Consider the following 130,919-nt stretch of genomic DNA (forward strand, 5'->3'; position numbering starts at 1 on the left):
AAGCAACGGGTGCGACGTAACCGTGTGGTTTAGATAGACTTAGCCCTATATGATTCGTATACGGACGCGGGACGGTGAAAAATACTGGCGGGTTGCAAATATAAATTATATTGGTGGCGCTGTGGGTGGTTTAATGTCCTAAACCTTGCTACCCGTGTGCTGCACCCTAGCGGCGAAGGGACAAGATTGTATGATGTATGGTTTGGTGACAATGTACGTGTGTTTGAGCGTATGTGTGCGTGTATGGTGGTAGGCTAGGTTAGGTTTTGTCGGTGCCATTAGGAGTGGTTGCGCGGGTTTAAATTAGATTGGATTTAGAATAATTGAATTTGTTTTAATTAGAAGCTATACTGGGACGTTTAACGTCCTTTATCGTTGTTATTGTTATTTTTCTGTTTAGTGTTTACTGGCATGCAGACGAATTTGAAATATTGTTGCCTATGAAGCGAGTATAATTTATTATTGGTCGTGATGTATTGCATTGGAATTATGAGGATGGCTCTCATGTACCATGTATTTATGTTGATTGAATTATCGTTTTCATTTGCATTTATTTTCGTTAATTTATTTTCAACTGCTATTTTCTCTGCTATAGGGATATCAATAACTTTTGCGTGGTCCGGGTATATACTATCAAGGGGGGTTTTGCAATTAAAACCCATACATTTATGATTAAAGAAAACAACTTTTGTTTTAAAACATCGAACGGACAATGTCTGTTACTTTCATAGAGGCATCAACCTTTTTGCCGCACCCCTTTTAAATTACAACTTACTTTTAGACATGGACAGAGTACCGAAAGTGGAACTGATGTTGGAGGTTCCTTTGCTCCCTGGTGCCTAGCTCTCGCTCCAGTTGGTGCTAGATCTGCACTAGAGCAGTGTTGTTGACATTGATTTGTTTTGAAAAAGTTGGGATGAACTTGATTTATTGTTATGCGCCCGGCAAAAGTTTACCCTCCATCATATAACTTATATCTGTGGTTGATTTTGACATATCGTCTAGGTTTTAGAAATTATTTTCATCGGAGTACTCTACATTGTGCAATGGAATAAAACTGATTCGATGGTTGAGATGTACTTGGATGTAGCATGAACGTAGGATTGAAGCAGACAGAATTTGTATAGATTTCGGAAATATTTCGATTCATCTCAACAAGCAAACTACAACCGCTTGCTCCATGCTACCAAAGCACTCAAAGGATTGTAAAATCAAATTCATTTATTTTTTTAGTTGATATATAACTATGAATTCTAGTGGGGCACCAATAGATCCGCCTGACAATTTTTAAATACTTATAATCCTTTAAGCATTAGTCCACACGTTTGTTTAGTTGAAAACTTTTAGTAAAAAGACTATATAAAATCGGATGCGTAACCAACAAAATCCAAAAGTTGAAGGATATTAGTTTAAAAGGTACATTTCGTATTCCAATTGGTACATTCTAGGAAAAGAAGTTTGTTCCCAGCAACGATTTTTCGAATAATCGCTCAAAATAAGCTGTGGACCTTATTGGGATAAATTATTGGGATAAATCAAGCCTTATTTTAAACTAAGAGTTGTTATTTTTTAATACCTGGTTCATTTTTTAACAAAATTAAGTTTATTTCAATCTAATAATTGTAATTGAATAAAAACCCATACACATAAATTTTAATGCCTTAACATATGGATATGCAAAAATAAATTTTAATCAAATTAATTCATCAAGAGGTCATAGTAGTATCGCCGTAAAAAGCGGAAGAGAGGAGACACGAAGAGAATCTCTCATTTGCAGATACGTCTAAATGAAAAAGTACCCGAGAAATGATGCATTTTTATTCGGTTTGAGCCCACTTCACACCTTCTAGATGTCTTATTGTAATGCTTATTATTATAATGCTTATTATAATGCTTATTTGCCCTTAGCTTATTTGTCTTGTATTCATTTCCCATAATCCGTAAAATTACATGATCAATCGCTGCTGCCCTTCTCGAAGCCACGTTAGAAACAACATTCCTTCTCGGACGGTGCGTTGTCGTAAAAGTTCCTGAATTAAAGTCATTAGATCATATGAATAAAACAGTTTGCTTTGCTTTTCCCGCGTAAGCCCTATGGAATAAGTAAGGCAAACTGTTTTGTTCGAACTTTCGAACACTTCTAGATTTGTGTTTACACACTTGTATTAGGCAGTCGACGGTTGAAAAATCTACAACCATACTCTTCGCTGAGCTGTCATCGCTTAACAATTAGCGACGTCATGGCAAATGTAAATGTACGTGAGTTGTTCCGGAGAATACATTTTGATACTTCAATTGTTTTTAGAAACATCCTAAAGAGACCCGAGAAGTCTGTTTCGCCGTTGTTTTCTAGACGCGTCAGGTCATGTCTGTCGCACGCGGTGATCTAGTGTGCGATGCGTGCGCGTGGTGTTTGAGACGTGCAGTATTCAGATCCTAATTCAACATCCAAAACGATGCGTTTAAAATTAAATTGCAACGAAACTAAAATAAATTGGCGTTTTACGTCAAAGAACGATACCAGAGCTTTAAATTGGTAGATAAAAGCAATTACCTAGGGGACATCAACGACTAAAACCATTGAAAAATTCATTTATCTCAGAATTTGATTCTACAGTCCTTTCCTCTCATTTTGATACTAATTTTGTAATGATCCGACCACAGGAAGTGGCCGAAAAACGACCATACACATAAGCGTTCCAGTGCGGTGCGGAACAACCTCGACGGAATAAAACGCCGCTCCTAAAAAATTTCCAACTTTATGTACCTTTCTCAGAAACTACACAACGTATTGGAAAAAACGTTTTTTTTTTGTTTTGTTGGTAGTAGCTTGACAAGGACTTTTATAACTTTTGAGCTTTGTAAACGTAACTAGCGTTCAATATCTTTCATATTTTATTGACGAAGCTAGCTATAATTTATCTAGAAGCTAAATTATGGAATGACACCCGGCGGTAAGACGTAGTCCTACGTCAAAAGACAAATCGAGATTTAAATTAGTGCACCGATTTTGTTTATGTTTTGTGTACTTTTCCCCTGTTAGAACATTTTGTATTCGCATTTTTTCATATGGTGCTTACGGTGCCCCTTTCTGAGTAAGGGTGATCCGAATAATCACTATTTTTACCAAATTTTCCTTCTTTAAAATTTCATAAGTTTTGAAACACTGAATTGACATAAATTATTCTGGTACCAACGAGATTTCCAGGAAAAATATTTGGCAGAAACTTAGTTTTCAGTGCTTGCAAAAACGTTAAAATATTTGTTAATTTTCGTGTTTTCACACTATGTACAGTCAATCCACAATCATGAGTCTCACACAATTATGGGTCATGTTAGTTAATGCGTAAATATTATACCAATTGATTGATAAAACTGTTACACATAAGTAACCCTAATACATTGATCAATCACTAGTTGATATTCAAATGGATATTATAGCAGCTAAAGCTAAAATGACCTACAATTGTGAGTGACCCATGATTGTGAACTGACTGTTATTCAAAAATATATATATATACTAGCTGACCCGACAAACTTCGTATTGCCACAAATCAAACTGTGTTGTACATAAATCCTGAACCTCGGATGACCTTTATCATAATCTCGAGTTTTGCAAGTTTCTGAGGAGTTCATGGGTTTTTTTAATATACAAATTTTCCTCACAGTAAAATAGAAAACAACTCCCCTCATTGCTTAGCCTGATAAAATAAAGTGGATAGCATTTAAATATTCATTACAGCATTTAAATACTAGCATTACAAACCATTTCGCCGAATACCATTTTGCGGAACACCAACTCTCGGTTGACCATAGCGCGGAATATAGAGTTTCGTAGAATACCATTTCACGACAAACCTTACGCGGGATGTACCATTTCACAGAAAATCTTTTCGTAGAAAGTACTATTTCGCAGGGGTGACCCAACTGAAGGAAAGTAATAAAGGTCAGTAGATCTAGGAAAATAAATAAACCTAGATAGAGGTATTCTCTATGGGGGGCTGCCCCCGCAGTGGCCGGCGCTTCCAACGGCAGTCCGCAGGCAACATTCGCGGCTTGTGTCCGTCTTACCCTGAATTATCTAATGTTACTATTCATAGTTTCTGGTGGTCTTGTTATTGACTAATGTTTTATGAAAGAGTCCAAAATTTCTCGAGTTCGATTAGTTTTTGAGTTACGCAAAAATTTCTGTTTTATTTGTATGAGAGTCCTTATCCCCCTAGCACAGGGGTGAGGGGTCTCAAACCATCATAAAAAAACCTACCACCAAAACCCCTCACATGTTAAATTTGGTTCCATTTGCTTGATTAGTTCTGGAGTTATGAGGAAATTTGTATTTCATTTGTATGAGAGCCCTCCTCCAAAAAAGGTAAGGGGTCCTAATTTATCATAGAAAAAAATTTTGCCGCCAAAAACACCCACATGCCAATTTTGATTCCATTTGCTTGATTAGTTCTCGAGTTATGAGGAAATTTGTATTTCATTTGTATGGAAGCCCCCTCCTCTTAATGGGGAGAAGAGTCATAATTCCTCTTCTAAAGAGGGGAGGGGTCTCAATTCACCATAGAAAAAAATCTTGTCTTCAAAAACACCGACATGCCAAATTTTGTTCCATTTGCTTGATTAGTTCTCGGGTTGTGTAGCAATTTGTGTTGCATTTGTATGGGAGCCCCTCCTCGTAGTGGGGGGAGTGGTCTCTAACCATCATAAGAACCTTCCCTGACCCCAAAAACCTCTACATGCAAATTTTAACGTCGATTGGTTCAGTAGTTTTCGATTCTATAAGGAACATCCTGACAGACAGACACATATCCATTTTTATTGGTATAGATTTTTATAATTTTTCTTAATAGCTGAGTATTTATTACATAATATATTACAAATTAGAAATGGTGTACTTTTAAGATATTAAGGTCGAGCTTGCGACCAATAATTTATGTTGATGTGCGAGAAAGGCGATGATGATCGTGAATTCTCAAATATATTATAAATTACCTTACAAAACAGCGTAAAAATATCACTACTGTATGCAGCAATTCAATGCACGTCGATAGCATTGCCATTTATTTCGGAAAAAGTAAATCAATTAGGTATTTTTCTGGAAATTTGTATTTTGCTTCTTCTTATCAGCATCTTCTTCTTAATTAATCACAAAATAATGCTTCGTAGTTTTGAAAGTTAGTTACGGCTCAAAACACAAAAATAGCACATCACCACAGTTCCTAACATGTTTTTACCTTTGTTATACAAAGGTTTAGAAATTGGTCGAAAAACATGAAATTGATCCAAGGTCCGGAGGGCCGAATCACATATACCAATCGATAGAGCTCGACGAACTGAGCAATGTCTGTGTGTGTATGTGTGTGCAGCTAATTTTCTATCGCCTGTTTCTCGGGGATAGCTGAACCGATTCGTCTGCTATTACTCTTGTTTAAAAGGTATTATTGCCTAGTGTATCACTATTGAATTGTTTTGTGGTCCGACGTTTCGTTTAAAAGTTACAAGCAAAAATGTGAAAACTATGTGACACGATTTTCTCCGGAACTACACAACCGATTTTAATGATCTCAGTACCAAATGAAAGCGCTTGCTGTTGCTAAACTTTTCATCAAGTTTTATTGAAAACTAATGATTAGTTTAAAAGTTATGCTTAAAAAACCTCTTTTGACAAGGTAATAATTATCGCCTGTTTCTTAGAGATGGCCGAGCCGATTTATGCGCTGTTAGGTTCATTTGAAAGGTAATATAGCCGCATAGATCATTATTGAGTTATTTTTCAATTGAACGTTTAGTTTGAAAGTTGTGAGCAACCTTGTACAGAACATCAAAACTAGCAATAATTTATAATGATTTTAACCAAGATAATTTATCTAATTCCAACTATTTCAATATTAAACGAAAGGTTTTGACACTGCGAATATATCTACAAATTTTCATAAGAACCGGCTAAGTCAAAAGATATTGAAAAATAATTGATGAAATTTATTCAAGAAAATTCTATGTTATATGAATCAGTGGGACTCGATAATTTACTATAGCGTAAAAATGTGTAATTTCTCAACGGGTGTTTCTTTGGAGCAGTTTATTAATAAAATATATCACACATTCTTACACTATTAGGGTGACAGTGAATCCGCCTAATAGGTTGATACAAATTTTTATATTTTAAAAGGCGCCCAAAAAAATTTAGTGTCTCCACAAAAATTGTGTAACACACTAAAATAAGCAATTTTGCTGCATATAGCAAATATCTATCTCTTACTGGTTGCAAAATTTAATGATTTGTTTAAAGAAACCGCTTTAAAATCAGTTCTGCTGAAAAACTTTGCACACGACTTTTTTATTGCTTTGAAATGTTCCACAAAGTTATTCGGTATGTTAAAATACACTCTGAAGATTATTTATCACTAGGATACTTATAAATGATAATTAGCACATTAACAAACAATTAAATTACATTCCGAAGCCGTGTCGATTTTTATATGAGCATTTCTAGCTTAAGACACTAGAAAAAGCCATGTTTTACTCAACTAATTTTGATTGGAATTAGAATGTGAAAATAGCTTCTTTCTTAACCTAATATTTTCATTTTTATCTATAAGCAAAAAAAATATGAAAGGTTTTATGAAACGGGTCTGTCCTTGCACAATCGTGGTACTACCATTAATCGTGCCGAAGACCAATCGGCACCAAACTTAGGATTTTTGCTTTTTAACATAAAACGAATTTTATCAGAAATTTGGTTCAAATCCGTGAAGGTCGATTACACGGTTAACGGATACTTTGCTTGAATTGACCCTAATACATATTTTTTAGATTTCATATTAGCAATAACTTGAGAACGACCAAGCCTAAGAAACAGGTTATATAAGAATTTAGTCCAAAGTTTTACAAACCATACAAATATCAAAGGTTTTTCAAACACTATCAGAAAGAGTGTCTGTAAGTAGCTCTTTATCAGATTTTAGGGCATAATTTAAGCTACCTTTAAAGAAATAAGTCAAATAGGAGGGAATATTTTAGGAAAATTGACATTTTATGATTTTTTTTTATAATTTTGCGAAGTTTTTTCTTTTAGTGAAATTTTTTTTGAAACTACATTTAACTTCATACAACTTTTCATTGTGCGTTAGATTTGTTACAATTTTATTAATTTTTTGTTATCAACAATAATTAACAAAAAATTAACAAAATTTGTAACAAATCTAACACTCAATGTATCTTAGAAATCCTTGATAAAGACTACACAATATAGTCGAAACGTCGGAAAAAGTACAAAATCTGTTCTGATTTAAAGAGACTGACAGCCGACAAAAATAAAACGGAAAAGCTTGAATAATTATTCAAAACGAAACAGTATGCCTTAGAAACAATTGAAGTAAATCTTCAAGAAAATTCCATTTGCCCTGCATTACGCGTACACGCTGACAGTGATCTTCAAAACATAGCTCGTCGTTATGGCGCTAACCTACTTTCTTTTTCCCTAGCTACAACCGCGACCGCCAAAGCATCGTGACAAAAGAATACTGATGTGTTATTCTTGCTAGCTCTCGAGTATGTCATTTCAGGTATGAAAATTTTTCCAAAGTACCTAATTTGTGCATGAAGGTGTCAGCTGTGTTTGAGAAGTTGAGAAATTGTAAAGAAAATAGGGTAGATGATCCATTAGTTGCGCCACTAAGCACAATATACCTTCATTTTGCTTGTTTATTGAGGTATATGCTTCAATTAATGCTTGTGGGATATAAATTTATCAAATACAAGGTATTTGTCACAAGGCAAGACAATTGCTTTCGTCGTACGAGAAGCTTTATAAAGAAAAAATGAATTTTCCGATTCAATTATATTGTACCAACAGTTGCGCTAATGTTTCCTTAATTAAGTTTGATGTTCCTTTAATTGTGTTATTCCATATACATTGCTAGGTTGCTAAGTGAAAAAACATCGTAGCAAAACTATAGATGAGCGCCTATAGTTGTGCGCTCCAACTGCGCGTTAGATTTTGGAAAATTGGCATTTTAGCAAGTAATGCTTTAATTTTAAATGGTGTAGTCTAACTACCAATACGTCTAAAAACCTGTTTTATATAATGAATGTAACTGTTTTATCTAAAATGCTACGGTGACGAAAATATGCATTAATAATGAATAGTAGCGCAACTATTGGTACTACCACAACTACTGGATCAACTACCCTATACACTGAATTTTGTTTATCCGTCAAGAACCATATAATGCGCTCAAAATCCCACCACTTTTGCGGTTTTAGATTTAGATTTTATACTTCTGCCTTCCTGCAAGACGTGGTCATACGTCAAAAATAGAACATTTTTAGCCGAATAGCCGAAATTCTTTCACTGCTAAGAAATAATCATTTATTTTAGTGATTTGTTTTATGATGACGTCAGTTGCCAGTTCTGCAAGATTGTACCTTCTTATAAATGGATTTAGAAATTTTGTAATTGCTTTGGTTCGAGTGTTGGCAAAAGTTTGTCCTAAGAAGAATATGGCCCTCCCCCAGCCAAAATTACTTAGCTTTTGAAATTTGGAAAGGTAGAAGGTTTGTAACAAAGGTAATGAAGGCGATTTTTAAATTTACTGTTATATGGAGTACAGAATTTAGTAAATAAATTTTTGTGTTCAATGAAAAATTTATAAAAATACTTTTAAAAAACGTTATTAATTACGGGTCTGTGATACTGATTTTTTCATCATATTTTTAATTTTTTCTTGTAAAAGCATATTTTTTCAAAAAAATCTGTATGTGATGGAGAGAAATGGAAATCAGTTCTGAACTGAGTACCTAGAAAAGCATAAAATTTTACTAAAATATTTCATGTAGCTGAAAAGCAACAGTCAAATTCTTTTTAAATCAATACTGATCATTTAGTTGAAAAGCAGACCGTTCAGGTGGCCGTGTGGTGCCTTTTTAAAAAGATAAATTTAAACATGTCAAAGTTTGTTTACTCAAAATTACATTTGACCTGACATTTCTTCAGGATTTCTTTTAAATTGTTTTGTGTAAACCGCTTGAAACTCAATTAAAAAGTGAATGTAGAACTCTAGCTAACATCTATGGAAGTATGTTTCGTGGGATGCCTGCCAGATTGCTGCAATCAGGATTTTAAGAGCCAAAAATGTTTGCAGCGTGGGCTTATGAACAGCTAATGTGAGAAGAAATGTACGACTATAATTCAGTCCATCCATAATTTATTACCTTACTTACCTTCGAATCGATGCCAAAAGTAAGGTAGGAAAGTTTCTTTTATTTTCACGTTATCCACTGTTGTTTATTCAATCCATTGAAAGCTGTTGAAGTAGAAAACTAACCATGTATTTCTAATGCAATTAATTCATTTGATTGGGTTCACTGATCACTAAACGTTTTGATTACCCCACGGACACGGACATTTTTAGCACTAAATCAAAACAATCACATCATCTCATCATCTATCGTTTAAAATTATACTCTGTCAATAATGTGAAATTGATTATTTTTTATTAAATCACTCTTCTAGTACGATGTCACTTGGTCGTGCTACGATTATTCTTAAATCGAATGCATTTGCCCGGTCCCACTTTCAAAATCACCTGAGATTACCTCTTCCCTCTCCCCCGGGAGACTATCGTCACACACTCTATTGCACGCTACACTATAACACCGCACCTCGGCGGTAGCGATGGTGGCTTTGACTTCTCAGAAGGTAGATTAACCGTCGCAAACGTCACGTCTGTTGCAACCAAGTCCAACCAAGGAATCAACAACCCACTGCTGCTACTGTTGCTGCACTGAACTGCGTTGGCTGTGGTCGGTGGTGGAAATTTCCCTTCACCGGAAACGCGGTCCGACACAGGCCGGCCTGTCGAATCGTTCGAATTGTTCCGAAGCCCTACCGAGAGCACACGTGCTAACGCTGGAACTGCTCGCAAGGAACTGTTGAGCCCGCTGTCAGCTGCCAGCTGCTGTTGCCGATGCAGCCAGCCAGCCGGACGATGGATGATGGCAGATTTCTTCCTTCGATCGCGCGGAGGATGACAACGTCTCTCGCGTGCGTGTGCTAGCTGCCAATTGCTGGAGAGGCGCCAATTTTGCTGCTCTCCGAAAGAGAGGGCCGTTTGTTTATGTTTATGTTCGAATTTCGAACATTGCATAAAAACGTGTGCACGCGAAGCCAGTCGTCCGCCCTGTTGCGCCTGTTCGCTCTCGACGACGGTGTGGAGGGTTCACTTGAAGTGAATGGATGCTAACGTGTGCATATGACTTGTAGAGCGATTTGGTGTGGAATCGTGCAGGTCTAGGCCATTCAAGGGTAGCAACTAGTAAAGTCAGTTGAATGCTAGAACCGATTTCTGAAGTTGACATGGATTAACTCTCTCTATTTTACTGACTTAATCAATCATATTTGTAGTGAAAGTGAAAGGCGTTTTGGTTTTTAAAGACAGTATCTAATGAAATTTGTGACTGTGATTCTCTATCGCTTGTTGACACAGTTTATAAAAATAACCATGCGCCCACTTTGTTCTTCGCGCTCGGTGGAGACGCCTTGTTCGCTTCGGTTGGAATCGATAAAACTCCATTTCCCTAGAAGTTTACAATGATAAATCGAACGATAATATACCACTGCGTGGTTCTACCGTACTACTGCTTACTTCTAGCACTCTTAATCTAAACTATAAATGTTTACGTACTCAAACTGTCATCTAAGGCAAAAGTTCTGTTTGACTTGCTGCCGTTAGTAGTTCACGGCAAATCGACAGAGCATGCTTCACGTCGAGAACGGCACGGTCCTGAGAGGATTGTATCGGCTAAATTGCATCGTATGAATCATGCAGTTGCTTTTCCTATCGTTTTGCTTTGCATCAGTCAGTCTGTATATCGGATAAATAAATGTGCAAATACTATTCTGTCGGGTTGCTATGAAAACTAGAAGAAATGTGAATTCATACAACTGTGCTTAGGGGGAAAAAACGGTTATCACGAGGAATGAATACTTCAACCGATGTTGTTTCGATTAATCTATCAGATTGGTGTTCACATTTCTACATAAATGTTTCGCTCCATCTGACGCTTATGTGTTTCACTCTATCTGAAACTTTTATACTGAAATAATGCTACTCACCCGATATATTCATCCTGAGTCATTTCCACGCATTGTCTATTTTCTAGCAATCGAAAAATAGACATGACCTACTATCCACTTCCCAATTTTAGAAACAGCTTCAGGCATCAAATCATCAAATCAAATTGTATCAAATTGTAAAAGCAGGTTCAACACTCACAATACAATTTAAACAAGTTAGTAAAGTAGTAGCAGAGGATCGGAATAATCCCCTTTGCAACGATATGATTTTTCCTATCTTTTCTATCTAAAAAACAAAAGTCATTCCTTTCTCTTTTTTCTTTCGATTATCTGTTCAACAGATTTTGCAACCAAACTGTTAGAGTATGCAGAGTGATTGACTTTTACAGTCTCTTTTTTGGAAAGGGAGGAAGTGTCTGATGCAAAGATTGATTATTTGGAATGGAACTGGAATATTTCGATATAGACCATATAGACCGGTCGGTACCCGAATGGTTTACTCACTAAACTACTACCGTGTATAGAATAAATAAAAAGATCTAACAGTCTGTCCCAGTCGAGATTCAAACAGACGACGACTGGCTTGTTAGATCAATATCGTACCTCGAAGCCAACTAGGAGGCACCGACTTGTCTATCCAGAAAGGTTTTTTCACAGATAATATTTAGGTGGAAATACAACGGAAAATTCTATCAGGTAGATGTGCTAATTAATATTATTTTTCTTTATTTTATATTTATCTTGACTTTCTGGTAACAAAAAATTTTGTGTGTTTCATTTTCGCTTTATAAACTGATTTCAGACAAAAATTTATCATTTTTACGATTGCTGTATTTACTATATCGTAAACACACCTAATTCTGCGCATGGTTCCTAATTCTGCGCACCGCATATTTTCCTTAACCTTTCGTTACTCGTGCCAACTTAGATTTATAGGCGTGCTAAAACCTAACAGAATTCACTCGAATGCTAAAGCCACTTGGTGAAAAACTTATGAAACTTTTTCCACCGTGTGAAAGATCTTGGTCTCCGTATCAGCTTTACTGAAAACAGTAATTTTCTTTGTTGTTGGAATCCCGAGATACACCGAGATAAAGTTCACGGTTCACAGACGTTGTACAAAATACAACAGCGCGAGTAACGGAGGGTTAAAAATGCCATCCTTAAATGAATAGCTCTATGTACACAAATTTTCCTTGATGTGTTAATTAAGATAAAAGTTTGACGGAATTTGGAAGTTTTGATTGAAATCGGGGGTACGCAGAATTAGCAGTGCCAGCAATCCTCTAGAATATACCCCGGCAAACAGCGAAGTTGACTGAAAAATTAAGAAATAATAATATATACTAGTAATAATAATAATACTAGTCGGAACATGAATAATTTTAGAGGAGATTGGGTAACCAGCCTTGGTGGAAACAATGATAGTATACCGACGACGGAGACGGCGACTCTCATGTGTGCGGTTGAACGCTAGGTTAGGAGCGGCTCACGATAGCGTCTGATCCGAAGCGAGTGGTTGAATTAAGAAATGTGTTATCTCGGCACAACAGTAAAAATGGCTGCTCCATTACGAGACTTGGTAGCGTGGCCCTAGTAAAACAACCTACCTACCTAAATCTCAAAATACTGCGAGTTAAGGAAATTTGGAACATTTGGCTTGGACAAAGGCAACGAAATAAAGACATGAAATGGATGCTTGGTACCTGGAACTGCAGATCGCTGAATTTCGTGAGTGCCAAGAGGGTGCTACTGGAACAGCTGGGCACACGTTTTGGCTGATCCTTTGCAATGTATATTCAACAAATTGTTCGAGTGGCGTAAACTTGCTGCAATTTGGAAAGAATCTTTCATGTTCCCAGTATTAAAAAGTGAAATTTGTCGGAATGTGAGGAACTAGCGTGGCGTAATCAGTCTCTCTGCCGCCTCCAAACTAATCAAAATTGTAGTAAGAACCATTGTCCTTGCTCGAAAGAAAAAATATTTTTATTGATCAACACCGATTTATGGCTGGGCGCTCTGCTAGCACGAATGTTTTTGATTTTCCGTCTGCATGCAAAATACATGTAGAAATGAAAGCTTATGTTGTTAGGAACAGTAAAATAACTTTATTAATATTATTTAGGAGAACAAGTAAATTTGAGATGTACTCTTCGCGACGGCTCGTTAACAACTAAAGGTTTTTCGATTTTTTGACGAGGGGTCACACAACCATCCTACACGGCCTTTCCTGACCTCACTTCCCCTGAAGTGTCCATGGTTTAATACAGTCTCCAGCAGTCGTGGTTACTCTTGGTCCTTCCGCATCAGCGTCGAATTTTTCCACCTCGTAACGATCGTTCGGTAGAGTCTTGATGATTTTATAAGGTCCAAAGAATTTTGGTTTCAGCTTCTGGCCAACTCCAAACTGCGTCTTGGGTATAGCAACAAAATCGCCAATCGAGTATTGCTTCGCCGGTTTCCTGCGTAGGTTGTATGATCGTCGATTTTCATCCTGTATCTTGCAAATATTGTCACGCGCTGCTTTTCGAAGCTCATCACGTTCTCGCACAAAATCCTCCCGAATCTCTTGCTCCAATATCTCATGAAGAATTTCGTCCGCTTTCGTTCGCATCTTAACGCCAATCAATAGTTGGAATGGAGTAGTTTCTATCGCGCGTTGCCAACTATTATTCAGGAACTTTTGCACGTCTCCTACATGTCGGAACCATTCGTCGGGCTTATCAATCGATAATTTAGTAAGCATAGGTATAATTATGCGATGAACACGTTCAACCTGACCGTTCCCGCGTGGGACACCCGTTACAATCATATGCAGATCAATGTCTTCGTCCTTGCAAAACTTGGTAAAGGATCCTGACGTAAACGCTGCTCCTTTGTCCGTTATTATTCTTCTCGGGTTCCCAAAACATTCGGTTATCAACTTAAGTTTCCGCAACGCCTCTTCTGCAGTAGTCGTTTTTGTTGGGAATACCCAAACAAATTTCGTGAAAGCATCGATTATGGTTAAAATATAGTTGTAAGATTTTTTCGTAGACGGCATCGGTCCCAAATGGTCTATATGAAATGTATCTAACGGAGCATCTCCTTTAGGGATCGGATGAAGATCACCTTCGGATTTACCTCTTTTTCTCTCACCGATAATGCATGGCACACATGAAGAAATACACTTTTTAATTTTCTCTTCCAAATCTGGGATAAAATATTCAACATCAATCTTCTCTTTAATCTTCTTTACGCCAACATGACCTTTTTCATGAGCAGATCGGATCATAGTCATTACCATTGATTCTGGTACATACACTCGTCTGGAATCACCTTTACCTTCAAACAGTACTCCATTGCTTACGCTGTAATTCTCGAATGTACCGTTTCTCCCAACTGCAGCAATTATGGCCTTCGCTCTCTCGTCACTTTCTTGCGCGACACGCATTTGTGCACTGACCGGTGTAGATAACACTAACACGTTCGCACGAGACAGCGCATCAACGTGACGCATCTGATCTCCTGGGCGATGTTCGACTTCGTACTCAAATTCAGCAAGAGTTACGATCCAGCGAGCTACACGTGCATTCATTTTTCGTTTCATCATCGTATCCTTAAACGCACGGCAGTCTGTTACGATTCTAAACTTGCAACCCAGCAGATAACATCGGAATTTCTTTAGAGATTCAACTACCGCTAGCGTCTCCAATTCATACGAATGATAATTCGCTTCAGCACTGTTCGTAAGTCGACTGTAGTAATAGCACGGGTGAAATTTACCATCATCTAAGGCGCGCTGCATCAAAATACCAGCTAGAGCGACTTTGCTAGCATCTGTATGCACTTCAGTATCGCCATCGGGTCGAAAAATACGCAGAACTGGATAGCTTGACAATATGTCCTTTACACGGTTGAACGCGGTACAAACTTCTTCGTTAAATTCGAAAGGCATCCCCTTTTTCAACATACCTGACAATGGTCGAGCGATATCGGCAAATGATGGTATAAACTTCCTGAAATAATTAGCTAACCCATAGAAGCGCTGCAACTGCTTGGCTGTTGTCGGTTCCGGAAACTGCTTAAGCTTATCCACTTTAGCCGGCGCTGGTTCAATTTGGCCTTCGTAAATCGTATAACCCAGATATTCAACACGACGTTGTAAAAATACACACTTCTTCCAATTGAATTGCAGTCCAGCTGATTCGGCTACCTTTAACACGGTTTCCAACGCTTGTATGCCTTCTTCTTCGTCTTTCGATGGAATAATGATATCATCAACGAACACGATTACTTTGCCGTCTTTCACTAAATCTTTCAAAACCGTAGCAATAAATCTGCCAAACGCGGAAGCACTGGTGCACAGTCCAAATGGTGCTCGCAGAAATTCATATTGTCCGTCACTGGTCACGAACGAAGTGTATTGCCGACTCTTTTCCTCAATCGGTACATGGAAATACGAATTGCGCAGATCCAGCGTCGTAAATACACGAGCCTCAGACAGCTGATCGACTTGTTCTTCTACATTCGGCATCGGAAACTTATCGCGAACTACCCTTTTGTTTAATTCCCGATAGTCAACGCACACGCGACGTGAGCCATCCTTCTTCGGCACTACAACAACGGCACTAGAATACGGACTGTGAGATGGCTGAATTATTCCGTCTTGAAGCCACTGATCGATTTGCTTCTTCACAACTTCTTTTTCTAAGGGCGCAAGACGTCGTGGATTTTCACACACTATTTCACCATCCGTCAATTCAATTTTCAACTCGTTTACTGCCTTTACGGATTCGACCGGCTTGTATTTTTCAATCAGATTCAACACCCGCGCACGATATTTATACGGTACCGTTACTTCGTCCTCACCAATATACTCTTCAATACGATCGATCCATTTCGCATCACTCTCATCTTGATCGAAACCGTCACACATTTTCTTGCTAATACGTACACCGTCTGACGTTATCGAGTAATCAACATTGGTAAGGAAATCCATTCCTATTAACGCTTGCATATCGATAGCTTCGTTTGGCACTACGTAAACGCGAATATTGTATTCTTCGTTATCCAGCAGAATCTTCAAAACAGTCTCACCGCACACATTATTTACAACTCCGCCGTAACCGCGCACTTTCATACAAGATTTTTGCAACTGTAATCCGGTTTTGGCTAAATCAGACCACAAATCCATTCTGATTAATGAAACCTCACTCCCGGTGTCAACAATCGCGTCGATTTCTGTTCCGTTCACGGCTACTTGCAAAAACGGTTTTGCACTGCTTACGGTTTTAACAATGTTCACTTTTGCTACCGATTTCTTTTCGCTTTTTCGTTCGCCTTTCTTTGTACACTCTTTCGACAAGTGACCGAAACGATTGCAACTAAAGCACTTCGGGCCGTCGTTTCTCTGCGGGCATTCGTTAGCAACGTGCGACGCCTCGCCGCAGTTAAAACAATGCCGCGTCGTGCGGGTTTCCTTATGTTCCATTTTTCGTTGTTCCTTCGGCTTCGCGTGAGGTGGGTCGGATCGTGGTTTCCTATTGGATTTTCCTTGCACCTTCTCATAGTTCAGCAGCTTCTCTTTCAGTTGTTTAATAGTTTGCGCTTCGTACAAGAGAGATCTGAGAAAATCGTCGTCTGTTATTCCGTCAACCACGTACTCACAAATACTAGGCTCATCCAAATTAATTGCCAGAGCGATTCTCTGCATCTCGTAAATATAATCTCTCATGGATTCCGTCGGCGCCTTCTTTCGCGATGTCAGTTTACGGTGAACGTCAGTTGCTTTAACGAAAGGCGCAAATTCTTCTATTAATGCGTCTTTCAACTTCTTAAACGAATCAAGGTCACGTTGAGCAAACACGAACTTTCTAGCGGTGCCAGTTAACTTTTTTCGACACATGATGAGTTTTTGCTCATCATTCCAATATGCTGCTTTTGACATATCATCGAATTGTCTCATCCAGACTTTCACGTTTTGGCCGTCTTCAGCTCCAAATGATTCAATACTATCTTCCACGTCCCGAAAAGCGTATGGTCTATGCTCTGCTAGAAATCTTCTTGGAGTAGAAGCCATGTTGCCATTCATTGCAGTTCGGAAATTCGACATATTATCTTCGTTGCTCCTTACATCGTAGTCGTCGCCGTAAGCGTCGTCGTCGTCGACGTTTTCTCTTTCATCGTCGTCGTTTTTCCCTTCGTAGTTTTCATCGTAGCTTCGTGATGTCGTAGCTTCAGCATCATCGTTTCTCTCTTTACGGTCGTCTTGTTGGCTGCCATCCGGTACCTCGTCGTTGGTATTCGGATTTACTTCTTTAACAGCCATTTGGTCGTAAGACAGAATTTTCTCCGCCATCGCTTTTTTGTCTCCAGTTGGAGAGATCCCGCGTTTCTCACATTCACGAACTATACCAATCTTGGTAAGATTTTCGCACATCTCGGCGATAAAATCCGCCATCTTGTCGACTTTTTCACTCGCGAATTTTAGCGTTTTCTCGAATTTTCCACGTACTTCATGGATTATTCCATAACAACTCACTTTCCGGAAAGAGCCCCCATGTAGAAATGAAAGCTTATGTTGTTAGGAACAGTAAAATAACTTTATTAATATTATTTAGGAGAACAAGTAAATTTGAGATGTACTCTTCGCGACGGCTCGTTAACAACTAAAGGTTTTTCGATTTTTTGACGAGGGGTCACACAACCATCCTACATACATATGGGCCCAAGGAGTTGAGTTGATGCAATTTACACTGATTTGAAATCAGAATTCGATCGAATTGACCAGGGCATAGTACAAAGGAAAATTTCACAATTTGGCACTTCACAGTGGTTTATGGTTTATTAAGATCCAGCGATGCCTGTCGCAGATTACAAGAGCTTAGTTAAAGGGTGTCCCACATTAAATTGCATCACGAAGAAACGCTGTAGAAAATTATCTAATTGACCGATCCTTTTCAAATTTTCAGGCAATAAGATATATCCCATTAGTAAGTGTTCGTCCGTTGTGGAAGGCCCTACGTTGTGTTTTCTAATTTTCCTTCCTGGCCTCTGCCAATTGTAGTAAACTGTACCGGGCAATTAAGGCCTGGTGAGTTTGGATCACTGCATCAGGGAATCACGGGTTTCTTTATGTTCAGTTACTGAATAGTACACTGGTTTACTATACGAATTATATTCACTTATATCACAAACGGGGTAACAATTATGGAATACTGGCGGCTGCTGGTAAGCAGGCCGGCAGTGGCACTAAGTCAACTACATTTCGCACTAATCTAGCCACGTAACAGTGGTGGCAACAGAGACAAGTAGCAACTGGGCTACTGCATGTACTGAACAATACTAAGAATGATAATGAGAATGATAAGAAATGATAGCGATAATAACGATACTTAACTACTGATAATAATGATACAATTAACTGCTGACCAGCATCTGAGCTGGTTTATATGGATTTTAGTAACAATAGCGTGAGGCGCAACAAAGACTTATTCTTATACTAGAAGCGGGAATACATAACGTGGCTTTCATGTAGGTCACTCACGAGTGACGACAGTGATACCGACCGCAGTACGGGCGGCGTGTCCAAACATACTCCCCCCCTTGAAACCACCTGGTTTCAACATTCATCCGGGGGTGGCGGGGAAGAAGTTGGCTATGTTGTGTACTTGCTGCACAGGCTGATGGCAGCGTCGACGAAAGCAAGATATCTGCGGCACCAACCAAAAAACGTTGAACCAGTTGATGCAGATGATAACGCTGAGGACTGGCTGGATGCATTGGTGCAGCTGTACTGCAATGGATGTGGTGCAAGCTGCGCAAACAGATGAGCAGCATCGATGCTGTCTGCAGTGACGAAGGGCAGGCACCGATGAACTAGGCTGCCTTGGTGATGACCAAGCAGCGATGAACTAAGCTGCGTACGTGACTGCAGGCAACGTTGATATCAGCATGGGATGCAAGCCAAATGCATCCGAACAGACGAGTGATGATGCACTGGAAATCGCCTGCTACCCGGCCTGGTAGCGGTAGGCAACGATGGACTTAGCTGCTTCAGTGTTGTAAGCTGCGATGAAATCTGCGCTGAATCGGTGCAGAAGCAGGAAACGAAAGGTGGCCAGAAGATAAGTCGATGAACATTCTGACCGATGCTGAACTGAAACAAGATTGGCGTAAATGGGTTGCATTTAGCCTTCGAAGGTAAACTACTTAGCTTTGAATGGTTTTGGGGGACAGTTTCGGTCGCCTCGGTTGACCAGAAACGCATCACCCCTTAAGGCCTTGTTGCTGGAACCAGGATGCCACTTCAAACGTGCGGCGGATGATTTATACGATGGTACCTGGTTGATCTACGATGAGCGATCCACGACGATGATTGGCGACCGGAAAACTGTGCTGGCAGGTGAATGCGCTCCATCGACTCTACTCGAAGACAAAGTGGCGGATGCCGAGGGATCCTGAATCCCTGAAGAAACTCGAGCCGATGGATGACGCTGCAGAAACGGCTCACGACAACGAAGAAAAAACTGCTCAGCATATTGCCGCGGCTTGTGAGGCCACAGCGACAAAGGTCCAAATGAAATCGTCGCGACTGATGCTCGACGAATGTAGTCCGGTGTTCCAAATCCGGAAAACAAGGTTGTGGATAGCGTGGACAGTACGCTATATACTGCTACAGGAAGCGAGGCTCCAATGGCTGGAGGCAACAACTAACAATAATTTGCGAAGAAATCCAAACTTGTAGGCACAGCTACGAAGTGCGGCCGAGATATGATACCGCACCGATGACACGAAGGTCCGAAACAGCAGGCACGGCTGCTACGAACGTTGAATGAATACCGCTGGATGATCCTGTCCGAACGGTGGCGGGTTGCATTGGAATCTAGAATTCGTCTTGGCGTAAATCCACTGAACTGGGATCGAAATAGAAAAATACTTAACTCATAACGTTGGTGGGGCAGCAGTTTCGGTCGCCTCGGTTGACCAGAAACGCGCTACCCCTGAATGCCTTTGTGCTGGAACACGCCTTGCCACGTTTGACATGTGGCTAACTTGATGAATGCACTACACTGCTGTGTAATCCACGATGACGAAAGCAACGACTGGAAAACTGTGCTGGCGATGAATTTGTAGAATGCGTTCCGTCGACTCTACTCAGCTTGCCGGCGGACGCTACGCTCCGACCGGCGGTTTGGAGGGCTACGCTCCTGAAATGTGGAAACTGGGTTCCACGACTCTTGACACGAAAACTGGCGGTTCACGCCAAAGGACTGGCTGTCCTTGAAAGACAATCAAGTCGACGGTAAACGCTGCAGATAATGAATCCCCGGATGGCCGCTCCGGCGAATTCCACTAACCGGTGGACGTTGCACTCCGACCGGTGGTTTGGAGGACTAAGCTCCCGAAATGTAGAGACCGAGCTCTACGACATACAGCATGCCGATAAATTAGCAGAAATAGCACAGCACAGTCACTGCGGTCTTGTTACCACAGCGAGACAATAAACTACGGAAATCATCGTGGCTGGAGGCACTCCAGCACCGGCTGAACCAGAAAACTCCCCTGAAACTTCGAGACTTATCACGTAGAGGTGAAACAGAAAGTTGCTGCGGCTTGGCATACCACAGCAAGACGATACTACAACTCATAGTCGAATTCACTTTTTAGTAGGAATGATGGCATTTTGTAGCAGGAACGATGGTACTATATAATACGAACAACTGCTTGCCAAACTCCAGAATGTCCATAGCACAATTTTACATGAACAAATCCGATACCGCATGCAGCGGTTTGAAAGCAGGAACTACGTTAGACAATAGCCCTATTGTGGCTTCAATCGATGACAATGATACAATGGTTGCGTAGTCGAATGTGCCTTTCAGCACGACAATAGCCTTACAACAAAGGCTCGGATTCCTTGCGCTCAACCGGTAGGCTACCGGCCAGCCGGTGTTTTTCAGCAAATTCACGGAGTTTCTCCATGACGAGATAAATTTTAACAGGAACCGTAACGGTATTAACACAACGCACTATCACTGATAAGTACAATGGCGGCAGGTGACGCCGAAACTGATGCTGATACACCAGCAAGAGAGAAAAAATGGCGACTTCGGCCGGAGTATAGATTTGCACTTAGAAATACTGCGAAGGCAACGTAACGGCTCGTACTTCGTATACACGTAAAAAACTTGAACATTGTTGTATGTTCCTGCCTCGCAATTATGGGAGTTGACGTCCCGCGAGTAAACAGTGCACTTAAATGCGGCAGTGTATCGCACTGGAAGGGACCGAACGTGCGATGCTAGTTTCGTATGAACTCGGGAAGCTGGTAATTCACTACTGGTTGATTTTTCTCTTCACATACAGTTAATGTTCACACTTTAGTGTACATTCTCGGATGTATCATTTCAATTGATCACATGTTCAATAAAGTAAGTTCACTTGGTTGTTCTTGATCACGGGCGGGTACAGTTCACCGCGATAGCAGAGACGAAATAGAAAGAACGATAGCCGGCGTCAAACGAGGTTCGCCGACAGCGTGACGATAGCCGGCGGCAAATAACAAAAACCGGTAGCATTCCAACAACCGGTGGCAAATAACGAAAACCGGCAGCAGGTGACCAATCCTGGTCACGGCACCAAAACTATGTTCGTCCGTTGTGGAAGGCCCTACGTTGTGTTTTCTAATTTTCCTTCCTGGCCTCTGCCAATTGTAGTAAACTGTACCGGGCAATTAAGGCCTGGTGAGTTTGGATCACTGCATCAGGGAATCACGGGTTTCTTTATGTTCAGTTACTGAATAGTACACTGGTTTACTATACGAATTATATTCACTTATATCACAAACGGGGTAACAATTATGGAATACTGGCGGCTGCTGGTAAGCAGGCCGGCAGTGGCACTAAGTCAACTACATTTCGCACTAATCTAGCCACGTAACAGTGGTGGCAACAGAGACAAGTAGCAACTGGGCTACTGCATGTACTGAACAATACTAAGAATGATAATGAGAATGATAAGAAATGATAGCGATAATAACGATACTTAACTACTGATAATAATGATACAATTAACTGCTGACCAGCATCTGAGCTGGTTTATATGGATTTTAGTAACAATAGCGTGAGGCGCAACAAAGACTTATTCTTATACTAGAAGCGGGAATACATAACGTGGCTTTCATGTAGGTCACTCACGAGTGACGACAGTGATACCGACCGCAGTACGGGCGGCGTGTCCAAACAGTAAGCTTTAGGCATATTTATTTCTATTAACTTCAATACCATAATCGTATATTCGCATCTTTCGCTTAATTCCACTCAAAAAGTTTTGTGCAACATCTCGCTGCAGCTTCTTCTGTACGGAAACCCACTTTTTCTTCATGTCTTCCTCAGATTTGACCTCATTAGGCTGTGTCCGTAGTGCCTGCTTTATAACAGGCTAGTATTTCTTACTGGGCCTTAGTTCCAGTGCGTTGGGGGGGTTTATGTCCTTGGCTACGAAAGTAATCCCTTTGGCTTCGTACCACTCCAGGACAGCCTTTGAATAGTGGCACGAAGCTAGATCCGGTCAGAAGATCGTAGGACCCTCGTGTTGCCTCAAACGAGAAAGCAGACGCTTCTGTGGATCTACCCGTTTACAGACCCGGTAGTCACGAACGGCGCATTCTGTTTACCACATGAGCAGATCGCTTGTCAAATCATGTATTTCTTGACAAACTTTGAAAGTTTCAACATTCTCCGGAACATCAAACTTGACGTTAATGAGTTAGATGAGAGAGTTAAGAATTTTCCAGGTGCTTGCGAAAAATAAATTCGCGACGTTACTTTTCGGGTGATGCCATTTTTTCCAATTTTCGAAAAACTGATTGCGATAAAAATACAGTGTAAACAATACACTCTAAACTACTTCTGCCCAAATTTTCAAGAGAAAATACCCAATGGGTACCGATCTTGGTATTCTGTTGGATGCCAAACCATTTTTCAATCTACATCGTACGAACCTGATCACTTAAGTAACACGTCAACTCCACTCCATCTCAAAAATTGCTCGACATTTTAATGACCTGCACTGCTTGAAGGCACTGTATTGCCCTTTGGTACGACCACAACTTGAATGTGCTAGCGTGGTTTGGTGCCCTCAACAGCTTGTGTGGAACTTGCTAAGCGAACGAGATCTGTCTTGGCGAGATCCGGTGAAGCTACGCCTGTACCTCGATCGGGACCCGAGGTGGTGGAAGCAGTTCTTCGGTGGGCATCTCAATGGCGATATAACAGAAGAAGACGGAACGGGACGGAAGTTAACCTGGGAGTGCCAAAAACGATAACAGCTTGTCGGCTTCCAATCTCCAAGAGATTTGGCGACAAATCGGTCAGCTGAATAATAATAAAGCCGCCAGAAAGGACCGATTCCCAACAAAATTCTACAAAAATTATAAAGAACTGCAAGCAACAGAACTTCACTGGATAATTCCAAGGATTTGAGAGGAGGAGAAACTACCAGAAGAGTGAACGAATGGCATGGTTTGTCCCATCTACAAAAACGACGATCGACTAGATGGCTGTAATTGTCGCGGTATTATGCTGGTCAACTCCACCTACAGGGTGCTCTAACAGATTTGGTTACGTCGTTTATCCCCAATAGTAAGAGTATTCGTAGGGCAGTATCAGGCGGGCTTTATGGGGGCCCGTGCTACTACGGATCAAATTTTTACTCTCCAACAAATCCTTCAGAATTGTTGGGATCGTGAGTATAGCGTGTCCGCTTTTGAAAACTTTGATTTTCGTGGATTTCAGAGCAGCATATGATACAGTTGAACGCGAACAGCTATGGCAGATAATGCACGAATATGGTTTTCAGGACCAACTGACGCGGCTGATCAAAGCTACCCTGGAGTGAGTGATGTGCTACGTGCGCCTTTCGGGGACACTCTCGAGTCCTATCGAATCACGCAGAAGGTTGCGGCAAGGCGATGTATGTTCTGTATGTTATTCAATATCACTATTGACGGTGAAATCCTACAAGCGAGCGTCAAAAGGAGAGGAATGATCTTCAGCAAAAGTAGCCAACTCCTAGCCTTCGCAGACGACCTCGACACCATTACTAGAAACCTTGGGACGGTGGAGCCAATCTACGCCAGACTAAAAACGAAGCTTAGGTGGATTGAGTTACAAATCAATGCGCCCAAAACCAAATAAATGGTAGCAAGAAGCTCCAGAGTAAATAACGTACGCCTCCCACAGACAGTGACTTTTGACGGCGTTGAACTCGAAGTGGTATTTGGGATCTTCGGTCCCCGTCGACATTCGTACGACTACGGAGATTCAACGACGCACTCAAGCTGGAAGTCGAGCCTGCTTTCCTTTCCGCAAAAAGCTTTGATTAGGGAGCATAGCCGCTGCACACAGCTGACGATAGTTATACAAAACGCTATTCGGATAGGTAGTCTTCTGCGGACTTGGGATTGTAACTTTGCCTACGGAAGACATGCGTGCAGTTACCGTATCTGAGCCGAAGGCATGGCGGACTGTTTTTGGCGTAGTAAAAATGGAAAACGGAGAGTGGTGCTAGCGTATGAACCACGAACTGCCGGTACCATCGGACACCTGTTGAAAGTTGGGAGACTACGGCGGCCTGGTCACATCGCAACGATGCCGCACGACTGTGTAGTGAGATCCGTTCCGTTCAAGAAGATCATTGGCATCAGGAATAGAAGCGCCTAACGTAGAAGAGGGCCCGAACAGGTTGAAGGCGACTTACGTGTGTCGAGACGCTGAACGAGGAATTCTTGATATGATAAGAGCCACCCCGGCTCTTTACTGCTAGAAATACTAGAAGTAACTGGAAGTAAGTCTCCGTATTAGCGTAATCTTACAGAATTTCGAAATTTTACAGAAATGCTGTTCAAAATGAAGTAATGTGGCGTGATTAGCTTTGTTACTTCAACGGCAGTGATTTAGATGTCCAGTAAATGATTCAAAAGTAAGGAACTAGGGTAAGTGATTTTACAACATGACAACAGTTGGCCTTACGTTGCTAAGCCCGTTAAAACCTATTTGAGGCCTTAATTCGATTTTTACTATGTCATTGTAGCCCACGAATTAACCGATATGGTTATTAACAGTGTCATATTCTACACAGGTAACCAATATGCATTAACAATGCTACTTACATGCAAGCCAATAAGCATTCTAGTCACCTTAATTGCGCCTTAAATGCTACTTTGGCAAATACATGGTTACTTTACTACTAACGCTATTATAATGCTGGCAATGCTTGCAACCAGCTGATTACCGATAAAAAGATTCAAACCCAAGTAACAATGCGAGTTTTATTGTACTCTTATTACGGCTTTCAAGACAAATTTGCTCTTAAATTCCATCATAAGAATGTAATAAAACCCAAATTGTTACTTGGGATGCCAATTTACATGCCAATTTACAATAGCTACACAGTCAAAAAGCTAATATACAGCAACGCGCTGTATAAAATTGCCAGATAGTTATGCTAATAAGCGATTGATTTACTGCTTATGGCAATGCTTATTTGTTACCCGGGCATGAACGATTTTCTCTATGACTGACGTCAAACAAGTTCGACTACATAAGTAATGAAATGAAATATCTCTCCTCAGTTCTTTCAGATGCATATTGGACTATTCTTGCACAGTATGGAATGGATGGAATTTGATTCTTCTGATGTTTTGACAACATTTCTAAGCTACTCGAGTTCCCTTTACGGGCGGCAAAGAAGTCTCTATATTATTTAATTAGCTTTCATCATGATTTTTGGGGATAATAGGGCAAAATGGACAACTTCCCAAAGTGTGCGCAGGATGAAACCATCATCAATCGATTTCCTGCATTTTTTACATAGGAATATGTATCTTGTAAGTTTCCAAACCAGCGGCTTCTAATTCTTGGGATTACGTGCTCGTTTTTGCCCATTGTGCATCGGAATGGCACCGTAAATCAGTGGAAAGCAACCAAAGGAGAAAAGAAGAAGAAGAAGTAGAAGAAAACACGTTATCTCGGTAGGCTTGTTAGAAACTACACAATACAAGTCATGCAGTTCTTCATTTTTTGGTTCTTCACTGCAAAAGGAAAATTACGCCGAAGGTGTGAATTGCACCTCTTCACCTAGTGATAAGTTGCCTCCCAGTTGGCTTCGAGGTATGGCGCTGGCCTAATAAGCCAGTCGTCGTATGTTCGAATCTCGACTGGGAAAGGCTGTTAGAGTCAATAGGATCGTAGCAACTGGCCCCGCAATTGTCCTGCACTCTAACAGCTGGCTGCGAAGCCTGTCGTATAAAAACAGAAGGTCAAGTTTCGATAACGGAATGTGGCACCTACTGTGTTACCTGACTCACTGCGAATATGCGTTGTGTTCGCGGGATCGTGTTGGTTCGAAAGGTTTCGAAAAATATCGCCTTTGTATCGAAAATATCGTTAATTTTGATCACTAAAAATAACGTACTTAAACGTTATATTTCAAGTGCGAGTAGTACGCAATAATTGTATTGTGAAACTGAATTGTTATTTATGCAACTTTTTACAAATTAAATGCTATAACAAAAGCACAATTTATAAAAAATCGTTTATTATCGATATTAACTGAACATGCGTTATAAACGAATAAAACGTATGGTTACGTTTTATTTCAATAATACGCATATTCGCAGTGAGTCAGGTAAAACAGTAGGCTTTGCTTTACCTAGTGATAAAGCATTTGGAACTGGCAGGTTATGCCGCTCATGACAACAAGAAAACTAAGGACTGTACTCGAAAAAAATGTAATACTTGCTTTTGTCAATAACTCTTTATTGCATAGCTAAAAATTGATGAAATTTGGGCAAAACTAGTTTAGAGTATAATGTTTACATGTGTAACATTTCATCACAATCTGTCAAGTGGTTATCCAGATCAGGGTAAGAAGTGCTTTGGCAAAAAATTATGAACGCGGTCATGGAAAATCCAGGCCAGTCCCACAGATGGAGCGGGAAACAGTTGGAAATCGATTATTTGACCGTGTACCTTGTGGTAAAATCATTCAAGAAGATCCAGACGACCCAGTAGCGTGGTCATTTTTCAAGAAAGTAAATTTTCCGTCTGGTTCGTCCTGGGCGATTATCTTTTTCTAGGCGATTATCTAGGACAAGCTACGGAAAACAGGGAAGGAAACACGACCAGGATTTAAAAAAAAGTAGATGAAAGTGTGTAAGAAAGATGGCGTAAGTGTTGCACAAAATTTGATGAGTAGCGTTACGTTCAAGGCGCGGACATTTGGAGCCTAGGAGAGGGGGTTGAATAAACTAATTTTGCAAAAAGTTTGAGTTTCAAAAGTATCCGAATTTCTGGTGATCATTTTTGTCTATTGCATTTTGCATTTTGGGTACAGTCTTTAGAATCGTCCTATGTCATTTGCAGCTGGCCATCCGCAACGACAAACAATTGAGCAAACTTCTGAAAATGGATTTCCATTTCCGAAGGTCATGCATTGCCGAACATTCAAGCCATTTTGCTGCTAAAGAAAACCGAGAAGAGAGCCTAAATTCTTTTCTTTTGTTAGATTATAGTTACATTAACAGCTTGTGACATTCGTGGCTTCTGCGTGGTTGAGATTTGAACCCGAGTCTTCGGCGTGAGAGGTGTGAATGCTAACCACTACACTGGACCCCTAGACCCTAAATTCGTAAAAATATTTTATTAGTAAAATTACCAAAAACCGTTCTTTTCAGAGCGAACATCTTAGTAACGGGTGACAACTAAAATTTTGGAATTTTTTTCTCAAGCTGTCAAAAAAAGACAAATATACATGAAGAAGATCTGATCTACCGAAATTAAAGATAGATTACCCATTGTTGAAAAAAAATTAGTGTACATTTGAAAACGGTTTGTAATCGGCTATTCGGCTAAGCTTTCGTTTGACGTCGAAACAGGAGCGTTGTACGGCCGTCATGCCAACTTTGCGAGTGCATGTCTTGATTCTACCAATCAAGTTTTTGCAATTCGTGGCTCTCCAGTTTGTAACAACTCCCAAGTGAGCTGCTACCCCGACAAACTTCAGCAGCACGAGACCCGGACTTCGTCGCAAGGTCGGCGCGCTACTGGGCAAACTGGAGGGATTTCGCGATATAAAACTTACACCGAAACGACCAACTTCTTTATTATGAAAGCGTGTTTATTGTGCGGTGTAGTGTGTTGACGGGGTGGTTCACGGTACTTCACTACTCACTGCTTTCCTCTGCGTGTTGACGGGGGTGGTTGAGTATGACCGGCGAGCGCTCGCTGATCTCCGCTGCGGTTACGGGCGTCTCCAATGCCGGCTGGCAAAATGGCGTCGACGACGGAATGACGGCGACGAATGGGCGACCTGGAAAGGCGTTCCAGGTAAGTTCTCCTTTCAGGCGCTTCCTTCGTTGACTGGGATCGGTTGGCGACGGACGAGACCGCCTTCTGCCAGACCGAGAAGGGAATCCTCCTTAGTGATTAGGGCTGAAGCCCGAGGGTCGATGTCCTCCTTGACGATTATGATACGGAAGATCAGAGGACCAATCGCTGGTCTTTTACGGTTAGACGTAGGTAACCGGCAGGTTACCTAGCCCGAAGTGAGTGCAGAGTGCCTTCGGTTGCTCGCAAGCTCCTGGGAATACGATCGCCAATCGCAATAAACGGTATCAAGGAAAAGTATACCAAGGTATACTTAAAAGGTCCTGAATGACTGTCTCGGTTTGAAATCTTTATATAAACCGTTAAATTTGGTACTTTGGCACTAATTCAAATTTTTACTTTTCGCACTACTGAAGCACTCGCTCGCCTGATTCGAAATGGCCGTTGGCACATTCTTGAGAACGGCCCAAAGGATTTTTTCACTTGATTTGGCGGTTTGTCGACCGCATTGTATTTTGTACCGTTACCCATTAGCCCATCGATGTTGTGGAGTGTGTTTGAACTGTGTTGAGCGTTTAGTACAGGATTCAAAATAGGTGGGCGTTTATCATAATCATGCATAACAAATTTATTAATTCATACTGTAACGATCGGTTACAAGTTAATTTTGTACACCAAGGAACTCAACGGGGGGCTCCGTAGCCGCAAGGTTACCGAGTCTGCTTTGACAAGCGAGTGGTCGTGGGTTCGAATCTTAGTAGAATCAAGCCATTCGATGTCAAGTGACTTTAAGCATGGGTTTATTCTCAGGCCCCTCCATTTACCCTTCCTTCGTGCTGAATTCAATATTTACCCTCTGAAGCTTCTTGACAGTGCAAATGTCCCTCCTGTAGTTAAGTGTACTGGTCAGAGGTACGAATGAGTCCTCGCCAGGGACGGCTATAATATGGGATAGTGCTGACAGCGAGGAATAAGTTGGTAAAGTAGATCAAGCTTTGAAGGAAGGGTAAACCCCAATACACACAAGCACGCATAAATTTAATAAGCATATCGCTCACTCAATAGCGATTATAGCAAAAAGAAATGCAGTGCAGGTCATACAGCAGACACCCGGGCGATATTATAATAGATCAACTATACTGGTCGCAGTAATGAGTCCACACATGGAGTAAAAAAGGAACTCAAAATTCCGAAGAAATCTTCAATTGTGCGCACTGAGACAGATTTTTCGGGTCGTGGTTTTTGGGTAAAAATGGGATCGAATGGGTATTTAGGAACGATTGTGTTTTTTGACGTAATGAGATGATGCTCTATCCGGCCAAAACACGTATTGTTCATCTGCATGATGTTTTTGTAGAAACGGGATCAAAATTTTCTTCAAATATTCGTCTGATGCATCTTAATTGATAGCCAAACCAGAGGGCCTGTTGTTGAAGAAACTAGAAAGAGAACGATGTCCTTTTGCGTCCATAATTTTGGCTGGTCTTCCACTACCTTGCTTGCGAATAGTTGTTGGGCATCTTAGGATATGGTAAACAGTCGAAGCCGCAACGTATTCGCAACGTATTTTAAATGTTGTACCGTCTACTTTTTGCGGAGATTTCTTTGGCAGTTCGTAGAAGTGTACAACGAGCTCTCGAAATGCTTCTTATTTTGACGTAATTTTAAGCTAAACAAGGCAAGCATAAACAAAACTAAAAATATTGACAAAAAGAGCAGAGAGAGAGAGCTATCACATACATACTCTCATTTCTCTATTGTAGAGTACAGGGGCCTCAAAAAAATTCCAAAATTTTAGTTGTCACCCGTTATATGGAGATATGAAAGATTTTATTTGCTCTACTGATCATAATGAAACATTTTAATTATGTTTTGACCCTGGAGTACGATGCAGAAATGGAAGTAAAAAGAGTTAAAATCTTTCACGGAGTGTGTAAGCTTGAATCGATTTATAGAACACCTGACCATCAACAAGAAACCCGGAAAAGTAAACGCAGCTGTTTCTAAACCTTGTATGAAATGTGTGACTCCTTTTAGATGGGACCAGCAGCCGTTATCGAGAGTTGCGGTGAAAATGGCAGGCGTTTCGCGATTTTGTGCCCAGAAAGCAAAGAAGAGGACAGTACTGGTTTGATAAGTTTCTAGGCAGAAATTGAAACGGAACGTAACGCGAGGTCAAATATGGAGGCAACGAGGGATGCTCAAGGGAGCTCTACACGAGAATTTGTAGCCGAAATATGATTGCGTCATTACGAATGATGAAATGTGGTACTGCAATGTAGTTATCGAACAAATTTCTGGATAAGAATTTTTTACCTCGTTCGATCGGCACAATACCCCGGCGGAAGACTGCAAAATAGAAAAGGAGTTCGAAGGTCACGAAAAAGTTCCTCGCTTGACAAGCAGTTGGCAATTGTGAACTGAAAAATGCTGCTTTTGCAACTTCTGAAGCCATTCTATATAGTTATAGAAGCTATTTTATTTTTGATTAAGTTTAGAATGAAATCGTTCCTCTGTGCACTTATTATTGCCAGGAGATCGAAAAATCGAACGAAGTGACATGGCTCTAAACAAGGCAGCAGCTTGAAATCGATGGTCACGTATCACGTGTCTTCTGAGAAAAGACGTTAGAAAGTTGTTTCGAAAAATATTAAACAGTGGCACGACTTTTGCTTAAAGTATTGTATATGTCGTCACGACTCGTGTACCTGCTATTTCAACCATGCAACCACGTCCCAGCATCTGTCGTGCTTTTCACTTTCCAGACAAACGACGATGAATTACCCAGGGATATTGGGTTTGCAAGCTGCATTTTTAGTGGAAGGTCCTACAGATTCTTACGCGAGCGATGCTGCTAGCGTGTTGACATTGCTTATTCGTTTAATTTGGTTATTTTTAAATTTCTTTTCAAACGATTCAAACGTGAGAAACAAATATTTTTGGCTTATCATCTATAATTTGATGAGTGGAATACTTAATTCGTTTCATCCTTTTTCTGTTCGGAATTATTTATTGTCCAAAAGCCTGTTGGAAATTGTCAAAAATATGAAGGTAGTGAGGTGATTAAAACGAATTCATTTATTTCTTCATACACTTGGTTCAGTCTCATTGTCACACCCATTCTGTTGAATTCCTTTCATAATTCTATTTGCTGCAAACACGTCGTTGTTGGTAGTCGGTGTTGATCTGATTTAATATTTTCACATCGTCCTCAACAAGCAGATGCAGATTCATTGCTTATATGATACATAGAACAAGTTCGGGCACAAAATATTGAAGCATTTTTTCTTTCAAGAAAATAATAACAAACTTTGACATTTCACGAAAACGGTACAAAAAGATTTATTAAAGTTTATTTCATTGGCAAAATGCGGTTATATTCGTTACAAAATGCAACTTGTTTTGGCATAAACATTTTATTTTATTTCACTATATTCTAACTAAACTGTACACTGTACAAATTAGGAACGCAATTCCTCATTCGTTAGAAATTCGAATGATGCTTAAACCTTATTTCAGGTGGTACCTAAAATTTATCTATTTGACTAGCACGCAATTTAATTTATTTACTTAAATCAAGTTTTTTGTAAGCTTCATGAGAGAAACATCAATATTATGAATGAAAGCGAAAATTTACACATCTAGCTCTGTCTTTTTCGATACCGTCCGGTTCTTTTACTATTCTACTAATTTAACATTCACTTAGCCTGTATTTTCCGCTTAATTAACTAATCCTGTTTGGTGATAGTTTCGGCAATCATTACAATACCTAATAAAATATTAAATTTGACAGTTCCTCGACCGGTAGCAAAACCGAAATAAATTTGCATTTTCTTTCAAAAAAGTTGCACTAAAATAAACTATAGGCAACGCTATTCTTGTAGGTTCGAAAAGCTACAAATGCAATCCGTTTAGTTATATGGCACGAAGGAGATTCCTTTTTCTTTTGGGAGGTGATTCATAAATTACGTCTCGATATCTAAGGTGAATCTCAAAGCGTGACAAATCTTTTTATCCACTCACATCAATAGTAAATTACGGGATTTCCGTTAGGTTGCGAAAATTGGACAGTTTTTCCCGAGGGTTATTTGTCAAGCTTTCGTGGAACGTAGCTGCCGTGGGTCCCGTGTTCCATTCTGGTTGTTTTCCTTTTTGTTGCCCTATTATTTGTGTAAGTTTTCTTCTGGTTGTTGCGGTGGTTTGGCACGACCCGGCCACAAGACAGGACCTCTAAGAAAAGTACTGTGCAGTACTGTAGAACCTTTTCCTGAGGGTCGTTTCCCGCTGACAAGAACGACTAGTTGTCATGTCTTTTAATTTCATGAAGCCGTACTCCTCAGCATGACGACACTGTACTCCACGGTGCTATAGGATGGTTTTATGCGTTGTTGAGTGGGGAAAGTAGAAAAGATAAGAAATGTTTTATTAGTGAGGTAAAACAGAGATAATTTTGAATAATTTACAACGTATTTTATTAACAATTTTGGTGCAGAAACGGGTTTAACTAAAAGGATTCTGGTAATTTTAATTAGTGAAAAATTTCAACAACAAAAATTATTAATTCCATGAGAAAATAATTAAACAAAATTTTAAAGTACTCCAATTTTTTTTTTTGAAATCTTTTGTAGTTGTTTCTTTTCGGAAAGCTTTAGAGTCGCAGTTTTTCATTTAGTGCTTGAAGAACTCTTTCGAGGGTAAATTGTAATTTTTACCTAGAAACCTTTCTTTAAAAATTTGCTAACTTTGAACCACTGGACAATTTTTTGAATTTTTTTTGAAAGTGAGGAAGTGTCTGTTGCGAAAAATATTTAATTGGATGAACAGGAAAATTTCGATAGTATAGCTCCGCTATACGCTCTTTCGGTTGGTACCCGAATGTTTTATTCACTAAACTACTACATTAGACTACTTAATATAACGGGCGATCGTATTTTAGTGAGCAAAACATTCAGCTAGCAATCGAAAGAGCGCATCGGACACTTCCTCTCTTTCCAAAATAGTTTACGTCATGGTGTTTTGATTTTAATTGCAATATCCGTTGTATTTCTGTCGGAGCAAACCCATTTTCTTGTTGTTAAAGATAAAGCACCGTATGTCTCCATTGCATCATCAAAAATTGAAACGTGAAAATCCTCACGTTCCCCCTCCTCTGGCTACAACGCAAAAAATTACAATAATACTTAGAACTAAAAGTTCCTTCCACAAGCTTGTTGCAACATCAACAAGCCGCCATTTCGTCGGAAAGCTCCCACCACAAAAACTTACTCAATTCTAGCGAACTCGTGCTAGGTACTACACATCATCGGTGAACGAACGGTGGTTTTGCGGAATATTTGCGCTCGGCGAGGCCCGGGAAAGATGCGCGGTGCGGTTTTTGTTTTTGGCGGAGACGGCCGTTAATCACTCTCATGATTGTTATTCAACTAAAACCAACGGGGCCGTCGTTGTGGTTAAACTAAAAAGCAGCAGGAATCGAACGTAAACAAACGAAAAATAAATAAATTAAATCGTGAGCCTGCAAGAGCTGCGGATAAATCTGCGGTTAAACATGGGCTGCGAGCGATTGAAAACCACTGCGCATTGGTGTGGGCAAAGGGGGTTTCGAACGTTACACAATTGAATCGAAGATTATGTTAAACGCACGGACAAGTGATGCCTACAGGTAACTATGAATATGGGGTGGATGATAATGGGGTGCAGTATCACAGGGATGAGCTGTCAATACGATAATGATGGTGATGGGATGCTTTGTAGAAGCCTGACTAGCCATTGCTAATGAGGATTTGATTGCAAACGCTGCGAAAGTTTATTCGTGATATGCAATTAGCAATGATGAATAACAATTATGTCAAATTTTATTTGCCGAAAACATTAAATCATAGATCAGTTTAAATTTATATATTAAATATTCTGTTATTTTTTGTGCAAAAATTGAACACTTTTTTGCACTGAAGCTGCACGTAGTGCGAATGGAAACGATTAAAAGCGCCTGCAGACGTTTATTTTTGCAATAACCGTACCGCGGAAAACATTTTAAAATACATTTTTTCTGCCTGCATTCAGCACCATCGGACGAGAGTAATGTTTCAATAAATGAATACGATTGGCCCACCCCTAATGGCTGAAACCGCCTTGATTGGTTCCATAATTGTAGCTATCATTGTCGACGTGAGCGCGTAAACTGATAATCGATCATCGCTTTCCAGCAGGCGTGCAAAAAACCGTACGGTGTTATTCGATCGGAGCCGCCTTGCTATCGACGATGTGACAAATGGTTTTGTAATTTATGTAGCCGGATCGACCAAACAATATTTAATGTTAAATTTATGTTTTGTTGGAACTGTATATAAAAAAATTCCTTTCCTAGTATTGTAAATCAGATGCGCGACGTTAGTCATACGGAGGATGAGCATAATGAATAATAGGCGTAATGGACGTTAGGCATAATTTACAAAACTTTGCTCTCCTGGTAATACGCACTTGAGCAAATCATCGTTCCGTCAAAGAAAACAATGACGGGATCGATCATTTACCATGAAATCATTTGACATTACTTGGTTTGCCATAAAACATTGGCATAAGCGTAAGGGACTTTTGGAAGAAAAACGACCTTTTGGCTTAATTTGGCGTAAAAAATATTGTATAACTTTTCACAGATTGGGAAGTCTCCCAGCAGAAATCACATCTATTTATTCCCTTTCCAAGGTCTAACGGCTCTTGTTAGTTTTCACAAGCCCTGGTGTCGATTGTCCGAGCTGATACAACAGGGCTTTCACAATAGGGCAAAGTATTATTACATTGCATAGAGACTCATGAAAATGTAATTTTACTCTTGGTTTTACATGCGAAATCGGGGGTTGCTTGCTTCAAAACGCTATATCTCTGCATTGGTAAAGAATACCTCATGACGATAAGTGATTCTTATGGGGAATACGACAGAGTTGGAATTTTTGAGATTAAATTGTATTCATTGAGGAAAAAATAGTAATTTAGTTTTCACATCGAATTAAACAACATTTGGCAACACTGCTGCTAAGAATACTATTTCTTTTTAATTGCTTGGGTGATTTTCTTTGAAAATGTTAAAATAGTATCTTTCTAAACTTACTATTTCCGGAGTTATAAGCAAAAGAAAATAAACCGATTTGACGAAAACAAGACGGGGGGCTCCCATAAAGGTAGGGGGAGTCCAATCGGCATCAAACTTAGGATTTTTGCTTTTCGCCCCAAAACGTACCACTTGACCGAATTTGGTTAAAATCCGTGAAGGTCGATTACAAATTTGCACTTTTTCTCAGTCACTTGACGTGACGTGAAATAACCCTTATAAATATATTTATGTCCGTATGCCTAATGGGATACGCTCTGGAGAATACTAAACTAAAAAGTTGGCAACACTAGATAAGAAAACATCATAATATGCTTCCATAATAGAGTTAAGTGTTTTACATTACATGGAGACTTAGAATTAGAAGATGAAATTCTGTTTTTCATTTTATTTTTCTTATGATGATTAGAGACCTCTCCCCCCACTAAGAGGGGGGGGGGGGCTCCCATACAAATCTATACCTTTAAAAATGGATTTCTGTCTGTCTGCCCGTATGTTCCTTATAGAATCAAAAACTACTGAACCGATCGGTGTAAAAATTTTCATGTAGGGGCTTTGGGGCCGGGGAAGGTTCTTATGATGGATAGAGACTTCTCCCCGCACTAAGAGGGGGGGGGGGTGCTGCCATACAAATGAACAAAAATTTCTGTCTGTCTGTCCGTATGTTCCTTATAGAATCGAAAACTACCGAACCGTGTGAAAATTTGCATGTAGGGGTTTTTTGCGGCCGGAGAAGGCTCTTATGTTGGCCCTCCACTAGGAGGGGGGGGGGGTCCCATACAAATGAAATGGGAATTTCTTCATAACTCGAGAACTAATCACGCAAATGGAACAAAATTTGGTATGTGGGTGTTTTAGGAGATAAGATTCTTTTCTATAGTGCATTGAGAACCCTCCCCTCTTTGGGAGGGGAATCATGATCCCTCCCGCTTTAGGATGGTGGGCTCATTTGTATTTGTATTAATACAAATTACCTAATAATTCGAGAATCGATCAAGCAAATGATACCAAATTCGGCATGTGAAGGTTTTTGGAGAATTGCTTCTATGCTGAATTAGGGCACCTTACAACTTTAGGAGGGGGGGCTCCTATACAAATGAAATACAAATTTTCTCATAACTCGAGAACTAATCAATCAAATGGAACTAAATTTGGCAGATGAAGGTTTTTGGAGGCAAGAATTTTTTCTATGATGAGTTGGGCCCCTCCCCTTTTTAGGAGGGGGGGCTCCCATACAAATGAAATGCAAATTTCCACATAACTCTAGAACTAATCAAGCAAATGGCACCAAATTCGGCATGTGGGGGGTTCTGCAGGCAGGAATTTTTTTTATGATGGTTTTAGGGGTTTGGGGGGATAAGGACTCTCATAGAATTAAAACAGAAATTTTTGCGTAACTTCAAAACTTTTCCATAAAACCAGCCCCTCCGCAGAGAATCACCTCTATCTAGGTTTATTTATTTTCCTAGGTCTACTTACCTCTATTACTTTCTTTCAGTTGGGTCCGAACGAGCGACAGCGAGTAAGGAGAGGATAACCCCTGCGAAATGGTACTTTCCACGAAAACGTTTTCAGTGAAATGGTACATCCCGCGTAAGGTAGGGGGGCTCTGTAGCCGCAAGGTTACCGAGTCTGCTTTGACAAGCGAATGGTCATGGGTTCGAATCTTAGTAGAATCAGGCCATTCGATGTTAAAGTGACTTTAGCATGGGTTTATTCTCTGGCCCCTCATCACCCTTCCTTCATGCTGAGTTCTACATTATCCCGAAGACGCTTCTTATGGTTAGTATACTGGTATGAGCACCTAATGAGGAAATGGTTTTGAACCTCAGGAGGAGGAGGACCAGTGCTAGCTATAACGAGGCGAAACAGGTTTGGTATAGTAGGACATGCATCGAAGCATGGGTAAAACCCTCAACACATAAGCACGCATAAAAAATATATATATATATAAGCTTATCGTTTACTCAATAACGATAAAGAACAGAAATGCAGTGCAGAATACAGCATACACCCGGGCAACATTACAATAGATCAATAATGTTGTGGTCAAAGTGATAAGCCCATAAAAAAAAAGGTATTTCGCGAAATGGTGTTCCGCGAAACTCTATATTCCGCGTTATGGTTAACCGAGAAGTGATGTTCCACAAAATGGTATTCGGCGAAATGTTATATAATCATGGCGAATATTTTAATGCTATCAGCTTTATTTTATCAGACTAAGCAATGGGGGGAGTTGTTTTCTACTTTACTGTGAGGAAAATTTATATATTAAACCACCCATGGACTCCTCAGAAATTTGCAAAACTCGAGAATGTAACAAGGGTCATCCGAGATTTACGAATTATGTAGAACATAATGTTTATGTTTTATGTTTTATCTATAAAAGAAAATATTTCCATCAGGAGATCTCCAAAGGAATCTCAGAAAAATCAATAGAAAAATGTGTTATTTTTTGATAATTTGTTTTACAATTCATTAAATCTCGGGTACTTTTTCATTTCGACGTATCTGCAAATGAGAGATTCTCTTCGTGTCTCCTCTCTTCCGCTTTTACGGCGATACTAATGCATTGAAAAAAAAAATTGTCAAAACATTTGGCTAGCTAGTGACTCCGGCAACCGATTCATGCAAAGCTGATGTGTTACAATGCATTAGTATCGCCGTAAACAGCGAGAAGGAGCCACGAAGAGAATCTCTCATTTGCAGATACGTCGAAATAAAAACGTACCCCAGAAATATGCATCTGCATGAAAAACACTCTTCAGAGAAAATGTGTATTTTAAGATACTGAATAACTTTGTAGAACATTTGAAAACAATAAAAAAATTGTGTGCAAAGTTATTGAGCATAATTGATTTTTAAGTGCTCATTTTTGGCACATCATTATATTTCGCAACCGGTAAGAGATAGATAGTTACTATATTCAGCAAAATTGCTTATTTTAGTATGCTCTGTAACTTTTTGAAGAAAAAAATTTTTTTTTTGAAATTATTTAAAAAAACAAAGGTTCGTATCACCCTAATAGGTGAATTCACGGTCACCCTGATAGTGCAGAACGATGCGTTATATTTTATTATTAAACTTCTCAAAAGACACTATGCCTCAAAAATAACTCATTTTTGCGTTATAGCAAACTATTGTGTTTTGGTGGTTTCATTAGGGTGATACAAATTTTCGTTTTTTTAAATGCGTTCAAAATGGTACGGTATGGTGTCTTCAGCAAAGTTGCAGAAAAAAATTTGTTTTATTGTATTATGCTCTGCAACTTTTTGAAGAAAAAAATAATTTTTTTTTTTAATTATTTCAAGAAAACAAAAGTCCGTATCACCCTAATAAGGGAATTCACTTGGGGCGAACCAACCAACGCACTATGGGCAAAAACGAGAGAAAAAACGGACGCAATTAAGATACGGCCTGCAGGCTTATGAAATATAGGTGATCTTATGTAAAATTTTCCGGAGAATCGCGTGGTGCCCACCCCTTTCCTGTTTGTCATCGGGAAGTGCCCCATTTTGCACATTTTCCCTTATTTTTAACATTTTTCACCCTGATTGGATTATTCCAAGCAAGGTTTTTCGAAAACAAACCGAAAAAGCCGAAAAAATCTACTAATTTTATGTAAAAAAGTCCGCAGAATCGAATAGGGTTTACCTCATTTATTTTAGAGCACATTAATTTTTTTGTTTGAATTCCCGTTTGGTATGATCGGTTTGACAACAGGAGTTCAACCAAAAAAAAAAAATGTGCTCCAAACTAAATGAGATAAGCCAAACTAATTCGATTCTGCGGACTTTTTTACTCCAAATTAAGAGGTTTTTAACTTTTGTTTTCTCATAGCCTTGCTTGGAACAGTCTAATAAGGGTGAAAAATATTATAAATAGGGAAAAATAAGCAAAATGGGGCATTTTCCGATGATAAACAGGAAAGGGGTCGGCACCACGCGATTCTCCGGAAAATTTTACTTAGGAACACGTATATTTTATTAACCTGCAGGTCGGATCTTGATTGCATCCGTTTTTTCTCTCATTTTTGCCCATAATGCATCAAATAGTAAATAAATAAATAGGTTAATTCACGGTCACCCTAATAGTGCAGAAAGTTGCGCTATATTTTATTATTAAACTTCTCCGAAGATACCACCCTTGTAAAATTACGCATATTTTACCCAATTGATAATGTCCGCATTTTTTCAAAATTTGACCACTGTGCATTCCAACGGTAGCTTCTCCTATGGACGCTTACGGTCCACACCAGCACACAGTGATCCAAAAGGGTCAAAAGTAGAAGTTTTTTCCTATTGTCTTTTGCTTTTATTTTAGCAATTTAGTGACCTCGGAACTTTTTTTTATAGGAATACCCCCCATAATCTGAAACTGTCAAAAGTTTATCATGGCTCATTATGATAAAAATAAAAAGGTAACTTTTTTGTGTTGGAAAACACAGACATAGTACCTTCGGCAGAGTTGTAGCAAATATAAAGACAAACAAATTTACTGAAGAAGTGATATGTCTATCTAGAAAAAGGATGTCCCACATCAAATTGCACCACGGAAGAAACGCTGTAGAAAATTACCTAATTGACTGATCTTTTCAAACTTTCAGACAACAAAATATAACCCATTAGTAAGCTTTTGGTATATTTGTTTCATTCAGCTTCAATTCCATAACCGCATGCTCGCACCTTACGCTTAACTCCGCTCAAAAAGTTTTGTACAACCTAGCTGCAGCTTCATTTGTTTATTTGTTTATTCTATAAAAAAATCACCTGACAGCATATGGTCTTAATGATCTAAAGTAACGTAATATATCACATGCTTTTGTTAATTCGCTGACGGAAGGTCTTTGTATACACGTTAAAATCGAATAAATGATAAGCCTCTTGGAATCGTCCGCTCACACTCAACATTGGGTCATTATTGCCATATACAGTATTTCTAGGAGGTTGGCCTTAGAATGCGCTGTGGTGCGTAGATATGAAGTTGACCAAGCAGGGCGGGACTATCAATTTCACCTTGTAAACTTTTTGCACCAAAAACAGCTTGGTTGGCATTTCGTCGATCTTCCAATGTTTCGATGCCAATCGATGCCAATTCATCTGAAATATATTTTTTCTTCATGTCTTCCTTAGACTTGACCTCCTTGGGATGCATCCGTAATGCCTGCTTCATAATAGCCTAGTATTTTTCGATGGGCCTTAGTTTCGGTGTGTTGGAGGTGTCCATGTCCTTGGGTACGAAAGTGACTCCGTTGGCTTCGTACCCTCCAATACATCATTTGAATATTGGCACGATGGTAGATCCGGCCAGAACATCGTAGGGCCCTCGTGTTGCCTCGACAGAGGAAGCAAATACTTCTGTGGACACTCCTTGTGGTAGATCTGCCCGTTTACAGTTCCGGTAGTCACAAACGACGCGCTACGTTCCCCAATGAGTAATCTTCTACAGCGTTTCTTCCGTGGTGCAATTTTATGTGGGACACCCTTTATAACTAAGTTTTAAAGAACTTTCTGAAAAAATGCTCTATATCTCTGCACGCGATAAAGGTAGAAATGTCATTTTTCCAGCAAAGTTGTTTGCCTTAACATTTTCTTTAACTTTGCCGAAGAAACCATATCTCAATCTACTATTAAAAAAAGTAGAAACACTTTATACTAACGTGCGAACCAAAACGAAATCACAACAGATTTTGAGATGTCAAATTTTCCCTTCAGTTTGCTCTTAAACTTTTCTCGGGAAGTCAACTCGAAGAATACGTATTTAAATTTTTATTATGTTTCATGGTGTCATGCTGTCCTTATTCCATGTATGAGACACTATACTGTTGGACGGCAGGCAGCTGCTCTACCAATGTTATCGATTTTAATTACAAAAATTAAAATATAGTCTGGTGCACAACTGTGCTTCTTCGAGTGTATCTTTATTAAATGAAGAGTGTAATTTAATAAAATGAAATGAATGGTCTTAGACGAAACGTTTGTCTTAATTAACAAATAGCAAGTAGTAGATGCAGAAAACATCAAGAAACATAACTTTACACGAAATGTACATAAAAGTCTTTGGGTCCATGGAAACAATCGATGCGTATTCCGGCTGTTAAATATATTAAATACAATATGGTCAATCCAGATAAGCACTCGAAAAACGTTGTCAAAAGTAGTCATCGAAATCCGCGCAACTGTTGCCGGAGTTTTATTTAAACAACACTCAAACAAGAGCTTCCCGCACCGAAATGTGACATTGCAGTAAAAATGAACATAAACAAACACGCACAGAGCACATCATGCAATGCAGGAGATTATCCGGGCTAACGAAATGATGAAAACGATGAAATACCAACCGTATGCTTTCCGTTCGGGAGCGGGGCGAATAATCTTTGCTGATGGTTCCCGGTTACAGTGTGTGTGATTGTGTGTTTATTATTTGGTGGCATGGATTACAGGTTTTTTTCCCACGTGAAACGATGTTGCGGAGTGGCAAACGAGAGGTCACAAGGCGAGGACAGTCGATGATGATGTGATTATCGTCGTTCCGATTGTTGGATGATTTATAGAGAAAGATAAATAATTGAAAATTAGAATCGTCACACCATAGATGGGTCGAGTTCAGCACGAGTTATCGTATTCAAAACATTTTAGACTCTCAATATCCTGTCGTTAATCATGCTCCCAATATGTACGAGTCCACTTTGTGCTGAAAGGTGCAATAAATTTCGAGAACGAATCATGCTTTCCATCCCATGTTCCCGTTCCAATTCAATACCGAGCCACATCGGGATTCGTCGGTGGACTATCACTTCCGAGGATGCACACACGTACATACACAAAGAGGGCATGCGACCAAACGACCAAAATATTCTTCAACCTTACCTGCGGTTGTGGTTCGATCCCTTACCGGGTCGTAGGATGTTCCGCTCGTCTCTCCAGCGATAGAAATGATGACGCAAAGTTTGCCGCACTTCGGAATTCAAGAAGCAGTACAGCAGGGAAACAACGAAACCCTGAAATTTAGGTTCAGAAAAAAAGTATTAAAAATCAAACTGTAGGATTAAGAAAATACTCTTAGAAATCATTCTTAGATTAAAAACTTCTGACACAAGGAAGGCTTCAAAATGTACCAAACAAAACCCGGCGGATATTACATTCACCTCAAATGATTGACAGCGATTTGAATACATGTCCCCGAAACGAGTGAAACTGACCAACCCAACCGGAAATTGATTTCGCTGGCATTCACATGTTGAATATTTTCATTCATACATATCCCACCCACTCTCGATGGGAAAGTCAAACTGTTCCATCAGACGGTTTGATCAGAGCTAGCTAGAACGCGCTAAGTGAAAACCATAACCACTAATCCGTTTGCAGCTCAACTCGTGTGTCCCGTTTTTGGTACCATGACGACCCCATCCACCGACCGACCGTACCGCTACGTATCGTATATGTATATTGTATATTCAATTTCTCACCTGTGTGCTCAGCAGGGCAGCTCTCGAGACCGCAAAGATGTGGCTGCCGACGCCTTCGTTCGGACCGTAAATCACGATCAGATAGGTGATGCCAAGCAACGGGATAAGCACCAGCAGAGCCTTCGATGCCTTTCGGTATTGCCGGGTTTCTACCGTATTGGCCGACCGAAGCTTAGTGATGAGCACCTGTAATGGTATTTTTTTTTTTGACCGTGTCAGTTGATTTAGCGGAAAATGAGACTAGCAAGTAAATGCGAACAGAAATCCGATGCAGAATGGTTGTTGTATAACTTTGTTAGCCGGAAAATGTTTTCCAAACAACCGGCTACGTTTGGTTTTGTGGCTGGTGTGTGCATAAAAATAAATTCGTTTATTTAGTTAGATGATGTTAAAGCCGAACATAGGTTCTGCGATTTGATGATAAAATTATTCGGACGGAAGAATATTGATTTCTGATAATTACGAAGACCATTCTTTACATTCTTGCTGTTATGTTTCTGGGTTTTGATGATGGATGAATGTAGTTGACAACGTCTTCGACAATTAGTTTGAGTGCTGGCAGTGTTTTCAAATTTAAGCAAACAACAGTTTTGTAACTTTTTTTTAATATTTGATTTTTAATAAAATTCAATATATCTAGTGGTTATTTGCTTCATTGCTTTCACTATTCGTGCGTGTCAAGAACATTAAAATTACGACCACTGTATCGCCCTTCACCGGAAGCTGCTTGTCCTGGGTGATTGCCTGCTGTTCAGAAATGGCCAGCCTCGATTGACGTTTCCGCATAAAAATGTCCATTTTGGCAAGGTACTTCTTCACCGTTTGGCCGGTTGCAAGGTGCTGTATTTTATGGTCGTGCTTCCGTTCAACATACTCGCCTTTCTCCAGAAAGTAGAGGTTGTAAATGCCGGATCGGATATATCGCATCAAGCGAAGTTGCTTGACAGTTTTCGCCATGGCTTCTGCAAAGCAACTGATAACGTTGACAATTTTTTTCCGTACACAGCAGGATTGATACGATTGGGGATGCAGATAGAAGGGTAATCGCATGAAAAATTGCTAAAATTACTCTATTTTTTATTACATGCGTTACTAGAAGGCGAAGAGATTATGATAAATCCTGGTTTTAGTGTTCAGAAGATCGCATTCAGGATGAAACTGTCATAGGCCGTGAGTGGTGCCGACGACCACCCATCGTAAGCACCAACACCAGCGGATAAGGCAAAAATCACATCTGTGTAGGCTAATTCAATGTCCTAGTTCCTCATCTTTTTTTTTGTATGGGCTTATCACTTTGACCATAACATTATTGATCTATTGTAATGTTGCCCGGGTGTATGCTGTATTCTGCACTGCATTTCTGTGCTTTATCGTTATTGAGTAAACGATAAGCTTATATTTTTTTATGCGTGCTTATGTGTATGAGGGTTTTACCCTTGCTTCGATGCATATCCTACTATACCAAACCTGTTTCACCTCGTTATGGTTAGAACTGGTGAGTCCTCATGAGGTTCAAAACCATTACCTCAATAGGCCCTCATGCCAGTATACTAACCGTAAGAAGCGTCTTCGGGATAATGTAGAATTCAGCATGAAGGAAGGGTGATGAGGGGCCTGAGAATAAACCCATGCTAAAGTCACTTTGACATCGAATGGCCTGATTCTACTAAGATTTGAAACCACGACCATTCGCTTGTCAAAGCAGACTCGGTAACCTTGCGGCTACAGAGCCCCCAACCTTTTCTCAACTCATTACTTATTTCGCACTACTTAATTCTTACTGCTCTTTACCCGATGAGGCCATAACAAGGTAATATCAGTTTTATAACACATTATGATATTTATAACGTAATCTGTTACAAATTGGTAACAAATTGATCAAGAAGCAATAACAAAAAAATTAAATTTGTAACAGATTCTGATAGCTGCAACTCATTTAGATATAAATGAGTAACATGGGTTTCTCCACTAAACCTGCTAAATATCATCCTTATAACAAAATACCGGTTGAGCTCGAAACTTACGATCCGGAAAATATAAATGTCTGTTCAGAATTCAGAAAACTGCGGATACATTCCATTGGCCAGTGTTTGCGAAGATGTTTGATCTTTGTGTTAGTTCTAATATTGCTATATTATGCTGTATATAAAACAGTCATAGCTGGAAACTGAAGCAAATTGTTTTTATGCTTATTTAACTGAATAAAAATATTATCTTTACTGTGCTGATTCTAGGCGAAATAGCGCTTTTGTGTTCTTTGGCTGCCGCGAACCGATTCACATGGTCGGTGTTAACTCAGATAGAACCGCGTGATAAAATTCTGACTTCGAAATCATCTTCTAACTCTGGCTGGTTGCAACATTTATGTAGGCTGATTAGAGTAAAATGTTGCTTAGAAAATTCTTGATCGTTTGCTGTCATTAACTCATTTTGTAAAATTTTGCTACTTGGTCCGGTCTGATTTAACACCGACCATATGATTTCGCAACAAGCAATCGAGTTGAGTAGGCGAGTCGAGCAGTCGAATCAAGCTATCGAGTCAAGCAGTTGGGTGGAGCAGTCTAGTCGAGCAGTTGAGTAGAGCAGCTGAATCAAGCAGTCGAGTCGAGCAGTTTTATCGAGCAGTCAAGTCGAGCAGTTGAATCGAACAGTCCAGTCGAGCGGTTGAGTTGAACAGTCCAGTCGAGCAGTTTTTTTTTAGAATGGGGTTTGACTACTTTGTCCATTAATTTGAACTTTTGTAGTATATCCCTGTTTACCGTACGTGCCATGCAAGCCAATTGCCGTTATAGACAACTAGTCAGTTGATCCTGCACGCTCCCAGTCAGGTATAATATGGTTTATGAAACCGATAACCTTCCCGGGATTGGCAGACCAAATTTCACTAGGAGATAAGCATCTCTTGTCAAGAAATTTAGCTCTGCTCGTGTAAAGCGCACTACAACTGCAGAGCAGGTGCTCCGAAGTTTCGCTAGCAGTCGAGCAGTTAAGTCGAGTAGTCAAGTCGAGCATTTGAGTTGAGCACTCGAATCGAACAGTTTAATCACAGACAAACAGACATAACACTCGTTTTCCATTCTTCGTACCAATTAAACCGTCATTTTAAATTTGGCCTTAGTTGGGAATGTCTCCGTTTTGGTCAAAGTGGCGCTTTTTGACGAAAGAAAAGAAAATCCCCATAAAAATACTTGTTACTTCGAGGGATACTCCTGTTGCTATTTGATATTTGGGAATGTCTATCATAGATGGTGCTGGTGTTCAGGCCAAATGTAAGGTACGATAATTTTTGTTGATTTTTCTTCCAAGAGTTATGTCTGTTTGTCTGTGGTTTAATCATGCGGTCTAGTCGAGTAGTTGGGTCAAGCGGTTCAGTCGAGCAGTTAAGTCGAACAGTTGAGTCGAGCAGTTACGTCGAGCAGTCGTATCAACCAGTCGTGTCGAGCAGTTGAATCGAGCAGTCCAGTCGAACAGTTTAATCGAGAAGTTGTGTCCTCTCGAGCAGCTGAGTCGAGTAGTCTAGTCGAACACTTTAATCAAGCAGTTGAGTTGAGTAGTCCAGTCGAGCAGTTGAGTCGAGTAGGCCAGTCGAGCAGTTGAGTAAAGCAGTTGAGTCGCGTCTAGTCTAATAGAGCAGTCGGTTCAGTTGAGCAGTTCAGTCCAGCAGTAGAGTCGAGCGGTTGAATCGAGCAGTCTTGTCGAACAGTTTAATCGACCAGTCGAGTCGAGCAGTTGAATCGAGCTGTTGAATCAAACAGTTAAGTAAAGCAATTGAGTCGAGCAGTCTAGTCGAGCAAATGAATCAAGGTGTCCAGTCAAGCAGTTCAGTCGAGCAGTCGAATCGAACATCCCAGTCGAGCAGTTCAATAGTGCGGTTAAGTCGAGCAGTCCAGTCGAACAGTTTAATCGAGCAGTTGAGTCGCGTAGTCGAGTCAAGTCGAGCAGTTGAGTCGAGTAGAACAGTTGAGTAGTTGAGTAAAGCAGTTGAGTATAGTCTTGTCTAGTCGAGCAGTCGGTTCAAGCGGTTCAGTTGAGCAGTTCAGTCCAGCAGTCGAGTCGAGCGGTTGAATTGAGCAGTCTAGTCGAATAGTTTAATCGAGCAGTCGAGTCGAGTCGAGTAGTTGAGTCGAGTAGTCCAGTCGAGCAGTTGAATCGAGCTGTTGAATCAAACAGTTAAATCAAGCAGTCCAGTCGATCAGTCGAATCGAACAGTCCAGTCGTGCAGTTCAATCATGCAGTTAAGTCGAGCAGTCGGGTCCAGTAGTAAGTCGAGCAGTCGGGTCGAGTAGTAAATCGTGCAAATGTGTCAAACAGCTGAATCGAGTAGTTAAGTCGAGTAATCCACTCGAGTAGTAAAATCGAGCTGTTCAGTCGAGCTGTCAAGTCGATCTATCCAATCAAGCAGTTGAGTCGAGCAGTCTAATCGACCAGCCCAGTTGAGCAGTCTAGTCAACCATTTGAGCAATCGAGCAGTCCAGCAGTCGACTGGTGAGGTGACTGAGAATACAACCCATTGCTACGAAAGCATGACGTCCAGCCAAGAATCTGTTTTTAGTTACCGATAAGCCTCTTATGATGTTCTGTCAAAGACCTGGTTTTCGGTACAGACAAGCCTCTTATATAAATAGAAGATGTTATTTGCAAAAAAAAATTGTCTAATTAATATGATTATTTCAGTAGTAAATGAATTTCGTCGCATAACATTTATTGTATTTGTTAAAATATTTTTTTTACAGTCATATTTTTGAAATATCTGGAAATTTTGAAAAATAATCCTTAACAAAATGTGTTACAATTTAGATAAAACCAAATCAAGGTCTGTTCAGAATCAGATATTGACTAGAATAAATTTAGTTAGAATTTTTGTTATTTTAACCACTAAGCTCATTTATAATAACGGTTGTAATTATTTATCTTATTTAAAACAGCCATTGTTGGAAAAGTAAAATAGTTGTTTGAATTCACGACATGCCTTATGAACGAAAACAATTGAGAAATTCCGCACGGCATCTTCCGAAGAAAGTTGAAATCAGAAGTGAAGCTCGCTGATTTGGATTAAACTTAATTTAACTATTTGATTTGGATGGTAAATGGGTAGATAATGCGCACCTGAATCCTTAAGGTCTGAAGCAAATATGGCAGTTCTCAATTCTAACAAACAAATCATCACGTGGGTTAAAGTTAGTATAGCGAAACTGATTATTACATGGAAGGATCCTAATGCTGGAAGGCGACTCTTATAACCCCGGAATGCGCACAAGTGCCTCTGCTTGTGGGTCCGTCCCTTTTGGTCCTTCTGTAACAGCATTAGTGTGAAATTAATTTGATAATCAAATTTTGATCCACTGTAATTCTAACTATTTACACTGGCAAAGTGGTAAGTCCTTGAAGTGATGGTGGCTTTCCCCTTCTACTACTGCTACTGCTACTGTTACTACTACTGCTACTAAAGTCAGAACCTCGTGGTCTATTTTATACATATAGCTATAAAATAGATCTCACCCTGCCGTCATATGCAAAAGTGACGTTAATCCTGTTTACACATATTTTAGTAGAAGCAAATTAATTCAAAAATTTCAGCATTTTTTAACCAAAAGCCAATTTTAGGATTTTCATCTGTACAATTTGTTCATTTTGATGTATTTTAGCTATCCATTGTTGTTTATTTAGTTTTTTTTTGTTGATTACATGAAATGCAAGTGACGTCACTTTTGTGTATTTTCAAATATTATTTTCTAATTATGAGAAAAGCAAGATTACACTTTTAGCTGAACTGACAAGGAAACATCACTATCGATCACAGGCTTAGAGCTTAACCATATACAAATTAAGCTCTAAGGGTTCTACAAATACTCGGCCGCAAACGGAATCTGTGGAGTACCAGGGCGCCCTCCATAATAATCTGCCCTTGCCGAATCAGGAGACGGACTATTCTTTCCCCTCAACTCATCAATGCTGCTTTACAAAGCCGCAACCAATGGAATCGGAAGACTCCATTGCGCGCGAACCTACGGAATCGTGCTCAGTTAATCAAGCAAATGAAGAGGAGCTGGAGGAAATATTCAACCTCTACAGCGACTCGCTGTACGGAGGACCTTCAGTCTCTTCGCTGATGCTGAGTTCATCGAAAAGGAGTGTGGAAAGTCGAGCGGATAATCTTTCCGATCCGGAGACGCGACCAGACGATGATGGGGCACCAACGTCGTCTCGTATTGGTCTCAAGCGGCTCTCCAGTGCACAGAACAGGCGGCAGAACCTGTATCTCAGCAAAACTGGTCATTCGCTCAGTCTACCAGCAACCGCGACCTCTCGAGCAGAGCAAGCGGCAACGCACAGTGGGACCATTCTGGAAATCAAAAGTCTTTTCTCGCTTTTCGTGACGTTACTGAGCTTAGGTGTCTTCGGAGAAGTTCCTTAAAAAAGTATTCTGCATCTGTTGACATTATACATCATACCATTAGATATTTTTTTCCAGTGTGAACTCATCACTGCGACCAGTATAGTGATATTGCTCGAGTGTTTGCTGTATAACTTGCACTGCATTTCTTTTTTTGCTATAATCGCTATTGAATGAACGATATGCTTATTAATTTTTATGCGTGCTTGTGGGTATTAGGGTTTACCATTCCTTCAAAGCTTGATCTACCTTACCCACCTATTCCTCACTGCCAGTACTATCCCATATTATAGCCGTCCCTGGCGAGGACTCATTCGTTCCTCTGACCAGTACACTTAACTATAGGAGGGACTTTTGCACTGTCAAGAGGCTTCAGTGGGAAAATATAGAATTCAGTATGAAGGAAGGGTAAACGAGGGTGGCCTGAGAATAAACCCATGCTAAAGTCACTTGACATCGAATGGCTTGATTCTACTAAGATTCGAACCCATGATCACTCGCTTGTCAAAGCGGACTTGGTAACCTTGCGGCTACGGAGCCCCCCATTCCATTAGATATTAACCCTTTATAAGGTCGTGGCAATTATTTTGCCACCAACGAAAAATATTTGTATTGCGTCTATAATGACATCAATATAATTATAGAAGCAAAATAAAAAAAATTTGTTGGTGGCAATATAGTTGCCACTGCCTTATAAAGGGTTAAGGGGATAACACATTTGAAAAAATTAACTTTTTATAGGAACTAGATAGCATGTTCATGTGTTCGGCAAAGTTGTAGATCTTTGAATTTACTTAAGCTTTGCCGAAGGTACTAAGTTTCTGCATCACATGGTTTGCGAGATATAATCGACTTTCTGTCATGACCCCCTTAAAATCAATTTAATTAACTTTTTGTACACAAAATCTTACCTCACAGGTTTGACAAGTTCTACAAACTTTTTGATACTATCAAAATACGTTACTTTCTAGAAGGTGTAAGTATCGTATGTTGCTTTATTTGCCTTAAAAATTGATTTGATGCATATATTTTACCCTTTTTGCAAGTAATTTTTTCCGTAAATAGGCACCTACTGGCAGCAAAGGTTAACATCGCTTGAACCGCCATAGAATATAGTATTAGTGTGCCAAAAATCACGGTCGGGGCTGCCCGGGCCACCACAATTACTGTCCTGCGAAATCCAGGCTCACGGCGTGCGCTTTAAAACTGTGTTGTATGAATTATTTAATCCTAGATCATTTCGTTATAAATTCAAGGTTATGCACAAAGCAGCAATACTCCTAATTTACAGTGACTGGGGTTTAATTTATTGCCACTATTATATTAAATTACTAGCTAAATAACAAAAATGACAAATCATGCTCAGAAACAAAACTCTAAACTTTAAGCCATTAAATGATCAAGACATTAAATTAAATTAAATGACTGTAATATCAAGAGCCGCATAAAATCAAATTTTTGACCCAAAACAAAATTTCAACAAAAATAATGTTTAACCCCTAAAATCTGCTGGATGCATCGTTGGGTTTTCCGTACTTTTATTAACATCTCTCAACTTCAGTGGCATTTATGAGGGCTAGTAAAGTTCTCTGTGGAACGCCGTTTTACGTACCAGTCAGTTAGTTTATTGAAAAAACTTAATTATTTACTGAAGTTTTTGAAGTTCTAAAACAGACACTGATGAAGCCTGCAAGTCGTAGGCGAAATAAGTATCTGTCGCGAGTACAAATAGTTGTTTTTAATTTGGAAAAGGGTTTCTTTTTGTTTCTGAAATTACATATTCTACTAAGACGCTCCAAAAACTTCAATTATACCAAATGATTTAGTTGGTTTTCATTTCGTTAAACTATCTTTTGTCTTCAGAGCTTAAAATACTGTACTTACCCACATTATTCGCAGCAGAAACAGCAGATTGATTATCAGCACCGCACATGTGGGTCCTTGAATGATCCAATCTATGTGAGATTCTCGCATCCAGGAGCATTCAATCTCAAGCTATTGTGTTGGTAGGAAAATTTCAATTAGGAAAAGTGCAGCTCCAAAATGCAGTCTTGACATCTTGCATTCGGTCACATTCGGTACTCACTTTGTTTGGATGTTCCGGAGGCGAATCGGGCGAATGAAAGCATTTGGTGATAGCCCATGCCACTACGAACACTAGAGGACCACCTGTCGAAAAATATTGGAACATTGGTTTAAAATCATTTCCAATTTTCAGCTAGCTTAATGTAAACAAATTTATCGAGTAGGAAAGGCAAACAGAAGTAGCTAGTTCATGAAATCCGCTGTAAACTTACCCCAGCCAATAACGGCATACTTCCGAAAACGCAAATTATCGCCGGAAAATGTTTGCACTACTAGCATGTACAGATAGAGACCTGTTGAGAGAGGTGGAGAAGAAGAGCGGAGACTTATTAGAAGACAGCTGCGATGAAGCTCAGCACAGTGATTCCGTTCCGACCGAGCAAGCCATCAAGGATGTGGAAATGATAAATGAGTGTCTTCAGGGTGGGGCAGAGCAGAGCAGACGAAGACGATGCAAGCGTTGCGAATGCGATGCGATGGTGGTGGAGGCACGCTGTGGCCAATAGTCGGCAAAGTTGCCTGGGTTGCCGCGGTGAACGGGAGTTAAGCTGCTGCTGCTGCCGTAATGTCAACCATCTATGTATGTACTTTGCTTCTTAGCTACTTTGCCAATGTTGACACTACACATTCTCGGAACCGGCTTCAAATGTGTGGTGTATATTAATTGGACATTGTAAATTAATTTGACTAAACGCTATGCTCCTGGGCAGGAAGATACTACGTACGGATGGGTGCGTAAATTTTCCGTGTTTATCTAAGATAGCTGAAAATGAGCGTTCCAAATGTAGGTAGATGTCGAGAAGATGCTCACCTTCGCTTCGAAGCTTGGTTAAAGTTGTTAAGGGATGTACAGTGATGTGATCTTTGAAATATGTTTTTATTAAATGTTCCAGATTTGATTTAAATTGTCTGACTTTAAACTGTCAGCTATAAAGTGTTGTGACTTGATTACAAAAATTTACATATTGACTAGATAATTTGCAATTCATGATATTGTATCTGTGCACGTTTCAATTTGCGCTTCAGCTGACAGACTAAGCATCCCTCTTCCCTCTGAGATTCCGAGATTCCCGTCTGCAGATGCCTTGTAATAGTGCTTCATTGTTGCAATAATGGGTTAATTGGCAAATCTGTTGCTAATGAAATAGCTAATGAGTTCTCGTATGTCATGCAGAATTTAATTGCAGTTGCATAACATACGACCGGAAGTGGAAATCGATTACCGTAATTTGAATATATATTAACGGTTTGATTGCACAGCTGTTAAACTAATCAAACCTTCTGTTGAGGTTGAGATTGTTGAGTATTTCCAATCAAGAACGTCTGTTTTTCCACTTAATTTTAGAAACCATCAAAACCATTGCCATCAGTTGCTTTGTGCGTCGTCACCTCTTGTCACCATCAGCAGTCGAAATTAATTGCTACATAATTACTCTGTCATAAATCTGACCCGTCTCCCTCCCTCTAGGGGACATTTGCGCGGGTCGTTGCTTTTATTTCGAATGAATTGCAGAACACCCTTTCCCCCTTCTTTCCACCCGTATAACTGAAAGTATTTCATCATTGTCTAAAAATCCAGCATCCATAATTTACTACTTCGCCACTCTGAGAAGTTCGCTGCAGGTGCTTATTTACTCGACTGAAGAAAATCAGTTCCTAGCCCGGCTAGGCTAGCCGAGGGTTGTAACTCTCTTATAATAAGCCATCGTTTGATGTCACCCGGCGGATCTTAGTGGGTATTTATTTCTTTCGGAAAAAATAAACAATCCTAGTCAATTAAACGCGGACAGCAAAAATTACTTACAGCTGACAAGTTTGTTCCCGTTCACGCGCTCGCGGTCGTCATTTTGTTCACTTTAAATGCGATTGTTTCCACAGGATAAGGACTAATAATTTTCACTTCGTCAATTTTAGTGTTCGATTAGCAGAGCATACGTAAATGAAAATAATTTAATTTATCAACTAGTAGCTTAAAGACGATAGCTCTATTCTCAAGATGATTTGAAATTGGCACATCCTTTCCATTAAGGGACATTAGCGCATATGCCACGGATGTGAACCACACAATCTAATTACCACAAATTGAAACCATTTCTGCAAAGGTTGGGCAACCAGATCTAAGGTGAAAAGCACTCAGAAACTATTTGATGAAAGTGTGGCTGGAAACTGATTAATGCTGACTCGTGCGGGAAGGGATTTTGATGGCGTATTCAGAAATAGGAAAGTACTATCACGAGGGTACAATTTAATCAACTTACCCTCTACCAGCATCCAAAAGAAGTTCGTCGTACTGAAGTAATGGAATATTGTAACTAAAAATATGCATCCTACTTGTTCCTGTTTCGTTGTCATCTGTACTGATGCGATTTCAGTTAAAAAAAAAAGATTATAAAAATATGGAATCATTTCCTATCATTAGACCCCACCTGTAGAGAGAGTATGAGAATCCAGAGGCTGGACGACATTATGTAGGTCAAGAAGAGATTGACATGAATGGTATTCCGAAGACATCGTAGATCCCTGTGGAGAGAAAAAACAACGATGGACCAGTGTGAAACCACATTGACCAGCTGCAGCTGTAACATTATTATCACTTACTTAAAATAAATTAGCACCGTTACGGCTAACACTAGTGCACATAAACTAATAGTATATCCTACGAAGTAGATAAACGTAGGCAGCTCGATCGGATCGAAGTCCGTCACGGTCGAGGGTGCCGGCAGATGATGACAGGCATCATAGTTGGTGTAATTGTCCCACGTTCCGTCCATGTTGCAGTACCGGGTGGCGTTTTCTGGAACGCAAGAGAAGCGAAAATAATCGTCTGTTAGCAACATAATGCCCTAGTCTACTAAAACTTTTGAATCTTAAACTTGTGAAGCCCAGTTGATTGATTGATTGATTTTAAAAAAATACCGCACGTTTTGTCGTCAAATACAGATTTTTAACCTCTAAGAGCTTCCCAACTGCCAAAATGTTCATATTATTGGGGTTGTAAGGCAGTGTTCAAATATGTTCTGCGGTCTTGTTTTTTAAAATGGGGTCAGACATCGTTTTCAGACTTAAAATAGCACGTTCGTTCCAAAAAACTCTTTATCGTAAGCGTTTTCACAAAATACGTTAAACTATCGATTTGATTTCTAACAGCGGCTTCGTTTTAAAATATCAAATTTGGTAATTTTTTTTATAGTGGATCCTCATCAAGAACTGTTTTTGTCAAAAGCCTGTGTGTATGTGGGGATAGGGGGTTTTAGTAAATTGAAACCATTCGTTTTATTACGCACCATAATAAGAGAATGTGCTGGGGAAGGAATTCAGCGGCTTTTTTAATCTACTGAGTGCGTCCCATTTTGGAGGGCAATGGGAAGCAGCAGTAAAGTCAGCGTAACAGGAACCATTAACTGTAGGTCATTACTTAGCAAATGGAGCATGCCTGCAGCCGCTTTCAGATCCAAATTATTCGGAAAATCTATTCATTTGGCTCAAGCACGACCAGGCGATTCAAAAATAAAGCTGAAGAAGTTTTGAAAAAGGTGACAGTTCAAATACCTAATAGTAATTGTATTGACCGAAACCTTGACGACTCAATAGTTATCTCAAGTAACAATTTGGATTTTATTACACTTTTATGATGGCATTCAAGACCAAAATTGGTCTTGAAGACCACCATAAGAGTACAATAAAACTCACATTGTTGCTTGGAATGTTAGCTTCGTGCAGCTTTTGGGAAGTTATTTTTCGATCCACCATTGCAAACAAAATCATTATAGCTAGACACGTGGTGGCGAATGGCGGTGGCTAGACATATGACTAACTATATCGAGTCTACACTGGTTTGAGACGCATCTGATAGCATTGGCTCGATTTTTGCATGTTTAAAAGGTAATTATTTCGCTTTGATACTCGAAAACTCATCCTAGTTGAATAAAAACGTATGGATAATAGTGTTCCTTCCATTGACATTCTACAGTTCCACAAATACTTACCTCTGTAGCCTTCCCTACACGCAATCGAACTGCTTTATTAATAGAAATGTTCGACTACTTGGAATGGCACTTGTTACTGACGTAACTACAGAGCAGAAGTGGAAATTCGAACAGAAACGAAAAGTGGTAACAGAATCTTTCGATTTTGTCATGCTTTTGAAAATTTGGAAAGGAATATAAAAGCAATATCAGCAGAGCAGAACGCTTGCTCCCTTGCGCGGCTATATCCTTTAGTGTACTTTCGCATATGTTCATGTCCCAAGTAGCAATGAAGGTTTTATTTCACTCTTATGATGGTTTTTATGACCAAAATTGGTAATAAATACCATTATAAGAGTATAATAAAACTGAAATTGTTACCTGGGGTGTTTCTGTCGAAGACAATCTCTACCGCCAGGTTTACCAGTATCTGTAGAAAAGTAGCATGTACGTGTTTAAACTTTAACTTCTGCTTCTAGTCTGTGACGCAGCTTTATGGAATGTTTTGGAAGCAAGAGAGGCTCTGCTACTTTTCAATTCAGACCACCGATGCTTTTTTATCGAACGAAAATAGCCGGTTCAATTTGTGAATTCCTCAGTGTCAGTTAGTGATGCCTTGCAGGGATGATTCCTCTCAGAATAAAAAAAGAGAAGACAAAAATTCACACTTTACTCAGTCGCGATTTATTCTGCTTTGTTTTGTTTTAACTTTTCTCTTTTTTACTGACCTCGGATGCTCAGCAACCTGCACATTGTTCTACTCTTTGAGGAACAAACACAAACTGAGCAACAAAATGTTAATACACTTTTTGGCTGCCCATGATATGGACACAATAAACCTGTTTTGACTTCTCACAGCGGCACCAGTGCAAAGAATGTTGCATCTGATGATAGTGGATGATAGATATGGCAACACTGGAATTCCCGTGCAGTAACTTCTGACGCGGATTTTTTTTCCGTTTTTACACGTAAGTACTGCAGTACGAGCGATTTCGAAAGTTTCTCATTTTTCACACCATGAGACACTCAAGTTTGTTTATATTACTTTGTTGTGGTTTGTTTCTCGTTGTGTGAATGTACTTCTCATTTGTGGTAACGCTTCTACTCATTGTGTTGAATGAAAAAGGTGCACTTTTGTAAAATGAGTGAGGAAATGGCAAGCCTGATGCCTTGAAATACTTAAACTCAACTATCAAGTTAATAGTTTTCAGTGAAAATCAATTTAAAATAATCGTTATACCATTTGCAAATATTGCTATTCTTCGGATCAACTTCTTTGCGGTATCAAGCGCTCAACAACCACTAACTTAGTGCAATCGTGAAGGAGTCTCACCTGCATGTGTGTTATGGGCATGAAATGGTGAATTCCTACCTGTAGAATCAAACACTTTGTACGGAAATAACATTGCAGATTACTGCACAACTCATGGGAGTGCCACAAGGTAGAAATTCAGGACCGTTGATTTTTGCGTTGTTCACTGATGCTCACTTGTCTGCCTATAATGGGGTACCAGGGGCACGTGCCTTAATTACCTAATTTTTAATGTTGGACACAATGATTTGCGGATGATGTCTATACTGCAGATAGAGACAGTAGGATTGTTGCACTAGCCTCGTAACAATCCTGACTCTAATAGTCGACTGTGAAGTTTGTCGATAAAGAAGGGTCAAGTCTTAGAAAACCGTTGAAGCCCAAGGCTTTGCTCTGCTATATTACAACCGCGGGGTTAGGTTTAGAGATTTCGAATTCACGAAATAGCACGTTCGTCTTTTGTAGAGCTTGTAAAAACTATCTAAACTTTGCCACGTAGAATTTGGCTAAGTATCGATGAACGCGGAATGAGTTGACCATAATCCTGAGGAAGGAAAAGCGCCAGAAGGAGGACAGAGATCGTGAATAGCTAGAACAAGGATAGGGTGATTAATTTATTTTATACAGATAGTTATGCTTTTCTATTTTGAACATTTGCGGCAAAATCAAATGGAAGTGTTCAAATATATATGCATAATAAGGCTTCAAAAGGCGACAAAATCTGGACCCCTCAATTTTGCAATAAAACAAATTTGCTAGAAGTTTAATCCATCTATTTTATATCATTTATGTGTGTATCGTTAATATTTATCAAACAAATTAACATTACTTATTTGGTCTGCATGAAAAATTGGCGAATTTTGGAGTTTACCCTTGCCATGAGGGCCAGTGCAGACTTGTTGGCAACCAATTTAGCTGCGTTTGTTCAAGATTTTCGAAATTTATCTATAGTTGTTCCTTGTTGTTTGTGCTAGGACAGCTCTCTCTTCACCAAAGCCCAAAACCGCGCGATGGGGCGTAACTCTGGATAGTTAGGTGGATTCGCCTCCTTCGGTACAATATGGACTCCATTAGCATCATACCATTCCAAAACATCTTTGGCGTAGTGGCAGGATACTAAATCAGGCCAAAACATTGAAGGTACATCATGGTTGTGTAGGAACGGTAAAAATCGTTTCTGCAGGCATTCTTCACGGTATATTTCCTTGTTCCCGTAGTGATGTAACTTTTGCTTGCTCGACCACAGCAGCATATGGCCTGCCATACTAAATATTTTTTGGGAACTTGGCTTTCTTTGTTCTAAACTGCTCTGCAACGCCATTCCGTTTCATGGCAGTGTAAAAAGACATACCAGGGAGCTGTTTAAAGTCTTCTAGGACATACGTATCATCGTCCATAATAACGCATGGAAACTTCGTTGAATGTTCGCGATAAAGCTTACGAGCGCGTATTTTGGCCGTCTTATTTTGCTCATCATTACGGTTTGGCACAGTCCTCACCTTGAAAGACTTTATGCCTTGTCGTTGCTTAGAAGTGTGTACGAATGTTGGCGACATTTTTATTTTACAAGCAATGGTACGTACAGAAAAATCTGGTCTCCTCCGAAATATTTGTTTTACCTTCGCATCCTTGTGGTGGTTCCTCAGATCCGTTTTTGTTCCAATTCCCTTCTTCCTAGCTGTTGTCAAGCGAGTATCGAACGATTTTAAAACACTGTGAACAGTGCTTGGAGGAAATCCAAGCTTTTTGGCAAGTTTTCTTAAGCTTTTACACTGAGCGCATGTAATCAGGGCTTAAAAAGGGATCGCAAGTTGAATGTGACTGCCGTGAATGCGAACTTTCCGCATTCAAACTCCGATTTTTGAACGATCATTTGACCGTTTTTTTAATCCAGTCAAACTGCCGCTTGCGCTGCTGCCGTCGCACAATTCATGCGGCATCTCAGCAAAAGCAAACAGTCGATCTCCCGTTTTGCTTTGCGCTTTGAGAATATAAACTGCAAACTGACTGGAAGCATACGGTGACGTATTTTTTCGTTTCTCTTTTTGTCTCCAAATCGGCTGCTCACAGTAAAAGTTTGTCACCCAGACGTCGGTCCGACGCAAGCAAAATATTCGTTTGTATTGAACGGAGTCCGACCGACTTCTTCCATGCACATGTAGTGGTTGTTTTTTTGTAGTATTGAATCATACGATTGTGCGGTTGCTTTTCGTAGCGTGGTGATTGCCAGTCATTTGACTGTTTTGCAGTCATTCGCTGCTCCAAACGGTAAAGGCAACTTGATCGAAACGAAAATGTCAAAAAGTTTTAGAAGCCGTTCGTTCTGCAGCGTGCAGTCGGCGTTTGACTGAGCAAAATGTCAGTTGTGTTATGCATAGCATTCGTATTCCACCTCTGGTGTGGTTGGTGTGACTGCGGTAGAAAAAAACGATCGGTCGAAGCCCTGCATGTAATATAAACAAGTGTTATATTTTCAGAAAGAACAGACATATGTCTACCACTCTGCAAAATATTTCACTCATTGTTAATGTATTTCCGAAGCTGTGTGTGTTTAGGGGTGTCCAAATTTTGTCGCGAACAAGCCTTACTCTATTGTCGTCGTCGTCAGCAGCATAGAGCCGGGTGACTCGTGCTGTTTCAAGTAGTTGTCCTCGTTCTTGGGCCACTCGTCCCAATTTCCCAGTTGTCTCAGTAATCGCAAATCGCTTTCGACCTGGTAAAGTCATCTTGCAAGTCTGTTCCTTTCCTGGTGCCGGAGGAGTTGTTGATGAGAACTGATCTTTTCGCGGCGTCGTTCGGCATCTTTACGACGTGTCCGGTCCACCGTAGTCTTATGTTTAGCCTCCGCTTTCAGTCTAGCGTAGATTGCCTCCACCATCGCAAACTTGCTGGTTATGATAGCAACTACGCCGTCATGACGTAAACTACTTTGGAAAGTGAGGAAGTGCCCTAATACAGCACTCGTTCGCTAATTGCACGAATGAAGCGATGCGACTAGCGAATTTCGTTTTTTAATTGCACGATGACTGCCAATATTTATTGTAAAGCGTGATGTGTTATCACCGTAAATAACTCTTCACGTGCGCTCACACCTGCGCTTGGTTCTGGGAAGAACATTCAAATCTTAACAAACGAACCAAAAGCTTAATGAATATGTGTTCAATTCATCAAAATTTAGCAGAATTTGATTTAATTTGTTTGTGATATATCTACGTTATACAGAGAGAGAGAGTTTTTATTCGGCAACGCTGCATTTTTGTTTATAGCAACCACCTAGGAACCCACGTGGTTTTTGACAGATAACTGCTTTTTAGTTGCACTATCGTGCAATTAAAAGACGGTGCGATTAGAGGACGTGCAATTAGCGCACGAGTGCTGTATAACGTGCGGCAGTAGTTTAGCTAGTAAAACATGCGGGTACCAACCGAAAGAATGTGGGTGCGAACGCCACCTGCCATCGCCCTCCCCGCGTCTCGAAGGGACTCGAGAGCTTCCCCAAAATGCGTTCGAGACACATCCCTTGATCCAATGTAGCTTTGATCAGTCGCGTCAGTTTATCCGGAAAACTGTATTCGTGCATTATCTGCCACAGTTGGTCTAGAACGACTGTATCATAAGTTGCTTTGAAATCAGTAAAGATGTGATGCGTTGTCACATTGTACTCCCGATATTTCTGCAAGATTTGTCGGATGTTAAAATTTGGTCTGTATTTGTGCGACCCCTTCTGAATCCCGTCTTATAATTTCTTACGAAACCTTGCGATATGGGTGACATCCGGCGTAATAATATTTGGAAAAGTACCTTGTAAGCGGCGTTAACCAGCGTTATGCCTCAATAGTTGCAGTGCAGTAGTCGAGCCGATCACTCTTTTTGTAGAAGGAACAAACAACTCCTTTCATCCTTCTCTCCGGTAGCTTCTCCTATCAAAAAGTAAAGTTTTGGGCTTAAACGTCTTTCTTATTAGCAAAACTTGCAAAACTCCAGATTGTAACAAAGATCATCCGAAATTCATGATTTATGTACAACACAGTTTAATTTGTGGCACTACGAAGTTTGTCGGGTCAGCTAGTATATAATACATTTTCAGTAGTTTCCGTAGTTGTGCAGCATAAGCGCATTAAACTATATGATGCACGTTAGAACGCGCTATCAAGTATTTTCCATTTTTGAAAACCAGTTGTTTAAATAAAATAAATATATTCGATTAGCCTATCTTAGTTTCTAGCAAAATCATTTTAGTTGCTTTATAACGTGAAAACTGATTAATACCTAATTACTTGCTTTCTGCAACTCACAGTTTGCTTTGATTAATTATTGTTTGACGATCAAAACAAAAATGATGAATGAAATGAAAAATGAATAAGATCAATACAGGTTCTGCTCCTGATTGGTGCTCCATATTGTATTGCTACGCCCCACTTATAGTAAGTTTTTGAGAGAAATGTCACATCCAACCAGCCCCCCCCAGTTAGCTCCGGAGTACGATGCTGTCCTAAGAAGCCAGTCGTCGTATGTTCGAATCTCGACTGGGCAGTGCCGCTATAGAGTCAATAAGATCTTTGCACTAGCCCTGTAATTTTCCTATACTCTAATAACCGGCTGCGAAATCTGTCGATAAAGAAGGGTCAAGTTCTGAAGGACGTTTGTACCCATGGCTTTGCTTTTTTTGTCACAGCCGACCTGTTGTATCCTGGTAATATAAGCAACCAGAATAAATTTGCTTTATTTACAGTTTTATTTTGGTTTTATGGCTAGCTATAAGTGGTTTTTGACTTGTATCATCTTGGAATTGCGTAACACCATGATAAAAGCAGAGGTAATGATGCATACCGCAATAAAACCTTTATAAAATTCAAATAAAACCAAGCGGCTTTAAAATTGTTACTTGACAGTGAAGCTTAATAATCGTTGGCCGTTATCCTTCGTGTCAGTATGCAGGCTGAACCCTATCGGCGGTCTATACAACACTTCCCTATCGATCTTGGCGTTCAAAGCTCCATTGGTGATTTTGACGTCCCGTGGTGAATAACTCTCGTATATTTGCAATAGAGTCGCGCAGATAAAAACTATATGAACTGAATGTTATTAACTGATGACTATTTTCTTTGAAAACACCGAAATCAGCTGTCCTACGGAAAATTTGTATCAGCCAGAGCCATCTCATAGAAATGGACTAAACTAATTTGTTTACCCAACAGTAAAATCCAAGTTTAAATAATGCCAAAAATACCCGCCAGCTCACTGAATTTTAAAATGTATACTTGCAAATCAAGTCTTAGATATTGGTTAATAATTTATTTAGTTTTTGAAACGGAGTTAGGCGGTTTATTTCTAACATCATTTTTGCATTCATTTTTATAAACAAATAAAATAGTTATTAGAATCAATAGGATGGTCGAACCAGAAAAGGTCCAAGGACGTAACTGCTCTTTTGCTGATAGCTGGATGGGTCGTTCATTCATTTTTAGTCGAGCAGCAGATCTTGACATTCAACAAATATTAAACATTTTCAAATCAGGTAGGTACCTAGATGTTCCTTTTTCCGTCAAACGTAATATAAATCGCACGTAGAGAGCAAACGGAATTAAATATCTTCGTATTGTGTCCTGTTTTTTCGCCAGCATAAATGCAAACCCATACCCGCCAGCAGTGGTGATGAAATTTTTGCCAATTTATCCATTTCTCATGCTCAATATAAAAATGTCCCTTTTTTTGCGCCACCTTGTCAAACAATTTCAACTGACCCACCCGCCCCCGCGCGTGGTCCGTTATTTGACGCACTTAATCGCAAGCGCCAAATGAGCGCATGGTGGCCGCTGGTCATGGTCGGCGAAAAAATCCCATTTTTTTTCTTTGTGTTGCGCTATTTTCACCAACCTCCCACACACGCACCCTAGCCATCAACTCCTGCCAGGCCAGGCCAGGCCAGGCAACTCTGCAAAAGCGACATTAATTAAGCTGTACGTAACACGGTTACTTTCGGCGGTGGCGGTGTGTCCATGAAAGAATGAAACTGTCGATCAGCAGTTTATTGCATTCGAATTAATCGACCGACTGTTTCGCATTTTTATGACTTGTGGGTCCCACTCGGACTAGTCGTTCGGGAATTTGGGAAAGGGACTGTTGGTTTTATGGTTTTTCGGGTAGGGAAATCATGATTGGCGGAACAGTGGAAAAACAGTCAATAGAGGACTACACTCGCACACGAACTTATGCTTTGCCGTTGTTTTCCTTCCAGTTCCCTCAGCTCAACTATCCTATTTAGGGAAATAAAAAAAAAGTTCACGCTACTGCCTGTTTGTAAACTTCACTATTCCATCATCGTGGCGTTAAAATAAAGCGGCAAGTTAAAATGAATTGAAAGGAAACGGAAAGCAGCGCCAGTCGGCAAATGCGCTGCTATTTTCCCTCCGCCCACCCCGGCCTGTATCAATTGTCATAAAGTTGAGAACCCCCGTTGGTGGTGCGATTGCTTTTTCAACTGACAGCATCCCACAGCGGGAAAGGCGGCACAACAAAATTGACACTCCATCCACAGCAGGAAGGCGGGTTCGGCTGGGCTGGGCCGGGCTAGTAGTGCCTGTGCGCCCGTAGTTTAGCGGCGTGATAGCAGGCAGCGAAGGAGTGGAAAATTAGCACAGCAATAACATAAGTGGTTGGGTCGAAACGGGGGTGGAAGGGAAAAGACAATGTGAAATGCTTTCTTCATCCATCTCCACAGATGAAGAGCATTTTTCCTTTTGTAGAGGAATTGACTTACGCTCTTTTTTAATAAGTGTTTATTGAATTTCCCTCTCGGAAGGCAGTCGTGCTAATTGAATCTGTCGGGATCCAATGGTCTGATTTTTCATTTCCAACCGATGTTAATAAGGGTTTCGCAAAGAAGTTTTTGTCTCGTGAGCAATTCCTTTTCAACCACTACAGTCGATTGTGTTTTATGGAGGCGCATCGTAGCGCGTTAACAAAAAGCGCCCCACCAAATGGAAAAATCATTTAAATTCTTCTTCGCTTAAAGCGACGCTCTGAAAAGTGTAATAAAATTTTACTCAACTGATAGGACCAACCGATAACCATCGAGATGGCGCCTCTCTGATTTCAAGAGGAATGGAACGAAAAATACCAAGAGCAGCCCAAGTGGAGGGTTAAATGCAGGAGAATCAGCCGTTCCATCAGGTGAAACTGATAGCGAGCCTCTTGTCGTAAATAAAGAGGGAACAATCCAACGGAGAAGAAAATCCGACGGAACGGGTTTCCTGCGCCGCTTGAAATTGGCGCGTTTAATCTTGTTCGCTTTTTATCAAAAGTGTTTCGATTGAGATTGAAACGTCTGTTATGGGTTTTTTCCTACTATTTCCCATTTTCATTTTCCGTAGGCCGTCGCCCGGGTCGCCCCCATGATAGAGCCACGGCTGTGGGTGAAATAACAAGAACATGATCCTAGCAGCAGGATTTTGTATTGCAGATAGGAACTTTTGGGTTCTATTGTTGGTGATTTTCCGATACGAACCGCAACTTTATGTGACATTTGAGCATCGTACGCTGATCCGAGGTCCAATTTTCGTTAGCTGAGAATGCTAATAGATTTTAATCTCTGAGCAAATTATTTAATCACACAAATTGAAGGTGCGTAAATAAGACGTAAGCATGGCAAAAAATGCTACATTAAATTATTTTCAAAGAAACTGCAATAACTGACTACACATTTGTTTTGCAATTATCACTAGGAGAGGTGTGAACGAACAGACCTGTAAACGAAACCACTCGAGCATAGCTAGTGCTACAGTTAAAGTGCGTAGGCGTAAGACAAGATAGGATGCCGTCAAGAGGTGTTAAATGACTTGACAAGGCGATAAGTGGTGCTCGAGTGAATAAAGAGTCTATAGTACAGCTGATCGATGACAGCTGTCGGTTGCTCGAAGTGGTATAATAGTGCGATGGCAGATCGTTAATCAATGGTTTCAACATCACAACTAATTTGCGAATGAAAACCGTTTGACGGTCTACAAATCGCATTCCAATAATATTTTTATGCTCAACAAAAAGTCGTATAAAAGTGATTTAATTAGGCATCGAATTTCAATTCTACTCACGTGTGCTATCATACTGCAGTCCCTTGAACTCGGAGAAGCACGGCAGCACGGCCAGAGTAGCCGGCGGTGTCCGGGGCCAGCAGGACACGGAATCGAAGAACGACGGGCACGCAGCATCCGTCAGCAGGCCTTCCGATTGTCGCTGCATTAGGCAGCGCATCTCGGCAGACTCGTTGCTGTCGGTCGACAGGAAAAATCCTTCTCCACTGGATTCTCTGCTGTTACTGCTGTCACCAGCTACCAGGTCGCTGCCATCCAAGTTAGTAAATTCTTTCATTTTATCTACTTTTTTCACACAAATAACTCCTCACGCATAAGCTAGGCTGTCACTTTTCACGCCCCACTACACAGGATGATTACTTGAAAGATAATTTCGTTCACTTTCCTCGGCCATATTCGACTAGCTTCAAATCATTGAAATTGCACTGTCACAAATCTTTCAGAACATGAACCGAATCATTAATTTGCCAATTTACTCCCGTATTCAACAAAGTCCAATTACCTGCACAGCCTCGCAAGGAAAACCGCCGCAAAAAAAGTGCTGTCGCACCTCAATTCTAATCGAAACTGATTCGAACTACGTGTTCGCGCTGCGAACCTGCCAGTAGACCGGAGTAGACTCCGCCTTTCGTCGTCGTTGTCGTCGCCGTCGCCGTCGCAGTCGCCGTCGTCGTCGTCTACAGGCGGAAGTCGAAGAAGGTTGGGAGCACGCGTGTAATTCAGCACGCGCGACAGCAACGCCGGGCACGCCGGATTCCGCTGCGCTCGCTCGCTTGCTGCTTGCTTGCTTGCTTGCTCGGTGCCGGGACAGCAGGTAGATTCCACTAAACCGAACCGATCCACAAAGCTACTGACTGCCGTCGCCAGTCGTCGCAATTTCTGTTCGTTTTCACATTCAGTTTTTATTTTGTTTACATATTCTTTTATTTTTTTTTCGCTCTTCTGCGATGTTGCCCGCTTGACACGCCTTTACGCTGAACGAAGCCTGAAGTAATAAATACACGTATATATTAGTTCTTTTGATGCTTTCATTGTTTTCCTCCAGTTGTGCGTTTCATACAACAGAGCAACAGCAAAACAAGATCTATAGAATCGCACGTTTCTCGCTCATAAAATTGCTTGCGGTGGGTCAGAAGCTGGATAAAAGTTGCGGATAGGTAGGAATCTTCGATACTGGCCGAAGGAACGTGATTTTCGATTGAGGTAAACCGTTTCGATCGAACCAAAGCATAACGAAGATCAAAAACATGTCTGTTTAATTTTAATATCAAGCGGAGAGAGTGAGATGATACGCTGTTTAATGAATATGTTAATTGAAGTTGGGTAATTTTGCAGCATTGCTTTTCATGTACCTGATGAAGCGCACCGCTTTGCCAATCCAGTAATTGCTTAATTTGATTACCAAATTAGCACTTCCATTAAATTTGAGTCGGGCGGAAATTGTTAAATTGGTGCTTTAAATCTATCTATTTCATCTTTCTTTAGCTCAGTGATTTGTATGAAAATCTCTTGTTGATCTCTTGAAAGGTTACGATAAAATCTATAACAACTTATGCCTATTACTGCATGGCTAGTATATTTCAACAAAACTTTTAATGTGCTTATTAATATTACCTACGGCAATCCATACATTATTCAGTATGAAACATATTTGCAATTCATGTTTGATGGAAAAATCAATAGTTCTTAGTTATGTCTAATATGCATTCACATAATGTCAATTTAGTTTGTATCGGAATACTTAGTTCCACTTCGTTTGATGGATGTGAACTTACTAATAGAAGAAGCATTTGCAACTCTTACTGCATTCACAACGCACTTGCCATTAACAACGAAGTGCAAATTTACTATACTGTTTCTTCAACAATCCCATTATCGATTCAGTGACCTATTTGGGATACGGCTTTACAGAAGTCGGTCTTGGGCTGCCATTCTCCAATCCGCTTCTACCGCTTCTTTGCACGCCTGCACTTCGAATCTTACCTTCTAATGCGATGTTAAATAGCAAATTCGATAGGCTGTCACCTTCCCACAAACAACGGTCGACCAAATCTAACGTCACAAACGAATCCGATGGCTCACCCGCTAACGCTTGACTTGGGACCATCAACGGTTGCACGTATCAGCCTAATTAGTTTTGTTATCAAACCATTTTCTAGCATAATTCACCACAGCTCATTTCGTTTCACGGAATCGAACGTCGTCTTGAAGTCTATCAATGAATAGTGAGTATGTTACTTGAATTCACGGAATTTACCGAAGATCTGTCGCAAGGTAAACATTTAGATCGTGCCGTGGAGCATCCCTCACGAAAACCGCACCGGTTTCGCTGAAAAAGGTTTCCTGCAAGGGCCTCAGTCTGTGAAACAGGATACAAGAGAGAATTTTGTAGGCAGAGTTGCGGGCAGTAATGCCTCGATAATTGTTGTACTCGAGTCAATGTTTTTTTTTTGGAAATGGGGCCTATCATACTCAACCAGTATTCAATATGATATCTGTAGACATCACCATCCTGTTTACCATTGAATAACTCATCAAAATGTTGTTTGTAATACCAGGCCGCTCCCGAACTATCGGCAAATAAGGCTCTCTGCCTCGACGTTGCACAGGAGTTGGCACGCACCGATTGTTGAATCCTTACTTACTTAATTCTACCAGCATAGAACCCGAGCGGCTTTTTCTGTATCAACATTTCCTTTCCACTGTACACGGACCTGGGCTACTCGTCACCAATTCGTTGAGCGACTCGACACACACAAGTTGGCTTCAACCCGATCGAGCCATCTAGCACGTTGGGCTCCTCTATTGCTGATGCCGGTGTGGTTCTTAAAGAGAACGGATTTCTCTGTACAGTCGTCTGACATCCTTGCGACCTTGAATACGTCTTTAAATTTTCTTACTCGGGCTTTTGTCGGCGGTGACCAGAGATCCTAAATATACGAACTCATCAACCACTTCCAGTCCATCGCCGTCAATAGTCAGTGTCCGTAGGAGGCGAACGTTTTTGCTCTGGAGTCTTTTCCTATTGTATATTTGGTTTTTGATGCATTGATTTGTATGTGTTACCTGACTCATAACGAATATACGTTATATACAAGGGAGGGTGTCGTAACTCACAAACTTTGTGGTTTTTCGTTTAATTGATCATAAATTCGAATAGAGCATACAAATATCAACTTAATAACATAAGAAAATACATGTTTTCTCCAAAAATAAAAACATGAGAGATTTTAGAATTTCGAAAATAGGGGTTCGTTATGAGTCAGGTAACACAGTAGCTTCCGATTATAGTTTGGCGAAAATTTCCTCCGCCATCCCAAGGTTTCTTGTAAAGATGCCGAGTTCGTCTGCGAAAGCGAAAGAATTGGCTACTCTTGCTAAAGGATTTCGAAGCTCACCTGCCGGATCACACACACTCATTAGCGATGTTCAATAAAACACAGGACAGTCCATCCCCTTGTCGCTAACCTCTGCGCGATTCGAACGGACTCGAGAGTGCGTTCTCGGAAAACCGTTCGCTTGCATTATCAGCCGCAACTATTCGTGCTTGACTGTATCGTATGCTGCTCTAAAATCCACGAAATTATGATGCGGTGGGCACGTTGTACTCCTGACATTTCTGGAGGCTTTGTCCGAGAGTCAAAATTTGTTCTGCAGAAGCACATGCCCCCATAAAACCCTGCTGGTAAAGGGTGGCAACTAAAATTTTAGAATTTTTTCCTCAAGCTGTCAAAAAAAGACAAAGATACATGAAGAAGATCTGATTTACCGAAATTAAAGATATATTATCCATTGTTGAAAAAAAAGTGTACAATTGAAAACAATCTGTAATCGGCTGTTTGGCGAAGCTTTCGTTTGACGTCGAAACAGGAACGTTGTACGGCCTTCATGTCAACTTTACGAATGCATCTCTTGATTCTACCAATCAACTGTTTGCAATTCGTGGCTCTCCAATTATTTTTGTACACCAAGGAACTCAAAATCCCGAAAAAAATTTCGATTGGGCGCACTGAGACAGATTTTTCGGGTCATGGTTCTTGGGTAAAAATGGGATCGAATGGGTATTCAGGAACGATAGTGTTTTTTTTTTGGCGTAATGCGATGATGCTCTATCCGGCCAAAACACGTATTATCTACATGATGTGTTTGTAGAAACGGGACCAAAATTTTCTCCAAACATTTGTCTGGTGCATCTTAATTGATAGCCAAACCAGAGGGCTTGTTGTTGAAGAAACGAGAAAGAGAACGATGTCCTTCTGCGTCCATAATTTTAGCTGGTCTTCCACAAGCTTGCTTGCGAATAGTTGTTGGGCATCTTGGGATATGGTAAATAGTCGAAGCCGCACCAAATTTGCTTTTTAAATGTTGTACCGTATACTTTTTGCCGTGATTTCTGTTGCAGTTCGTTGAAGTGTACAACGCGCTCCCGGAATGCTTCTTGTTTCGACGCCATTTTTAGCAAAACTGGGCAAGCATGAACAAAACAAAAAATATTAACAAAAAGAGGAGAGAGAGAGCTGACATATACATACTCTCATTTCTCTCTGAGCTCGTTTGTTGTTGAGTATAAGGGGCACGAAAAAATTCCAAAATTTTAGTTGCCACCATTTACTACCCTACGAATTCTCTTGTTATTCTGGGAGAGCATATTGTAGACGGCGTTGACCAGTGTAATGCCGCGGTAATTACAGCAATCTAACGGATCGTTTTTTTTTATAGATGAGAAAAACCACACCTTCCATCCATTCCTCCGGTAGCTTACCCTCCTCCGAAATGTTTGAAATGATCCAGTGAAATGCCGTTACTAGTGATCATTTTTGTTGCCATTTTGGTTGAGTTCTACCGAGAATCGGTCCTTGCCAGTGGCTCTATTATTCTTCAGCTGATCGATTTCGTTAGTAATCGTGTATATTTAGTGTTCTATCATTTAAAGTTACTCGAAGGTTAACTTCCATTTCGTCTTCTTCTGCTCATCGAAGAACTGCTTCCACCTGTCGACCATCTCGCGTTCATTTGTGACCAGGTTTCGTTTTTCGTCCCTACGGGTAGGCTTTAGTGTGTATCCTTTGCAAGATTGGTTCAACTTCTCATAGAACTTGCACGTCTCATTGGCCCAGAATAGTTGTTCTAGCTCTTGAAGATCTCTGTCTACCTTCTAGTGCTTTTTCCTCCACAGAATCGTTGTCAACTCATTCCACGCTCGTCGATACCTGGCCGAATTCTCCCTCGTAGCAATGCTTAGATAGTTTTTCCAAGTCCTTTTTTACGTCAAGCCAATCGTTTCGTGCGTCCGAGGTTCAATGTGAGATATTAAATAAAATTTAATTGAATTTAATCTTCGCGATCCAACTTCCAGCTGATACTCTTTTGGCCCAAGGAGCACACTTTAGGTCGATTTGGTTGAAGTAACCGGACTACGACTGAAATTAGTAATATTTCGGTTACCACAACAACTTTGTAACAACCGTGCTAGCAGGAGAGAATCGGGTAAGTACCAATTCATTGATCGTTTTCCCCTGATGCTCTGAGACATTATTGAGCGAACAACAAAAGTGCATGTTTCACTGTATTCCGCACTTCGTTCTTTTTTCAGTTCCGCTATTGATTGAGAAAATTGTTTATTATTCGTGCTTGAGTGTCGGAGTTTTTCATCCTTTTTTCCTCAATGTTTTTTACTACTTTTCAACCAATTTTACTTGCCAGAGAGTTATGATTTGCCCTTGGACAAGAGCAGAGTTCAGCACAAAGGGAGAATGTGTGTGTACTATTTAGAATCAACAACCCCATTTCTAGAAAGTCAATGCCAAGCATAGCAAAGCCTAACTTCTACATTCCGTTTTCGAAACTGAACCTTCTGTTTTTTGTTCAACAGACTTTGCAGCCAGCTGTTAGAGTACATGGCAATTGAAGGACTAGTGCCTCTCCCAGCTGAGATGTAAACATACGATGGCTGCCTAATTAGACCAGCAACGTACCTCGAAGCCAATTGGGAGGTGAACTAGGAAAGTGAACAAGTTTTAATTTTCCCGTAGACAAGAGGCTTTACTTACGTACCTCGAGTCAGTACTACTATTATAATCTTGACCTGGTAACAGACCTTTTTGTCGGTAAATGTCGAACACAAACGTCTAGGAAGGTTATGGGCTGTGCTTAAAGCGGCACTACTCGCTTTGGCGGAGCTGCGTATTCGGCAGGGCCTACTGATCAATGCAGTCACATCCTATATAGATAAGCTCTCCAGAAGCGTACATCGGTAACGCCTGAGCGCGGGAAGGGGTTCCTATTCTCCTACTCTAGATCAAATTTTGAAGTTCACGCACGTTCTAGTAATAAATCACCTACGGATTAGAAGAGATCGGTGACGCATCAGGTACACTGGTAGCACAAAACGGGGACTGTGTCATCGTTAAGATTGGTTTTAGGAGTTGTAGTGCTTGCCTGGTCTGCAGTTTAGGGAGTCTCGTATATCTATATGATACCGAGGGCATTGTATCGTTTGCGGTGTCGGTAGTGCTACGTTGAACAAGCACTTACAGCTGTATGCTATGTCGAGCGGATGTAAATAGGCTAAGACTATAGCTAGTGAGGAGAGCCTTGATTGACAGGGAACAGGTGAGAAGACAATCACGCTGATACGAGCCACGATTTACGTTTTGTGGGCTTCGTTCCGCCAAATATCACACTGGAATTAGGAATGGTTTGATTGTGAAAAGAGGGAAGGAAATCTGAAATTCCGAATCCGAAATTGTAAATCTGTCTTCTTCTCGGTAATCCCTATAAATCGACACAAAGCCTTTTTTACGTTTTGAACCTCCTCCTTTTTAATGGCCACCCTATTCCTTCTCTCAGAAATAAAACAACTTGTACAACTGCTATCGTTCCAAATGCAAGAGAAACGCATCCCTTTACCCATTTGAACCTTTCTCTCCCCTTGTAAGAGACCGTGTCCCTCTTTTGTCAACCCCCTGGTGCTGGTTATTTTATGCAAAAAAAAACAAGAGTTTTCAGATTTCAAAGTACGAAATTCTAAAGTTTACTTCACTCCAAGACCCAGCTAGCATTTATATATATATATAAAAGTTAAAAATCAACATTACGGGGGGTCAGTCCCGGCGTAGTAGTTAGCATTCACGCCTCTCACGCCGAGGACCCGGGTTCAAATCCCAACCCCGCAGAAGTCACGAATGACCCAAGCTGGTTAAAGTGATTAAAGTGGTTAAGTGATTATCTAACAAAAAAAAAACAGCAGCACTACGTACATATATACATGCTAATAAATCGTATTTGATGCGCGTAATTTGCATATCTGTGGTATTTTGGAGGCGATATACGTGACGAGGAATAAACATACGCATTTCATCGATCGTATAGCAGTAGATACGATTATATGCTGAATATCATATGTATGTCAGCTATATCATTATATACGACTGAAAATCAACTTGAGCGGACTTTATTAAGCTTTAGTTACGATTCCGAGCTTATTAAGAATTATTTACAATAATTTTCGGTTATTCATGTACGATTTGGTGTTAGGTGGGGATACTGAAACTTTGTGACATCTCAGAACTAATTAAATTACAACTTTTTATAAAATAAGTTTTCATGTAGCACTTGAGGGGGTGGAAAGGGGGGGGCTTCGAAATTTTTTGCTCTTTAAGTGCTCGACAAGCGTGCCCGGGTGCCCACAAATTGAAACGCTTGTAACTTTGGCTATTTCTGACCGATTTGGACTCTCTTACCACCTAATGATTCAGGAACTTATCCACTTCTAGTATGGTTACGACAGAACCGCTAATGGTACATATTGATCCCGGAAATCCGATATTCCGAGGATGTGTTCCGGATTTAAGCACTTTTTATGTTTTTGAGTATAATCATAGTAATGTGAGTATCCAAAATTCCTCAAATGACTCCGATAGGTCATTTTTCATTGTTTTACAACAATATAATCATTTATCCTCCGAATGACCATTCTGCGACAAGTTTCCGTGGGACCTCCTTAGAACTGTTTGGATTGCAACACTGGCAATATGGGTATCTAAATTCATGAATTTAATCCGGATGGTCGGTTTTCATTATTTTGGCTCCATCTGATGATTTTACCCAGGCGTGGCCATTCAGGAACATATTCACGTGGGGCTTCACAGTGGTCTAAAACCAAAAAAAACCTGTGCATTAAAGTTTTGAGTGGGAAAACTTGGTTTTAGGTTTATGAAACCTTTGACAGAGTTTCTTGAAATGATGAATGACCAATTGGTTTAAACCACATTAAATAACATTAGTACAAAAAAAAGTTTCTTGAAATAAAAGTTTTATCGCCTGGTGAAATTTAAATATTGATTAATTCCCCTAAAAGTGAAATTTTAATATTTTAATATATATCCTGATTTTAACCCCGAATTACTCGACTATGCGCAAACGGATACAAATTATATCACATGAATCAGAAACTAGATGAAAAAACTACAAAATACAGGAAGCTTCATTTGTATCCGTCTGCACGTAGTCGAGTAATTCGGAGTCAAAATTAGGGCATTTTTTATATTAAAATTTCTACAGTTCGTAAACATGCAAAGATAGAGGTATGTTGTATTTGACAAAGTTGTGTATTTTTACTATTTGTACAATTTTAGACACCCTGAAGAAGCCGTACAACAACTACAAAAAGAGTGAAAATTGGAAAACTAATTTTAACGATTCACATATAAGAAATAGGATTTTTCTATCTTCGCCGAAGAGATAGAAGGTTACGGTCTTCAGCAAAATTTCTTGTAATAATATGCTCTAATACTTTGCAGAACACATCAATGTATTATATTGTAACCAAAGGAAAATAAATTTTCTATTGCACTTTTAGGGGGATTAATCAAAATTTGAATTCCATCAGGCAATAGAACTTCTAATTCCAAGAATCTCTTTTAAAGGTTCCATAAACCTAAATTCAAGTTTTCCCACTCAAAATTCTAATGCGCCGGATTTTTGGGTTTGGACCACTGTGAAGCCCCATGGGAACATGTCCTTGAATGGCCACGTCTAGAAAAAAAATCATCAGATGGAGCCAAAATAATGAAAAACACACACATCTTCGGAATACCGGATTTCATGGAACCAGCAAAATCACTTCCGGCTCTGTTGTAACCACACGGAAAGTGGTTCCTGAATCATTGTGTGGTAAGAGAGTCCAAATCGGTCAAAAATTGATAAAGTTACAAGCAATTTGTGGGTACCAGGGTACCCTTGTCGAGCACTTAAAGGTGTTTTTTTGTCGCACACATAACGGTTAAACAGATATGTTACAAAACAAAAAGCAAACATATAAATGAAAGGTTGCCCATTAACAGCAGCTCATTAATGTCATTGATAAAGATATCAAAACGAGGAGGGCCGAGCATCAAACTTTAGGGTACTTCACAAACTACAGTAAAATCGGTGCAAGAAAGGTTTCCAATAACTATGAGTTAGTGACTGCCATTCAATTAATGTTAGTGTTAAATTTTCCATATCTTTGAATTTGTTGAATGTTATTCAACTTTTATACCCACTTCAAAGGTATCATCGTCATCGCAGAAAACGTTTTTTGCTCTAGTGAAAATATTGATGTAAATTATTCCATACTTTTATCCAGCTTTCTGTAAACACCGTCCCACCGTGAAATTAGTAAACACTCTTCAGGACGACACAATACACGTAATCAAAGAGGTGCAGACAACCGCTATCCACCACGGGTCTCCACCATCGATGTTGATCGGTGACTATTATACATCGAGTGGCGTCGAGTGTTGTAACGCGATTTCTAACTGATGAACTCCACCGATGATGCTGAAAAACGCACCAACCAACAGTTGAACGGTTTGTTGAGGTGATCCGGCTTCAGTTTGTCCCTAGGAAAAATTTGCTATTGTAGTAACCGTTGCCGGTTGGGACAACCGACGCGTCGGGCGTGGGCGCTCTGTCATTTATTGGCCTGGAAGATATAAAAAAAGTGGAGTATAAATATAGATGCGTTAAAAATAGCTTAAGCGTTTCAGGTGGAATTGTTCGTGGATGGCATAAATTATGGGGGAAGACCGACAACGGGTACGCGATTCGAAAAGTTATGCTCGTTCGCTTGATACCTTGGTGTGACATTTTATTGTTTTTGATGGTTTACCGCTGGTAGACGTTACAGGTGAAAATGATTGCAATTTTTGTAGCTGTTATCTTTACAAAATAAACTGAATTATTGTAGCAGATTTAAAAAAAACCTACACCGTTCATGTTCTGCTTGGAATCTAATTGGTCACAGTCGTTAGAAGCTGGAAAATTAAAGTGCAAATTGATGCTATAGTTTCCCTTGCCACTAGCTGATGACTTTATAGTTTAATTTATGGTTGAAACCATTTTTCTGTTATTTATAGCATGTGCGGTTGTTTACCCGAGAGAGAAAGAAAAAGCGAGTAAATAACGCCATCTCATCACATTTACTCCATCGCGGCCGGCGATGATTTATATTATTTTCTTCCCCGGAATTTTCTCCGACAAAGGTTACAAATAAGGCACGCGAAAACTTTTTTCTCATACTTAGGTATATGAAGCGTATCAGTAGCAACGATATGGGTGTGGGTTCCGAGCCCGTATAGCTACGATTTTACGACAGAGATTATTTTTTACATCGTAAACGAGACGTGGCCGGATTGCTGCGCTATCTTGAGTTAAGTCGAAGTCAACAAAACCTATCCAGAAGCATAGATATGTCTTGATACGTACTACCAAGAAGAAGTCGAGAGATATGTAGTTTCCAATGTACTAGGGGACATTTTTATTAAGAGCGCTCTTCCAGAGAATTGGCGGACGGGCATATTTTTTCATTGTTATTGTCTTGTCTGCGTGGAAATAGAATGTTTCTGAGGTTTGCTATCGGCAAACTACGGAATTATTATTGCTTAGTTTTGAAAGCTTTTGTTCTGATGCGCTTGTTCTTACTGACGTTTTTCTATTACATAAATTTGCAAAAAGTATGTTTCACATGATACTGATATTTACCAAAATTTTACTATTTTGAATTTTCATATTCTTTAGACCACAAATGTCAAAAACGTTTGGAATTTTGACATATTTTTGGCAGGCGAGCTATTAAGTATTGCTAAAAAAATAAAAACAAAATCGGGCAATGCCAAATTCAAAATCTCACTCTCACACTATTTTTTCCGTTCATTGCAAAAATGAGTACTATAAAATTCAAATCCTGTAAATTAAAAATATTGGCAACAATATCTACATTACGTTAGACCTGTACGGTTGTATCGTCTATGCACAGAAATGATCTCAAAAATTTCAACAAAATCAATTGATGACCAACACTGGGACAAACTGGGTGAAGGATATCCTTTGCTGGACTATCAAAGGGAACTGAACTCTAACTTGGTAGGCTTACAGTTTGGAATTGTGCCCTTTTCAATTGTTGGTTGAATTTACTTTTCATCAAGCGCACGGTTGTCTGCAACTGCAGTGACTGTCAATAATAGAAATGCAAACTGCTTTCAAACTTGCCTTCAATGTAGCTCCGTTCCAGCCGAACATGTTTCGACCTCTTTTCTCAGTTACAATGGTCATGGCACAAAAATGGTTTTAGAGTAGTCACACCGTGTATAGTTATGTCGTCTGTGGTTTGGAAACTGAGAAATCGTGCAGAAAATGACGCCAAAGAAGATTCTAACTATATTTTCAAAAGCGAAAACAATTAACTGACGATGATTTAATTAATGTCTGTACTAGTAAAACACCTCGTGCTCTAAGCAAATGTGTTGATAGTGAGAAAAATAAGGCATGACATGACATGGCATAACATTTGGTAATCTTTCCAGATCGCAAACATAGAAATCAATTGCCAGTCCAATAAATAAAGGACTCGCGTAGAAGATTTTCCATTAGATTGGTGCAAAAATATCAATAATATTTGAAATAACACCCTTGACGGTTTGCACGATTAAGTTGCAACGTAAAAAATTAATTCGCAAAATTCGTGTTTTTTCCGGCTGCCATCAAATATTCAGGGTATTAAATGAAACAATTAAACTAAGTTTTAATTTCCTTTATATTATTTCGCCTTCATACCTGAAAGCCCGTGCTATTGTCTGAACCCAACGCATAAGCTTTGGCACGACATTGGAATCGACGTATTTTTGCATATTTATCCATACTTAATGCATTTCTTCAACTGTGCATATGAAGAAGAAAAGAAAAAGTAATGCAAAATCTGTTTCCCAGTGCGCAACTGCAGCGCAGTGCGTAGAGCAGCTGATTACCCACGAGTTAATTGACTCGCGAATAGGCTATGCAGGAAGACGATGTGAGAATGTGCGTGCGCGAGTGTGTCGGTACCAAAATGTCTGCACACAGCAACGGCGGCTGTTTCTTTTACGCCTGCGTGCGCGGCGTAAGCATTGAATACCATGCTTTTCATGCTGTCTCGCGTGAGAGTATGTATCATTGACTTCTCGCTCGATTTGCAACATTGGTTTTGAGTTTGACTACTTTTTTAGGACGTTTCTGAAGGTTCTGCTTCATAATAGCCCAGTATTTCTCGATTAGATTAGACAATACAGCACATTTACGTTTAAGGCACAAACACGCGTCATTAATTTTCGCATATTCAAAAGAATTTTTAATGCTCAAAATAAAAGGTATGTTTACAAAAGTATATACATTGTAATCTGATATACGGGAAGAATGAAATGATAACAGTTTCATTAAAATTAGGGTATTGTCGTTATCGTCGGGCCACTGTTATGGTCGGGCCATCACGATTTTACAGTTTCAGTAACTCATAATATATATGATACAACTATTGTATAACTTCTTACTGTGGTAGCTAACTTTTCACAATATTGTGAGTTTCAATCGTGTATTCAAAACACCCGTACTGAATTCAGTGACTACAACCCGACTCTTACAAAAAAAGTTTTCCAGGCGCAATGAACTTTTCTTCAAGGAATGATTTATGAAATGCAATTATCGAGATAAATTTTGAAAATGTATGAAGAGTGTTGTGCTGCACACGAAGGCTATAGAAAAATCCCCAATAGTAAGGTGTTTGGGAAGGCTACGGTGAAATACTACAAAAGCGCTATTTGTAAAGGTCGGGCGACTTGAGAAATCATGGTTGGGCCACCATAATTTTAAGCGCAGAAGCGCAATAATCGCTATAGAATGTCAGTCACGTAAAATGTGATGAACTAAAGCAAAATTAACTCGATAAAAACCTAGATTTTGGTTGTTTTCTTCATTGTAGTTGTACACTTCGGAAAAGGCGATTTTAGCAATATTGATTTTTCAAGATCGCCAAAATTTCGCAAAAATGTAATTTAAAATAAGGTATTTGTACCTATATGAGCCGTTGTTCACGGAATTCTTTCTTTTCATGTCTCTATATAGAATTTTAGTACGTATGTCTTAGATTTTCTGCGGTGGCCCAACCTGTACAACATGGCCCGACTATGACAACATTTTTTGTCTTCACGTACATGCCTATAACTTTTTTATTTTTCAAGCAATCAGTTCAAAACTTTTCGGAAATATACCTTATTCTTAGACCAACGATATATTTAGATTTCCAAAATTCCTTTTGAAACGAAAGTAATGGGCGAATTCCAAAACGTGGCCCAACCACGATGACACTCCCTTACTATTATTTTGAACATAAAAACAGTTTTCAAAATCTCAAATATCAATGACGCGTATTTGAACGTTAAAATAAATAATTATAAAATGCTACCCGGGTAACCCAGTAGAGTTAAATAGATTCGTTTTTAGTGATTTTTTGTTTTATTTTAGAAAACATAGACTTGGTTTCTTCGACAAAGTTGTAGAAGTTGTGAAAGTATACAACTTTGCTGAGGAAATCACTTGTCTATTTCTAGTGGGTGCAAAGTTATAGAGTTCCTTAAAAATTAATTTTTCGTACTTAAATTTTATTAGTTTCATTTTACAAGAAAACATTGTTCTAAAGAATTGTCGAAGCACTCAAAATACACCTTTTTGTAGAAGACCGCACATTTCTAGAAACTTTTCTTACAAAGTAGTTGCATATTCAGGCTCATTTTCTCTTACATTCACGAACCTATGGAGTAGAATGACACAAGTGCAGACTCGAAATCAGTGTTTAGCCTTGAAGTTTAGATCAATACTATAAACTGCACATTTTTTACAATTTGTCTGAGAAACTAGGTCTTTATTTTCTAACACAAAAAGAAATTTTTTGATTTTTATCAGAATAGGCCATGATTAGTCATATCTTTTTGATACTTTTGATACTTTCAGATTATGGGATGCATTTATACGAATGAATGTCCCAAAGACACTATTTTGCTATAGTCGGTGGCGTCGTCAACCTCAGCAGTTTTCGTGGATATCTTCTCGTTCTGTCTGCGCAATATGCATGAAGGAGTGCAAATTGATGCAGTGATACACAGACCTGAAAGCAGTGTTTGATCGGGTAGATAACGGTACCCTTCTTGCAAGGCCTGAGAAGCTGGGCCTTTCCGTATTGTTCTGCATGTGTCTACAATCGTACCTAGCACACCATAGACTGAATGTGAAGATCGGGTCCGGGGTTTTCGACATTGCAACATTGCATTCTCTGGCCTACCACAGAGGAGCAATCTTGGACCACCGTACTTTTCTCTTTTTATTAATAAACTATTTGTCTCTTCTGCCACCTGTTTGTCGGACTTTTTATGCCAACGATATAAAAATCTTTAACTTAATAGATTCCGAATGCATGAATCTGCAACGACTAGTGGACAACTTTGAAGATTGGTATTCGAGTAACATGCTTATCGTCAGCATCTATCTCATCCATGTTTCACTATCTCCTTTCAGACAAAATAAGTCTAAAGCTTTTAGCTACAACATGGCGGTACATTTGTTACGACACGCGTGATCTTGGTGTAATCCTAGATAGCGCACTAACTTTCCGTATACATTATAACGACATTATCTCCGGAGCCAATAAGAAACCTCGCTAAAGAGTACTATTTCCCCTATGGTTTTCGATCATTGTACTATTCACTTGTAAGATCTGTTTTGGAGTCTGTGTTCTAATGTCTTTATTAACAAATTTAGATCGCTGGAATTGAAGCCGTTAAAAAAAATTGCGGTATGCTTTGCGCAGTCTTCCGTGCCGTGATCCCACAAACCTACCGCTGTTTGACGAACTTTGCCGCTTGCTTGCTTGTTAGATACTCTGGAGCAATACTTTCCGACTTCTTGGAAAAATTCCTGCATGTTTCTTATCTATAAAAGGGGAGACAAATGCAATGTCATAAATTACAAAGCAATAACCAATTTGTGTGCTGAATCCAAAATATTCGACATTGTTATGAAAGACACGTTATTTGCAGCCTGCCAGCATTATATAAGCACACAACAACATGGATTCTTTCCCGGGCGATCTGTAGAAACGAATTTGGAGAATTTCACATCGTTCTGCGTAAATAGTATGAGCGCCCAGGGATGGTTCGATCACTTCGACTCAATTTTGATTCATTTGAGAGTACCGTCTCAGCCGAGCAAAATTTGACAAAGTGACATATGAAACATTTATAGAACAAGTTATTATCTACAATTTTGCTGATAAAAGTTTTGCTGTATCTTTTGTAGTTACGGCGCTACAATGCTAGTAACTCTTTAGTGACTAAATGAACGTTCATTTAGTTAATAAAGAGGTACTAGCATTGTAGCACCGTAAATATAAAAGATACAGCAAAACTTTATTTTGCAAAATTTTAGATAATAACTAGTTCTACAAATGTCCCATAAATCTCATTGTCGAATTTGGCTCGGCTGAGACGGTACTGTCAAATGAATCAAAATTGAGTCAAAGTGATCGAACCATCCTTGTGAGCGCCAAAGCACAAGTGGATACAGTTTATACTGATTTGAAAGCCGCTTTTGATACCGTTAATCATACTATTCTTTTAAGCTAGTTGGAGTCACTTGGGTGTACCACAAGATTGTGCAGATGGTTGGAAACTTACCTTACGGATAGGTAACTTTTCGTACAACTTGGCAACTGCCGGTCTGCCGCATTTCCAAATGGTTTTGGTGTGCCAAAGGGTAGCAATTTGGGACCATTGCTATTCTGTATCTACATAAATGATGCTGCGTTACTACTCAATGAAGGTGGAAGGCTTTTCTTCGCTGATGATCTGAAAATCTATCTTGAAGTCAGAAGAATCGAGGACTGCAGAATGTTGCAGAAGCTTCTGGACTTGTTTAGAGACTGGTGCGTAGAGAATCAATTGTTACTGAGTGTGGAGAAATGTTGTGTCATCAGTTTCCATCGCACTAGAAGCGCAATAGTGTTCGATTACGAAATTTCCGGATCCAAATTAAATACGGTAGAACAGGTGAAGGATCTTTGAGATTTGAGTATTACTTGACGAGAAACTCACCATGAAGTCCCACATTTCTGCCATCATTAACAAGTCCAATCGTGGTCTTGGATTCATATTTAAGATTGCTGGTGAATTCAATGACCCGATCTGCTTCAAAGCTCTCTTTTGCTCTATTGTACGGTCAACGTTGGAATTTGAGAGCATCGTTTGGAACCCGCACGAGTCGGTCTGGTCCGCCAGACTGGAAAACGCACAGCGAAAATTTGTTCGATATGCACTTCGTCATCTTCCGTGGAGGGACCAGCAAAACTTAACACCGTACGAAGACCGCTGTCGTCTGTTGGGTTTAAGAACGCTAGGTCGACGTAGACAGCTTTCGCAATCTTTGTTTGTCTGCAACCTTTAACTGGCGAATATGATGCACCGGACATCATATCGCAAATCGGACTCTACGCACCTTAAAGAGTTTTACGACCCAGAATGATTCTACAGGAAGACTTCTATTCAACGCAATATGCTGCCAACTCTCCGATCGCTTCCATGACCAGACAATTCAACTGCTTTGCTGACCTTTTTAATTTTGACGAACCATCACGCATTCGTGCACTTGACAATGTAAATACTAACAATTAAGTAACTTTTAAGTATTCATTTAGACCCAAATTGTCCGATGAATTATACGAATAAATTATCCCTTTAAGCTCGAGCCCACACAATTGTGTAGGTGAGATATGACTACTTTTAAAAAAATTTCTTTTCCTTTCTAAACGTCGTACTTTTCATATATGGCACTAATTTCTTATGTAAACATCGTTACTCGTAGAAAAAATAGAAAATAGCTGAAAAGAAGTTTTCTTTTGTGCTTGGATTAATTATTGTCTTGTCTTCAAAATCTTGTGAAAACAGCAAAAAGTTTTATCTGTCGGATTTTTTTATTGGATGCGTATTTCGAAATTGCTTGGATAAAAAATTATTGGTAATAAGTATTTCTAATCGATGTAATTAAAAATTTACGGGCAATAACTTTTATAACTTACTTATGCACATTGTTTTTCATACCTACACAATTGTGTAGGTTCGACCTTATTGTATACCTACTTTAACATTTACGTTCCCGCCGGGACTTCAAAAATTAGTGTACTTGCGTTACACTTTTGGTTCTATCTTCGCGATTTTTGGTCGATTTTTATGCATCTTGTCTTCAAAGAACCACCTTATATTGACCTTCAATGAAAAAATATATTAGCAAATTTTAGGTCCATTTTCCCGGAGATATTTCAGATCGCAGTGGGATTATTTTATCACGTCATAAGTAACAGATGAAATAGTACGGAATCTGCTGCTGCCATTTCATTTCGGGCCAGTAAAAATGAATACATTATACTGTAGAGGAACTTCCGTTTAGAGTACTACCGGAACCTAAAACTGGTCTTTTATAAATTGTAAAATAATAAAGAAGTGTGGCAAATGATGTATTCAACTACGGGCATTTCTAAGACAAATTCTTCGATCAACATTTGAATGTTTTTAAGTCTATCTGGACGTTCCGGTATATCTGTTGTATTAAGGTTAGTAAAAAATTAACTTGCAAAAAGTTGCGTGTATTTCCATAGCTACGTAACGACAGTTCCGCTGCTTCAGAAGCTGAAGTCTATGAGCCTCGAAGCGATGATCTCGCTCTATACTAAACGGGGTCAACCTTATTCAATTCTGTGGACTTCTTTACACAAAATAATTAGGTTTTCATGTTTTGTTTTTTTCAAAGCTTGGCTTGGTATAGTCCAAAAAGGGTAAAAAATGTTAAAAATAGGGGAAAATGAGCAAAATGGGGCACTTCCCGATGACAAACAGGAGAGCGGTGGGCACCAAACGGTTCTCCGGAAAATTTTACATAAGTTCACCTACATTTTATCAGCCTGCAGGCCATATCATAATTGCATCAGTTTTTTCGGCTCGTTTTTGCCCATAGTGCAATGGTATAAGATAAGGCTGAACCCACACAATTGTGTAGGTTGCTAAATTTAGCAAACATTTATTGCAATGTGTAGAATGGTATGGTTTTGGTATCTCGAGCGATAAAAAAATGTATATTGAACCAAAAACCAAAAAAAAATCGTAACTAAAACCCTCCGTGCTTAAAGGGTTAAACTTTAAAAGAATTCGTAGTTTGTTGGTTTGTTAACTTATTGTTTGCAAAAAGTTTAACAAACAAAATTTGCAGTGAATTAAGATGTTTGTGTGTTTTGCAAATCAACATTTATTTTGAAAGTAAAAAAGAAGGTTTTTCCATTTGTTTCTAATCTCCTCTCATTCATATTTGAGATTCTATTCAAAAGCTCAAAAGTAACTCTTCCGGTGATTTATTTGGAACGTTCTCTAACCGATTCAAAGAAAGTTTTAATTGAGTTTTGAACCCTTTCCGCATTAACGGTACGCAATCACACAAACGGCTTCTTGGGGGAATAAAATCAAACATTCATGTTATTTGTTTTCTAAGATCAAATGCGACTTTGCTACGGCTGCGGCTAGTATTTGCGGACATATTTTTCTCCATGTGACTATAACGATGAACTCGCAAACTTTTGCACTTCAGAGGTTCAAAGTTCTGGCACATTGTATGTACAAAAACAAGTGAAGAATATTTTCTTTTCGTAACACAAAACTCTATATGTTAGGTACTCTTTTGACCTTCCGCACGTGATCCGTACGGATATGGGAATTTTCCATTGCATCATAAATAGAGAGTGAAACTCAATCAAAAGTTTTTCCCACAAACAGGAAGGTGCCAAAAGGAATGCAACCAAGTTCGCCAACACCATCGCGACGCGACGTGCTACGGTCGTCGCCGGAAGGGGCCTTTGGCTTTGATTTATGCATGAGTATTATGCACATCCGTTCCATACGCGTTTAGTTTGCAGTTGCTTCTTTAAGTTATGGAAAATCCTACCATATATGCGTATTGCTGTCAGAAATGTTCGGTGACTTCTAAGACAAAGGTTACCTTTTCGGAAAATTTCACACTGTTCTAAGCATCGTTATTAAATGCAAACAAGTTTATTATTAACTAGCAATCTGTACCCAAAGCTTATCGCTTTGTGGCTTGAACAGTGTTGATTTACGTTAAACCTCTACTGTTTGCTTGTGCCCTCGCCGAGCGCTATCCCCCAAACAAATGCCCGAGGAGGCCCGTCAGGCTAAAGTACACATTCGCCTTTCAAATCTAGCGCACAGCTATTTACTTCTCGGCAGGTGCTCTGGCAATTACAACGTAAGAACGTAAACCTAAATGGGTTAGATAGGATATAAAGACTAGGCCAAATGACAAACAAAAGCTTGCGGGAAGATGGTTGTGGCGTCCGCTGTGTGCAAAACTTTTCCCGCCATTTGTAATGGAGTCATTACGGTGCAAAACTTTACGCGGTATCATTCCTGGGGACAGAATTCTTTTTGTCATAAATCTGGACGATTATTGGAAAGAAAGAACATCCCTTCCAGCTCAGCGAGTCGTTTAGGTGTGGAAATAGGTTTTGACCTACTTCTATAGATATGTACTACATACATACTGAGGATATTTCATGACACCATGTGTGGTCTATAAATTATAGGCGATTATTTATCTACCCGTTTCACGGCTGTCATAGAACTTCGTTGCTGATTAGGGGGTTTCCGTCAACGGACTCTTGCTTGGTAGGAGTGCGTATGCCATAAATCAATCGCTGCGCTGTGGTTAATTTTCCAAGCCAATTTTCTGTAGGCTTCTGAAAGCCTACTTTACTAGCTAAATATCTAGGGAATTTAATTGCATAAACTAGAACTTTGCTGGAAGCAATTGTACAGTTTTATTTCAATCAACTAAATTCCCTGGACTGCATTTTATAAGAATAGTCATTTTACGATCCGGTTGAAACTAATTTGGTTCAGTTCTAAACAGCACGGATAATTCTATTCAATAGATTTTACTACCAACCGTGCAATTACCCAGTAATGTTCGCCCGTTTCCAGTTTTCAAAAGCACAAACTCTAGTTCGCGCTACATTAGTAGCAATCAACGCTTCAGAAAATGGAATTGCATCAATCAGTCCGCGTTGAACCACTAATAAATTTATTTATTTGCTCAAGCTTTTCGGTACGGCAGCGCCCGTGATTCGGGTGCAATGTCGGGTGTGTGGTTACATTTCTGTGCCAATATCCGCATGTCATACGAGAATTTCAGCAACTTCTACCAGCGCCGCAGTCAGTGCAGTGCAGCGATGAAAATTACTCCACATGAACTGTGGGGTGTGGTGTGGTGTGGTGAGGTTGAGGTGGTGACGAGAGGAACGTGTGAGAAATGATGGTGTTTCGCGATATCACATCACGATCAACGTTGTCATAATCACCCACGTTCTTGGAAAGTGCAGACACCCGACTGGAGGGAGGAACTAAATTTTATTGATTCCGACACAGTTTTTGATTCATTTAGTGGTAGTTTTGTACATATTTCCATAATTCTGTATGATCAATTTTATTCTAATTTTTTGTATTATAATACTCAAGCCAGAGTAAAGACAATATTTTATTATATTCACTTAATCAGGAAGTTTTCGCAATGAAAATTTTCATCGAATTTTCATCAGTATAGCGCCTCGCCACGCCGTCATCAGAGGAAGGGCGAAAAAGAGGAAGAAAGTTTTTCCCGCGTCAGTATTTAATAGAGCAATGTTCTCTTTGATGTTACCCACCGAACTCGATGACTTTTGCAATGGTACGGATGTTGACACAGGGTTTTAATTTAACACACATTAAAAATGGATATGGAGATTTAGTAAAACAGAATACTTTACTTACATCTACACGGGATGTACGACAGGGTGACGGAGGACTCATTTTTTTTATCAATTATGATTATGGGAAAAGTTGGGTTCGAATCCGGTTATAATAAGCTCCCATTGTAACCTGCTTCAGTCCACGAATCTTCTAGTTTAGTAAAGGGTAACAAACTATGAATCTGGTAAATGTTGCACTGCAACGATACTATAAAATAACTTTGATTGAATTTCTTTCTTCTACCATTCACACTGTACAGTGGGTAATCGCTGGCCAGCAGCCAAAAAATAAAAGTTCATTTCAACTCTCCGTTGTATTTTTCCTGTGATTCTATAAGTACTATTGAAGTGTTAAAATCCAAAATTTTAGATCAATATAACAAAATTTGAATTTTCTATGAATCTTAATAGTATGCTATCTCAGCATGTTTTAGCGTTTTTTGAAAAATAATGCAGTATTTCAAAATATGCTAGAGATCTCGGAGTTCAACGATGTCTGAAGAAAAGTTCTTCAAAAAATTAGACGACGAAACGTTCTTTATTTTCTTTATTTTCTTTATTTTCTTTATTTTTACAATTCATCTGACTTGTCAGTCTTAATGAACTACACTATAATAAGCTAGAGCTTGTAATCAATCGTTTAAATTTATACAAAGGATTACCAAATTCGAAATATTCTTCAACACGCGTAAACATTCTAGTACACGATGCAATCGGTTCATTGCGGCCAAATTCAGTGCGGTGAAAGCGGTTGGTCAGCAGTGATGATGGTCGCAGAGTCCTTTGTGCTGCGCGAAAATTCACCAGCGATAGTAATTGCGGCGAGTCAATTTCGCCGTGTAACAGTTTTGCCACAAACAAAGCTTGTTGGATGTTCCGACGACGTTCTAAGGTATCTAGACCAAGCAAGCGACAGCGATCCGGATACGGAGGTAGATTTTCCGGGTCCCGCCAAGGCAAACTACGCAGTGCCAATCTTATGAACCTCCTCTGCACTCGTTCAATTCGAAGATTCCAATAGAGTTGATGTGGAGTCCAAATTAGGCACGCGTTTTCGAGAAGGGGACGAACTAAGGAGCAATACAGGGCCTTAAGGCAATGTGGATTTTTAAAATCTCGTCCAATTTTTGCAATAAATCCCAACTGGCGAGTCGCTTTTGAGATCATCGTTGTACGATGACGATCGAAAATTAGTTTCGGATCGAGAATCACACCAAGGTCATTCACATGCTCAACCCTTTTTAGTATCTGGTCGTCAATTTTGTAGTCGAAAACTATAGGCGATTTGATTCGGTGAAACGTCATAATTTCGCATTTAGAAACGCTGATAGTCATGTTATTCACTTTGCACCAATTTACAAATGTGTCCAAGAGAAGTTGAAGGCGATAACAATCCTCGATGCAACGAATCGTCAAGTAGATTTTAAAATCATCAGCATAAACCAGTCATCCTCTTTCAAGGGCAGAGGCAGCGTCGTTAAAGAATAGAATAAATAAAAGTGGTCCTAAGTTACTGCCTTGTGGTTCTTGATGAAAATCAAGTGGATATCTGCCATGCCGCTTGGAACATTGATTGCCCGCTAAACATGAAGAGTTTGAAACGCGCCCGAGAGAGGATTGACTCGACATAGCAATCAACATCGACGATTTCTGAAGGATCAATTGGAGGTCACTCGCCAAACTGTAGGAATGCTAAAGCAGATGCGCACCCTGCTTTGTCAGGTAAAACACTTAGTATATGTTCTACCGAAGCATTTGATGCTACACCGCACTCATGTACCCCCGTATTGCAGAACGCTGACACCACTGGAATGACACCATGTGCAACTCACGATTTTCACCTTGTCTTTGGCGACTTTAATCAACCGGGCCTGTCGTGGAAATGTTCTCTTAGTGAACAATTGTATGCTGATCCTGTACTCTCGACGTTTACTTCTGCTAGCTCAGCACTAGTGGATGGAATGTCAGTGCTGAATATGGAGTAAATAAATTCCATGTCCAACATCTTTAACCGAACACTTGATCTTGTTTTTGCTAATGGCAACACAATCGGTTACTGCGACATAACTGAGGCAGTTGAACTCCTGACAAACGCCGACGAAGATCATCCTCCGTTACTTGTTAATTTGCTATGTCCTTCGCTTGGCAAATTTAGTGATTTAGCAGATGAAATAGACTTTGATTTTCATCGTGCTGATTTTCCTGGATTGAATCTCGCCCTGCAAAGAATTGACTGGTCACTCCTTGAGGTAGGTGGCATAAATGAAGCAGTGAATTTGTTCATCCAAACTGTGACTTCGCTGTTTTGTGCAAACCTAAGCCAAAGTTTAAATCTTTATGGTCAAACCACCGTCTCCGCGTCCTCAAGCGCAAAAGAGCAGCTGCATTGAAGAGGTACTCCCACTCTCAAAATGTAAACACCAAGCTAGATTTCACTACTGCAAGCTTGCGGTACAGAAACTACAACCGTCAACTGTACTCGATTCACGTCAAGCGAAAGCAATACGAGTTGAAACGGAACCTCAAAAAGTTTTGGTCGTTTGTGAACGAGAAACGCAAGGAGAATGGTCTTCCTGCTAAAATGTTTCTTGGTGAACAATCTTCAAGCAGTCTTGAAGATACCTGCGGCTTATTTACTCAACAGTTCTCGAGTGTTTTCAGCGATAGTGATGTATCAGTTGAAGAGATTGATGAGGCTATTAAGCTTGTTCCAGAGAACCTCTGCAATATCAAATCGATAGTTTCTCCGTGAACGACGTCATGAACGCTTTAGATAAATTGAAGTCGTCTGCAAATCCCGGGCCGGATGGTATTCCCGCTCTCGTATTAAAAAAATGTGCAGGCACACTTGTACATCCACTCCGCAAAATATTCAATCGATCTCTAGGCGAGGAAACGTTCCCAGCAATTTGGAAAAAGTCTTTCGTTTTTCCTGTGTATAAAAAAGGAAGCAAAAGTGATGTTGCAAATTACTGTGGAATCACTTCACTATGTGCAGGACCTAAGTTTTTGAATTACTCATTAGTGAGGCATTACAGCGTAACGTTACATGCTATATTTCACCTGATCAGCATGGGTTCTATCCTGGTCGCTCCATCAATACAAACTTGGTCGAATTCACTTCATTCTGTACCCAGCATATCGAAAACGGAGTCCAGGTGGTTACTGTCTATACCGATATTAAAGCTGCGTTTGATCGCGTCAACCATCGTCTAGTTTTAGCGAAGTTGAAACGTCTAGGAGCCTCCGTTTCATTCACGCGTTGGCTAGCATCGTTTCTCTCCAACCGCTTTCGGTAAAACTGGAAAACTTCAGATCTCAGGAGTTTCTGATAAGCCCCTGCGTGCCGCAAGGTAGCAATTTGGGACCACTGTTATTCTCGCTTTTCTTCAATGACGTCTGCTTAGCGCTACCGCCCGAATGTCGGATTATGTATGCTGACGATTTGAAAATCGTTTTCATGGTACGGTCGAAGGAGAACTGCAAGCGACTTCAACAGTTGTTTGATTTGTTTTTTGAATGGTGTTCGTGCAACAGACTTACTATCAGCGTAGCAAAGTGTATAGTGATTACATTTACCAGAAGAAAAAAACACTTTTGGACTACTGCTATACTATTAACTGCCAGCCAATTCAGCGAGAAACAGTGGTGAAGGACCTTGGAGTTTTGTTGGACGCCGAACTGACTTTCCTGTGTCACTATAACCACATTGTCGCAAAAGCGAACAAAAACCTGGGATTCATTATGCGGATTGGAAAGGTTTTCCATGACGCTTACTGTTTGAGATCTTTCTACTACTCATTAGTGCGGTCTACCCTTGAAACAGTTTTAGTGGTTTGGAGCCCTTATATCGCAGCGTGGTCCATGAGGATTGAAGCTGTGCAAAGAAGGTTTATCAGGTCAGCATTGCGGTTCCTTCCGTGGACGAACCCGCTTGAACTCCCATCGTATGAAAGTCGTTGTAGACTATTAAGTATGGATACCTTGTGGAGAAGAAGAGACTGTATGCGTGCCGTACTTACTTTACTTTTTCGGCGACAGTCCGCTTATCGAATCCATGCCGAATTCAGGAGCCGTCTTCACATTACTCGGTCTTGAGCTGCCACTCTCCAGTCGCCCCTAACACCCGCTGTTTTAGTATCCTTATCAACAGCACTCATCCAACGGGTACGGGGTCTGCCTCGAAGTCGCCGGCCTCTGTCGGGTTCTCTGCTAAATATTGTTTTCGGTGGTCTCTAATCCGGCATCCTTGCTACATGGCCAGCCCATTGTAGTCTGCTGTATTTTAATCGCTTCACAATATCCGTATCTTTGTACACTTGATATATTTCATGATTCAAACGCCTGCGCCACACTCCTTCGTCTAATATGCCGCTAAAAATTGATCGCAGGATCTTACGCTCGAAAACGCCAAGAGCTTGTCGGTCGCTCTCTTTCAACGTCCACGATTCGTGGCCGTAGAGTACCACCGGGAGAATTAGCGTCTTATAGAGCGCGAGTTTTGTACGGAGTTGTAGGCTACGGGACCTCAGCTGGATGCGTAATCCGTAGAAGGCCCCGCTATCCGCCTTTTTACTTCACGGCTCACATCGTTGTCACATGTCACTAACGTACCAAGGTAAACAAATTCGTCGACCACTTCAAAAGTATCTCCATCTATCACCACCGCAGTTCCAACACCCGAAGGGCTTCCATGCTCTCTACCAGCCATATACTTTGTTTTGGTAGAATTTATGATAAGCCCTATCCTCGCAGCTTCCTCCTTAAGATGCGTGTACGCTTCTTCCACAGCTCTACGGTTAACACCGATGATATCGATGTCGTCCGCGAACCCTAGGAGCATATTAGATTTCGTGACGATGGTACCGCTTCTCTGCGCGCCGGCCCTTCGAATAGCACCTTCCAATGCAATGTTGAACAGCAAGTTCGATAGTCCGTCACCTTGCTTCAAACCATCTAACGTCACAAACGTGTCCGAAGTCTCACCCGCTATCCTGACACTTGATTTTGAACCATTAAGGGTAGCACGTATCAGCCTAATCAGTTTTGTTGGAAAACCATGTTCAAGCATAATCTGCCACAGCTCGTTTCGTTTAACTGAATCGTACGCCGCCTTGAAGTCTATAAACAAATGATGAGTCTGCAAGTTGAATTCCCAGAATTTATCGAGGATCTGTCGCAAGGTGAACATTTGGTCCGTAGTGGAGCGTCCCTCTCGAAAACCGCACTGGTATTCGCCAACAAAGGTTTCCTGCAACGGCCTCAGTCTGAGAAATAGGATGCGGGAGAGAACTTTGTATGCAGAATTGGGGAGAGTAATACCTCGATAATTGCTGCATTCGAGTCGATGGCCCTTGCTGTGAATAGGGCATATGAAACCTTCCAACCAGTCCGTAGGTAATTCGTCCTCAGTCCATACCTTTGGTATAACCTGATGGATTGCACAATACAGCCGTTCGCTCCCGACTTTTGAAAGTTCGGCGAGGATGCCGTCTTTTCCAGCTGCTTTGCCGTTTTTCGTATTAAAGAAGCTTCTCGTATCGTGCCTCTCGAAGCAATTCTTCGCCTCCGCAAGAGCGCGATCCCAGTTCTGACGTTTCTTACGATGGTAAAGTCTATTTTTGGCAGCTCTAGCATCTCGGTGTCTCTCTCTCTGATCTGGCGTGTCACAGTTGCAGCCAATATGTTATCTCTGGTTCGATTCTTCTCATCAGTCACTCGCTGGCACTCTGCGTCAAACCACTCACTGGAAGTGGCTGCAGTAGTAGCACCCAACACTTCCCGCGCTGTACTACTGACCGCGTCGTGGATGTGTCTCCACTGTTCGTTCAGGTTCTTTCCGAGATGTTCACCGATCCGCTCATCAGTCTTCCGAGAGTACTCTGCAGCAACTCCTTCCGCTGATAACCGCCGAATGTTCAGTCGTATCTTCCTCATTGGCTTCGATTTGAATACGTTGGACAACCGGGCGCGGATCTTGCTTACTACGAGATAGTGGTCCGAGTCGACGTTTGGTCCCCGGAAGGATCGCACGTCTGCGACATCAGAAAAGTGCCGGCCATCAATCAGAACGTGGTCGATCTGAGAGCAGGCCTCTCCATTAGGGTGTGTTCCATCGTGCAAAATGGGTACTACAGATAACAATTCTTCTGGCTGCAGCGAAGTTGATTAGCCTCAGGTCATTGTCGTTTGTGGTAGGATGGAGGCTTTCTTTACCAATAACGGGACGAAAGAACTCTTCACGTCCGACCTGTGCATTTGTATCCCCGATGACTATCTTTATGTCATGTCTTGGGCACTCTCCATATGTCATATCGAGAAGATCATAGAACGCCTTTATTACATCATCGGGTTTGTCGTTCGTCGGTGAGTGCACATTTATTAAACTGTAGTTAAAGAATTTGCCCTTAATTCTCAACACGCTTAGATGGTCATTGATGGGCCTCCACCTAATGACATGCTTCATTTGTTTACCATGTAATACGAATCCGGCACCATGCTCTGCTTTATCGCCGCCACTGTAGTAGATGTGATCCTTGAATGTCGTGCCCGCAATAGGATCTACTGCGCGGAATTCGCGTTCTGCCGTCTTCGGCCATCTTCGTCTCTCTTACCTGGATACTCGCGCGTGCCGGTTCAAGTAGAGTCCTGACATCCTAAGTACCAAGTTTCCAAAAATCGTTGTCCTTTTTCTTATGCCTGGGTCCATACCGATTATCCGGTTGTAGTTCCTCTCCTGAATTTCTCCTTGCGAAAGTTTTTTAAGCATACCGTCTTATTGGGGCTGGGGCTGCGATGCCTATGCTCGCGGACAGGGCTGCTGTCTTGGGTATAGCTGGCAAGACACAGCGTTTCATAAGTCAGCCGCCCGCTCCGAATCAGTCGCTGTTGTATGCCGCCCCTAACCTGGGATACAGCTGCATACCTGGTACGGAAACGGCGATTAACCGTGCAGTGGGATCACCGTCGTGAGCCGCCCCTAACCTGGAGTCAGACGATCACGGCTGGCAAGGCTGTTCCTTTTGCTAACACTCAGCAGATGCATGAGTGTCTCCTTCCCTGTCGGTATATGATTTTAGCTTCCACCGGGGTTGGTTACCGGATCTCTACTAAGGTTGCTCGTATTCCGGTTGGTACCACGAGTAGGTAGGGACAGGAGTTGCTGGATAAGAGGCTAATGACCACTGTGCGGTCTATTTTATAACTGCAGGTACGCGAGGTACTGGTGTTACGCATTACCCAGCCATTCACCAGCCACCAGTTAGTTGTGGCTTATGGTGATAAAAAATAACATTTTTGTGTTAGGAGTTAGAAAAATGGTTTTGTAGGCAAAGTTGTACAAAATGTAAAAACAAGCAACTTTGCTGAAGAAATGAAATTCATATCTCCATTGGGTGCAGAGTTATAGAGCATTTACTTTGGAACCACCGTAAAAACACCTTAAATTCTTCTGTGCATTTTCAAGAATAGTTTTTTCAAAAGTTATGAATTTTTAAAACAATCCTCTGGCATGTAGTTTAGCTTGAGGGAATTTCAATCGGAAGGTTGGACACGTGCCCCAGTGCGGTCAGTCATGGACACACCAGTGATAAGAAGTAACACTCCTGACAATGACAGTATTTTTTGCATAAAACTTGCATTTGTAATGAAAATTTTAAGTCGTTGGTGTTACCCTACTGTTTATTTACTTAATATAAGTAAATAATTGAAATCATTTTTTATCTTATTGATAAATTAGCGACGGGTTACCACTAGCATAACACCACAACAGACACCAAAACAATTTACGGAATAAATGAATCAAACAGCTTAAACGTGAGATGATTACTCAACTTTACCGGTAAAGCGCGCGCTAAATAGCTGGTGTTTGGTTGCCTTTCACCTATCCGGTCCATTACTTTACACCACTAGACGAGTCTCTACTCATGTTGTTCCGGCAAAATAGTACAGTCTGAACCTGAGCCGGGAGCCCGTGTTATCCTACGGAGTATGGTGTAGTGAAAGCACACCGGTCGGTAGTTCACATTGTTTACTCATTGCACATATGACGCTGAACTGGCAGAAAGCAGTCAGTCAGCAACGTTTCCAGCTAGGCTGCTGCTAGTGAAGCTATACGCTATTGCAGCATCTTTATAAAAGTTCTCTTCTTTTCATTGCTGCTGCTGCTGCTGTGTTGTCCCATAACAATACACGGTCGGTTGAGTCCCGACGTGTCATGTAATGTGGCTCAACCACGGCTTCCTACATTGTTAGTTAAAACTTATTCCTTGCTCAGCCGTTTTTTCACATACCTACCTACATAAAGCTAAGGTTAACATTGTAAGGTTGCCCCTCCTAAACGTAGTGTCGTTTCATACTTTGTTGGCTTCCAGAGTTGTCATTGACTATGGGTTGAAAAGTGACAATGTTGACACTGATTGAAAAAAGAAAACAGTTGCCCGTAAGAAACCAAAATTGAAATAAAACTTTTGTCGCTATGTACGCTTACCCAAGACAAATAAAAAAACCGATTTAATCCACCTGGTGGTGAAAAAACCTTTGTTATACCATCTTACTTGTTATTTGAGACGGAAATCGACACGTCTTTTGAACATAATTCAACTGTTAGTTACAGCTGGACTAGTTGATTCATATCACTGCTACTAACAGAAAAAAACAAATAATGATAATAGTTTTCATTTGGTATCAAAATCATGAAAATTGGTTCAGTCGTTCAAAAGTTATGATTTAGCAATAGCATTAGCATTAGCATATGAGGTTGCACACTTCGTAGATGGTTATACAATCGCATTATATACCTGGCTACGTTCGAACAACCGCAGCGGAAGTGGGTAGAAATGTTAGTGATAGCATCTACTTTTGAAAGTGCAGGAAATCCATACTACTTTCGTGGTCGTTCCGTGACTACAAACCTTTTGGATTTCGTGTAGAACTGTATTTTGGAAACCGAATGTAAAGCACAAGTTAATATTACGTTAACTTCAGATTTGAAAGTAGCATTTGACCGAATTGATCACCTTACACTGCTAACCAAAACTTTGCGCTTGGGTGCTACTCAGCGGTTTATCACGTGGCTACAATCATTCCTGTGTGATAGAGTTTTGCAAGTCAAGCTTGGATCGGATTTATCATCTGCATTCACAGACGAATCTGGTGTACCGCAGGGTAGCATTCTTGGTCCACTTCTTTTTAGTATATTTTTCAATGACGCAGCACACGCCATAGACAATGGATGTCGACTTGTTTACGCCGATGACTTCAAAATCTACTTGACGATTCGTAGCTTAGAAGATTGTTAACGTCTGCAGCTTTTATTAGATAAATTTACAACGTGGTGTAAACTGAAGTCCTTGCTTATAAGCATTGCTAAATGTGAAGTAATTACTTTTCACCGTATTCAAACGCCGATTCTCTTCGAGTATGCTATTAATGGGCAAGCGCTAAATACGTTAATGACCTTGGCGTTATTCTTGACAGTAAGCTGACAATCGAAAGGCACCGCATGGCGATCGTGTCTAAAGCGAGTAGACAATTGGGGTTCTTCACTAGAATAGAACGGGACTACAAGGATCCTCATTGCCTGAAAGCCTTATACTTCTCTCTTGTACGTCCGATACTGGAGAATGCGTCTGTAGTTTGTACCCCACACCAGCTCGATTGGAACTTGCGGATTGAGCGTGTGCAGAGAAGATTCGTTCGTTTAGCTTTGAGGGATTTACCCTGGCGAGATCCTGCCAACCTGCCCTCTTATCTGGATCGTTGCCGCTTAATTGGATTAGACACACTTGAACGACGCCGCAAATTACAGCAGGCCTTACTCGCGGCGAAAATGTTTAACGGTGAAATAGACTCCCCAAAACTGCTGTCTATGATGAACTTCCGTACTTCTCCAGTTTCACCGGACGAACTTCGTCTATTTTGAACCAACAGCGTTTTTTGTGAGAATTTTTATTTGTTTAAGAATAGATTAGCTAGAAGTAATACATTTTAGTCGCTTCATTAAGACTTTTGTGTCAGATGATGTACAATAAATAAACAAAATGATCTAAAACATTACGGGTCATGAAACTCCTTAGCGATTTTAAAAATAAATCCAAGTTTCTCATTGGCTCTGGAGATAATGTCGTTATAATGTATATGAAAAGTTAGTGCACTATCTAGAAATACACCAAAATCAAGAGAATAAATAGACGTGTTGTAACAAATATCCCGCCATGTTGTAGCAAAAAGCTATGAAAAAATACAAAAAGTACAAAAAGTATGAACGAAAATAACCCGGAGAGATCTGAAACAACTAAAAATGAGTTCGTAGTCAATGGACAGCTTTTATATAGCCAGTTTCTAGGGTTAACAAGGGGGAGATATATGAAGGGGTGTATCCTAAGGGGGCATACCTATTTGATCATTTAACAAAAGTAACCATTACTTTGTTCGAGAACCCGCGGCCGCAGAACATGTGGCCTATCCCACACCCCTCCCCCCTCCTTCAAACTGGCAGTTTATACACGGTATAATATATTCGTTTTATTTTAGAGTGTTTATTCAAAGTATCTGAAATTTCCAGAGAAAAAGTAAAAATTAGTTTAAATTATTTGGCAGACCTATGATACTGTTTGCTCCAAAATGGATCATGCAATCTAATCTGTCAAGTGCTCAATAGTAAAGAATGTGAGTGTGCTGATGTATACTGACGTATTTTTGTTGTGTATGTGAAATCCACAAATTGGATCGATCATTATGGCTTGGCACAATCTCACCACCGTGAAGCTCGACAAGTACAGAGTTTCGAAAAATATTATTTTCGTAATCAAAACTTATCTAAAGCATAATAACCTGTCAATACATTGTAAATGATTAGTTTATGTACCTTCAAGATAGCAAGTTGATGCGATTTCTTGTTTGGGTTGGTTTATGCGGGACATTTTTTACAAGCGTTATTTCCGCGTATTTTTGATCGCGAACTTTGGAACCCGGTTTAGGCTAAATAATTTGTTAATATTATCTGTGTTCCATTATAAGTTATGAATAAATATGTTATGTTCATCATCATTTTGAATTTAGGTCACCAGTTTCTATAGATATAATAAATTTTACCAAATAAACATTTTTGGTTTTTGGCACAATCTCACCCCCATGGCACAATCTCACCCCGGATGGCGGTACCTTAAAATTTTTGTGGTTGGTAAAGGAGTGGACAATGCGTAAAACAAACTCCATAGAGGTTCTCTGCCTCTTATCCAGGAATTACTATCCCTACTTCCTCGTGATACCAACCGGAATACGAGCAACCTTAGCGGAAATCGGATAACCAACCCTGGTGGAAACTAAGATCATATTCTGACAGGGAAGAGGGTATCATCGTCCTTGTGTCAGTGTGGAACGCTAAACAGTACTGTCACGATGGTCCTTCGGCAACACAGGGAGTTGTTGCAGGCCTTAAAAGTCATCCGTAAAACATACCACTACAGGAAGCAAATGATATAAATAAGGAACGGAACAATCGGCATAGACCAAGGCAACGAAAAAAAACTAACAATTGGAAGCTTGGAACATAGAACTACAAGTCTCTCTATTTTCAGAGAAGTACCCGCATGCGTTCCAACTTATTGAGAGCCCGCAAATTCGATATTGTAGCGCTGTAGGAGGTATGCTGAAAGGGGTCTACGGTACATTCACATAGAGATGGATACACCGTCTACCAGAGCTGCGGCAATACACACGAGCTGGGTACAGCTTTAATCGTGATGGACGACATGCAAAAGCGCGTGATTGGGTGGTGGCCAATCGACAGCCGTATGAGCATGTTGAGGATTAGAGGCCGTTTCTTCAACAGCAGCATTATCAACGTGCACAGTCCACACCTAGGCAGTGACGAGAGCGATAAGGATGCTTTTCACGCGCAGCTTGAGAGTGAATACGACAACTGCCCAAGACATGACGTTAAAATCTTCATTGGAGGCTTCAACGCTCAGGTTGGCGAGGAGTAGAAATTCAGGTTGGTTATTGGAAAATTCAGCGCACACCAGCTTTCGAACGAAAACGGCCATCGACTCATTGACTTCACCGCCACCAAAAATCTGGCCATACGAAATACCTATTTCCGCTACAGCTTCCCATATCGGTTCACCGACGTTAGAACCTATCGTGGCTCAAACATCGATTGTGACCATTTTTGATGGTTAAAACCATCGAAACTGACCTTTTGATGGTTAAAATGCGCCAAAGATTTTCCGTCATTACCAACATGCGGTATCGTCGCCCGGCACGGTACAATCTGGAACGACTCAAGTTTTCCTGAGGTCGCTATGCCTTAAGGCTGCGCTGCCGGGTGAGGATGAGCTAAACGAAACCCCTCTCGAGGACTGCTGGTATAGCGTTAAAGCAGCCAGCCGTTGATGTAACGACAAATTCGGCGAGGAATGCCAGACGATGTTAGATAAGAAGAATGCAGCTCGGGTGTCAATGCTGCAGCAGGGGACCCGTCAAAACGTGGAACGATATAGACAGAAACGAAAACAGCAAACTCAGTTTTTTCGGGATAAGAAGCGCCGGCTGGAAGAAATGGAGTGCGATGACATGGAACAGCTGTATCGTTCTTAGGAAACGCCTAAATTCTAATGTAACTGAACGTATTCCGCAAAGGTTTTTGCCGCGAGTCGAAACATGTCAAACGGAGGAATCTTGTCGGATGAACGTGAGGTGATCGAAAGGTGGAAGCAGCACTACAATGAACACCTGAATGGCGTGGAGATGGAATACTGAGACGGTAGGAAGAATAACTACATAAGTACGGCAGATGATGGATATTATGGGACCCCCATAATAACTTCCAACCTTCTAAAGCCTTGCAAGGAGGATACCATGATCTACCCGAGCAAACGCTGCTTTCAGGTCCACGTAAACTGCATCAATTTGCCCTTCTTCATGCAGAACGAGACGAAATCAACGAATTTCGTAGAAATAGAACGTTTTGGAAAACTCATGCTGATTTGAAGAAATGTAGTGTTGACAGCTAGCGAACAAAGTGTTGTTCACAATTATCTCGAACACTTCAGAGCTGTAGCACAGCGATATAATTTCTCGAAAGTTTTTAACGATGTGCTTATCACCCTTCTTGTATACAGGGAACATAACTGAACCTTACCATAGTGTAGGGAACTAACGCTGTTGGATTGAAGCAAACGATCTAGCGAGAACAAGCGTCAGGTCCAGCCACTAACGAACATTTCAATTTTCCGATGGCAGTTTTCTCCCGCTTTAGCAGTTGTTCACAAAAAAAAACGACGCTCAAGGTCCCTTGGCTTCAAATCATTAGGATCCCAAGCTCCACGCTTTTGAATCATTCCCAAAGTGCAAGAAGTATCGACATCCGAATATCGATACAAATTTTTTAAAGTTTATTCTAGCAGCATCTAATAAAGTTGTTTTTTAACTGTGTGTTAAAACAATGTTTAACTGAAGCATATTGTGATGCATGGCAATAATTAGAGGAGAAGGGTTTTGTTGTGAAGTCTACATAGTTTGAATATTCCAAAAAAGTATCTAATCTGTTTGGGACAAAATTAATCACTTTCTGAAATATTCCTGTATGGACTGCTGACCAGTTTTTGGAAGTGCTTTTTTTGTCATTTTCATTGAAATCGAATACCTATCGAATGTTTTATTTTACCTTTGAAATGATCCTAAAATATGTTCAATGAGGTCCGAACTTTGTTCGAATACTTTTTTGATTGCAGTTTTAGTAAATTCAAACTGTATGGACTCTTTCTTCACTACGGATACGGAACGTGCCTAATTTTTTCCAAAATAAATAAATATTGTTTCAAGAAAATGTTACCATTCCAACAAAAATACTGACCAATATTATTAAAAGAAAAATTTATTCGATGTTTTCCGAATACTTTTTTGACAAACTGAAAAATGTAAACATTAAAGACGACCAAGTTATTACTACAGATGACAGAAATTTTGTAGCTACCCAAAAGAATCACGCGATAACTTGGCCAAAACTAATGCGTTCCTTTTCTTTAATTACGTTTCTGTTTTTTTCTTTATCCTAAACATGCCTCCTCTGAGTAGTATCAAAAATTACTTTGTGCTGAAATATAAATTACCACCGGTAGGCTGAAGTGATTTAATAGTGTACGATCTACGAATCATTTAACAGTAGTCCAGTTTCACGGCCTAATAGTACCACATTCTTGCATATGTTTTTAGCCGCCAACAAAACTTCCAACCAACCAAACTCATCCCGTGATAATTTATTCAGATCATTACAAACCGCGTGAATAATAACTTGCTTCTCGAGCATCGGCGAGCAGCTCGAGATTCTCACACTAGATCGACTTGTTTTCAACACGTTAGTAGGAAATAATAACGAATTAGATTTATTTTCAGTCGACGATTGAAACGATTTGCTTGAGTTATTTATGCTCAGTTTGATTACGTTGAGAAAAATAAACTACAGTAAAATAAACACCGGCTGGCTGACACTGGAAGGGCAACGTGAGCGCTAAATTTGTACGCTGACATTTTAACAGGCCATCAGTTCTAAAACAGCTGCTCAAGTCGCACCGCGACGCGGCGCGTCCGTCGCTGTAATCTAAGTTAGAAGTAGATCCAAAGCTGCGGCTCCCCATACGGTTCTCGTGCGAATCACGGTAGTCTGATGTTGTTATCATCTTATCAAGAGGCACAGTACAAAATTAAATCACTGCAATAAAACCCATACCTACTTCAGCCAGAGCAGAGTCAGAGATCCTCGCCGGACTCGCACAATCTGGCTTCCGATTTCGTGGTCCGCAAACAAGCGAAAAGTGTAATTGATATGTAGGTAGGACCAAGTGCTATCACCCTGTTCGCCCCGATGAGCAAGCAAGCACAAGTGTATGCCCCTTGCCGGGTGGTAATCAATTTTGTAGTGCTCCGGCAAACGGAGTACACGCTAATCCTACTTTACTATCACTCACTATACGGTGAAACAACCCAACATAGTTTGAAACTGGTTAGAGTTCCCTTAGATCATTCAAACCTAAGTATCAATTTTTGATTTTAAATTGTCAATATTCACAGTTCGTGTGTAAAAAATTAGCCAGGATAATGCTAGCGTGTATGTTTGATGGTCTTACTGACCAACAAAGATCACCATTCTGATGGTGATGATCGTGCTGCTGTAGCTCAGGACGACCGACGCGTTGGGTTGAAAAACTCGAGTGCGGCTCGAACAGCGAGCGTGCGATTTGAATGAGCAAAGATTTGTTGTGACGTCTGACATATCACCAGCGAACGCTCGCTAGTTTGTTGATTGATCGGAACTCCAACCGGTCACTTTGTAGCACGGCAGCTACCGGTGGTAATTGATGTGGATTGTTGTTTTTTCCATTCGCCAGTCGAATGTTTCTGTACTTATACGTTTGCGGCTTGTTTTGAGTGCAATCAATGAAATCAATCGTATACGTTAGAAGTGCACATTTTCAGAAACAGGCTATTAATTACGATGTTTTGAGAATGCAGCCAGGGAAAAGTAAACACCGTACTGTTTCCTGTCAGATTTTATATACACACCGAACATTGTCAATATGCATAGTATGGTCTCCATTCGGCGAGACTCACCGTTGATCAACAGCAGATGACGTCTGTTTTGCCTCTGACATCAATATTCAAATCCATTACTCAAGGAAATTGAAAACTTTGATCTGCATCATCTCATCAACCGGTCAGATGAACGAACTTCGTAATCTAAACTGAAAACTGCATGATGAGACTTTTCATTCGAAGCAATGCAGTCGATCTAGCAAGATGATTGATTGGGTTGATAGATAGTGGATCTCGGAATGGAGTTGATAAGGCGAATGGTAATTTCGCGATACGAGATAAAGTAAAACCACGTCAACGACACGAGGCTCGTTGGAAGCTCAATGACTTACGCACGATTGAATTGTTTACGTTCCGGAAATTTGACAGATTATTTGTTTAATTTCCGGAACGCAGCTGTAAACATATCAATTGTGCTGGGCCTTTAGGTGTCAGAGTGTACGATGCTGGAAAATTATTACGCACAAAGTTGTCATGATTGTTTATTGCTGATCGTATGCGGTTGTTGACATCGAGATAGATGAACAATCGTTTCCTCGGAAATAGAAAACAAACTACCAACAGAAACATGTAACAAATCACGTTCAAATGAATTTGCTATGGAAGATTAATCAGTGATGACGTGCCCTGAGTAGCGTATGTAACGGAATTGTTTTTTGAAATACACAACACAACAATTTGATTATTCCATCTTTTTTGGCAATTTGATACGCTAAAAAAACTGTTCTGCTTCAGAAGCAAACCACTTTCTCACATCTGCGTAAGACTTAGTCGTTTTCTTGACCGGTTATGCAGAGTGTGATGGAGCATTATCATGCAACAAAATCACTTTTTGGTGCTTTTTCGGTATTCCGGTCATCTCAATGATGAATGACTTGTTGAGTTCAGTATCAATGGTTTTGTGGGGTTTGAGTAGCTCATAGTAAATTAAATCGTTCTGATCCCACCAAACACCAAGGATTGTCTTTCGTCCACAGCGATTTGGTCATGCAACCTACGTCGATGGTTCATCTGGACAGATTTGATGATACGGTGAACATGGTAGCTTGTGTATCATTTGTGTCTATTCTAAAAGTATCTTTTTTGTGTGAAAACAAGTGCTATTAGTGATCTGTTTCAGTGATCTGACGGCAAATTTGGTGAAATTGACAGATAAGTAAAAGTTTCGTTGCATACTTTTGATTTATTCTGTTTATCAACGATTTAATTCTAAATCAGCGCCGCACATAGTGCCTATGAAAGTAGACGCTACGGCCGGCGGCTGCTTGAAATTTCATTGTTGTGTTTTTTTCATTGTTCACTGCCTTGAGTGTCTGCCGTTGCTGCTGGACGAGTCCAGCCGGCGTGCGTGTGTATGCAAGTCGGGATGGATTGTGCAGCATGTGGTAATGTAATTCGGGCCAGCGACGATCCAGTTGTTTGCGTAGGTAAATGCAAATCTGTATTTTGCAGAGTTTGTACGCCCCTAACAAAAATAGCTGCGAAAATAGTAAATGATAATGAAAATGTTGTCTTTAAATGTGCATCTTGTTTATCAGCCCAAGATAACGGTGGCAAAAATGACGCTGTCTGTAGTGAGCTGACTGAGATGATAGGTAAATTATCATCTGTCTCTCAGTCGCTTGCACACAGCCAAAGCGAAATTGAAAGCCAGATAAATAGTGCAATTTCCAACGGTATCGATAGTATTTTGAAATCTATCAGTGAATCTCTTCGTGAGAGTATGGTAAACATTGAAGCCAGTGTTGCCAAAAAGCTGGATGATTTCAAAAAAACTATTATTGATAGCATGAATCGGGATATTAGTGTAGCCGCAATAAGTAGGAAAAGAACGCGAAATGAGCGAACGGTTCACTCTGAATCGGACTCAAATCCCAGTAAGAAAGTTTTGATTATTCGTGATAAACCGATTATTGACAATTATAGATCGGATGACGAGGTTTTTTCTAGTAATCATAAAACTTACGCGAGTGTTTTAGCGGGTTCATCTGGGACTACGGTAAATAAAGTCCAGCAAATAAAGGTAAATAAAGAGAAGCGTAAGGCTCGACCAGTCATTGTAATTAAACCGGTTGAGTCTTCTCAATCTAATGAGGATACTAGATCTTTTTTAAAGAAAGCATTGGATCCAAAGAAACACAAAATTAGCAACTTTAGAAACGGGAAAAATGGTTCGATTATTGCCGAGTGTGCAATAGGGGATAATATTGAAGTCGTGAAAAATGACATTCAAAGCAATTTGGGTGAAAAGTTTAACGCTGTTATTCCTACAATTGCCAAACCCAAGGTTAAAATTGTAGGAATGAGTGATCAATATTCCTCCGATGTCTTCGTTGACTTTCTTAAAAGTCAGAATGACGGCATCGGTATCAAAGAGGTTAAAGTTATTGCGCAATATGAAAATCCACGCTTCAAATACAATAAATTTAACGTAGTAGTTGAAGTTGACAAGGATACTTATAACAACCTGATGAATGCTGGAAAAGTAAGCATTGGGTGGGATAAGTGTCCGGTTAAAGAGGCCGTTAATGTTTTGCGTTGCTTTAAATGCGGGGAATTTGGTCATAAAAGCACGGAGTGTGTTAATATTGAAACATGTTCTAAATGCAGTGAAAAGCATAAGACATCTGATTGCTCTTCAACGGAATTTAATTGCGTAAATTGTATAAAATCTAATAACGTACTAAATATGAATTTGGACGTAAAACACCCAGCATCTAGTTCACAGTGTCCGGTTTATCGGAGGCTGTACGAGAAAAGGAAAAGCAACATATTGTTAAATAAATAGCAACAAAATAAAATTCAATGTGAAAGGAGGTTAGAGATAGTTTATTTGAACATTGCTGGTTTATCTACAAATTATGTGGCTTTGCGACATCTTGTAGAAACAAAACGTCCAATGTTAGTATTTCTAGCCGAAACTCATATAGTGGACGCTGATGCCTATGATCAATACAGTATTCCTGGTTACAAAGTTGCCTTTTGCCTTTCACATTCCAGACATACTGGTGGAGTTGCTATTTACGCGAAGGGATCAGTTAAATTCAACATTCGTGCAAACGAATCCGTTGAGAACAATTGGTTTCTAGGAATTTCAGTTGAAAGAGGTATGACGATGGGAAATTTTGGTATAATCTATCACTCCCCTAGTTCAAGTGACCAGCGTTTCTTGGAAATTTTAGATAACTGGTGGGATAACTTTATAGATCTAAACAAATTAAATATTATTGCTGGTGATTTCAATATTGATTGGCTCAATGGACCAAATTCGTACCAATTAAAGCAACTAGTAGATTTTTACAATCTAAGACAAACTGTTAGTCAGTTTACTAGAATTTCCAGACACAGTCGAACATTAATTGATCACGTGTTTTCAAATTTTGACAAGGTCCATTCTCTTACAGAGGCCGCTTGTAAAATTTCTGACCATGAGACAATTTTTATTTTTATCGAGAATGACCAAAACCGTGATGATATAGTAAATATAAAGTGCTGGAATAGATATTCGAAGCAAGCAGTGTCTCAGCTTGTTTCGAGAAGCTTGGATTTTATTCCAATAACTGGTGATTTAGACCATAAGGCCAGTGTTCTTACCAACACGCTGAAAGAGTGTACCAATACGCTTGTCTTCGAAAAGTGTATTGAACTACATAACTCGAATAACTGGTACTCTTTAGATCTATTGCGTTTGAAACGTGAAAGAGATAAAAGGTACAAGAAGTTTTGTAGAACTAACAATGCGGATGACTGGACTAGGTATACAGCCTCACGTAACGTATATTCACGCACCTTGAAAAAGGTTCGATGTGATTATATTCAACGGAAGATTGATCACCATCAAAATAACAGCAAGGAGTTATGGAAAATTTTAAAACAGTTGATTCAAAGTAAAGATAATTCTCCGCGGTCCATAACTTTCAATGGCACAGAAGAACAAACGAGTCAAGTAATAGCGAATAAATTTAACAGTTATTTTGTTGATAGTGTTCAGCTGATCAATCAAAGTATTGATTTGGTCAGTGAACCTCACGAAATAATACAGCCGATTTCTAATACAAGATTTGATGGATTTCGCCCTATTACTTTTGCAGAGTTGAAGGATATTTGTTTTTCTTTAGAGAAATCGGCTGGTATCGACAATGTCAACGCAAAAGTAATACAAGATTGCTTTCATGTCATCGGACGCGACTTGCTGGATCTTGTTAATGAATCGTTGCAAACTGGGCACGTGCCTAAAGTTTGGAAAGAATCGCTTGTGATTCCTATTCCCAAAGTTAATGGAACGGATAAAGCCGAAGAGTACCGTCCTATTAACATATTGCACACATTAGAGAAAATCCTAGAACTTGTTGTTAAAGACCAGCTAATGAATTATTTAAACTGTAATCATTTGTTAATTCCAGAGCAATCAGGTTATCGAGAGGGACACTCTTGTGAAACTGCATTGAATCTGGTACTAGCAAAATGGAAAGAAAAAATCGAAGCTAAAGAAACTATTCTTGCTGTATTTTTGGATCTAAAACGCGCGTTTGAAACAATCTCTAGGCCTTTATTGTTACAAACCTTGAAGCGATTTGGTATTGCAGGGATGCCATATAAATGGTTTGAAAGCTATTTATGTGACAGAACTCAGAAAACTCGCTTTGATAATTTGAATTCTGATTCCATTGCCAACACACTTGGTGTACCGCAAGGAAGTGTATTGGGGCCCCTTTTGTTCATAATTTATATCAATGACATGAAACGAGTTTTACGGTTCTGCGACATAAATTTGTTTGCTGATGACACGGTTCTATTTATTGCGGCTAAAGACCCTAATGAAATTGCAACACATTTAAACCAAGATTTACATTATCTTTCGAATTGGTTGAAATTTAAACAGCTTAAGCTCAACATTAGCAAAACAAAATATATGATTATTTCAGCCAACTCCAAACCAGACGTAAACGTTGAAATTGATGGTGAGACTATTGATCGCGTAAATGAACTAAAGTATCTTGGAGTAATCATTGATGACAAGTTAAACTTTAAGTCTCACATTGATAATGTCATCAAAAAAATGGCGAAAAAGTACGGTGTGTTGTGCCGTTTAAAAAATGAATTGACGATTAGTAGTAAAATTCTTTTATATAAGTCAATCATTTCACCACATATAGATTTTTGCTCATCCATCCTGTTCCTTGCAAACGAAACACAAATATTGAAGTTGCAGCGCTTACAAAATAAAGTTATGCGATTAATTTTAAGATGTAATAGGTACACTTCCTCATATATTATGCTGGACGCATTGCAATGGCTTTCTGTGAAGCAAAGAGTTTATTTTTTGACAATGGTGTTTCTATATAAAATTCTTAATGGAATGCTGCCTCGATACTTGTGTGATCGAATTGAAAGGGGAAGTGATTTACATGCGTACAACACTAGAAACGCGGAAGATGCAAGAACACCACACTTTTTGTTTGGAAGATCACAGAACTCTCTGTTGTACAAAGGAATTAACTTTTTTAATTCGATGCCGCGACAAATAAAACGTGCAGCAACAATGGCAGAATTCAAAAGGCTATGCATTTTACACATAAAAGCTACTTTATAGACGCAATTTGATTTATTTTTTGTATTGATTCAAGAAGATTGTATATTTTTTAATTTTTGTAAATTTTTTGGATATATTAAGTTATCATGTTCACTGATGATGATGGATTTAAAATTGTTATTATTATTAATTTAAAAAAGTATAGAGAAGACTACACATGTTTGAGCCACGCGCGCGAGAACAGACATAGATAATCTTGAAATTGAATGATCAGGTTAAAGTCCTGAACAAAGGGTTCGGAGCAGCAGCTGGACAGGCTTGGGTTTGCTTGTGGACTTTGGAACTCGTATACCATCGCTCACGGCGGTACCGAGTACCAAAAGACTGCAGGATCTCCCTCGTAGTTCTAGATCGTTATCTAGAACCAATTCTGACTGGCTGGGGCTCAAAATATTAGGTTCGATTCCTAATCAAGTCCAGATAATTTTCGGGTTGGAAACGTTTTGGACTAGCCTTGGACATTTTTTGAAATTTTGATATTCACTTGAAAGTTTGATATGTCTGTATTAGAAGCCAGTTCGCTATTTGTTTTTATCACCTGGCTACATTGTTATATTATAAATATCTTAATTAGATAAATCGTCCCGCTCAAACCGTTGTAGGGGTATGAGGTGGGACCATCATCATCATCATCATTATCATCATCATTAACCCAAGAACTTTGGTGCTTAAGATTCTCAAAATAAATCTACTTTTCATAACCAATCACAATCCAATGAAGGAATGATTTCCTTGTCCCTGGTAAGTAGCATTTCACATCCGATTTTTCGGTTTCCTTGCTGTTTTTCGTTCAGTTCGTGTAGAAATTATTTTCCGATCTTCTTTATTTTTCCTATGACTTTCACACGTATGAAGATGGCTTCTTGAGTCATATTCAATTGATCCGCTTGAGTCGTTGTTGCGTTTGAGTATTGTCTTCCTTCAACTAACTAAAGTACAGTTCACTGTCCTCGAACTTTTTGAAAGGTTTTTGCACATTTCGTCTCAGACTTGACGAACATCATTTTCTACTTTTTTGGACCGCTCAAAGCACTGAGATTTTCTAAAGACATGTTCACCGTCAGCTTCGACAAGCATTCGTTGTAATTTTGCTGCAATTTTCTTTAAGCGATCTTGCTGATGGTAAAGAAGATTGTCCAATCAATAAGTGCGCAGTCGCACGTAAAAGTTCTATTTTGGCTTAAATCGTTTCGGTCGCTTCGGCGAACTAATTGTTTGGAATGTAACGAAAATGTGCGCCGAAGATACCGAAACGATTTAATGCAGGATCGCACTTTTATGAGCGATTTTGCACTTTGGATGATACAATTTTCCTTGCAATCAGCAATATAAGCCAGCTTTTAACGATCTTTGATGGGTATTTGGACGTATTTAAGTATTTGATTTGAGTCAATCTGGGTACTCCTGAATATGGGTAATCGGTCCTCAGCATAATGTGTTATTGGCAACATTGCCTTGTTTTGACATCTAGCATAGGGGTTTCCACCAAATATATTAACAATATAATTCACTCTTCTATAATCCTAAAAACACGACTACTAGCGCCATTGCGGCATAAAAGGTTACCAATGTACACCGTAAATTCGACACGTCTATCGGAAAAAACTCAACTTTCTGTATATAGGTTAGCCAATTCTAGATAGAATTAACAAAATGACAAATGTCGTAAATTAAACAAAACGGGTGAGTTATTTTTTGCTGGACATAGTACTTTTATGAGCGATTGCGCACTTTGGATGGTAAATTTTTTCTTGCAATCAGCAATACCATGCTCTGAAAATAATCTCAATTGTCAGCATTTTACATCAAAAAGCAGAAGTGGAATTGATTTGCACGCTCTGTCGGTTGTTCATGTTACTTTCTCCTAAGAGCGAGGAGATTTTTTCCTTTTGCAATACTTTACGGTGTCGCCCAATGAGGATCAATTTTGTTTCATCTTTCCTTTTCTGTCTGAGTACACAGAGCGCCCGCTCTCAACCCGAGGGCACGGAGCAAATTGTTTCACACTACATATAATTGCCTGTCCGATATTCTTTTTGACATACAAATAAGCAAATAGTCTTCAGTCGTTCAGTCTTCAGTGTATGAAGAAAAGATTAGCTTTGCTTGTAGTTGTGCTCTTTCTGCGCACGATGAGTTGTTGTAAGAGAAAGAATTGTCACTAGGCAAGAAAAATTGCCTACAACGCTGTAGGAGGAATTTTGTAAAGAAAAACATCAATTTTCCGATTCAATTGTACCAATAGTTGCGCTAATGTTCCTTTAATTGATCTTGGTGCTCCTTTAATTATTTCGCATGCGTTGCCAGGTGATTTGTTATTTAAAATGCTTCGCTGATGAAGATATGCCATAATAATGAACAGTAGCGCAACTATAGGTGCTATAGGTCGTTAGAAAACTTCGAGTATTCGCAGGTCCTCCTCGGGCATTGTCCACGTTGTATGCCCGTAGAGAACTGCCTGTCTAATAAGCGTCTTGAACAGGGTGCACTTTGTATGGTGGCTTAGTCTGCTGAACCGCAATTGTATGTGAAGCACATAGTAAGCACGACTTCCGCTGATAATACACCTTCGAATCTCAAGACTGGTATCATTGACTGCTGCTATCAATAAGCCAAGGTAGACAAATACGTCGACTATCTCAAATTCATCACCGTCGATCATTTTACTACTGCCCAAGCGGCATCGTTCGGTCTCGGTTCCGCTGGCCAGCATGTATTTTGTTTTAGACGTATTTACTGTTTTCTGCTTCGCGCTTCAGTCTGGTGTACTATTCAGCCACCGCCACAGATGTTCTACCGATAATATCCATGTCATCGACAAAGCAGACGAATTGACTAAATTTGTTGAATATTGTGCCTTGCGTGTTGATATTCGCTCGGTTCATAACACCATGATAGTGCTATGTTGAACAGCAGGCATGAGAGACCTACACCTTAATGAAGCTCTCTGTGTGATTCGAATGACCTTGACAATCCCGACCCGAGGTTCGAACACAGCGCTGGGTATCATCTATCGTAGATTGAATCAGTTTGATATGCTTCCTGGGAAAGCTATTCTCGTCCAGGATTTTCCATAGCTCTTTCGCCATGGCAGATGCAAACCCTTTGCCTTCATTCTTCTTCTTTCTTCTTTTGGTAATCTCTTTCGTCCAGACACTTGTTTATATGTTCTTCGTACACCTACTATCTTTCCAAATGCAAGAAGAACGCGACTCCTTTTACTTATTTGGATCTTCCCCATTTTGTCAACTCCCTGCGCTGATTCCTTTAAGTCAAGAGACATGTGTGCTAAGTTTGATGAAGAACCGTCCAGGCGTTTCGGAGTTATGGCGAAACATACATTCATACTCACGTTCCTGGTCCCCCACCCCCTGTTGGCTCCCTCCCAGTCAGACCCCCTTCTATCACGTAACCAATTCATCTGTTTGCTTTCTAAAAATCCCTACCCACCTCCCTCCATGGCACCTCCCCCCACATAGCCCCACTCCTTTCTTGCACCCCAGCCGCTTGCGCATCTGTAATCTAAATGCAGGAAAACGCCACTCCTTATACTTATTGGCATCTGCCCCCTCTCCCCTTCCAACCGGTGTTGCGGGCTATCCCCCCCCCCTTTTGTCAACCCCCTAGAGCTGATTCCCTTATGTTAAGGCACATATGTGCCAAGTTTGGCGGAATATGCTCAAGGCGTGCTGGAGTTATGACAAAAATTCGGTTCATTATTATATATAGATAGATAGATAACAATGATCATAAATTACTGAAGAGTTGTGAAATTTATCTGATCTGAATTTGACGCACAGTCGACGACTAGTCAAATACAACTCGAACCAGCAGAAAAGGTTTGATGACATATTCAGTTGTTCGAGTATGGCAAGTAGAATAGGGTGGTTGACTCTATCGAACGCTGCTTCAAGGTCCATGGAGGAACAGATAAGGCAGTGCGATGAAAACTGGACTAGATTGGTTACGGTAGATCTACCAGGGAAAAATACGTGTTGCTCGTATGAAATGTACAGGGTGCGTGACGAATTTTCGCAGTAAATTTCAAATAGCAATTTCTCATGCTTGCGAAACAATATTCAGATATATCTGACAGCACTGCAGTGTTGTACTGTTGTTTTTCATATGTAAACAAACTGTGTTGAGTAAACTGAAAGATATCGAAACAAGAAAATAATCGGTCAGCCGTCGTCGTTTTATTACGCGCCGAAGCAAGCCTAATGGAGATAGTTCGGTCGGTAAACTTGTCGGAACGAACAGTGTACTGTAAAAAGAAGGCTTGGGAAAGTGATAAGCTATTCCACACATGTATCCGGAAGGCATAAAAGTGCCATTCCATTACCGTTGAACGGAACAGGGTCAAAAAAGTGGAAATGGCTCGGCAAATCGGGTGTTCGAATTTCTCCATCCGGCAAGCAATAACCAAACTCTTTGGTCATAAGTCGTATGGGCTACCGGAGGTCAATTTATGAATGCTGCGACCAAATCACGACGATTGGAGAAAGCTAAAAAACTTCTGAGTTGAAGCATCCTCATCATAATGATTCTGTCACCTTTTTCTCTGATGAAAAAACATTAATCAGGATCAAAAGGTGAATCGAAAGAATGACAGGTGGCTTGCATCAGATCGTGGTCAGATTCCTATCGTCATGTCAACAAAGTGTCCGATCCATCGGATGGTTCTAGGCGTAGTCTCCAACGAGGGGGATGTTATGCCTCCGTATTTCTTTGAACAAGGACTAAAGGTAACAGCCGATGTATACCTGAAGGTTCTGAAGGATGTTGTTGTGGATGAAGTAGGTTGCTGCTGGCCGTCATGTCATCTTCCAACAAGACGGAACACCTGCTCATAATGCCAACAAAACACAGAAATGGCTTGCCGAAAATGTTCCGTAGTTTTGGGAGAATTTTGGCCCCCTAGCAGACCTGATATCAATGCTGTGCATTATTTTGTGTGGGGCTTCGTCGAGCGGGATACTAATAGGACGCCGTACACCACACTTAGGTCGCTCAAAGCTAAGATCATCGAGATGATGACGTATATGGATCGAAACATGGTAAAACGTGCATGCGGCAGTTTCCGGAAGTGTCTATCAACAGTCATTGAAAAGGAAGGCGATTTTTTTCAATTTAAATAAGTTTGCGGCCCTTTTCAAAGTGGAAATGACGTAATGAAATATTTGAAAATCGAAAATAAACACACTTTCTGTCACACTAAACACACTTTCAGGATTGACACTTTCTGTGAATCCTGGGAAGACGGTCCTAGCTCAACTTAAAAGCTCGTACACAACGTCTCTTTTAAAATGTAAAACATTTTATTTCAGTCTTATGTATGGTAATCGTATATACATTCATCCAGATTACGTTGTATATTATATTCAATTAATCGAGAAGTTCAAACATAAATCAATTTAAGTTGCTTTAAAGTTTATACATATATGAAGATGGTTTCCATTCAATACACGCCGCCAAATTTCTTGTTACCTATTCATTGGTGCAGCAGATACACTTCGAGCGAGCGAAAATTAAAATTCTTCTCTGTAAATATTATTCTTTGAACTTTCAATATTTATTCTGCTGTGTGTGCGGTTCATTAGAAAACATTGAAAATACAAGTTTTCCACTGAGGCCGAAGCTATCGCGCATATGATTAGCAACGCTTCGTTACCGGTTGATAAAAAATTGAATTTTACATCAGTCGGGTTTTGCTTTCGCAGTGTTGAAAGAGAATGTTGTGCGAAATAAAGAATATTAATGAACACGTGAAGGATTATTGAATTACATCATAATTAAATAAAGTTTTGAGCCCTGCTCAAGGTTCATTATTTTAATAGATACCTCTTTAAAATAATTGCTGCCGTTAATTCACCGCTGGAAACTATTCACTTTCACATAGGTTATTTAATGGTAACTTTTCAACAAGATTCACTTTCAGGTACTATCTTCATAAAGTATAACGTATCACCTGCACTCACAACACACATGCCACGACAGCGATTCCCCAAAAGCGAAAGCAACCTAGTTAATCCAATTATCTCCTTAAAATGCGATTCCAAACATTACACTACAATATCTTGCAATCTTCGTACAAACAAACGCACAGACTGACTGTTTGCTCACTCCCGACGACCGGTATAGATACCAGACAAAGCTACAGGTCTACGGCCATCCTTGTCCATACTGCCGGTTACCGGTCGCAATACCAGCACGCGCCAAGCGCATCCAACGAGACAGCCCCACGGCCTAAACCACGAATAGTGCCAATGCCGGGCTCGAATATTATCCCGCACTTGTACTGCACCTAACCGGGTACATCAGTCCTATCGGCAACCAAAGCAAACGCGCCCGTGATCTCACAAGCCACAAGCGATCGGCTCGAGTATGCATGCAGATTCAGCGGCAGCCATCTGGCCACTGATAAGAAAAACCTGAAGAGAGAATTCTTAGTTCCATCGCCAACCGCAAATCCTAAACACAGAGCGTTCGAGAGAGCACGAACGGTGACGCACAGCACGGATGGGAATTCGAAATCTTGCTCACCATCATCGTCACTGCGCGCCACCCACCAGCCCACCAGACGCGGCACAGCATCAACCGCGGCAATATTATCATCGCAGTGGAATTTCACCGGCTTGAAGCTCGGTTTCGGTTGTTAGCTAGAAGGCGTAAAGTTGTATCAAATATCGGTGATGAGAGATTCTCTTCTATACTTCTAGCATCCAGTATCCACCAACACACGGCATGCAACAGGTTTCCCCGGTGGAAATTGAGCCCAAAGTTTTCTCCTTGTCGTTTATGTTAGCACAAATAAAATTACACATTGACTTTTGAATTTCAAGATTTAGAGAGGCGAAAAAACATGGCAATGACAAAAACATGACTTTTTTAGGAAAATTGATTGTGTTGTTTACTGCCTACAATGGAATATTTTTGAAAGGTTTTCAATTAAATACCTAAAATAAGACAGGAATAAAAACTTTGAAACAAACATTATTGAGAATCATACCAATTCGAAATGACTGCTCGAATATTCTGTAACTCGATAGGAATCTGCTAAGTATTCAACTTGGTCTCTAAAAAGAAGTTAGAATATTGCATTAAATTATTATTCATTAAGTATGGAAGGTCAAAAATGCGAAATTTAATGTTTCATAAACACAGTAACAGAATCCACCTAGTCAGAAAAAATAAGATTTGGTTTGCAAAACAACATTATATGTTCAGGGATAATTCAAAATTATCATAAAGGATCACTTGGACTTGAGGCAAAGGCTAGAGGAGGAAAAATTTTCGATTTTCTCGGACATCATTTATTTTAATAGCTGATACTTTTTGAACTAAACGTCATGGGACAAACATTTTTTAATGAAACTTTTCTCAGTAACACAAAAATATTAGTTTGATTTAAAGTATTGACCAAAATTTTCCACGATGATGGAAAGCTTCAAAGAACAGTCGAACAACCATGTTTTCTTTCTTAAATTCATAATGTATTAATGACAAAACTTTCACCGGCACAATTTTTAGTTATGGCCGAAGAACTCGATTTTCCGAAACATTTATTTATTTCAAAAGTTTAGATTATAAAACTAAACACCGTAGAGTAAATATACTCCGTAAATGTGCTGTGCAGTACAGCTGGCTGCGAAGTCTGTCGAATAAAAACAGAAGTTGGCAGAAGTTAAGTTTTAAAAACGGAATGTTGCCCCTAGACTTCGCTTTGCTTCATTAACTTGCCCATAAGCTATGCTCGTATGCAAAATTTCGTGAAATTCAAAGACCTTTCGACCTATTTTGTACGATATATTTTGTTGCTGTGTTGTTTGGACACTGGGGGACTTGGGCTTGGCACAAATCTTCCACACGATTGTGACGAACGTGCTGCTCAAGCCACTGATGCTGACGGGCTTGACCTTGGACTTGAACTTGGACGGGTACTTGGGATCAGAGCCGTAGCGTGACATTGTGGCGCCCTTAGCGAAAACTCAATTTGGTAAACTTTACTACATCAGTGTTCCTTCCAAAATGATCGATCAAAAGATAGACGTCGGCATATTCAACTCTCTCGTGGCCTTGATGATCAGCTCCTTCAAACGTTTTGGCCACAAAATTATTGGAGTAAATGCTACGTTTGAGCTGCGCCCAAAAAATTTCTATTGGTTGCAGTTGGGGGACGTTGGGTTAGTTGATGATCGTCGGTACAACCAGAGTTGCCATTTTCGCAGATTTTTCTGTAAAATCACAGATTTTGTCGTCATTTTAAAGCACAGAATCTGTGATCACAGATGACAGATATTTTTGAAAATCACAGATTTTCACAGATATGCTACATGTTGAAGAAAAGTTTATCAATTTTATCACTGGAAGCGAAATGGCACAAAAAATCGGGAGATAAAGTTACAAAACCGAAATTACTGCACATCTAAAACAAAATTTCCGAAGCGTATGGATAATATTAAATGAACCATATTGTTCAAAAACATTAAAATGCTAATTTTTCTTCATGGGAGCATAATTATGTAACACAGATTTAGTAACAGATTTTTTTCGATAGTTTTACAGATTTTCACAGATTTTTAAACTAGAAACACAGATTCCAAAATGGCAACACTGGGTACAACGTTTATTTTCAGCCGGTTCATCTCCTCTTGTGATCTCTTGGCATGAAGGTCCAAGGCCTGGTCTGGCTAAAAGACCACGGTAACTTGGTATGTTCCAAAAGGGTGGCAGTTTCAAAATAAGGCAGCAACTTCCGGTAGGTACTTCGTACTGTATCTTCGTATCTCCTCGTTCACCGTAAATCCCGAACGATAGAACAGCGGCTTGAACATTTGTTTGCCGCTGATCGTTGGCTACAGAAGAATCTTTTTCGGGAACTTGGCGTGGATAACCTTCTTGGTGAGGGACGTAAAATACTCGGTCCTCTGCCAGCCGTTGCATCCAGCGTCAAATAGTTTTCGACACTCATTATAACCATGACATCGAGCTTCACCGACATTTTCAGTCGACCTCTGGGCGATTGCCCACTACTCAGAGCCGTGACCAGCTTCGACTGACGTTTTCGTATAAAAAAGTCCAGTTTAGCCAAGTACTTCTACATCATTTAGCCGGTTACTCCGACCTCTCGGTCCAAGGTGCGCTGCGAGGAGTCCGCCTTGCAATCGATTTTCATCTTCAGCTGCTCTGTGCCGTTCAACGCTTTCGCCTTTCTTGTAAATGCTAGATTGGCTCCATTCAGCGGGTACGAAGTGCTTCACCATGTCCAACTTCTTCGCTACGGGGTGGAGTTGGCAGTAGGAACAAAGCATCGAGCGTAGTTGTTTATCTGTTTTCGCTATGGCTACTGCATGCAAATCAACTGATAACGTGGTGTGAAAAATCGCTAAAATCAGTAATTTTTCAATGCGTATGTTATTTCTTCACAGAAACTCTGGCCCTTTTTGGCGCCCCAAGAACTAGCGCCCTTGGTGGGGGCCAGTCTAACCAACCGCACGCTACGGCGCTGCATGGGATAGACCAACCACGTGTTTTTTTGTCTTGACCTTGAAATATGGTCAGACATATACAATTATTGGTTGGTTGGTATTGATTTTTATTAGAGAATGGTTTTAAACCTGGAAGTTCATTCGCCACTCTATATACAATTAATATTTTTTGAAACGGTAGTTCTTGTACAATTGACGAAGGGACGGTAGAGGAAAGTAATGAAAATTTTAGACTGAAGGTGAAAGAGCGGAGCCGCATATGATACCATCGACCGGAAAGAGCTATGGAAAATCATGGACGAGAACAGCTTCCCCAGGAAGCTCATCAAACTGATTAAGTACACAGTGCTGTGTTCGGATTTCGGGTGGATTGTCAAGTTCATTCGAATCACACAGAGGGCTTCGTCAAGGTGATGGTCTTTCATGCGTGCTGTTCAATATAGCGCTACAAGGTGTTATGAACCGAGCAGATATCAACACGCGTGGCACGATCTTCAACAAATCTAGCCAATTTGTCTGCTTTGCCGATGACATGGACATTAGCGGACAATGATACCAGCCGTGAGATTCGGAGAGGTATTATCAGCGGAAGTCGTGCTTGCTATGGGCTTCACAAGCAATTGCCTAACTTCTGGACGGATACGATGGGCAGGGCATGTTACAAGAATGCCGGACAACTACCCTACAAAGATGGTGTTCGCCTCAAATCCGGTAGGAACAAGATGACCAGGAGCGCAGCGAGCAAGATGGTTAGACCACGTGAAGCGAGATCTGGTGGAGAGTACTCGGTATTCGAGGAATTGGAGAGCGGTAGCCCTCAACCGAGTTACATGGAGAAACTTTGTTCAACAGGCTTTGTCTTAGGACGGCAAGCTACCTAAGTAAGTGAAAGAGCGGAAAGGTGAGAGAGAGGGGGAGGAGTTATTAGTAGCTACGTACTACGGCACAAATCTTCCACATGGTTGTGTGGAACGTGCTGCTCGAGCCAAAGATGCTGATACTTGATAGAATTGGACCTGAAGTTTTGTATTTGAACTTGGGCTTCAACTTGGAACTTGGACTAGTAAATACGGACATGGACTTGTTGACCCTTGTTGGCCCTTGAACGTGGGATCTTGAATTTGAATTTAAGGACTTTTTAACCGGGCTGTCGTCCGACATCCTCACGACGTGCCCAGCCCATCGCAGGAGACCGATTTTTGCGGTGTGAGCGATGGGTGGTTCCCTAAGCAGCTGATGCAATTCATGGTTCGTTCGCCTCCTCTACGTTCCGTTCCATCTGCACTTCGCCGTAGATGCACGCGCAGCAGCTTCCGCTCGTAAACACTAAGGGCACGTTGGTCCTCCACGAGCTTAGTCCATGTCTCAAGGCCGTTAAGGACTACCGGTCTAATCAGCGTCTTGTAGATTGTTAACTTCGAGCGGTGGCGAATTTTGTTCGATTGCAGCGTCCTACGAAGTCCAAAGTAGGCACGGTTTCCTGCCATTGTGCGTCTCTGTATTTCTCTGCTGGTGTCGTTATCTGCAGTAACCAGTGAGCCCAGTTACAGTTCTCAATAACGATCCGACTGGAACGAGACGGCGGGGCGCGCAGCGAGCAAGATGGATCGATCAAGTGGAAAGCGACCTGCGGACCCTACGCAGACTACGTGGCTGGCGAATTGCGGCCATGGACCTAGTAGAATGGAGACGACTTCTGCGTACAGCAGAGGAAACCACGGCCTGGAGCTGATTAAGTAAGTAAGTAGTACTTGAACTTGAACGAATGGACTTGTAGACTTCGACTTGAAATTGCGGACTTGGACTCGTAGACTTAGGCTTGGGCTTGGGATTGGATTTGGCGGTTTTGAGTCTTGGATTTTGGCTTGCGGACTTTGATTTTGGCTTAAATATGAATTTGGGTTTGGAGAATTGAACTTGGGGGCTTGCACTTGAACTTAAATGCTCAGTCTTGGACTTAGATTTGGGGATCTCCGCTTGAGGGCTTGGGCTAAAGACTTGGATTTAAGAACCTGAGCATTTGGGTTTGTGGACTTGGACTTGGCGATTTAGATTTGGATCAGAGGACTTGAAGACTTAAGCTCTTGGGGATATTAGGGATTAGGGACCTGGATTTGAAGACTTTAACTTGTCAATTTGCGAACTTGAACTTGGGAACTTGCACTTGGGCCTTGGCTTTGGTTTAAACTCGGGAATTGGGGCTTTCGTCATGGACTTGGTGACTTGGATTTGAATGTGGGATCTTGAACTTGGATTTGGGGATTTGGACTTGGAGACTTGATCTTAAACTTAGGGACTGGGGCTTGAACCTGAGGATTCGGATTTGGGCTTGAGAACTTAGATCTGGGGCTTGGTCTTGCACTTGAACTTAGGGATTTGTACTTGAAGACATGAGGACTTAGGCTTGGGGACTTGGACTTGGCATCTTGGACATGGACTTACGGACTTTGAGACTTGAGCACTTCGGGATTTGGGGACTTGGACTTGGGCTTAGCCTTGAGGACTTAGATTTGGGAACTTGGGCTTGAGGATTTGAATTTGCGGACTTGGATTTGAGAACCTGACAATTTGGACTTGGACTAGAGGAATTGGAGACTTGAGCACTTGAGGACCTTGATTTGAAGATTGGGACCCGTCGGCTTGCGAATTTGAACTTTGGGACTTGGGGTTGGACCTAGGGTTTGGCTTAAATTTGGGGACTTTCGTACATGGGCTTGGTGGCTTGGATTTGAACGTGGGGTTTTGGACTTGGATTTCGAAACTTGGACTTGCGGATTGGAACTCGGATATGGGGACTTGTGCTTGGATTTCTGGACTTGGGTGTTTATTTGTTTATTTGAAATTAATTCATCTGACAATGATGGTGTCTTAATGAATAAAACTACTCTACGTATTGGCTTAACGACTTGGATTTGCACTTAAACTTGAGGATTTGGACTTGCGGACCTGAAGCGTTGAGCATGGGGACTTGAAGACTTGAGCACTTGACTTGAGGGACTTGGAGATTTGACGTGGGGACCTGGATTTGGGGGCTTGGACTTGGTGATTTGGATTTGGGTGTTGAGAACTTGGGCTTGGGGACTTGAACTTGGCTACTTGGACTTAAACTAGAAGACTTGGAGAATTGAGCATTTGGGAACTGCCTAACAAACTATTTTGTCGTATAACAGCTTATCAAGCGCTTGTTACCTAGTAATTAGCTCTACAAAGGTTGAATAAGCTAAAAATCAACAAATATATTTGTTGGGTGGATTTAAAGACTTGGACTTAGATTTGGGGATCTCAGCTTAGGCTTGAGGACTTGGATTTGGGGACTTGGGCATAAGACTTGGATTTAAGAACCTGAGTACTGGGGGTTGGGGACTTGGTCTTGACGACTTAGATTTGGATCAGAGGACTTGAAGGGGGGGGGGGCTTAGGGACCTGGATTTGAAGACTTTGACTTGTCAATTTACGAACTTGGGCTTGGGCTTTGGCTTTGGCTTGAACTCGGGGATTTGGACTTTCGTCATGGACATGGTGACTTGGATTTGAACATGGGATCTTGAACTTGGATTTGGGGATTTGGACTTGGAGACTTGATCTTAAACTTGGGCACTGGGGCTTGAACCTGAGGATTTAGACTTGGGCTTGAGAACTAGGAGCCCCCATTCCTGAACCTCTCCCGGAACTACCGTTAGGTTTTACTTCAGGAGGGAGGACGTGCCTAAGCACTTCGACTTATCCGTTGCGTGTGTGGGTTCACACAACACCCTTGTCACTTCATGCCGCCACTACCCTTCACCTAGGGCCTGGGCTGCCCAATCAGCCTATTTCTGACCCCAGTTGAGCTCTGTCAGGCCCTGTCGTTGCAAACGTTCTAGCCGTTGCAACTCCGTTATCACATCCGTTGCCGTCGATAGGTCGGCTGTTCAGCGTATATTCTCTGCACAATGTTGTCGACGTTGGTGTCTTCCCCAACGACCGCAAGCATCACCCGCCGAGTGGCCGCGAAACGCGGGCAGTGAAATGAGATACATCACATGCTCCGCCGTTTCCTCGGTTACCGTGCAAACGGGGCAACAGGGTGAGCCTACCCGCCCACGCGTATGTAGATACTTCTGAAAGTATCCATGTCCCTACAGAAACTGGGTAAGGAAAAAGTTAACCTCACCATGTCTTCTACCGATCCAAGACGAGATGTTCTGGATCAGCCTATGGGGCCACCTGCCGTGATCGGTGTGATCCCATTCCGCCTGCCAACGCCCAATAGAGTCCTAAACCTAACTCTATTCCTTGCGCCCCTGACGTTCCTCTGCCTATGGCACTCGATGTCCTCACCTAGAAGTATGCATATGGGAATCATGGCTGCAATAACCCCAATCGCATCCAACGTCCAACGATATGGTACGGTAGCCGCACGCAACGCGCAATACCAACAGCCTGAACACCTAGTTCAGACATGCCTGATTGCGCCTACTCTCCAAAGTCGGGGCCCATGCCGGCGCACCATACCGTAGCACCGACATGGCAACGCTGGCCATTAGGCGTCTCTTACTGCTGCTAGGACCGTAGCCGTTCGGCATGATCTTGGACAGCGCAGTAACCGCCGTTGACGCTTTACCACAAGCATAATCCACAATCCACATGGCTGGTGAAGTTCAGCCTGTTGTCTGCCATAACACCCAGGTACTTCGCACTTCGTTTGGAGACAATCACCTGTCCTCCAACGATTATTTTGGCCTCTAAGGTCGACTTGTGGTTACTGATCATCACCGCTTCGGTCTTGTGGTGGGCCAATCGTAGATTGACGCCCGCCATCCAACCCTCTATTAGGTTTATGGCGTCCGATGCCAGCATTTCCACCTTTTCTAGAAACTCGCCTACCACTTTAAGGACGATATCATCGGCGAAGCCAGTGATCTCGACCCCAGTGGGTAGTTCGAGCCTCAGCACCCCATCGTACATGGCATTCCAGAGCGTGGGGCCGAGAATCGAGCCCTGTGGAACACCCGCTGTAACTTTGTACCTCTTCGCCCCATCCGCCGTGTCGTACACTAGCGTCCGGTTCTCGAAGTAACTTTTAAGCAACCTGCATAGATGGTCCAGTACCCTCATCCTCTGCAGCGCTAACGCGATTGCACCCCAGTTATTGCTGTTAAAGGCGTTTTTGACATCGATTGTGACTATGGCACAATACCTGTCGCCTCGTCTTTTCCGTCTCATAGGCTTCTCGGCCCTCTCCACCATGGCCTTTATGGCGTCTACAGTGGACTTCCCCTTACGGAAGCCAAACTGCGAGCTTGCCATCATCATCACATCACTTTCCACCACAGTCGTCAGCCTATTTAGGATTACCCGCTCTAGCAATTTGCCTAACGTGTCCAATAGGCAAATTGACCTGTACGACGAGGGATCACTAGCGCTTGGACATGGCGAATTGCACATGGGCTTGGGGACATTGAGACTTGAGTACTCCGGGACTTGGAGATCAGAATTTGGGGACTTGAACTTGGGGTTAAGCTTCAAGCTTGGACTTGGGGACTTGGACTTGGTGACTTGGACTTGGGGATTCGGATTTGCGGACATGAGGACTTGGGCTTAGCAACTTGGACTTGGATATGAGGATTTTGAGACTTGAGTACTTTGGGATTTGGGAGCCTGGACTTGGGGATAGAACTGGAGGACTTGGATTTGTGGCTTCGGGCTTATAGTCTTGGGCTTGAATTTGAGGATATAGATTTGGGGACTTGCACTTGCCGATTTGCAAAAGTGGGCTTGGGCTTCGGGATTTGAACTTGAACTTGGGAACTTCTGATAGGTCTTGGGGATTTAGACTTTGACTTGAGGACTTAGGTGTTGGGACTTGGGGAATTGGTCTTGTGTGCATGGTGCCGTGGGCTTGGGAATGCGGACTTGGTGACTACAACCCTTCGGGACTTGAGGATCTGAATTTGGGGACTTTGACTTGTCAACTTGCAAATGTGGACTCGAGGACTTGGGCTTGGGCTGTCTTGAGGCTTAGATTGGACTTGGGGACTTGGATTTGTGGAATTGGGCTTGGACTTGGGGATTCCATATTTGGTGATGTATTGAACGTGGATTTGGGAACTTGAACTTGGAGACTTCAGCTGACAACACCCACCCGCCATTGTCTAATTTCTACCTTTGTACTCACAGGACCTCATATTATCTTGAAATAAATACCAATCGAGGATCATCCCGATCTGTTGGCTCGGTCGCTACAATGCCGGCAGTTGGTGTGAGCCCACGTTGGTCTGATCATGATCGTCGCGACACAAAGACATCGATGCAACATCCAGAACGGGAAGATAAGATAAGAAGTAGGAGATGGATAATAAGAAAGTGGGAAGAATAATGTGTCAACAAGGTAAGAAAAAAGGGAGCTTGCTTGAGACTGATTCCAAGTGTTTTCTTGTCCGGTAGCCAAGAGCGTAAGACTACCGTGATAAAACGTATATTTGATAGACTCCCCGTGTTACCTGGCAGGTCCACACAGTAGCGTAAAGGGGAGTCTCCGAATTGCTGTGTGTTTGCTCTACTCGCTAGTTACAACTTAGACTTGATCTTAGGGACTTGGACTTGGCGATTTGGACTTAGACTTAGGGACTTAAAGACTTGAGCACTTAGGAACTTGGGAGCTTGGGGATCTGGATTTGGAGACTTCGACTCGGAGGACTTGGGGTTTGGATTTGAACGTGGGGTTTTCGACTTGGATTTGGGTACTTGGACTAGGGGTTTTTAACTTGGACTTGGACTTGGATCTGTGCTTGGGATTCTACTTGAATTTTGACTTTTGATTCTTGGTTATGCGGAGAACGTTATAAAAAGCATTCTTTAGTGAAAGAAAAGGATACCGTGAAGGCCATTTGGATAGGCAGTGTTCGAAAGTAAGAGCTGTGAAGTTTTTTTTTGTAAAAATGTGACCAGTTTTATAAAAATTTGGTTTTCTCTGAAAATTAAAATATTTTTTGTCTATATTCCTTGCCGAACGTAGTAACCTGTGGCGACACAAAGAACGAAGGAACAGACAGGTCTTTCTGTCATAACTCGTAGCATGGAGTTACCAGCTTCTTCGAAAGCCGTTATTGAAAAACTTTCGGATGTTTCCACGTCGGGAGAGGATTACGACGATGTCAGTAGTAAACGGTCTGCGACTTTCGAAGCAAGCCAAAAAGTTCCACCGGCCGTGTTTGCCAATCATGATTGCAAAATCTGCCAAAATATTGATCTCTATCAGGCATTCGTACCGGGGGAAACGATCCGGAAGAGGTAAAATTAATACCAATATTTAGTTCGCTCACGGACTGCTGACAAGTGCTGAATTGTTTTTATTTTAGATTTTCCCGGTACCTGCGACGGATGTGCTACCTGGATCAAACAAGTCCTTTGAGTCGGGAAGTCTTTCGCAGTGATACAGCTATGAAACGGGAGATTTCGCGGCACATCAGTTTCTATGCGAGCACGATACATCCTTTCAGTTATTTACGGTATGGACAATTCATTTCGGATTTTCAATAGATGCATGAACCTGTCTCCCTTCTTTAAAGGTTTTACTGGGAATGTATCATGATCGTTACGTTTGCCCTTGCTTTCATAGTCCTGCCGTACGATGTAGTCTACCTGTATCATCCTGATGAGTACGATGTCCTGTCCTGGTTTCATGTACTCGTTTTATGCGTTGGTTAGTATGAATGCTAATCTATTTTTTTCACCAGCCGATATTTTCACTCTGTTATATTACTTTTTTCAGATTTCATCTGCCTAATTGACATTTGTTTCAACATCCGGACCGGCTACTACGTGAAAGAGCGGCAATATGTCGAACTGAGCTCCCGAAAAATAGCCAATCGTTACGTACGGTTTTGGTTCTGGGTTGATCTGATAAGCTCGGCACCTGATCCGCTGTTTTCGCATTACATTGTAAGATGCTTTTATCCTATAAATTTATTTTAACGTACTCACTAGCTTTTTTGTTCCTTAAATTAAGGTACCCAAACATGCCTTGCATCACCCGTTTATCGGATGTCTTAACAAACGGGAGTTACATTTTGGATGTTTCTGGGATTCATGGAAAGTGCTTTCGGTCATGAAAATTTTCCGTCTACCGACCTTTCTGCGCTACGTTAGCAACGTATTCAAACGATTTCGTATTCGCCGAAATGTGCTTAAGTTCACATCGGTCGCTACTATTATTTTGCTGTCCTTCCACTGGATGGCATGCATAATATTTCTGGTGCCACGCTTGGCTCAAGGAACCGATCCGGAACTGATCGATCCACAGTCCTGGACTGTGAAGGAAGATCTATGGAGCGAAGAGCCGAGTAAATTGTTTTGACTCAAAATGGTGTATTTCCTTTATACTAAATCGAATTATTGTTTAAAATAGTTAAGCGTTATATCGAAGCACTGGCCCGAACGGTTTATATGTTAGCCATGGTGACCCACTCTATCGACCTATTCATGACTGACGAAGACGTTGTGATGGACATCTTTGCCATAATTCTAGGATATGTACTAAAAATTTTCATTATTGCGGAGTTGCTCATATTCATCAGAATCATGTTTTCTAGTACCACGAAGGTACAGTAATTGTTTCTCAAAGAAAAAAAAAGAGATTAGCTAATGAGTTTTCATTTGACAGTATCACGAACAACGACACGAACTGCAAAACTACATTCGACACGAGCAGCTTCCGGCACCGTTGCATAAACAATTGCTCCAATACTACAACTACAGGGTGGCTAATTTGTACAGTAGGAAACCGATGATTGATCAAGTAACCGGCGATCAGTTCCAGCTTGCTATTCGAGAGGATGTTGGTGGCCCTTTGATAAACGAAGTTACACTATTCCGTAGCACCCTGCCGGCGGACGTGATTCGTAAACTTCTGTCGGAATGTAGGTACCAAATTTTTCTAAAAGATGACCTAGTGGTAAACGCGGCTCGGGGTAGCGCATGTTCGGACATGGTGTTCGTCATTCGTGGCACGGTCGCCATCTATACCAGTACGTGGCACGAAGTACTTCACCTGGAGGATGGTGAACATTTCGGTGAATATCAGCTGGTTCTGGATGACCCCGACATTGTAAGCTCGAATACGTTTATTGTGTAAGATTGTAACTGATTTGCATGACGTATTTCTAGAAACATTCAAATATTGTGGCAATCGAAACTAGTGAAATATACATTCTTGGTAAGACTAAGGGTTTATATTAGTAATATGATTTTTAAGTTCTAGTTTAACATTTTTTAGATAAGTCGACCTTTAAGGAGATAATTTCACAATATCCAGTCTTGCACGAACAGATTAGGTTTTTAGCACGTGAGCGCTACGATGCGTTAGTTGCTTTGGAGAAAAATTTAGTGCTAGAAACCATTGAAGAAGCTGAAACTATAAGACGCACCAGAAAATTTTACCAGTAACGTTGTAACTATTGGAATCAGCAGATTATCGTACGACTTAGAAGAATGAATTTTGTGACAATTTGCACACGTTTTACTCCTGCACCTTTATTTTTAAAATATTTGCTACATTTAATGTTTCAATAAATAAAATTCAAGTTTTATAGTTCAATAATACACTGGTGTATCAGCTTAAGATCTTTTGAAAAATCATAAGGTTTGTGTACAATCCAAGGCCGCATGGTTGACATAGGACTACTTTGTTGCATCATTTTGTTTTGAATATCTTACTATATCTACTGAGATAAAAGTAGCCCTGAAAAGGACCATTTTCGTTCAACAGCGATGGGCACTGTTCGGATAGGTTCGTTCCAACGAGTACTGCTCAGCTCTACACCTCAGCTTCTTCTTCCCCTGAAGTCCTAATAGTAGTATAGTTGATGACCTGTGCGCTGACATACTTTACATGGATTTCCGTCCTTCAGTGACGGTGTTCGCTACCCTACTAGCACGGCACGGCATTTGACGGCTATAGCTTTCGGACTTTCTCTAAATGACTCTGAAGTACAGGGTGTTCAATAAGTTCGAATACACTTTAAAAATGGGTTTAAAAAACGAAAATACAAGATATTCTTTTCTGACTCAATTTTTAGCAATGTTTATTGAGAACCTTTACGACATATTTGGTGGGAGCATTCCCCCCCCCTTTGTGCTATGACGAGCTTGACAGCTTGACCAGCATGTACGACCATACATAAAAGTCTAGGGGATTAAGATCCGGGGAGTTGGGAGGCTACAAAGTCTTATCGAGAAAACCTTCACCGACGCGGCGCTCTGGAACCACGGGATGTTTATGTGGGACGGGAATGGGAGCTCCCTCACCACCTTGATGGTTACTGGCGTCCTCGCCGAACGCGGCCGCCCGGATCTACCACGGTCCTTGGCCGAGCCCGTCTCCCGGTACCGACGGATGGTGTTATAGATGAAATTCCGCTTCACCCCGTGGGGTTTCAACCGCCGAAATATGTCGCCGGGTCACTCACCTCTCGCAAACAACTTTACTACGACGTTGCGGTACTCCATAATCGCCCGCGGGAAACAAATAACAAATGCATCAAGTCGACACCTTGCGCGTCGGTTAGCCTAAATATAAGGCTAAAGCTGACACCAATACCAATAGACAGAATGCACATGTTCTAGACGACCGTAAAAAGTTCGAAGTTTCTCAATTTCCTTTAGCGCAGTGTTCGGCAGAATTGTCCAGTGCCGGAACTTGGAGACTTTCTTGTGGTCTCACTAGAATTTCGATGTCTATGAAACCACAACCTTCATTTGAAGTTTGATACGCTCCGTAGAATGGCAGCCAATCCACCAACTTTTCGGAGAATATTGGTAGTTTCTTAATAATAGCGCTCTTCGCTGCCAGTTGTATTGTGGTCGGTTTAGAACCTTGCTGCCTCAACCCGTTTTGGCTCGTCTTGTCGACTCTCTTTCGCAACTTGGCATTTGAATTTCTAAGGTTTTCTCTAACTCCGCCAGTGACGGACCTTCGCTGATGAACCGCCACGTGTGGCTCCCTAAAAAGAGTGAACAAGTGATGGGGAAATTGGATCGGGACCCGAGCTGTCTGTCACAAGCCAGGATAAGGGAGAAATGTTAAGATTTGTTGGCGTGCAGCTCCGGATGGCTCCAGGCTAAATTTATGGTGGATCCATCCAGAACTGCACATCGAGTCTCTTCCGCGGCAAATCTAGGTCTAGCGGTTTGTATTAATCATCTTGTAAACATCATAGCATAGTTGGCACCTAGTTGCATTGCGTCACACTTTTCTCTGACGATAAGTTCTACGTCCTCGGCATAACCAATAGTTTTGCAACCTTCTTGTGGACTTCCTTTCATCGCCGAAATCGTGATCGATATATCTCCCAATGATGCTGTGATTACTCTGCTTAAAAGCATTGCTTGAATCTGGCTCATTGTAGTCGATTCCGTTTTGAAAGAGAGCAATAAAATTTGAAGCGAAGGAAGCACCTTCAATATCAAGGAAAACACAAAGTGCATTCTCTTGATATTTGAGTGATTTCTCAATCAACGTCACAATACAGTGCAGTGCGGTTTCCGTAGATTTCCCGTGCTGATATGTATGTTGATTTCCATGCAACCCATGTTGGGTTCAAATCCCAACCCCGCAGAAGTCACGAATGACCCAAGCTGTTAAAGTGACTACAATTTAAAAAAAAACCATCTGGATCTGTCGATTTTATTGGTTCAAAAGAGGTAGGAGCCCATTTGTATTTGTATTGTATCCATTTTTAACATTTTTCTCTAGTCATCACGAAGCGCGAGACCCCCCTGAAGCGCGAGGCTCCGTTCCACCGCACGGGTTTGCTGGCCCAAACGTCGGCTCTGCACTCCAGGACATTCTTTCAATAGTGACATCAAGCCAGTTCCAACCAGAAGATCGTAGGGTCCTCGTGTTGCTTCAACAGAGGAAGCAGACGCTTCTGTAGACACAGTAGATCTGCCCGTTTAGAGTCCCGTTAGTCACGAACGGCGCACTCCGTTTGGCGTTCTTGGCAAGTACTTCCTTTAGAACATAAAACTTGTGTTGGGCGGTGAAGAACAGTAGGCCCGAAAGCTACCGGAAGTCTGCCTTGACGTAAATTTCATCATTCATGGTGAGACAATGAGGCATCATAAGCATTCCCAACAAAACATTTGTGTTGAATAACGGTTTATCAAGCGCTTGTTACTCGGTAATTAGCTATACAATGGTTGAATAAGCTACTTATCAAAAAAATTGTTTGTAGGGTTTGGGTATACAGTTTCCGGGCCCGTGACTTTCCCATCGTATTTTGCCGTTCGTCACGATTTGGAGCATTCTGCCCTCTATACGTATGCAGTCCGTTCTGGTCCATGACTCTCTGAACAAATGACTTGGACTGATTCAAGTGTTTGGCCACATCCTTGACCGAAGTATTGGGATTGCGCTTGATCGATTTCACGACACGCTATTGAGCCTTATCACTAATAGCGCATTCATTCTGACCGCATTTTTACTTTCGTTCGATGCTCAGAGTTTCGTAGTAACGTTTAACAACACGACTCACAGTTGAGTGCACGATTCCGATTTTTTTCTGATGTCCCGATGAGAGAGTTGAGGATTTTCCTGGTGCTAGCGCAAAATCAATTCAAAACTACTTCTATCCAAATGTTGAAGAGAAAATACCGAATGGGCAATTTTCTACAGCGTTTCCGTGATGCAATTTGATGTGGGACACCCTTTATTACTGATTGCAAGGAAAATTGTACCATCTAAAGTGCACAATCGCTCATAAAAGTACTATTGTACGTTAAATCGTTTCGTTATCTTCAGCGCACTTTTTCGTTACATTCCAAGTAATAGGTGCGCCGAAGTGACCGAAACGATGAAAGCTAAAATAGTACTTATATGAGCAACTAGCTGACCCGACAAACTTCGTATTGCCACAAATTAATCTGTGTTGTACATAAATCATGAATCTCGGATGATCTTTGTCACAATCTCGAGTTTTGCAAGCCCCCCAGTGCACTGCAGTGGGCGGCGCTTCCGACGGCGGGTCACCGGCAACACTCGCGACCGTCTCGTCCTGAATGATCTAGTGTTACTATAGATAGTTTTTGTGGTCTTGTATTGACTAATGTTTTATGGAAGAGTCTCGAATTTCTCGAGTTCGATTAGTTTTTGAGTTTCGCAAAAATTTCTGTTTTATTTGTATGAGAGTCCATATCCCCCTACCATAGGGGTGAGAGGTCTCTAACTATCGTAAAATAAATTCAAGTCTCCAAAATCTCCCACATGCCAAATTTGGTTCCATTTGCTTGATTAGTTCTCAAGTTATAAGGAAATTTGAATTTCATTTGTATGGGAGCTCCCCTCTTAAAAGGGGAAGGGGTCGTAATTCACCATAGAAAAAAAATCTGCCATCTAAAACTCCCACATGCCAAATTTGGTTCCATTTGCTTGATTAGTTCTCGAGATAAGAGGAAATTTGCATTTCATTTGTATGGAAGCCAACCCTCTTAAAGGGGAGATGGGCCATAACTCGCTTTCTAAAGAAGAGAGGGGTCTCAATTCACCATAGAAAAAAATCTTGCGCCCAAAACCACTTACATGTCAAATTTGGTTCCATTTGCTTGATTAGTTCTCGAGTTATGAGGAAATTTGTTTTTCATTTGTATAGGAGCCCTCCCCCCTCTTAAAGTGGGGAAATCCATAGAAAATATTCTTGCCTACAAAAACACCCACATGATAAATTTGGTTCCATTTGCTTGATTAGTTCTAGAGTTATGAGGAAATTTGTATTTCGTTTGTATGAGAGCCCCCCGCTTAAAAAGGTGAGGGGTCCTAATTCATCATAGAAAAAATGGTTGCCTCCAAAAACACCCACATGCCAAATATGGTTCCATTTGCTTGATTAGTTCTCGAATTATGAGGAAATTTGTATTTCATTTGTATAGGAGCCCCCCCTCCTAAAGTGAGGAAGGGTCCCAGTTCATCATAGAAAAAAAATTTGTCTCCAAAAACACCCACGTGTCAAATTTGGTTCCATTTGCTTGATTAGTTCTCGAGTTATGAGGAAATTTGTATTTCGTTTGTATAGGAGCCCCCCTCCTAAAGTTGGAAGGGGTCCTAATTCATCATAGAAAATATTCTTGCCCTCGAAAACTTTCACATGCCAAATTTGGTTTCATTTGCTTGATTAGCTCTCGAGTTATGAGGAAATTTGAATTTCATTTGT

General features: G+C 40.6%; 2 protein-coding genes across 6 annotated transcripts; one reads left to right on the forward strand and one right to left on the reverse strand.

The window, feature by feature from the left end:
* Positions 1-31,784: 31,784 nt before the first annotated feature.
* On the reverse strand, positions 31,785-113,650 carry LOC128738152 (diuretic hormone receptor-like). Of its 5 annotated transcripts, none has more exons than XR_008412076.1 (14): positions 113,087-113,650; positions 74,563-74,841; positions 64,875-65,859; positions 54,106-54,301; positions 53,934-54,027; positions 53,766-53,859; positions 51,720-51,800; positions 51,509-51,591; positions 51,307-51,417; positions 43,029-43,214; positions 42,430-42,560; positions 41,901-41,939; positions 33,718-33,907; positions 31,785-32,817 (listed from the first exon to the last, which is right to left on the reverse strand). XR_008412076.1 is itself a non-coding variant. In XM_053833045.1 (14 exons), exons 4-14 carry the CDS (start codon positions 65,149-65,151, stop codon positions 32,772-32,774), a joined length of 1,338 nt encoding a protein of 445 aa, XP_053689020.1. In that variant the 5' UTR covers positions 65,152-65,310; positions 65,377-65,859; positions 74,563-74,841; positions 113,087-113,650; the 3' UTR covers positions 31,785-32,771. The 5 variants fall into 5 exon arrangements, 3 of the variants coding, with proteins under 3 accessions (XP_053689020.1, XP_053689022.1, XP_053689021.1); XM_053833045.1 differs by lacking the exon at positions 33,718-33,907 and having other exon boundaries at positions 64,875-65,310; positions 65,377-65,859; XR_008412077.1 differs by lacking the exon at positions 41,901-41,939.
* Positions 113,651-124,083: 10,433 nt separating this feature from the next.
* On the forward strand, positions 124,084-126,159 carry LOC128736567 (potassium/sodium hyperpolarization-activated cyclic nucleotide-gated channel 1-like). Its single transcript, XM_053831054.1, has 8 exons — positions 124,084-124,223; positions 124,284-124,417; positions 124,487-124,656; positions 124,724-125,057; positions 125,123-125,316; positions 125,378-125,821; positions 125,881-125,929; positions 125,990-126,159. Exons 1-8 carry the CDS (start codon positions 124,096-124,098, stop codon positions 126,157-126,159), a joined length of 1,623 nt encoding a protein of 540 aa, XP_053687029.1. The 5' UTR covers positions 124,084-124,095.
* Positions 126,160-130,919: the final 4,760 nt, after the last annotated feature.

The sequence above is a fragment of the Sabethes cyaneus genome, chromosome 2, assembly GCF_943734655.1.
Source record: "Sabethes cyaneus chromosome 2, idSabCyanKW18_F2, whole genome shotgun sequence".
NCBI lineage: Eukaryota > Metazoa > Arthropoda > Insecta > Diptera > Culicidae > Sabethes > Sabethes cyaneus.

What these genes read in the sequence shown, in the direction of transcription:
- LOC128738152 (XM_053833047.1), bottom strand. Translation starts at nt 65,151, where the DNA reads ATGAAAGAATTTACTAACTTGGATGGCAGCGACCTGGTAGCTGGTGAC. An exon ending in TTCTCATACTCTCTCTACAG is followed by an intron (nt 53,860 to 53,933) that starts GTGGGGTCTAAT and finishes GCATCAGTACAG; the next exon opens with ATGACAACGAAACAGGAACA. An exon ending in GTATGCCGTTATTGGCTGGG is followed by an intron (nt 51,592 to 51,719) that starts GTAAGTTTACAG and finishes ATTTTTCGACAG; the next exon opens with GTGGTCCTCTAGTGTTCGTA.
- LOC128736567 (XM_053831054.1), top strand. Translation starts at nt 124,096, where the DNA reads ATGTGCTACCTGGATCAAACAAGTCCTTTGAGTCGGGAAGTCTTTCGC. An exon ending in TGTACTCGTTTTATGCGTTG is followed by an intron (nt 124,418 to 124,486) that starts GTTAGTATGAAT and finishes TACTTTTTTCAG; the next exon opens with ATTTCATCTGCCTAATTGAC. An exon ending in TTCTGGATGACCCCGACATT is followed by an intron (nt 125,822 to 125,880) that starts GTAAGCTCGAAT and finishes ACGTATTTCTAG; the next exon opens with AAACATTCAAATATTGTGGC.